Below are 144179 nucleotides of genomic sequence, written 5' to 3'. Positions count from 1 at the left end.
AGGTTTATTGTCTTTTTAAAGAGCATTTTGGTCTTGGACCTGAACTGGAAGTGTGCTGTTTGGAGAGTATTAAGGCCTACAGTATATGGGAATAAGGAGACAGGAGGAGAACGTTGAGTGAGTGTGTAGACTGTGGTGCTGGTGGGTGTGGGTGAGGGGGTCAGCCCACCCCTCTGTCAGAGCTGTCAGGGGTAGAGGGAGACTGATGAAGAGACTCTTTTACATTGACTGGTTGAGCTCTCAGTAAAGCCAACTCACAACCAACCAACCCTGCTGCTTACAAACTACAATCCTGTAGGTATTTATTTGGACAGTGAAGCTACATTTTAAAATGTGTTTCTCTACTCCAGCATTAACTTTCTCACTCATCATTATTCACGATTGATTCATGGTTATCCGTAATCATAGAAGCATCCACATTAATGTAAAAGTGTTCACAAATATACAGAGCCTTCAGAAAGTATTCACACCCTTTTACTTTTTACACATTTTGTTCTGCCTGAATTGAACATTTATTAAATATAGATTTGTTTTGGTCACTGGCCTACACACAATACCCCATAATGTCGAAGTGGAATTATGCTTTTAGACATTTTTACAAATCAGTTAAACATTTTTACGTTTAAATGTTTTTGATTCAATTAGTATTCAACCCCTTTGTTATGGCATGTCTAAATACGTGCTAGAGGAAAAATGTGCTTAACCAGAATCATATTAAGTTGCATCAACTGACTCTGTGTGCAATAATAGTGTTTAACATGACTTTTGAATGACTACCTCATCTCTTTACCCCACACATACAATTATCCGTCAGTCGAGGAGTGAATTTCAAAAACAGATTCAACCACAAAGACCAGGGAGGTTTTCCAATGCCAAGCAAAGAAGGGCGCCTACTGATCGATAGATGTTTTTTTAACGGACATTGAATATTCCTTTGAGCATAGTGAAGTTATTAATTACACTTTGGATATTGTATCAATACACGCAGTCACTACAAAGATACAGGCGTCCTTCCTAACTCAGTTGCCAGAGAGGAAGGAAACTGCTCAGGGATTTCACAATGAGTGAAAAGGTGACTTTAAAACAGTTACAGAGTTTATTGGCTGTGATAGGAGAAAACTGAGGATGGATCAACAGCATTGTACTTACTCCATAATAGCAACCTAAATAACAGAGTGAAAAGAAGGAAGCCTGTACAGAATAACAAATATTTCAAAACATGCATCCTATTTGCAATAAGGCACTAAAGTAAAACTGCAACCAATGTGCCAAAGAAATTAAGTGAATGTCCTTAATACAAAGCATTATGTTTGGGACAAATCCAACACAACACATCACTGAGTACCACTCTTCATATTTTCAAGCATGGTGGTGGCAGCATCCTGTTATGGGTATGCTTGTCATCGGCAAGGACTATGACATTTTTTAGGATAAAAAGAAACGGACTAGGCCTCCCGAGTAGCGCAGTCTAAGGCCCTGCATCACAGTGTTGCGGTGTCACTACAGCCTGGGGTTCGATCCCGTGACCGAGGGTCCCATAGGGCGGCACACAATTGGCCCAGTGTCGTCCGGGTTAGAGGAGGGTTTGGCCGCAGGGACTTTACTTGGCTCATCCCACATTTGCGACTCCTTGTGGTGGGCCAGGCGCCTGCAGGCTGACTTCAGTCATCAGTTGAACAGTGTTTCTACCAACACATTGGTGCAGCTGGCTGCCGGGTTAAGCGAGCGGGTATTAAGAAGACCGTTTTTTTTCGGGTTATGTTTTGGAGGATAAATGATTCGACCATCGCCTCTCCCGAGCCCATTGGGGAGTTGCAGTGATGAGACAAGATCGTAATAAGGAAATTGGGGAGAAAAATGGGGTACAAAAAATGACAAAATTAGAAACGGAATAGAGCTAAGCACAAGCTAAATCTTAGAAGAAATCCTGGTTCAGTCTGCTTTCTACCAGACACAGGGAGGAAAATCAATGTGCAAATATTGTACAATCCAGGTGCGCAAAGCTCTTCGTGACCTACTCAGAAAGACTCACAGCTGTAATCCCTGCCAAGTGTGATTTTAATGCCTATTGACTCAGGGTTCTGAATACTTATGTAAGTGAGTTATTTCTGTATTTAATTTTCAATAAATTTGCAAAGAATTCTAAACATTTCTGATCACTTTGTCATTATGGGGTATTGTGTGAAGATGGGTGAAGAAAAAACAACTATTTAATCAATTGGTAATTCAGGCTGTAACAACAAAATGTGAAATAAGTGGAGGGGTGTGAATACTTTCTGAAGGCACTGTATATGGAGTACATATTGTAGCCAATTCAAAGAGTAGCCCTGACTGGGATTTGAACCCAGGTCCAGTGACGGTCAAGCCAACACCTTAACCATAATGCCCAAAAGTCTGAAACTCTTGATAACATCTCTATTTGTTCAGTAAAAGTAACAACAGAATGGCTTGGGCATGTACTGGTCGTTCAAAATATTAACATCAATATATCACTGATTGGTCAGCTCGTTCTCCTAAGGATGACATCATCCTCTGTGAGGAAATAGCAAGCATTTTGAAATGGCCTGTTTGAGATACAAGTTTGAGGTGGTGTTTTTTTGAGTGTTTTTTGGTTGTTGAAAATTTACGCTTTGACTACGAATACGAGTATAGGATGAGTCAACAACGTTACTAGGGTAAGAGTTACTGGGAAGGGGAAGGCCGACTTGGAATTTCCGAGTTGGATGACAGTTGAATTTTTGTTGTTGACTGTTTGTTTTATTAATCAGACGGTCAAATTTAGTTAAAGTTAAAAGGACCTCCGTTTTGGTATAAGCCTATTTGATTGTGAAAGAGCTACATCACCTATTCCAGCAGCCATATAGGCTCCTAATGCCGCTTTCATGTCAACGATTTGGAGCTTTCAGGCGCTCGGAAGGGACGCAAGAACCATTCTCACCATTTACAGCTGAACTCACGGCCATTTTGTTTACATTTTCAGTGCCCCGTGACGTCAGAGTTCAGCATCTGGGAAAGATCTGGGTCCAAAGATCATACCCGAGTTTCTTAGTCATAAATACGAGTTGAAGGGGCATCACTTGAACGCAGCATAATCTACGCGAAATTCGTGGTGTTTCAATCTAGCCCATTCATAGACAGGTAATGTAAAACATATACCTTCCTATCATGAACCTGTCTGCCGCCTGAAGCAAATGCACCGACGCTCCAACGTTGTCCCGAAGATATGTCTAAACGTCAATACGCCTCGCTTGCAATATGGTTTTAGATACATTTGGAAATGTTTAATCGGCAAGAATTAAAACAAAATCTAATGTTAATTAGGTTACTACGCACCTTTATATGGTTCTGATTCCCACAAGGTCATGTTACAGATGTTTTTTTTACAGAAGACAGAGGCGACCAACTGCTCTACTTATCTCTTGAAGTATTTCCTAACACCTGTGCGTAACGGGAGGACACCAGAATAGTGTTGTAACCGAAAAATACTGTCGGCTACAAATGTGTTAAAACCGGTTAAAACGGTGTACAGTAGGCGGCCCAAGTGTATATTTTCTAGTTGTGAAATTATTTTGATGTGATGTGAAAGTAGAGGGCTTTATGTTTCCAAAACCATATCGCAAGGGAGGATTATTACGGTTTCTAAACGTTAAAACAGAGCGCCGGTATTGTAGTTCACAACTGGCCATACCTTCAGCTGAGAATCCAAGAGGGGGAAACTGTAAACCCCCTTGAACCCACGTTGGTTCTTGAGAGCTATAGTGTTTCCCAGAAGTGTTAGTGGTAAACAGTTTGGGTGAGTATATTTGATAAAGAATCATGTGAAATAAACAGGGAATTATGTAATCATATTGACTTATAAGACAACGATGGCGTTGCAAAAAGAGGCAGTTTGAAAGCATCCCCCTATCTTGCCTCTTGCCAGCCATTGCTTTATTCTTGTATCTGGGGCTACATTGTGTTTAGACATATGGTGTAAACATGCATACATAAGATATTGGGCCATTAAACTCTGGCTTTATATCCATACAGCTCTGTTAGGTGAGGGAAATTGTTATGGGCCAGTCTGAATTGACTCGCATAAACAAACGCTATAGCTACAACCTGTTTAGTTCCACCTGAATAAAATAACCGGTGACAATTGAAGAGACACCCCAACTCTCTCATGTCACCAGCTTTGAGCAGCGGGACCCTTCTACCTCCTCCCCCCTCCCGAGCCCGGCCTGGCATTAAAGCCCTCTCCCGTGCGCCGTAAATAATGTTGATAAAGACGCCACCGAAAACGACTTTCACGCGTCGCCCGATTGATTTAACGTGACCTCCGTTTCCAAATGATATTGGAAGTCTATTTAAACAGATGAAGGCTTAAATTGTCTCGCTTGTGTGTGCATTAATTCCCCATTCATCATCATTACTCTGTGATTGGTCCATCCACGCCTCCTCGCCAGCCCCGCGCGCTACGACAAGGGCCTGTAAATTAGAATGTAGTACAATTTAAACAGCAGCAGCAGTCTCGGATAGGATGGCTGTGTTTTTTTCTCTATTCAGTGGACAGCTGCTCCGCACCTCCCCTATCAGAACGCTTTGTGCTAGTCAGGGTTCCGACGAGCCCTGCGCCAATTCTCACTAATAACATATTCTAAGGCCGAGGTAATTGCTGTTACGTGTGCAATAGAGAAGTCTATCATATCTTGTAGCTCGGTCGTATACTGTCTTCCAGCGATTAAATTGAGTGTTAATGGTGGATTAGGCCATTGAGGATCCAACGTAGTAAGGGATAGCTGGGGATCCATATGTGTTGTTGGGTAAATGTGGTTGCAATTTGTATCACTTATGTGTCATTCTGGCGCTGTGATGCGCGCTTGAAAAGAGGATCATATGGTGGTGGTGGGGGCTGCTACTGTATGGGTTCATCCAAATCAGCCCCAACCAGTCCTGGCCACTAACCATAACTCACACTGCCACTGTCCAATGGGAAACAATTGTGAAATGGCAAATGCATTTGAATATCTATTTCGTTAAAATGTTATTTTTTTGCTATTATTTTATTATGCACAAGCCAAAACATTTTTTTTATTTTCGTCCTGCAATCTCCGTATAAGGCAGAAATATGGCGTGATGGTTTACATAAATCTGCCTTGTGGCTTCTGCCGGGCGGCTTAAACGGTGTATTATTCCAAACATATGCATTTTAATCAGCTCGGTCACACTTACAAGAACTCCAGTTAATAAGGCGATCAATCAGACGGGCGCGGGTAGGGTGGAGGGTATTTCAGAGGGGGCTCGCGGGGGCTGCCTGATTAGGGCGAACCTTTTACCTCGTGACACACCGGAATGCACGCCGGATGGGAGCATGATTTAACGAATAATTAGCCAACACATTATTTTCTCTTCAGATAGAAAAATAGATATAGGCTAATATATTTTAGAAACGTGTGTTTATAGGAGGGTGATATGTATCACGATAATAAGACCGTATTGTTTTCTAAAATGGTAGGCTAAGTTAAAACAACAGTAAGCTAATGCTGTCTCGTTTATTCGTTAGATAACGATTGAAAATGTGTTAACTAGAGCACGACCATGACTTAGTTTATCTAATTTTACCCTCAATACATAGTTAGGCCTATATAGATCTACTATATTCAAGACCATTGAACATTGGAATTTCACATTTCATGTTGGAATGCTTTTATCCACCCTCGACCTAAATGTCACACATTTGCACTACTCATTTGCTGAAATAACTTCTAATCTACCCTCTCGACGATGTAAACACATATTAAAAGCCCCTGAGCTCGTGGTGCTACAGCCTCTTCCTAGTGTCCCATTATATACAGAAATATCTCGTTTACCGAGAGCCTGCGACTCAATTACGCGTCAAACGCAACAAATTAAGCTCGCGCTGATTGGTGGGGCCAGTTAGATCATCGATCTTTTAGCATTCCAATATCTTCTCGAGACAACAGATTCTGCCGTTGTCTATTAACCGGTGGGAGAGAAAATAATGACTGGCGTTAACGGATCCCGGGGACCACTTAGCTGTCATATCCTCTCGCGCGCCCATCACAAGACGACGCCCAGCAATTCTGTGTTTTGACACCGACCACTTCGGTCAAATTACTGCTCTCGTTAGGAGCAATATGCAATGACAATGCCCTGTACCTTAGGTCTATTTTATATTATATTTTTCTGTGGCATTTGTCTATAATAGTCCTGTAAGTCAATAGATTGCTAGGAAGTTACATAGGCCTACTTATATTATTTTAGGCCTAACAATGTGCAATTACTTGGTTCTATATCAATAGAATATGAATAACCTTTTGGAATATAATTGTTTTGATTTTATTTAGATTACGATTCTACATGTAAGCCTTCCCTTGATGCCAAGGCTGCAATGAAAACTTAGTATGCCTATTCCGTGAGCCTTAGAATAAAACATTCGATTGATTTTGTTGTTTGAAATGCTGTTTATTGCAAATTTGAAGTCCAGAACAATCCAACAATATATTCAGCAAAAATTACCACAGAGTGAATTCGCTCTCTTGAGCCTTTTTGCAGCAATTTCCCTAAAACATGACAGGGTTATTTCGATGAAATACTATGCCAGTAACAGTGCAAAGCGATACATGGAAACAAAGAAATAATAGCAATTTCCTCAAACTATTTTAGAATGAGTATAATAAATATAAGGCTTATAGTATCAGAATCAGTCGTTATAAATGCATTTATCCAAGCATTCGGTCTTATGAACATTGGCTGAGGGTAAAATAGAATGGGGGGTGGGCAGGGGGAGAGAGGTGGTGGCTAGTGTTCAGTCGAGGGTATATGGGTGAGATGGGCAGCTCGAGCGAACTCGGCCTAATTTGCCTGGTGTGATTGTCCAATGGCTTGTCTCTCTCTCTTCCCCCGTCAAGCCAAAGCGAGCTAATCCGTTCCCCTGGCGCCTTGTTACGGTTTGGCAGAAACGATCCCTCCCGGTCTCCGCGCGCGGCCGGTATTATCATTAATTCAACACTCAAAATTCATCTGCCACGTACATATACATCACTTACTAATTTTACCAGCATCTGCACATTTCCGACCCAGACCTTCAAAAAAGGGACACTCGGGCAGGGAGAGGGAGCCATAATGAGACGGTGCAGTCTGTTAACAAATTCCCTTGTTAAAAAAAGAAGATGGAAAACATCATTCTAGTGTAACTAGCCTACCCATATATGTAGGTCAATTTGGACATGTGAAGAGACTACAAATAATGATAAACCGTTAACACCATCCATCACAGAGATAAACGTTTGTCTGTAATTCCCAGTCCGCCTGGGCTCTCTCTTTCTTCGCACCAAATTAATCTTAGATAAATCAAATGTGTTTTTTGTCCGATCTCGGAATATTTCATGGTCTGCATGGGGTTTTGTAACTGAAATTATTTTTTTCAGTGGATAGCATGTGTGAGATCATCGCGTTGGTGCTTGAAAACATATAGCTTAAAAACTGGGTAGGCTATTTATTTGCACTCCGAGCTCGCTCATCTCTCCTTTTTGTAATGTAGCAGGTGTATGTATGTAACAGCACGCGCTGCAGTACCTGTCGCTTATGCTGCTGCGGGTATGGAGTCTGCTCCACACGAGCGTTATATTCATGCTGTTTGAGTCTTGTTCATGTGTTTTCTTTAAGTTTGATAAAAGCTCATCATGGTAAAAGCGTATGGCCCTCTTCTGCGCTTCATTGACTCAGTCCAATGAACACATGTAGATGTGTTCTCTTCGTTTTATCTGGTCAATGGCACCTCCTCTCTCTGGTCCAAAGTCACCGGCGAGGACTTGCTCAGCACCGACGGTGTAAACGTCAGAAACGTGTCAGTCCTGCTCGTTGGGGAGCACGGGAAGTCTGACCCGGTGGGCCTCTGTGGAAAGCCGTTTGTTTGAGCGGAGTGACAGGCGAGGCAGGAACAGGGGCTCCCCCCGGGACCGAGGCTGTGGGCCGGGCTGGGGTACAGGGATGGGTGCCTGAACGCACACAGCAGCTCTGGCCTCTGGTAGGGATGAGACAACATCCGAAAACTGTCGAGGGACCTGAGTGGGTTGGAGAATGGGGTAGCGGAGGAGGCCGAGCCGGCTCCGACCCCAAGGTGGGAGTAATACGGTAATGGCAGGTGGGACGGGAAGGAGTAACCGAGATTCCCAGTGGCGGCTGCGTGGTTCATCATGTAGGCGTAGAAGGCGGGGTCGGCAGGGTGAGGCCACGTCATGGCCAGACGCTGCCGCTTGTCCTTCATTCGGCGGTTCTGGAACCACACCTATGGAACACAAACATACAGACAGGCGGGGTAAAATATGATCCTTCATACGTCTGTGATGAGACAGATAACAGATTTACAGCTGCTTTTGTACGTTTACCCACGGTTCCAAATGGCATTACAGTTAGAGAGCAGTGGGCAGACCTACACGGAGTGTACAAAACATTAGGAACACCTGCTCTTTCCACGACATCGACTGACCAGGTGAATCGAGGTGATAAAGCTAAGATCTCTAATTGATGTCACTTGTTAAATCCGCTTCAGTCAGTGTAGATGAAGGTGAGGAGACATGATAAAGAAGGATTTTTAAGCCTTGAGACAATTGAGACATGGATTGTGTATGTGTGACTTTGAGGGCGAATGGGCAAGACAAAATATGTAAGTGCCTTTGAACGGGGTATGGTAGCAGGTGACAGGCAGGTGCACGGGTTTGAGTGTGTCAAGAACTGCAACGCTGCAGGGTTTTTCACTCTCAACAGTTTTCTGTGTGTATCAAGAATGGCCGACCACCCAAAGGACATCCAGCCAACTTGACACAACTGTGCATTGGAGTCAACAGGGGCCAGCATCCCACACCTTGTTAAGTCCATGCCCCGACGAATTGAGGCTGTTCTGAGGGCAAAAGGGGGTGCGGCTCAATATTAGAAACGTGTTCCTAATGTTTTGCAAGCTCAGTATATATATATATATATATATATATACTATAGGCCTATGCAAATTCCAGCTCATTAATGGATACTTAAGCTTGCCCCTTAAATGTTTTCTGTTTAATCATTAACACAATGAATTAACGTTTAATTTAGGTCAATATTGCCCGTGAAATTGCATTTACTGTATTGTTTTGAGAACCCACATAAATATAGGCTGAGTCGCCTAGGCCTCGATTTGTCTGATATGATTTCAAGTGAACTCATATTTTATTTTTAGATTTGCAACTAAAATATGTCCTTTCTATGCCAAATATTTTATATTGGCAATAGGCTTATATGTTGTAGAGAAACATTATGATGTTGAAATAGGCTACTGTTAAAGCAGAAGAGCCTCATCTTACCTTGATTGTGGTCTCTGGTAAATTTAGTGAAGCCGCCAGTTCACATCTCCTCGGCCTGGACACGTAATTCTCCCGGTAGAATTCCTTCTCCAACCGACCGATTTGCTCCCGAGTGAATGCTGTCCGGTACCGTCGCATCGCGTCGGCCCCGTAGGACAGCGAGCCCTGTCCCGAACCCATCTTACCAAGATCCATGCCGCTGTCACTCGGGTGGCAGGGGGAATCACCGTTTCGACCTGGAATGGGTTTAAAACATGAATCAGATTATTAGTTATAGAATAGCCTAAAGGTACATTTGATGACAATAGTATCCTACAATTAAGTGTTGTACAGGTTTTCTTTTGTTATTTTTGTTTTTGTATAATTGTCACTGCAGCCTTTATTTTTCGTTTGGCTGAGGTTGACAAAAAATCGAAAGCAGAGCACCACAACTAGCTAAAATGCATCTCATCATAAATTAAGCCTATGTAGGCCTAGAGTAAACAAAATAATCCAGATAAATGAATACCATAGCTAACTGCAGAAGGGATAATTATATTAATCCATCATTGTGATAGTTATATGTTACGCAGAACCCGATGTGAAGATAATAGCATATATAATCATTCGTTCAACATGTAGGACCATTCATTTGAAAGCGGGTCCTCAAAAGACATATGGTAAGCATTAGACAATTCATTTGGAGCCTCTTTTTCATAAAGACATGACCAGTCTGATGTCAGTTCTCCTGGGGTATGGTCCCTAGATAATTCCAATCAGTCTACCAACGAATTAATAAGCTATTTTAGTGTTTTGGGGTCTGCCATTTTTATTTGTGGTTTGTTTACTTAAAATCTCTACTAGCAGTATGCAGATTGGTTAATTTGCTACAGGGTGTCTGGCCCCGGGGTAACTCGTTTTAAAAGTGACACTGTGGTTAAAACCCTAGCTAAGGGGGTGCAACCCAATAACAAGCTGAGATCTCTCATGAGTGTGGATGTAACAATCTATAGAGAAATTAATTAATTCCAAATTAACGTTGTTATAAAAACAATAACAATTATGTTCAGTAAATTGTCACTCCCTATCCATAATTCAATCGTACGGAATATCTTGAGTATGTTACGCCATAATTTACTTGTTTTATTATTCTGGACTCTGCATGCACAGAGATAGGCTACTAGCAATCGATTATAGACCATGTTTACACAGTCATATCGATTGCATTCATTAATTTACATTTTCCCACCTTCAAAATCACATCCATGCAATGTGTTGAGAAAACGAAATGAATAGTGTCATGACGTTTTTTTCATTACCTTTCCCATTGGGGTAGTCCATGCTTTCTGGCGTGCAGCTCACATCAATTTCCTCATAGAAGTCTGACTCAGTGTCCGAGCTGCTGGTTTCTTTGTTGGTGTGATCTATCCGGTGTCTCTCGGTAGACGAGGACATGCCAACCGGCCTTACATCAGCGCACACGCGTCCCTGTGCGCCTTCCACCTCTTCGTCCGCTCTGTCTCGCGAGTAGGGTGCAGAACCCGGGCTCAGGCAGTTCCTGTGGACCGTCTTTCCTTGCGGTTCTTGCGCTGGGCTTCCAACTGCTTCCGAGAAATTAGAGCCCGTCTTGCCAACCACCGTGCCAAGTTGACCTCCCTCCGCGAGCATCACCATCTCCTTTCTGTTTTCCATTACCGACGAACGAACAAACGCGCGTGGAATGAACGGGCGCCAAATCACTATGGAGAGAGCCAAGCTGTCTGTGACACTGCAGGCTACGGATGGCGAGGGGATTCAGTCGTGAGAGTGGAGAAAAAAGAGTAGAGGAATTGATTGAAATGAGAGGAGAGAAGAGAGGGGGATGTACGTTCTGATCCTGCGAGGCGAGCGCTTCAGAGTGCGGCACAAGCCCTGGGAGGGATCACCATTGCATTCTCTTTCTCTCGAGCTGTCATTCTTAATAGGGCAGTCGTCATAATGGCACCCCTGATGACGCCACGCATCGATTGGATGTGGATAAACAGAGAACGAGCAATCACAACCGCGGGATGAGAGATACTAGGGAAGACAGGCAGCTTCGGACAGTGTTGGCTACAAGCACATTATCACCGCATGAGCTAACGAGCAAATTATTTTGTGCAGGTATAAAGAGTATACATAGTCCACTGAACGTCAATGTTCTCTAAATCCTCAATTTCCACAAGGGAACAAAACCGTTCGAAACGAGGAATTCTGAAAAATCTTCAAGATTTCAATTATATATATTTTTTAACCGTTCTAAAGGTCATTCTTAAGAGGTACTCAATTATTAAAATGATGAACAATATTGATATGTCAATTATAATGAGAAATAATTATTCACTAATTTATAGGACACCAGGTTATGTGTAATGTGATGCCATGAAATAATCCATATTATTAACCCACTATTTACATGACAAGGGGCAAATTATTTACGTTGTTTGTTGTGACGTGGTCATCAAATAGCCCACACATATTTTTTGGGGGAAATATTATAGTGTGTATTTGAAGCTAAATGGTGAAACTAATTGGTTTACCATTGTGATATTTGTAATCCACAGCAGGAGCACAATATATCAGTATGGTGAGGTTTGTTGCAATGTGCAAAGGCTCCCCTTAATTTTGTCATGTAGTACTGTATGTGTGAGTGAATCTGAAGTTGTCAGCTTTCAAAACGTATGGCTTGTCTGAAACAAAACCCTGTCTAATGTGAAGAACAATGCATAACAATATAAGGCCTGTTATTCAATTGAAAATCTGATTGCAGGAAGCTGCACTGGACAGAATGAAGACCATATTAATGTATTTGCCAAGTTATTCAGCTTAAAGGAAAGCGTTGCAAGCAATACAATCAAAACCGTCGTAGCCACCAATGCATAGGACCATCTTATAACAAAATGACCACGTTGTTATAATACATTGTCCCTGAGACTTCCATTCCACAGGGAAGTTAAATCAGATCTATTCACATTGGTGCTTAATAGAAGCGTTTAAAACATGTTCAATTTGGCTCAACATGCTTCGTGCGCGCCTCGAAGCTTCTAATGAAATGAAATGGAGATGTCCACTCTTTAGTGGCCTGTCCAAGTGTCCATAGAACCCTGCGTAATTGGAACAGAACACGCAATCTTCCTCACATCTCAATGCCCCGTCCTATCCCTCTCCATCCCCCCTGTCCCTCTCTCACCCCCCCCTCTAAAGTGGTGTCAAGTAAAGTGCTCAGAGGTCAAGTCCTGGTGGTCAGAGTTAAGATTACCTACCATTTGACATATTAGTCTGAACAACCAACAACACAGCCTGGTCTCATAGACTAGACGTAACATAGAAATGTAAATCCGGGACACTAAAAGTAGTATATGTTACTTGGTATGGTTAGCTAGATGGTTGCTTAAGGCGAAAACGAAAATAGGGCGGTTGGACGGGGTGGATGGGTGGGCGTATAATGCAAACGTCTAGCAACCCAAAGGCTGTGGGTTTGAATGTTGTCCTGTCTCAGCCTCCAGTATTTATGCTGCAGTAGTTTATGTGTCGGGGGGCTAGGGTCAGTTTGTTATATCTGGAGTACTTCTCCTGTCCTATTCGGTGTCCTGTGTGAATTTAAGTGTGCTCTCTCTAATTCTCTCTTTCTCTCTTTCTTTCTCTCTCTCGGAGGACCTGAGCCCTAGGACCATGCCTCAGGACTACCTGACATGATGACTCCTTGCTGTCCCCAGTCCACCTGGCCGTGCTGCTGCTCCAGTTTCAACTGTTCTGCCTTATTATTATTGGACCATGCTGGTCATTTATGAACATTTGAACATCTTGGCCATGTTTTGTTATAATCTCCACCCGGCACAGCCAGAAGAGGACTGGCCACCCCACATAGCCTGGTTCCTCTCTAGGTTTCTTCCTAGGTTTTGGCCTTTCTAGGGAGTTTTTCCTAGCCACCATGCTTCTACACCTGCATTGCTTGCTGTTTGGGGTTTTAGGCTGGGTTTCTGTACAGCACTTTGAGATATCAGCTGATGTACGAAGGGCTATATACATACATTTGATTTGATTTTGATTTGATTTGATGGACAACTTTCGCATTTTTGCTAATAAGCAACTTTTATACTACTTACTACTTGTAGCTACTTTGCAACTAATTAGCATGTTAGCCAATTCTTCCCCTAACCCTAACCTTAACTATTTGAGCTAACCCTTCCCCTAACCTTAACCCCTAACCCTAAACCCTAGCCTGGATAACTTTATCCAGCTAGCTTACGTTAGCCGCCTAGCCACCTAGCTAGAAGATATTATACACATTTGTAACATATAGTACTTTTGCAAATTCGTAACATATTGTACGTTTTTCTAATTATTAACTTATAATACGAATTGTAATTCATAACATATCATACGAAATGGGTGATGGACATCCACAAATGAACACATACCATATGAAACGTAATATATCATACTAGATGGTGTCTCTCGGATTTAAGTACAGAATAATACGAAATACTGTGAAACCAGGTTGGGCTACAGGAACATTTTTGATTACAGCCCAAGACCTGTAATTTAGGAAGCATTGTTTTAGTGTAATTGTATAGTTTTACCAGGTATACTATAGCCTTCATAATGGCATATTTGATCATATAGGGTGAAACTTTAGAAAATACAAAATAAGCATCAGAAATATTAGAGGGCTACACATTACTGGACTAGTCAACCATTTGATTATTGTGATTATTTTTTTTGTCCAGCCATGTCTCCCGAGTAAAACAAAAAAAACAATTTCTGACATTCTATGTGCACACACGCCTGTGTTCTATTGGGGATTGCGCACGCGCAGATAAAGGCGACGCCTTGCATGTTTTCTGGATGCGAGACGTCTCCCAACCTCTCTTTGATCTATGTACTCTAGCGCAGTAAAAATTCACTAAACACACTGATAAAGGACAAGGCTTTTATTAAGGCTATGGCCTTTGGGGGAGGTTGAACTTGATATTACCACTTTAAAGATTTCACGGTGTTTTAAGTTGAGCCCTGGAATCGTAATGGGGCCCATTACAACTCTCTTGTCTGTTTGTTTTCTGCTTATGCGTCACACATTACACATTACAATTAGCATCCTAGGTATTCTTTCTCATTACTATTGAAGGATGGGCTCATATAATTAGGGATTAGGATAACTAATATTAATTTAATATGATTTATATGAATAGGCTAAATATAAGCATCCAGATCAAGCTGTTATTACCTCATTGACGGAGATGAAGTATGGAAAGCTGGGTCCCGATTCTCCAAAATTCTACCAAAGTGCACTTGCACAACAATAATCATCATGGATAAAACATGGTGCTAAATTCATGATGAGGAGTGTACAAGTGCACGCTTTGGGCGAAGGGTGGAGAATCGGGATGCTAGTGCTAATCATTCTTTCTCCACTCCTTATTGGACTATCCAGTTCTTGTGTCCTCTGATTCCACTGTTAGATTGAGCAGGTTAGGGATGGGGCAGGGAACATGTCTGTAGAATAGGTGCATTGACTCATATTACATGTCCTATAGTTCATACACAGTATCAGTGTACTGGGGACTAGGATGACGTCAGGGGTCGTAGTGACAAGGGGATGCCACCAAGCAGTCTCGCGCAGCCATTGCTGTCCTCGTGCGCCCTCGCCTGTTGAAAAATAGGAAGGCACATGAGCCCTCACGGATTCTTAGGGGGGCGACTGACCGAGTGAAATTCCTCTCTCACATTGCACACAGGCCCATCTCCCCTTCCCCCTCTGTCTTCCTTTTCTTCTCTAGCTCTCACTCCCTCTACTCTCCGCTTACAATGACAGTTCACAGTAAAGGTGTTTGAGCCGGTTCTGTAAGGATATTAGATGCCGTTTAAAGTCTGCATCTTTTATCTCGCGATTCTCTGTATCCCTCTGAAACACACTACAGTGTACTGTTAAAACTATAAACGTTTCAGATTGGATTATACTCTCATTCCTTTGTCTAATCATAGGCTACTCTCTTTCCCCATAGGTCAATTTAGAGTTGCATAGGAATTGTTGTATTCTTTATCTCCCATCTGATGATGCTCTGTCTGGCAAAAGCAGTAACTTGTTGCACAACAATTTTGAATCTTCTGTACTAAAAAGCAATTCAGGGAATTATATCTTTTATATTTATATTTCTGTCTGTCATTTAATTTAGTAAGAAATGTCACTTCAATCATTTGAAGCCCTAGTAGTCTACCATACAATTATTCCACCTGTGTGATAAAATGGAAGTTCTTGAAATTAAAATGAGAAAGTGGAGAAAATAATGTTATGTTATTGTCCCTCCATGAGAAGTTATCATTGAGGACGTTGTCAGTGATAGATAGATAGATAGATAGATAGATAGATAGATAGATAGATAGATAGATAGATAGATAGATAGATAGATAGATAGATAGATAGATAGGCAGGTAGGTGGGCAGGTAGGTAGGTAGGTCAAGACAAGCGCGAGAGACATAAACGTTTATGACGTATTCTATCCACCGAGTCACAATCGGAACCATGGTAATAAAAGGTATCATTAGAACCTAAATAATATTTCGCTTTTTACTTCAGCAGATAGAATTCCACGGTTGGGAGAGACACGAGAGGGAAATTATTTCGGTAAGTCAAGACTGTTTCCTTAAGCCTATGTCCAGAGATAGGGACCTGGCTACCTGGATCATCCAACACTACTGAAAGTGTATAAGTTCCTCGATGTTTTGAAGTTTGAGTTATCAACAAGACATAGCCTACTATGTATTAAACTATTGTGGGTGGTTTGAGAAACTTTGCGTTATAGGCTATACCCTATATATACTGTATATACATAAAAAATAGTCTATATTCCATTGAGCGTTGTTGTATGCATAATATTGCATTAATTGATACCAAAATGTCTTATTTCTTCAAACTATCTTACTTGGATTTTGTTAACACTTAAGAATACTGCCGTTAGTCCTATTGTGTAAATAATCATTACTAATACTGGTTCAGATTAAGAATGACTTCCACACCATGATTCATGTTGGGGTGAAGTTTAGGGTTAACCTGCTGCCATAAGTACAATGTAATAAATAATGAGTAACTAACTACAATACTAATTAATGCTGACCACTGTACCACGGGGGTCTAGGCCTGCTTACCCCTTGTATTCATAATAGTATTCATAATATTGGCTGCATTGATCATTTAAAACGAATTGCATTTAATACTGTGTAAACCCGAAAATCCCAACGTTTCCATTCCAAAAACATCTGTTGGTTAGGCCATTATGCTAGGTTCCACTCTCATTCAACCGACTTGTCTGAGAACACTGAACCTTATTTTATAGCCCAAGGCTAAATATTTGTAGTAGACATACCCACAATCACAGCCAAATGTAAACCCTCTGTGTATTTTGGCAGTAAAGCATACTAGGCTACTCCATAGGCCTAGCTACATAGTTGGTTATCAATTGTTTTATTCTGAATCTCTGATCTGATGATACCCTCTGTGGCATAATCAGTAACTATCTTTTAGGTTTCTATTTCTGCCTATCTTCGAGTTTTGCAAGATCATTTTGAGTTTTTAAAACCATATAAACTTGTTATACATTAAATATGTATTTGCATAATCCTTTGTGTGGGGTGAAATACAAATGCATCTTTTTGTACTGTAACGCCTATTGAAAATGGATTCCATTGGTCTGTATGTGTTTCTATATACCAAGTAGACGAACATTAAAGTGAAATCTTTTTTTGCAATATTTCTTGTAGGCCTACATCACACGTTTCCATTTCTTGTGTATTAGTTAGGCTGCTACACGTTTTGCAATTAATTAATGAATCAGGTTGCATCGGGTATATTAAACATCTAATTTAGAGAATCATTGCAAATATAAATATTTAAATTGATAGTCGTGTTTTATTTTCAATGAATCCCTATGGTGAATTCGGTATAAGTGGGACCCAATTTGCATTTCAGTCTTCTGTTACCTCTTTTGACATCTATCCAACACATTAGTCCAACACATGATACATCTCTGAAATCCTCAAGATGTCTCCTAATCACACTCACACACAAAAAAAATGGCATGACACACCCATTTGTGCTTTTGGGAAACAAGGCACTAATACTCTAGTGGCCGCTCTATCAATGAAAATAAATGTTTAAAATAATGGAAGGCAGTCGGGAGGAGGCAAGATCAGGTGGGACCATTCTAGCCAATGAGAAGACCAACGGTCTCCACTAGTTACCACAGCCACAAAGTCGGAATTGGGTACATCATAAAAATGTATGAAAACAATCATTTTCTTTTTTGTTTTAATTTAAGGTTAGGGTTAGGCATAATGTTCACAGTGTGGTTAAGGTTAGGGTTAGCTTTCAAACACATTTTAAGCAACATGTTAGAAAGGCGCTGTTTACGACTTTGTGGCTGTGGTAACTAGTGAGAACTAGCCACAACTCCGATATAAAGTGTTTTTTCTAAAAGTTGTCGGGATCTTAGGTGTCTTACTTATATCAGTGCACTTCTAACAACCTAATGATTACGAATCTTCAATTCAATCAAATAAGCAACACATAGCAAATAAGCCATTCAATGTATTGTTATCCAAATTCGACACTCTCTCATTGACCTCCATACAAAAACTCTGCGCTTGGTTAGCGAAAAAAAAACGAAAAAACGCCACTAACTGTAGAAGACAGATTTTGGGCTCAGTTGTACCTCTCGCTTCGCCTCTTCCTCTCTGGTTAGATAAATGGGACACTATTATTATAGTCCTAATTATACCCCAATGGGTTTCAGAAATGTATCATGTGTTGGGCTAATATGTTGGATAGATGTCTGAAGAGGTTACAGAAGAGGGAAATGCATAAAGTGTCACACCTTTTCTAAATTCAGTCATATAACAGTACAAACAACAGTACTACAATACATAAAAAATGAACAGGATATAGCAGCACTACAAGAATCAGAGCTCTGCCTAACCTAAGTACAGGTGTCTCTAATGGAAACTGGATATCTTTCCTCCCATTGGAAAAGCCTATATGACTGTCCCACTTTAGCTACTCCATGCTGTCCTACTTTAGCTACTCCATGCTGTCCTACTTTAGCTACTCCATGCTCTCCTACTTTAGCTACTCCATGCTGTCCTACTTTAGCTACTCCATGCTGTCCTACTTTAGCTACTCCATGCTGTCCTACTTTGGTAAAGCCAACAACAAAAATACTGATTTATAAAATTGATATATAATATTGGCAACTGTTTTATGCATTTTGATGCACCAGTACATAGTATGCACATTTACATCACAATTTGGCACTGTGCATCATTTATGACAGTTTTATAACCTTAACATAAAAACAGAATAAAAGCTATGTCACTGATCATACCATGTGCTTTGTGTGGTGAGCTTCCTGTGATGTAATATTGGTCATGTGGTTTCTCTTCAAGGGCTTTAACAATCGCTTTAATTCTCTCATGCCAGACCAAGAAATAAACACATCAGGAGTAAACTGTTATGATGCCCCAATCTTTCTGAATTCACCCTACCTCTTTTTCACATAGACATATCTCATGCTCTCTTGGGATATCCTCGTTTGCCACTCTTTGTGCTATAGGATACAAGATAGCCCCTGTGTTACCTGTGTGGAGTTATGCAACTTTGCAGTCAAGACAGATACTATCTTGTGATCTGTCAGCAGATAGGCTAACACGTATAATGCTCTTTTGCGCAATTCAAATATGACCTTGTTCGTTTACAGTAGTGGCACTTTATTGTGTGTGTTTTAGATAATGGAACTGGGAGGACAACGGGTGAGTTAATATGACTCGTTCATTGTTGGATATACTCAGATACATGCCTGTTCTCCATATAGGTGGGCAACATAAGTGCAAGAACTGGGAGGAAAACGGGACACAGTGTGTTGTGGTTTTGCTCTAGTCTTTGCTATAGTGTCTTATACACCGCGATTAAAAGGGGAAGCGGCCCCCTCAGCAGACATTGCAGATTGCGCCCCTCTCGGTTTTACAAGCGGGCCTAAGGTGAACTTGACCATGGAGTCTGCGCAGTGCGCGATGCAACCCTGTGAAACTCTGCAACCCTACTGTCTCAGTATTTTCGTTTTGAACGAGAGTGAGCTATTCCAACAATACCCACCAGGGCAAAACAAATCAAACACGTTCAATTTCAATGGATTTGGTTAGGATTGTTAGTAAAGAGGATATGCCAACGGAAGAATACGTGTTCTGCTATCCTAGCACCTCCACCATCCCGGCTTCAACTTGGCCTTGAAACTGGATGACGCAGCCACCAGAGCTTTAAATGCTTTGACCTTGAAACGCGCCCGGAAATATGTCTAGACAATGCAAGGTGGCTCGAGCTGGAGATCTCTTCTCTTGTAATTTTAAGCCCCTCTTAATAGCTCCTCGTGCCTCTATTTGTTACCTCTAACTGGTCTTCTCACACGCACTGCATTTCCGTATAACGAAGAGATTAACGAGCCACTGAAACCTACATCACCCCATTAAAACGAAAACACCATTCAGTAGCCGACGGTATGGTTTACCACAATGTCATCGGTAGCGTGGAAACCGTGACACGCAACACTCACCTGGCGCGAACCTGAAACGCTCCATAGGCCTACCTGTTTTCATCTTTATAACTATAACTCGGCTGACGGTGTATTTCCATATATTGGGCTTGAAAGAGACTCGTAATAATATATAGGCTAGTATATCTTTCACCTTCATTCTACCCTTGTTCTAGTGTAGGAAATCAGTGTAGAATCCTTATCGATCCGAGTTATCCTTTTGAGTTGGTAAAGCCTATGGAATACACAAAGCTTGCCTAACTAAAACACCTGATCGGTTGTCTTATGGTCGAGGAGATCCACATGTTGGCTTTGGGAATCGAAAATGGAGAGCGCCATGCCTTTTCTTTAACTTTCCAGGATATGAAGCCATTGAAATGATAGTATTTTAGAAATATGGCCTTCAACGAATGTCCTGACTTTATGTAGCCTATTGCATCATGGTCACACGTTTATTTGTGTTTATCCTTTACAAGTTTGACCAGGTTCACCGAAACCTAGTTTCACTGAAGACCAAATGTTGACCACATCATTTGTAGCCTATGTGCAAGTGTTATATTGATAAAGAAGGTGAGACGAGGTGGGTTTGTGAGTTGGTTATATAACAATGCAATTGGAATGTAGCCTAATTTGATATTAATTGTATTGTGTCCAATACGATGTTCATGTTGTTATCAGTGTGTTATTGTGTCTACCTGTGATGTATTGGGAGTTCTGTTGTGTCGTCGACCCATTGTAACTTATTGACGTGATGAAATGTCTATAGAACTTTTTGAATGAACAACTGAATCTGACATTGTGCAATACTTTGTGTTTCTTTAAGAATGTATATTTGGTTTATGTGAAATCGAAGCTCGTTGTAATGTGACTAACATGGCATGTCTTTGAATATATTTTATTTGGCATATTTCAGAAAGTGAAATGAATGTTCTATTTTATTCGATCTATTAATTTTTCCCTTACAAAATCGTGTATAGCGGATAACCATTTCCCCATTGATTGTTTGTCTTACGAATGCAAAACATGCAGGAATTTCCTTTACAAAAATGAATTTTCCTTTGGAATGATGAGACATACGACTAAATCACGACCGATTAGAAGTATTTCTTAACCGAGGACAAAGTAAAACATAAAATACAATTCCGTTCACAGGAATCAAAGGTCTGTGAAGTTTAGACATTTTTAATCAAAACCAAAGGATGTCAATAAAGATGTATTTAAAGTTTGGCTTTTGCACAAATTATGTTGTTTTTTTTCTCATGAAAACTAGGAACGGTAAAGCCCATCTAAAAATGTAGGCTAAGCCTATATATTTAGGCGAATGGGCATTATTGTTGAACACTTGCAGACTATAGGTTATAGGTTTTTTGGTGTAATTTGTTAACACTTTTTTGATGTTCGTTTCCGTAAACTATTGTGTAATATAGCCTGCTGTTTTTTATCAACTTTATTTTATGTTAAAGCTAGTGGGAAATTCTGCTTTTGCTGTTTATTGTTAATGACGAATCGTTTGGCCATACAGAAACGCAAATGGTTATAAATAGTGAAGCGTTTGTGTCATAGTAATAACGTCACCAGGAAAGAAATTGGTAAACGAAAATGTTAGCCTAATTCCATGGTGACTCGATCTGAGTGAACTTGTTGATAGGTAGTGAATGAGTGGCCCCGATGTTCTGCAGCATATTTACAGACGTCTTGATTAGAATTTGCGTTAAACATAATGCTTTTCCCTTTGTATGTTAACTGGAAAGAGTTCCATGGCCTCGTCCTTGGGACAATAATGTGTAGGAAGGGCTCATTCATCAGAAAGAGAAACAGTATCTTACAGGGGCTGGTGCAAATTAGCCTAATCAGTCCACTGATGGGGGACTGGTAGCGTTCGAAAATACAACAGATGTGCAACTGGCTAGCGGCTGAAGTTTCATTGAAATTAACTGTAGGCCTATATATTTACTGGGATTCCATTGTGGCAATAAATGTAACATGTAGCTTACAGTTTTAGCAGCCCGTTAACAAAATGTTTAAGACTTCTACTTTGTGACACTTTGAGTCAGAGCGAATGTATAACGGAGCTGTCAGTCAAAGGCGCGATTCAAGAGCCACCCTGTTGACTCTTATTTGCCAATTTCCTTTTTATTTTATCCTTTAGTGCCACATCACGTTAAGGGCCGGAGAACATAGAAGAGTTACGTGCCAGGCCGTCCTGTGGTTCACTGGCTCTACCGCAGAAACACATTTGTATTGATTTGGCTTTACTTTCTATACTACAATTTAGTTTCACATCACACCACAACAACTGGATAAGGCACATTTTCCTCACTTTATGGATTGGAAAGAATAGACGGGTTGGGAATAGGCCCGCATCTTTGCAACGTAATCTGCATTTCACCAATTGTTATTAGAAAACGGTAATATGATGATAACGTTAATTCATAGCTTTCCAAATGGTTTAGATTTTCCTTTAATGGTTTCACAATTATTTTGTAGGCCTATTGTTACGTCACATAGGATGAAAACATTTGCTGCGAAATGACAATGCCAGTCGAAACTAAGAATGTCTATGCTCTTGGTAATGACTTTACAGACGGGTCTCCCTAGCCAGTAGAATGTCTGGGCATTGTTGTGGCGCATGGCGGTGGTCTGTTCCTCGATAGGGATGTCTGTTCGGGTCAGACCACCAAAACAGACTGCATCTGCGCGCGCCATGGTCTCCGTGACAGCTCCCGATTTTTTGATTGCAGGCCCCGCGCCAGAAAACCCGGGTTTAAGACAGAACCTTGCTTACATTGCCATTATTTTACAAGTTCATGTAAATATTTAATGTAATGTATTACCATTTCAAACGTTTGATTTTGGAACATCTTTGTTGGATCAACCCATGTTAATGTGAGCAAAAAGAGAAAGTCCAAATGTAGCCTGATGATTTAAACCTGATTCACAAAGCCGTTCTATTTGTGTCATAGCTTCATTGTTATAGGTTAGTTAGGCCTTTACACATCATGGTTAGCTACATAGAAAATAAAAATAAATAGCTAGATATTTGATAACGCTAAATCGTGTCATTTCACGATATATATTGAGTAGCTTTCTTAAATTTGTTCATGACTAATTAGGCTATAAAGATAAAGATAAAGTTAAGCACCGGATGTGGATTATGTCTAATAGGCCTATCTGAAAAGGTGACATATCAACTTATGTATCACAGATTCTCCTTCCCGGAACATGAAATTGATAAAACATAGGCTATAGATTGAACATATAAGCCACATATAAGCCACACATATAATTGTTGGTTAAAAAAAACCCACACATTTCAATATTGCAAGAATAGATTGCCCGTTCACAAAAAAAAAGGTACAACGTCAACAATCTATGTCCGACGAATCAGGACTGGGTTAGTTTAATCAAGTTTTTCTAGGAAGATATCAGTCGTCTACTTCTTAAGGATATACATCATGAAGAATCTAGGCTATCCTAACAGCCGAACATATGTATTGATGTGTTTTAATGTCCTGTTACGGCATGTTAACATCTGAGTGCATGCGCAATCTCTGTCATAATGTTATCTTTAAAAAAATATTGAATAAACTATCGCATTCACCGGCGGCAGGTAGCCAAGTTGTTAGAGCGTTGGGCCAGTAACCGAAAGGTTGCTGGATCGAGTCCCAGAGCAGACAAGGTAGAAATCTGTCGTTCTGCCCCTGAACAAGGGGGCGAAAACCGAAGGCTGCCTTGTTTTTTATCTTACCCCTCATCCAGAATATACAACCAAAGAATTAACTGGGTTTGGACACGCGATCGTGCCTGTATAGCCGACAGGTTAAACAACATTGAGTACATTTGTATTGGAAATCATGTGGAATACTAATGTTAATCAATTAGGTTATGTTTTTCAACGTTTTTCGGATTCAGATAGACATTGTTTGAGGCTTTATGTTCTGTCTCATATCTGACGTCTGTAGTAGTATTTATTAGGATCCCCAATTAGGGGATCTACTCTTCTACTCTTCCTGCGGTCCAAGATGACTACGACAGTTTATTAAGTCCCTCATCCATCAAGAATATTCAAATAATAGGCCTACAAAGAAATAACTGGTTTGACGTGCTAATAATGCCTACGTTTGTTATTACTGTGTAATGGATCATTTGGACCCTGCACGCGATCTAGCTTTAATATCGAATTCGTAATGGTGGTATTTATACTGTGGCTGAGGCACAGTGCTTTTGACGTTTTTATTAACATTATTATGACGTAATAATAGATGAGAATGCCTATGGAAAAATGCATCCTGAATTATGCGATCGCACCACAATAATAGTATTATGGCGCGAAAATAGGCAAGAATGTCTATGAAAAATGCTTGAATTCTATATGAATGAATATTTGAGCACTTTTGTTGGGTTCCATTTATAGACTGAAACAAACGTTGCCATTTGACGGCTTGCATTATTTCATTTAGGCCTATTATTGGTTTTACAACGCTGAAGTTCACTAACTACAACCAAATTACCATATCTTTCATGGCATTATACTGTACCAGAGAAAATAGGCTATAGGTAAGTTCAGGCTGGTTTTGCCTATAATATTCTTGCTTTTTTCTCCTGAAACAATATATTTGGAAGGAGAGCCTTAAGGAGAGACATAAACACGACAAAGCAGACAAAACACAACGACATGCCTATACTACTTCACATAATTTTCACCCGTCTTCACCAAAAGTCTCCAAAACACGAGACTGGTTTGCAAATGCAACTTTCCGATTAGCCTACTTTTCCAACGTGTGCAAAACACACGTGTTTCCTTAGACACAACGAGAATAAAACGCTCGAGAAAACAAAATGATAGTAAAAGTTAATGCCCTCCAAAGCTTTCATTAGGCCAGGAATTCTCACCCCTCTTCCGCCCTTTTCAAAAACTCAGCCGGGTCCTTCAAAGACTGAATAACCCAACAGACTCTTCGGCTAGACAGCAACTTTCAACTTGACCTTGGCCTCTAACCGCGTCTACCCCGTAGGCTATGTGAAAAACAACCGAGTTGCCAACATTGAGAACTGTTTTCTGTCTTTGCATATTGTAAACATGTCGGAAGCGAGGGATCTGGTATTTGTTGGGCACACTGTCTATCCGAATTCTCACTAATTTCTTGAATGCTCGAACCTGTCGCTCTAATTTGAGTGATATGAAAACGGGGCATTTTGATTGAGAGCATCTCCCATGGATTTGAGCTTAATTATCTTTAGTTAAAAAATGAGATGGACGTGTTGTTTTAAAGCCTTGTTTATTTCCTTTCTTTATTCCACTCCCTATCCTTGTTTATTTCCTTTCTTTATTCCACTCCCTATCCTTGTTTATTTCCTTTCTTTATTCCACTCCCTATCCTTGTTTATTTCCTTTCTTTATTCCACTCCCTATCCTTGTGTATTTCCTTTCTTTATTCCACTCCCTATCCTTGTTTATTTCCTTTCTTTATTCCACTCCCTATCCTTGTTTATTTCCTTTCTTTATTCCACTCCCTATCCTTGTTTATTTCCCTTCTTTATTCCACTCCCTATCCTTGTTTATTTCCCTTCTTTATTCCACTCCCTATCCTTGTTTATTTCCCTTCTTTATTCCACTCCCTATCCTTGTTTATTTCCCTTCTTTATTCCACTCCCTATCCTTGTTTATTTCCCTTCTTTATTCCACTCCCTATCCTTGTTTATTTCCCTTCTTTATTCCACTCCCTATCCTTGTTTATTTCCCTTCTTTATTCCACTCCCTATCCGATACGTGTCTCTTGGATGAGTCATCCGTGTTCCCCACAGTGGTTCGGTCTGTTCAAACACTGTTAACATTAGCTAGTAGTCCATCTCCATTGTCGTTTATGGGATATTGGGAAACGTGTCCTTGGCGACCATTCCTTACGCTATGTACTAATTATGTGAGCTGTAATGGGGTGTGTGGCTTTGAATGGATTATACTTTGTGGAATTAATATAGGTCCACCGTGTACAAAATAATCAGCAATGACATTGTGTCATAGACATGTTTACACGGACTGCCTTTATGTGCGAAAAGCAACGTGTATGGATGTATTTAAGTTGGTGAGTCACCGCAGTCTTTTGAAACCGTCTGGACTACTAGGTCCTTTTTATTTTGCTTTCCAATGATAAAATAAAACCCCTTTTCAAACCAATTTAGGTTTGAAGTGTAACCGTATATAGGAGTGATATATATATAATATATATAAGTATATATATATATATATATATATATATATATATACGAGAGGGGTATATATATATATATATTTATTTATTTTATTTATTTTTCTATTTACACACGAAACCCTCTCGTTTTGAGCGGCAAAAAGACAAATCCCTTGATAGGTACCGTCATCTTACAAAGCCGCATTTTTTCTACATTTAATTATCCGCACTGGGAGATATTTATCGTCCTCTTTGCATAGCCTATCACGTGGCCCCTTCTTGGCCAATAGAGGCGCGATCTTGGTGCACCCGGGCGCGTCAGAGTCGCTTACTCTCTCGGAATCAGTATCTCCTTTTTTCAGCCTCTATGCTTTTTTAAAAAAGAGCCAGAAGCCTCAATGCTGGATGTCGTGCTATGACAACGTCACTGCTCTTCCGTCCTCGCTGGGTCGACCCGTCGGTGATGTTCCTCTACGACAACGGCGGCGGTTCCGATGAAGTGAGCAAGAACATGGACGCTGGCGGTGGTGGTTTTGCGGGAGGCAACTTTGCGGCAAACCAATGCAGGAACCTGATGGCGCACCCCGCGTCCCTCGCTCCGAGCACGGCATACTCGTCAAGCGACGTCCCAACCTCGGGAATGGGCGAGCCATCCAAGCAGTGCAGCCCTTGCTCGGCTGTGCAAAGCTCCTCCAGCGCGTCCCTGCCCTATGGATACTTCGGTAGCGGCTACTATCCGTGCAGAATGTCGCACCACAGTAGCATAAAATCGTGCGGAACGCAGCCCCCCTCTGCGTACGGGGAGAAGTACATGGACACATCTGCTTCGGGCGATGACTTCACCTCTAGGGCCAAGGAGTTCGCCTTCTATCCGAGCTATGCGTCGGTCCCATACCAGCCCGTACCCAGTTACCTGGACGTGCCAGTTGTACCAACTATGAGCGGGCCAGCAGAACACAGACACGAACCCCTGCTGCCCATGGAGAGCTACCAGCCGTGGGCTCTAACTAACGGCTGGAACGGGCAGGTCTACTGCACCAAGGAGCAGCCTCAGCTCGGACACATGTGGAAATCCTCCATACCAGGTACAACATAGGTAGAGAGCCCTCAGGTTTTACGCAATAAACCAGAACAACTTTTCATTGTGTTTGTTTTTGCTTAATCCACAACAAAATGTTAGAGACGATGCCTTTTCTGTAAAAAAATATAACGCGTGTTTGTAAATTCGTTTTTGAGAATACAGGCTTTGAAAAAGACCAAAAGGGTCATTCGGCTGTCCCCATAGGACAACCCTTTTTGGTTCCTGGATGAACCCCTTTGGGTTCCATGTATAACCTTCTGTGGAAAGGGTTCTACATGGAACCCAAAGGGGTTCTATCGGGAACCAAAAACGGTTATTCGAAGGCTTCTCCTATAGGGGCAGCCGAAGATCCCCTTTATGCTTAGATGCAACCTTTTTTGTGTATGGTTTGTGAACGGCTTACTATATCCATTTCGCTTTCCGTTTTGCTCCACCAGACGCGGTGTCTCCTGTGGGAGGGGACCTGAGCTCCTTCCGACGTGGAAGAAAGAAGCGCGTGCCATACACCAAGGTGCAACTGAAGGAACTTGAGCGCGAGTACGCGGCCAATAAATTCATAACAAAGGACAAACGAAGGAGGATATCGGCCCAGACGAACCTGTCCGAGCGACAGGTCACGATCTGGTTTCAGAACAGACGCGTAAAGGAGAAGAAGGTGGTCGTCAAAGTGAAGAGTATCAGCTAGTTTTGACTGACATACAACAATGGGATGGGAATTGAACACACACACACACACACAATATGCTATTCACGCCTTTTGATTGGAACAATTTAACCCTTATTTCCCACCGAACATGGTTCACAAATATACTCTGCCAAATGCGTGCCGAGACCTTTATGGAACGAAAATGTAGAAAAACTCTGGACCTTCCATTTTCCTCCATTGTGTATTGTTCTCGGTGAATGGAGACCAAAGCAAGGAGAAAGTTAGGGCCGTATAATTTTTGCAACTGGCATGCAGTAACCTCAGGAAAACAGACACTCTAACTTCACCGTGTGGAGAAAAAAAAACATTTGGAAATCCCCAGGAAGTGACGGCCTTTAGGATTAAAGCTTCCACGGTTAAATATTAATCCGTTCCATTTCCCCTTCAACACTCCACTAAACACGTGCATCTTAATTTAAAGTTTAGCTTCTTCAAACGGTTCTCCTGCTCTCACTCATAACCAATCCAAGGTGCAATCCCGCTTGTAATGCATACATCATTTTCTGGGAAATGTGTGCCCGTGTGAACCATATGTCTTTTATATTGTGTGTGTATTCATGTGGTTGTATATAAAGGTAAACTATACAGACAACACTATAATATGTCAAGGCTATCTGTGTCTGTTAAATATGTCGGTGTAAAACTATTGACACAAAAATCTGTCCAATAAAATCCGGACATTGTTGAATCATATATATCCACGACCTCTGATTTGAACATCCGTCCAGTATATTACAGAGATGGTTTCGTTTTTGGTGTGACGTTTTGAATGTCAATCGTGATATTTTGTCATAGCTGTTCAAATGTGAACGGATTTGTCATGAATTGGTTGAAGATATTCTTAGATTCAGAAGCAGTGTGAGAGGCTCAATTATCAGGCCTGTTTACTGTGTGTGAGGAACATGTCTGACCGGCGTATGATTTTATGCTTGAATGCGGAAGATCAGTGTTTGGCCAGACTGTGTAGAACTACTCTGGGCTCTATCCATTTCGACGTTAATTCCAGGTGTCGCCTCGGTGCGATGGTATTACGAAGTGTCTGAATCTACCTGTTGAGTGCATCGAAAATGTCTCACTCAAGCAAATAATGGAAGTGTTGTTGTGTATATGTGGATTATTATAAGGCCTATATCGCCATCTAGTGATGAGATTGTCTCAAGCACTACAGGTGACTGTTAGTGGAGACACACTTGCATCTGAATAGGCCTAGTCTATTACGGTACTTCAAGTAGATTTACTACCACAATCTGATAATAATAATAACAACAACAACAACAACAATAATAATAGGCCTATAGGCTACATTTACACGATAACATTGTGGAAATATTTAGGAACAATATTTACACAAACATTAGCCTATTTGAAACGATACGCCTACTTGCTCCAACAACTCTTTGTTTGGCCTATAGTGTTTCCTGTAGACATCAGTTGTGTGTACGTTCAGTTATTTTCGATTCTTTATATTCACTTACATGGTCTTGTTATTTAATACACTTCCATAAGCATTCTTATCATCAAGTCGTAATAAGATGAGTAGAATCTTCAGTCGGATGCACGTTGCCTCAGCCACAGCTAAAATTACCACCACCGAGTCCGTCACAGATTTCAACTATTTAAAAATTGCTTCCATATAAACGCTTCAGCGTCACAGAGGTATCAAATTTGTGTTTTTGAAAATGAGTAGGCCAATGTGCTGCAGATAATAACCATGCAGAGGTTATTGTTGTTTTCGATTTCCTTGAGGTCTTGCAATTAGCTTTGGTTTTGAAATGTATTTTCAATCAGTTCTTCAATCATTTCGTCATCCCAAGGACAAAGCATGCATGAACATGTTTACCATTTTGGCATTTCTTAATCCCCAAATATATGACTGATCATATTTTGTTATAACTGGTGACCGTCTCGCTATCATGTCTGCTGATAATAACAGGACTACCGTGTCAGTGAGGTAACTTGATGCGCAAGGCCATGAATGCTCTCACTTTTTAATTTTCATGGAAAACAAACTAACATAGATAGATGTTGGTTCTTAGGCTAACTGTTGCAGTGTTGGCTGATTACATGCACATCTGTAGTATGTAATGTAGCGTTGTAAGCCCTTGAATGTGACATCGAGAGAAAAAATGGGCCTCTGCATTTTGATTCGCTGATGCTGCAGTATTCCACCCACCAGCCGTAGCAGTACAACTATTAGCCTATACGATTGTGACTAATAAGGGGTTTAAATTTATAATTTCTAAAATATCAATTTCTTAAATACTATTTTGACTTGCACCATGCTCTGGTGATTGATGAAGATCATCATTTCTAGCGTGTTGCCCACCACTTATGGTTATATTATTGTATTAGTGACATCATATCCGTTTAGTCTCTGTGCACTAGGTTTAGGCCTGCATCATAAATGTATACTATTGCACAGCTCACTGGGCAAAAACTGGTTAAATCAACGTTGTTTCCACGTCATTTCAACAAAAAAAGTAAATGTGATGATGTTGAATCAACATGGAAAAATTATAGAATTTGAAAAAAGTCATCAACATAAGGGCATTTCGTATTGTTGTCACCCAACGTTTAACCTGAATCCAATGACATAGTGAAATGTTTTGGTGATTTCACGTTGAATTCACGTTAGCTGATAACTTATTCCAAATGTAAATCATAACTAGACGTCGAAATGACGTCTGTGCCCAGTGGGAGACCATTCTGCAAATATAAAAAAACAACGCAGACATGAAACTAGCAAAGCAAACAAACACATGGTGATTATAGAAGGGAAGGGGTTTACACTCACAGATGCCAATAGCTCATTGTTGTTATCGTCGTGAATGCAGGCTATGCACATTTACTACAAGCATTTCATGATCAAATAGAAAAAAATGAATCCTGCGGTCACTGAATTTAGCCAAAAAATATAAACACCTAGAAAAAAAGTGAATGAAAAATGTTTTTACAAGCTGTACTAAAATTTCACCCACGAATCACACTGTAGGCCTTCGCCAAGTGTGGCTACATATTTCAATTTCATTGAGGTAAGTTATGTTTGTTACATAATGCGTTTAACGCATGAACCAGCAAAGTCAACCATGAAGCCTATACAGGAAAACATACCAACATATTCGATATTTTCGCCCTGTAAAAGGTTGTGCTATCCATATTTTGTAAAGATATTGATTTCATTGCTGCGGGAGAGTAGGCTTTAACAGAAAATGTATATGCTTAAAGAAAATGTGAGATTTTAAGAAAAGCCTTCGTGTCATAGGGCGTAGTAGGGTATCTTTTGCTATTCTGAATCAGTGGACTCACACTTGTGGTGCATGGTATTTGCCTTGCCACCTCTCATTCGGAATCACACATACATTTGGATTAGAACCGTCTCGTCCTTATATTTTTGCTGGTTCGAAACGTTGTTTCTATGATGACAACGATTTAACATCGTTGTAAATTTTATTTGCATAGTCTATAGGCCTAGTCAAGGCAATACTAATGGGTCATCACATCAAAATGGTATAACTTATGAACATATCTAACCCAAATGAGGCTATAAGCTTAAGGCCTCAAGTGCTCAAAATAAATAGTTTATACTTGTATTTAATTCTGTATTAGGCTAATAGTAATACATTAATAAAATATGGTTTATGGTTGAAAATAAATTAGGATTTTTAGTTTATTAAAACATGTTTTAAATTGGTAACAAGCTATGTAATAATAACTGTTTAAACAATGATGAGCAAAACTTCAATTAATGTGTTGTCCAAAATTCATAAAGAATTATAATGTAAAAATATGCTAAATATATAAAGACATTTAACGTCTTAGTTTGTTAATTATTATTTATTAAACATGACACTATTCCTCTTTCTGACAAATTGAAGTCAGGATCAAGAACGCCTCAGCTGAGAGCACAGTCTGCGTGCGCTTGACACGGTTCATACGCAAACACACGTGAACGTGCACACAACCCAGGGAGAGAAATATTCAAACTGTGGCAGGCGGAAGGAGCAGAGCAGAGCTGGACTGGATTCCATATTTGACACACTCCCAGTGCTCACTGCATTGTTGGAGTTTTGCTGCCACCCAAAGGCAAAACTAGGAATGACAGCTTCTGCAAATAATCCATGGAGCAATTCAATTTGGAATTCCCTGTTGCGTAAAATGAATTAAATAGGTTGAGAGAGCTTCACATTACTCACTGTCTTGCTTGATTCACGCTTAGCGGCAAATGGGCAACGTGAAGTAAGAAATACATGTTCGTCTGTAAATCTTTTTTGCTGCGTTATCAAATCAACCTGATGTGTTTACAGGCTATGTCATTTCACTATACATTTTCCATTTCATATCTGCACTAAAAATTGTTGCCTTCTTCCATGGAGTACGACTTTTTTATCCGTTTTAACAGCTGTTGATGTTGAATCATACGAAACAAAAACACAAACATACATTTTTGTAAGCTTTCAAATATGAATAATGAAATAGAAATCCACATGAATAGCCTATATGTAGGCCTATTGTATTAACCGAATAGTTGTCTGGTGGAGGAGCAGCCTATACTCTCACACTGAGCCTCGCTCTCCAGTTTGTCAGGCGGGGAGATGAGTAAAGGCCGGGGCTAATGGTGTGCTCTTTACTTTGACCTTCACTGTCTACCTGGGTAATGGAGACTATGGCGAGGGCTGTAATCTTCAACTGGCTATAGCCGAGAAATACCGATAGCGTTTTCCATATGCCTAGCCTGCTTGCCAGAATAGCGCATTCAGTTGTGCCTTAACCCGGTAGACAACGTGGGATACTCCGTTTTAAAAGCAGTCAACTTTAGGCTGGTAAACACCGTGGGATACCGGTGTTTTAACAACAGTTAAGCAGAGGATCTTGCCCGAGACTATGTTCAACACGCCTCTGTAGGCTGCACTCATGCCCTGGCCTATTCATTTACTAATTTGTGTAAGCGGTAGTATTTTATCCTCTGCCGATATAAATCCGTAGGTTAATTCTCAATTTCCACGAGGAAGGTCTATGGACACCAATACATGATTTTGTAGTCCTCTCCAAAATTAACCTTGTGTGCGCGCAAATTAGTCTGGCTGTGTAGTCTATTCTTTAAATTAGGTCTTACTTACACACTTTGTTAATCATTTGTGTCTTAATTACATGATGCTATTGTTCTCCACTTCGTATTGACGGAATACCGGTAGCCTATACATCCGTTTTCTTGGGCATTTTGCTTTGTTCTCGATGGAATTCTTTGTTATTTTGAACGGCAACACAGCTCATATAAACTAAAGAATAATCTGAGCATACGTATCATTAAAGACACATGTGGTTCGTTTTCGTTTCATACCAATCCCTATATAATTTCTTCCCGTATTTATTTATACTCTGAACTCTAAAACATTATATTATTTTATGGTATAGCGTTAGTTTCATATTTAGTCGTCTAGTTGAACACACTGAGTTGTATGTTAGCTAGGCTATATTCTCTGTTACTGTTCTAGCCTAAAATAATATCACGCAGAACATAGGCCTAAATCATACACACGCCATTTAAAAAAATTAATGTTACTCAGATATAGGGTGAATTTATAATCGGAGAAAATTAGCGTATGTATGATTTAGGCTTGTTTGTAGGCCTATGTTCGGCGTGATATTTGTTTAAACTAGAATAATAACGGAGAATGTAGCCTAGCTAAAATACAGCTAAAATACAGCTAAATGTGTTCAACTAGGCTACTAAACATGACATTAAAAAAGGCTACAGTGGAGACATAATTTAGCTTTTGATTGAGCTAAATGTCGAATTGACCCAAGGAACAGTGCACGGGTATACATTGTTGTCACACCTCTATATGGGCAATTCATTTTACTATCACAGTTTTTTTTTTCTTCACTAGTGAATAATGTAATAGAATAATCACACGTGACGTCCATATGAGAAAATCAAGTTCAAACGCACGAGATGCGTCGACAAAAAGCAGGCCTGTTTTTGTTGCTTCTGTCGCCGTCAGAGAATAAATATTTGGATATACATAGGTTGCTGCTATTGGTGGGTCTACTTTACCTTATTTTAGACTACATGCCCAAAACTGCTGTGAATCCTATAGAAGGCTATAAAATGGAGAGAAAAATACGCTGTTTTGTTTCACAATTTATTCAGCTATAGCCATTGCAACATTATGTACATAGGCTAAGCCAAAGGTCCATGGCGACAATTTTTAAAATTTAGCTTTTGCCTTGTGAAGTTATTTGCTCGCCAATTCTGAGCTAAATCCACATGATTATAACCCATATTCCAACACAAGGCTAGTTTGGTTCTTGCGGTTGTCCACTCTCCATCGCTGATGTAATTTTACTCGTTTTGTGGTACTCTGTCCTTGGGAGTTAAATGAGAGACTGATATCAGTCGTTTCCCTTGAATTGATCCAAGAGATAGTACGGCTAAAGCCACGTCCTCCCATTGACCATGGAGTTGAATCGTGTCGGGGTTTGTCCTTGTGTGGTCCCTCCTCTGTCCCTCTGTCGTCGCCATCGCCCTCTCCCAACATTTCTGTGACCTGTGGATAAATCAACAGTTCTTTACTGATTTAAATAAAGTTCACGCCTCCTGGTATCTTCGTGTTTGTTAATTCGTATTGACGTACTTTCCAGGGCTTTTTGATCAAGTTTCATATGAATATATCTGTGCAGTAGTAATCGCCCTCCTTGACGCCCTCTTCGCTGATAGTCATAGACTTGATAACGGCCTACAACTCAACAGCCAATATGGGATATACGTTTCAATAAACACCTATATATTTTTTTAAATAATTTGGGCATGAGATAATCGTAAACTACATTTTAGTTCTACTTTTTACGAATCAAAGGAAGCACGTGTTGGAAATCCAGAGCAGTCACGTTCATGGTAAAGACGTTGTGTTTTGTGTTGAGGCTGTGCGTAATTGAGTAGCGCCTATGTACAAAATACAAAAAGGTCGAATACTGTTCATTAACTGTTAAGTTTAAAGTTTTAATGTCACGTGCACAAGTACAGTGAAATGCCTTTCTTGCAAACTCTAAACCTTTTATCAATATCAATATAGCACTAAAATAACACAACGTAGAACAAAAACACACGATCAATACAAATAAGAAATAAGAAGAACAGGATAAAGTAAGAAGCTTTCTACAGGGTCAATTCCAGAACCATATTTAGAATGTGCAGGGATACTGGAGTGACAGAGATAGATATGTATAAGGGGTAAGGTGACTAGGTATCAGGATATACCATAAACAGAGTAGCAGCAGCGTATATTATGATTTTATTTTTGCACTTTTTCTATGCACACTCACGGGACTCTACTCACTCACGCACACTGACACTCCACACACACATAATATGCTCACACATTTATACTGACTCTACACAGATATTCTGGGTTGGGTTTAGAATTAATGTTATTGTAACGTGAGAATGGGTTGATGAGTTAGATACATTATGCATATAATATAGCCCCATTGGTGTAGCGTATTCGATGTTTACTTTCAACATGTAAACAATCATTCAACTGCAATTGCTGAAGATGTATAGGACATCACCAAAGTTTTTTCTTTGAAAACAGTAGACTTCACGCCAAATGCAGGGTCAATTTAAGTAGCATGCGACATTTTGTTTCCCATTCATCGACTCTAAGCTGAACAAATAAACGGTACACAAAACATGGTACACACCACGAAACATGGTACACGCCACAAATAAATGGTACACACCACAAATAAATGCTATACACCACTTTCTGAATGGTAAAATCGCACTTTGATCAACAACAAAAGTGAATGATTGTCAACCTCTAACTTGCTATTGTTGTGTAGGCTATCAACAACCCCTGGGCTTTAGTAGTACGTTTAAATGTAATTGAACAACAGAGACAGAAACAGTGTAAAATGTAGGGACATTTTAAAGACATATCCCCGGACAGCAAAGATTGAATTGTTTCGTCATGTAAAACGATTTATGCCATGTGTGCCATATTTGTCAAAGGAAACGACAACCAATACTGCAAAAGTACCTAATATTGACTTAGATATGTCTAAAGTTAGTGTTAGGTCTATCTCTTTAATAATGCTTACTCTGGCAGTCCTTTCACCTTTATTACCATCAGTGGGACTATATAAATCCCTATTCATATCCCTTTGTTGAGAACAGATCTAGTGAAGGGAATATTTTACTGTGCGTAAAGTGCATTGTTTAATGTAGCAAATGGAGAAGACTATAATCAATGTGTTCTTGATCATTACAATTCTCTGAAGTAATATCAAGTTTGCAACTAATCTCAGTGTAAACTTACTGGTGTCTAGGGTTCTACTGAAAACTACACCAAAACATCTGCTATTCCAAAGTCTAGGACGCAGTCCACGAAAGTTACGTTCATTTTTAGACCTCACTTCACACATGCAGACGTCGATCGGTCTGGTAAACTAAAGCCACCTTCTCCTTTCCTTAACTCACAGAGTTGCTGCCAGGAGCTGAAAATGCATTTGTAATCAGGGAAACTTCATCCGGGGCATACCGTGCCCTTAAATGGCGTCTGCAGTCCTTACTTTAAGGGCCTACCCCGTGGGCGGTGACCCTCTCCCTCCCCCGAACTTGAAGTCGACCGCACAGACAAAGCTATGGCGTGGGGGGCTTTTACGCAGAAATGCCGTCTCGTTTTTTGGCCACCGAAGAAAAGCCACAATAACTAAAGAGGGATGTCTTAGGCTCGACATGAATCAAGTGTGTTATGAAGCGTCTTCCTCGAACATAAAAACTGTTTACGTGAAATGTTGAAACTTAAATGTCTATCTATTGCTTGTTTCTAACTTTAGCTAACTATTTAAAAAAAATCTGGGTCAGTATAGACAAATTGTTTACATTGACAAAAAAGTGTTTGCAGCTCATTTCAATTTTGATAAGAGTAAGTTAGAATCTTACCTGTTTAGGTTTAGAATGTCTGTTTTTTTATATGTCGCTGCACGGCTTTGGCTCCTGAGTCCGTGTAGGTGGCAACTTCCCATCACGCCTGGTCGGTTTGATGGTGTCTGGCGGAGAAGGAAAAATAGGAGCTAAGGCACTATAAAAACTCAGGTCTGTGCAGAGCAGCCACTGGTTTTCCTGGGCACCCTGTGCTCAATTACGGCTTAGCACAAGTCGTAGAATGTGTCTGGTTTGACAAAGAGGCGGAGCGTGTGGTCGCGAAGGCATTGTGTTTGTTTGTGTCCCCACAATTATTTAACGTGACGATGCATGGACGGATAACCAGGGATATTCTAATGCTTCTCTTTTTTTTTATTTTTGGAAGAGGGGTTTAGCTCATACGTACCGTTTCTTTGTACATGTTATGCTTTCGAAGTCGTATTACATTAGGCCTACATGTGTCATGTTGGCGCGTCCTGAAGCTCCGTGTGTGTGGAAAGGCAGAGTAGATTTGGGTAAAGCGCTGCGGGACAAGGAGAGAGTCCCCGCGGTCCTAATCCGCCCTCTGGTCGCTCGTTCACAGAACATTGGAGTCAGATTCCACAGTCTCACAAGGCACACAGAACACCGCTGTGGTCCTTTACACTGTTGTTGTGCTTTGGAAATAAACGCATAACACGCAAGGAGACTGATATCTTAGCTATCCTGTAGTCAAGACAAGAGAATAATGCTATACTCTTAAGATTGTAATGAAAAGGTATCATCAAACAACACACTCCAAAAGGATACATCTAGATAGATATTGTTTTTTATTTCAAGACAACAACTTAATTGTATAATATACTTTATTTGGTTGTTAATGATTCATATGCCTATGTGTTTTCATTCTATTTAATGGTTGCGAAATGGGTAGGCCTACAACACATGCAGTTTATTGTATTTTGTGTAATTATGAGATAGAGCGGTGGCCTTTTTTTAATGTTTAAGCATTAACCTTTTTTGCCTAGTGTTCCACCTTTGGTTAGATTGTCTATACATCACGTGTTAATGAGGAAATAAGTGTTTACCCAACATGGTCTTCAGAACGAATAATGGTTTCGAAAATAAATATTGCCCATAGGTCTACGGATTCCATGAAAATTGTTTAAAAGTTTCTCGGGAAATTGGGTTTAAACGAGGATAATATCTGGAGAAATCATTCAAAACAAAAAGTTGATTCAAAATCAATGTATTCCACAATAGTGACAGTTGTAGTGTGTTGACGTTCTAACCACGAATTCGAATATTGTCTGTACTATTTTCTGGACCGCTGAAGGGGGCTCAGTCGGCAAAAACAGAATTGTATTGTATTTCACAATGTCTTGTAGATCATAGAGACATGTTTATTTACTCAATGCATAGAGATATCTGTGCGTGAAACGGGAAGTTACGCATTGTGCGATCTGTGCGTATTAATATTCTTAGCCTTACTTATAGGCGGTGAGAGCAATATCCGTATAGGCCTATCATTCACAAGTTGTGGAGTTCAAGCTGAAAACAATCGAATTGTGTAGTAGAAGCCTAATTGTGTAACCTAACTAGTAACGAACTATAATGTGTATAATATGTATGATTCAACAAACGTCCATTTCCAATTAGGCCTTTTGTTGGTCTAGCTCTGGGTTTTTCCAAATATCCAGACAGACACCCACAATCGCACATTTCTCTGTATTTATTTAAATACTTCCTGTGTACCAATATGAAGTAAGCCTACTGATCCAGCGGCTCCTTGGTTACTGCTGTCGTAAACAATATTGTGCAACATTGGCAACTTTTTAAATACCGTTTACAAAACGTCCGTCTTTTTTTAGGTGGCAAAAGTGAGATGATCTACGGGTTTGGATTATTCTGAAAGCCAAGCGTCGATATGAGCTATGTCTGTTGGTGTTGTATACGTGCTGCATGGCCTAAAATGTCTGCTTGGTGGCCGTGTCGTCGACACCTGACTGGGGACATGGCCAAACATCAAGGGTTACTTCAACATGACCCTGATTGACAAATGTTGCCGTGAAGCCAAACGGTCATGATATAATATTGTAAAGTATGAGCACACACCTGTGACAAACATCAAACATAACATGAAAATAATATTTGAGTTGTTATTTTTGCAACTGGTGCGCAGGCAGCCTAGTGGTTAGAGCGTTGGGTCAATAACCGAAAGGTTGCTGGATCAAATCCCGGAGCTGACAAGGTAAACGTCTATTGTTCTACCACTGAACCTACTGTTCCCCGGTAGGCCGTCATTGTAAATAAGAATGTGTTCTTAACTGACTTGCCTAGTAAAAACAATCATATTCAGCAGTATTAGAAAAAGTGCAATTCATGAGCGATCAGTGATTATCTCAATCACTCAATCTCAATTACAATACTCACTGGGCACAGATGTCAGATCAACGCGCGATTTACATTTGGTTGAGTTGTCAACGTGAATTCAACGCGTAATGAACAAAAACAATTCACCATGTCATTGGATTTAGGTTAAAAGTTGGTTGAAAAAAAAAATCGAAATGCCCTTACCTTGATGACTTTTGGCAAATCCAATTACGTTTCCACGTCATCACATATATTTTGGGGGGTTGAAATTATGTGGAAAAAACTTTGATTCAACCAGTTTTGCTCAGTGGGTATACACAACAAAACACTATGTCAACTACAATGTTAGCTGTAGGCCAGCCCGCAGGTCCCACTGGTCGTTTTAAACATTCAGGAGCCTTACTGTCGCTGGGACAAAGGATTGTTTGGCACTATTACTTTATGCCCTGGTGCCCTGTGTCATCTCCCTGAGGGGAGTAGCTCAAACTCCTGGTAAAGAGGATGTCTGTGGTCCATCAGTACATTTCGGGCTTTTGTGAGGGCTCTTATATTATAAATGACCTCCAGACCTATTGATTGAAATGCACGTCCTTTGGTCAAGTCCAGAGGATACAGATATTACACGTGTTGGCACGCCTCAAATGCATAAGGTTTTTACCAAAGACGACATCAAACCCTCAGGAATACCATAAAGTTTACAAGAAGCATGGATTCAACGAGCACCCCCAGATTAAATGTCGAAATGCACATAGCATCTTTAAAATTGATATTGAATCAGGTTAATCCTTCGATAGCAATATGTCACTTCTCTACATTTTAACAACCAATGCAATTATATATTTTTTTCTGACTTGCAGCATATAAGGGAATTAATTTTAGACCGACATAGCGATAAACCACCAATGTCAAGCTTCAGGACAACTTGCAGTCTGTCCCACACTCACACTCAGTCACTGAATAACTCCTCGTGCTCGCACACGCGCGTTCACACTGACTCACACATACACTCACACACCCTCTCTCATTGCGCACACACACACGCTCTCATACACGCGAAAGCTGTCAATTTCTGCCGCTGGTCACGTGACCCACGCCTCCCTGGAATGGATGGAGATTGCTCTCCACGTCAGCCTACGTCTAAAAATTTCTGCCTCGCGGACCTGCTTCAAAGAGGCAAGAGCCAGGGCGCTCCAGAGCCATGTAAAGGGCGGCTCTAGAGGCATGACCCACATAGAGTAGTAGAGTGAAGGAGTGATGGATTTTGACGAGCGGGTCCCCGTCGGTTCGAACATGTATTTGCCCAGTTGCACCTACTACGTCTCGGCGGGGGCAGACTTCTCCGGTCTACCCTCGTTTTTGTCCCAGACCCCGTCTACTCGGCCCATGACATACTCGTACTCCTCTAACCTGCCTCAGGTCCAGCCGGTGAGAGAGGTGACGTTCAGGGACTATGCCGCCATTGACGCGTCCGGTAAATGGTCACACCGGGGGAACCTGCCCCAGTGTTACCCCACCACGGAGGAAATGGTACATCGGGACTGTATGTCCTCGCAGCCCACCATGGGGGAAATGTTTGCCAAGAACAACCCTACCGCCGCTGCTGCGTATCACCACCACTCCGGCGCGGGCTGTGCAGTGTCCAATTTCTACGGGAACGTTGGCAGAAATGGGGTGCTGCCCCAAGCCTTCGACCAGTTTTTCGACACAGCGTACGCCAACGCCTTAGAAACTCCGTCGTCTAACGACTACTCAGGGGACAAAACGGCCACCAAGCAGACAAGCTCCGCCGCAGAACACGAGCCATCGTGCCGGGAAACGGAGGGGAAGGAGCCGCGCGAAGATACCAGCAGCCCGGAGTCCTCTTCCGGCAACAATGAGGAGAAATCGAGCAGCAGCAGTACGTATTAAGTCAGCACCCTGGTTATGAGAGAAAGTTTGCAATCTAGCGCGCTGCAGTTAAATTTTTTATATGCTGTTTTATAAGCGTATAAGGTTTATATAGGGCCTGTAGATTTCCCCCAACACAACTTTGTTATAAACTACAGGATCACGTGCTTTGAATTGAAATTGGCTGTGAAAGACATCAGGGCTAGTGATTTTTCTAAACATTCCCTAAAGTATAAAACAAGCACGTAGTTATGGCTGTGAATTGTAAGGTAGCCCTAACACTCCTGGTCGAACATTCATCTTTTGAATCATAAATGTAGCCTAATTTCACGGGTTTCTTGGCGTTAAAATAGCACTCCCGTGTAATGAGGGTGGTGCCTCTGGTTTAGGGGTTAGCACATTGGAGCTCGTGTCCTAAAGCAATCAGTCAGACTGTTTTACACTAGTATGATGTTATTTCCTAACGTGAGAAATCATGACGCTGATCAAATATCATCTATTGATGTGTTATTACTGTATATATTATTTAAAAATTAATTTAATTTTGTCTATACATACATGCATGCTTACATGCATGCTGCAAACTGTCAATGATCATGTATTAGTGTACATTCCTATCCAGAACACTGCATATGCTATTTCATGGTTTCATATTGTAATTTAAATCACTGCATAATTAAGCTGTAGAAATGAAAGGTTATGGCAATATTTTATTTGGATTGATTTGGCCAATGCGTAATTATAGTCTACCTAAAAGCCTATATAACCTTGCCTATAAATCCTATAACATAGTCATGGATAATTTGAGATATTTAGATGTTTTTATATGACCGACATTTTCTTCTCTTCTAGATGGACAGAGGACTCGTAAAAAAAGATGTCCTTATACAAAATATCAGATCCGAGAACTGGAGAGGGAGTTCTTTTTCAGTGTGTATATCAACAAAGAGAAGAGACTGCAGCTCTCTCGTATGCTGAACCTCACCGACCGCCAAGTGAAAATCTGGTTTCAGAACCGAAGAATGAAGGAAAAGAAATTAAACAGAGACAGATTACAATATTACACCACGAACCCGCTGCTTTAGGAGTGACTTGTCATATGCGTTTACAGACTTATTGACTCGCTGTGGTCTCTTTCCCCTGATATATGTGTCAGCAACAACAACACAACAACAGCAATGGCTGTAGCTGCAACACGATGCTCAACTGTTAATTTCAAGTTCGTGGACAGGCAACATAATCTCTCCTGATTTCAAACCGTTTGGGAATGAGCATGATTTAACTGACACACTGACGGCATTTTGGCCATTAGACTTAAAAAAAATATTTAAAAAAATCTGCGGATGTTGTCCTCACCAAGACTATGTTCTCTTTCTTGTGTATCCTAATATTATTGTGACACAGAGTCGCCTTCATTTTCTTCTCAAAAGGCGGAGAGCCTTATCAGTCTAGCAATGACTGACCGGGGTGATTAAAAAAATACATCCTCTTGTAAATTAAGTTTTCGGTTTTTAAGATCGTACAAGTGATGACGTGGTAGGACTATAGGTTTCCTGTGACAGTGAATATGTGATGTTGTGCATTTAATAATGGAGGCTAGGACTTTGGTGTGACCAAATAATGAGACTTGGGAGGGTGAGATTGTAAAGTGTCTTTTTTTGTAAGGTTATTTATTTTGTAGCCACTAATTTCCTAAAGAATACCAACTGCAAAGCTCTATCAGTAAAATTATAGGGATTCGGTGTTACATTTTGTTGACCCCAAACCCTCTACCATTGTAATAGTTTCAAAACAATACATGTAATCTGGTTGTTTATATTTTGTGTACTTGATTACCACACCCAATTTGGCTTTGAATTTGATGTTAATGCACGGAAAACCCACAATGAGAAGAATGTTAACCCCATACAGACAGAACCAGATATAAGCTTGTTTAACCTCATTGCTGTAGCAGCCTATAGTCGAATTGTTGCCTTGCGACCTGCGTGTAGATAGTACAGGTAACGGACAAGGCCGCAGTCTTTTGATACCCAGATTGAGAAAATATGCATCCAGGTTTTGTTCAAATAGGACGAAATATGTTTTCCATTATTCACAGGTCTTCATGTTTTTCATTGAATTAACATGAATGTTAAATGCGTTTTGAATATACTGTCAGGGACATAATATTGTATCAACTGCTTGTTATGTCCGACACATTCTGTATTATCCTATATTTCCAAATTAAAAATGAAAATATTATTGAAGGAATGTACAAATGTGACTGGTTATTGTACTCAGACTCGAAACTGTTTTGAAAGCTGTTATTTCCGAACACTTTACCTTCGCATAGGCCTTCTACGCACAACTCAAAACATTTTACGCACAAAAATAAGACAAGAAAATATAATTTTTCAACCTGTTTTGTTAATTAATAAATTATAGATTAAACATCCAACATTTGGTAAGTATGTTTAAGAGTAATTTACTCGAATTTGAAACCTTATTCGTGTGAACTAGATTTATGTGAGAGATTTATTGATTAATACCATTATTTCTTCAAGCTACTAAGATTACTTATTTATCGTAAAAGTTGATATGCACATACATGTTAGGCTACTCATTAGTTAGACTTATATTCCTTATTTGTGTGACGTTGTATTTTGTAATGGCTTTTGCTCATTGCAATTTTATAGGGTGACATGCATGTTCCCACTATAGTCAAAAACTGGTTGAATAAACGTTGTTTCCACGTAATTTCAACCAAGAAAATCAATGTGATTACTTTGAATCAACGTGGAAAACGTTTTGGATTTGCAAAAAGACATACATTTATGGGGGGGGGGGGGGGGGTTCACCCAACTTTTAAAGTAAATCCAATGACTGGGAAATTGTTGGTTGACTTTACGTTGAATTCACGTTTGTTGGCAACTCAACCAAATTTAAATCAAAACTAGACGAACTGATGTGCCCAGTGGGTTATCGCTCAATGGAGTTCATTCATTGGCTTTGAACTTTGAATATTTTTGTCTCAGTTACCCACAACGCTGTGGTAAACAAGCCTAATACAGTCTCCATATGCATCTAATTTTCATTCACCTGCTTGTGACTTGTCTCTCACAGATAAGATTAAAACCACCCCTTCTTCCACAACATCCTCCTAAGTGAGAACCGCCATATTTGCTGTTATTATGACTCTGTTTATGAGTGCCAGCCGCAGCGCAATGGCGTTCATATATGACAGTCAAATGGGCCATTAACGCAGAGAGAGAGAGGCTGAAGTTTATGGTTGCCTCTCTCCGCCATAGTCCGGCCTAGCCTTGCCAGGCTCATCCTTTATGGCGCGCTGGAATTCCGTCCCTAATTACTAGACATCCTCCCCGTTGCCGCAGCAACGCGACCATAAAACCTGTCTGAGAGTCTGGAGCATTTGTACAATTGGAGTGCAGTGCAATAAACCGTCTGAGACCCAAGGTTATTCACTCTCTTACCAAGGAGACGAGAGCGACGATTGAGGAGAGGACGGATAAGAAAAGCCTCTGCTTCGACTTCGACTTCATTTGAGAGTGCATGTCCCCCATTGCAGGTTGTCCTTCTTGGATCAGAGTAGTGGCCATGGCCTGGTGCTCATTCGCAGACGCTTCCTCCTGCCACCGGGCGGCGCTGTTGAGATCAAAGTCATTGCCGTGGATCTTTTCATCTGCAAGAAGAACCCAGCGTAATAAACCTTCAAGATTCTCGAGGGAAACTTGAAATGCAGGTAAATTCTCGAACAACGCCCTTGCATAGCTTAATATTCTGTGAGATAACTGGCTTATCCTGTAAATCGATCCTTTGAACAGTTTTATTATGCCCTGCTGTATTTAAATATTTATTTAATTTAGCTGTTTTGATCATTAGGTTGCACATGTCAATATGGTGGTCAGTATTAGAGAATGATTGGCAGTAGAATTGCTGAGGGCCTAGCTAAGATATGAAATGTAGTAACCTAATAATGCTGTGCGATGCTGTGTGCTCTGCTAATTTTGTTGGACTTGTATATTTTATATGTAGGCTATGAGCAAGGCCCAAAATATCTTGCAAAATCTATGCCCAAAATATCCAGCACACAGGCCTAATTTAAGATATCGAGGCTATTTACAGGCTGAAAGTATTCTTTCTCAATCAGGGACAGATGTAATTAATGTCTTATCTGAAGTTTTTCATCATTAAATCTTCAGTCAGCGGGTGTTAAATATATATATATATATATATATATATATATATATATATATAATTCATGATTTTTCTGATGACCTGGAACTAATGTACGCCCTCTTAAATCACAAAAATCACCTATGAAGTCACTACTCTCACTCAAAGCTTAGCTTTTTGGACTCAATCTGCCTTTGGTGTCCTTCCAGAATGCATTACACTCTGGGCGGTGCCAAAGTATAAATTATGTGATTGGGAAAGTATTTGATTGTGAAACGCCAGGAACGTGTGTCCCTTTCCTTCCTGTTATAGAAAGCTAAACAGAGGGGGAGAGATTCGGTATCAGTCCAAGAGGCGAGGGGGGTTCTCCATGGCTGTTGCATGCGCGTGGACTCCCATCTCCTACTCCTTTGTTTCTCGTGAAAAATAAATACTTCCGCCGGATGTAATAAAAATCCGCATTATTGTTCATAACTGCACACGCGACGAACATGATCCGTTCGAAACGGTCTCCCCGGCCACCATTATATGAGGTTGATCAAAGGCATTGGCCAGAGTAAACTGTTTTGGTGGAAATGATAGCTGGACAGCTGTGAAATGAAGATTTAGTAGCCACAATTAGGCTAATAACTGTAACACGGAGATATAACTGATAGGCTACAAGTCAATACAGGAGCGTGTGCTGACGTTTCCGAGCTGCATGTGCACAACATTAATTAATGTCAACATTGAGTGTTGAATTTCCAATGGCTGATACTTCATAAGATCATAGTATATTTTTTGCTGACATAATGTTATGCAAAGTTTACTCATTGTTAATTTTATAGAACAGGCAAATAAATGATTGGCGCACGGCATTTGTCCCCGGTATATAGTCAACCCCAGTTATGCATTTTCCTTCCTTATACTTTAGAATTGAATAAACTAATACCAGTTTCACATCTATGTTTAATTGTGAGACATATTATATTAGATGTCATTTTTCCTGACAGTGGAATTTGAAATAATTTCTAACCCTCGAGTAGCCTATATCACACTAGACCTACAACTATGTACCTATATAATGATGTATAAATGGGCATCTAATGGGCATGCTGTTTTAACATGTTAATGTATAATTCTATTTCCATTTTGCCTTCAGATGGACACCACAGGGTGAAAACCGAGCCGGGAGGCCACAAGACACCTGGTCCTGGTAATGGTCAAAGCTGTCCGATATTAACTTCAACCTGGGGATGGAGAGAAGGCGCAGCACACCATGGACGCAACAAAATGGAGGGATACCAATTGTGTCCCTATAATACCCCTAAAAGGGAAAGGGAATAACCTAAGCAAGTACGTAAGCATGGTCATTGAAACCCCCAAAACATAAATGTGTCCTTAAATGTATACCTATAACCCACAGTGATGTTATGCACGTGTGGTGAGTTGTGTGAATAATGCATGTATAGATAGGACATGGCACACCTTTTTATATTTCGATAAAATCCTAGTAATTAACATCTGCAATAGTTTTTATTTTACAATGCCTTTAGGCTATAACACGCTTTTACACATGGTAATCACACACAATGTACATCAGCAGGCGTTATGTTATCATGCTTCGATGCTAAATGTACAATTATTTACAATTAATCAGACACCCCAAAATAATCTAGTGCTGCTATTTGAGTCAGATATACACAGTCTCTTTTGATATCACCATATTTATATCTTATATATATATATATATATATATATATATATATATATATATATATATGAAATAGATGTAAAGCAACAACTCCTTTGAACACCGATGCAGTTGCCGTGCGTGAAGCTTATTATGTTCCTGGCAATTAGGCCTGCTGCCTTCATCAGTCTTTTATTTCTCTAAAATCCATTAACTTGTCAAGGAATTAGACCCACGCAGTGATCTCTTTTATTAAAGCACTGTAAAGGAAAGTGTCGTTTTCTTTTCTTGTTTACGCCCTGTTTACTATACCTGTTTGAACCTGGGAACCTTAATGTTGCCTTACAGGATTGTTGAAAATGTTTGCGCATGAAAAGGCTGTTGCGTCTGTGTCTTATTTGAAACTAAAATGGTTTCCATGTTGTCTTCTTCTGTGAGATATATGCATATGGAATGTATTAACTATAGAGACATAGGGAGCAATAGGGAGCCATATAGGGCTTATAGCAAACGAATACTTTTATTATAATACTTTTATGTTATGCACAGTTCAAACGGATAGGGGTTCAGACAAACTTCTCTTAATGCTGCAAACCAAATTGATAGTCGATAGGTATGCTGCACAACCCCCCTATGCGCATGCATGGGCGTGCATACACCTCTTTTTTTATTTTCGAATGTTTGCATTCTGCACATAGGGCCTCGCCCCTCCGGCGTTATGGTGGTGCATTAAAGCGAGGTGAGAGATACCCACTGATTGCTGTGCTGTCTCCTTTATCTGCCTCAGACCCATGATGGATATGGTCCCGGTTGCTACGTGGCTCTGGAAGGGGAGGGGCTCTGCGTATCCGAGCGTTCCTATTGGCTCCAGAGTCTGCACGGTGGAGAGGGGGGTACCTCTAATCATATCCAGCATGTTTTGCACAAGAAATGTCAACCAGAAAGGGCTATCTTCTCCCCTCGCCAAAATACACCACAATAATGGCATGCTCGGACAGCCCCGCAGGAAACGCGTTTTTTGTGGATTCTCTGATCAGCGGCCGGACCGAGGGTGGAGGGGGACACTACTACCCGGGCAGCAGCGTGTGTCTGCCCCATAACGCCGCATCAGAGGTGTCTTACGGGCTACAGAACTGTGGATACTTCCCAGGTATAGGCAAGCGGAGCGACGCAGGTCCCCAAAACATGATGTCTGCCGCGTCAGGCGCGTATATGTCAGGCATGGAGATGTGGATGGACGCGCAGAGGTCGTGCCGAATGGACCAGCAACAAACTGTGGGTCCCCAGGTCGCGCCCTGCTCGTTCCCGCCGAGCATTAAGGAGGAGAGCGCGTACTGTCTCTACGAGCCGCAGAAGTGCCCCAAAGCCTCGACCGCCGAAGACCTGACGTACTCCAGGCTAACCACGACAGGCCCAGGTTCAGGCTCATGCACAGTCACCGACGGTGGCGGTGGTGGGGGTACTGTACCAGTGCCTGGCTACTTCCGCTTGTCTCAGATGCACGCACACTCTCATAAAGTTTACCACGGCGCCCAATCGAACCCCTCTCATTCTCACTTTGGCCTACACCCCCCTGCACATACTCGCTTCCACACCCCGACCCCCCCACCGTCCTCAGCCTTAGCCTGCTCAGCCACGGCGGCTTACAAGAGAAGAGACACCGAGGAGGCTCTGTCTTCCGGTACCGCGTCCCAGCCCCAGCAGACGCACGCCCCACTGGGGGACGAGGAGGCACGAGCGTCCTCCGACGCGGAACCTTCATCTCCCGAGGAAGCTGCAGAGGAGCTCGAGAAGGAGAAGCCAGCGAAAACACCTAAAGGTGAGCTGAGGTCATTAAAAGGTGTGGTCACTCACTCTGCCACGGTTGGTTTTATTGCGTGCTGTATAGTAAAGCAGGTATGGGGATGCGTAAAAAGGTTATATGGTAACACCTGGCGAAAGACATTCGGGTGTTTTTATTTAGTGATTATATATGGTCTATGTGGTCTTGCCGTAACCCAAAGGCTAAATGTTTTGTCATTAGCATTAGCAGAGGAGACACCATGCTTTAGTTCAGAGAATTTCGCTGCCTAAAAGTCAAGCGGGTGTTAAAGTTTTGAAAAAAGAATAGAAGTAAACCAGTAAAAATGCTGTGGTAAAAAAACTTGTATTATTAAAAATGAATGCAATTACTTGCTTAGGCTTAGACTACTGCAGGTTTATTTGACATTTTAGGTCTTTGTTTCTTTGGACAAAAAATGACTTGACTGGCACCCAATTTAGGGCTAACAAATCGTATATCTACCCATAAACAAATAGGCTACTAAAACCGTTTTTATTTTGGGGCGGTGATATTTGTTCTTATTATAGTAGATCTAGAATGATAGAAAATGTTATACATTTCTGATTTTCTTTTGTTATTATTAGCAAATGTTTCAAGTCCAAGCAAAGTACACAAGGCCATGGAACCGTCCTTATGAAAATACCTATATCAAACACACACACACACACACACACACACACACACACACACACACACACACACACACACACACACACACACACACACACACACACACACACACACACACGCACACACACACAACCTATCTTATATCTTACATAGTTGATAGCCTGAAAACATGTATACCATTTTCTTTAGGAGACACAGAAAGCGAATGCACGGCCAACTGGCTAACAGCAAAAAGCGGACGGAAGAAACGTTGCCCATACACCAAGCACCAAACACTGGAGCTCGAGAAGGAGTTCCTCTACAACATGTACCTGACTCGCGAGCGTCGCCTAGAGATCAGTAGGAGCGTGCACCTGACGGACAGGCAGGTCAAAATATGGTTCCAGAATCGCAGAATGAAACTGAAGAAAATGACACGGGAAAACAGGATTCGTGAGCTCACGTCAAATTTTGGTTTCTCGTGATCACTTTGAATGTTTTCAATAAGCTTTGTATTGAACTAGCTTTAGTTAAAATGCAAGATGTAAAGGGCACATCTTTAATAGGCCTACATACAAACCTTGTCTTTGCATCGTCCTATATAAGCTACTGGTAAAACGTGAATGTTATTGGGTTGTCTCTTTTTCTTTCTTTTTGTTCGTTGCTTCGGTTCTATTGCTGTCACTTGTTGGGATAGGTGTGTTGAGTAAAACAATGGAAGGAATTTGCTTTGGGTCTTATAGGATTGTAGCCTACTTAAAATACTTAAAAATAAATATATGTTTGTTGTAGATACAAATATAAATCGCAATTGATATGTACGTTTATATTGCATATATGTGGGGAGTTTCCTTTACATTTATACTGCATGAAACAACATGATTCAAATCCATCTTTTCCTGCATTTTGCAATGTGGATCACACTAAAATGTAAGGCCTGTAAGGGAATAAGATGAGTCGCCCTGTAAATGTATTCTTCCGATGTAATGTTTGGAGATATTATGATGAGCTGATTGTAAGTGTACATAGAACAATATACATTTGATCCACTTTAGGATAATATTGTTGTGCAGACTCGAACTAAGGGAAATATAGGCTACGTGAGCAGTCTACATTGTGAAATTGTTTTTATTGTGTATATCATTATGTACATATGAGGTTGTGTTTTCGTGTATTGCGTAATAAATTATCAGTTCACAAAAACTGGATTAGTATGCTTTTGATGTCCTTGTTCAGAACTCTGTATTTCTCGCTAATTCTTTGTCTGTAAAGAGAATAGGCATTTTGTACAGGCCAGTTGAGGTTGTAAGTGCACTTTGGGTTGCTTGTGCATTGCTTGGCTTTTGTCTTCAGAAATGTTTTTAGGATCCATGGAGTAGCTCTCGGAAACGATTTAGAAATGACACCAGCCATTATGTCTAGGCGGTATAGGCATAGGCACTGCAAGCCTAACCGGCTTTAGTAGAGTTTTATGACTTGCTCGTATATGACGATTTTCACTCTCCCCAAAGACTGGCTTCAGTTGAGAGAGCCATTAAGCCGGAGAGGAGGCTAGAGACAGTCGTAGAAAGTTACACTGCATTTAGACAGAATTAGACGAAGTCATCCTATTTTTTCTTGTGATTGGAATAGCGCAATAACTTCGATGAGTGGGTGAGTCAATTTGTTGTTTTGGATTTGGGTTTTCGGGACACCACATGTTTAAAACATTCCGGTTTCCAGCGAAAGATTTTATACTGAACATGTAAAAACATTGTAGGCTATTTTTAATGCAGGCCTATTATGAAAAGCATGGGTGATTGAGATCGAAAACCAAAAGAAGACGTGGCGTTATACATTGGCTGCTGTGCGTCTTGAGGCGTCGAGCGGACTGTGGAGTGGTTTAGGTAGTTTCATGTTGTTGGGATCCATTTTCTACCTCTACAACACGAAACTGTCTTAATTGGCCCAGTTTAATACATCGAAACGTCAGTCAACTTAATCTGGGACACGTGCAATTTAACTGGATTTGATAATATTGATTAGTATTGGGAGTGTTAATTGTGGTGACATAAATCAAAAATAGGACCTTTCTTATTGCCTTTACCTGTTGGGAAAGACTTGCTTTCGTGTATATCTCTTATCATATCGTCAGTAATATTTATACAAACTCTATTTGTTATTTTTCATCGTTAAATTAAGCCCTGGATGCCTGCGTCCTATATTTATCTTGGTAAAAGCTCAGCTATAGGAGAGTTGGACTTGGAATTAGCGTCAAGCTATAAGCATGTTTTCTGTCAGTCGTGACGCGGCGACGTCAGACAAGGCCTCGGTTACGACCACTGCATTGGAAAGGAAGGGGAAGTTGAGTGGGCAACAGCGACCTCAGTGGCGCGCCGCTGCGCAATATAGCCCGAACACAAAAGAGGCGAAGGGCTTTATGGCGATATTTAGATCCGCCAGACAAGCTGTTATCTGTGGGCAAAATAAGTAAATAGCCCCTGCGGTTAACTGGGTCCGTGTTGAAAAACACCCTGATTTAGTTTACAGCCTTAAAGTGCCATTGCCTTCCCTTGTGTCTTTTCTTTTGAAGATGCCTGTCTGTTCTGTGTTTTAGTGCGCATAGCCTTTCCCTATCCACTATCCTCTTTGTTTGTTTCTAATGTCTCTAACACATTTTCATCCATGCCTTATCTGATTCTGCACAGTGGTATACGTTCGAGGATGAAATATTATCTGTTCAGTTATGTGTGTGGCATAGCCTACTGTTTTTTCATTCAGTAGGAAAATATGCTGGAGTGGATTCTTTAGCAGCAGTGAACCGCCTGTGGCCATGTAGGGTGTTGGCCCAGCTTTCACTTTTATTGGATGGTAATAAATAGAACACGTATTCTGTGTGCAGCTATCTCCATTCTCTAAGGCTATGGTGGGGGGGGGGGGGGGGGGGGGGGGGGGGGCAAGGTTCGACACAATGTCTGTAAAGTGTTACGCAGGCGTTTCCTCTCTTCCTACTAGTCCATATAGTATCATATGTTGTGTCCAGACTTGGGGTGCACGTTCAGTAGCTTCTCACCTGCTCTTGAATTACCCCACATGTATTAGTTTGTGTTGTGTTGCTTATCCATTCAAAAGATACACCTGAAAATCAAAAGCATATATAGTGTAGGCTTGACTATAATTTCCAGCGTCCCTGGCTTGGTTTATATTTCGTGTTTCAAGTTTTAATGTCACATGCACAATTACAGTGAAATGCCATTCTTGCAAGCTCTAACCTCAACAATGCAGTAATCAATAACAATGTAATACCAAAAATAACATGAGGTAGACCCAAAACACACAAGAAATAAAAATAAGAAATGAGAAGTATACGCGAAAGTAAGTCCGCGTACTATATACAGGGTCAGTCAGTTCCAATGCCATATTTACAATGTGCAGGGATACTGCAGTGGTAGAGGTAGATATGTAGGCAGGCCTATAGTAGGCAGGCCGATATGTAAGGTGACTAGGCATCAGGATGTATGATGAACAGAGTAGCAGCAGCGTATATTATGATTGTATGTCAACGGGTGTGTGTACAGTCAGTATAAATGTATATTATTATGTGTGTGTGAACAAATGATGGAGTGAGTGTTTGTGTGTGTGTGTTGGATTATCAGTGTGCGTGAGTGAGTGTGTAGTGAGTGTGCATAGAGACTTTGCAAAAATAAAATACAAGGGTCAACTCAGATAATCATTGTAGTCATTTTGCTAGCTATTTAGTTAGCTATTTATTACTCTTATGGCTTGGGGATAGAAGCTGTTCGGGAGCCTGTTGGTGTCAGAATTGATGCACCCGTGCGGAAGCTAAGAGGACAGTCTATGGCTTGGGTGGCTGGAGATTGAACATGTGTTAGATTTCTGCTATCAAATTTGATTACAACGTGATCTATGTGTCTGAATGACATAAACAACCCCATTTGTAAACTATCTAGTGCCTATCTATTATCTATTAGTTGCATGTAAATGTCACGACGTAGGCCGATCTCCATTTTTTTGTATGGAAACTCTTAAACTTCTAAGTGATTTAGTAGTTTACATAATGCTATCTTTGTTATAATTTTCTACTTAATAGTGCATTGTTGTTTTCGTTAGCCACGGCGGATTTCATAATTGGCTCGATAGTGCTGATATTTGTAATAGTGCTTGTGTTTCTTATGATAGTGGTCTCTCATAATAGGTTAATAACATTCCTAGTAATAATAGGATAATGTATTTAATAGGATAATGTATTTAAAAAAGAAGCCAGGTATCGATTTACATGCTACTATGTGCACACTATTTTCTACGACGAGTTTTCATAATTGTCGTTTATTTGTTTTAGCTGAATGATTTAAATATGCCACAACTAGGCCATGCTTTTATGCTTCACCATTAGGCTATTGAGATACATGAATAAACATGTATGTTTTCTGTAGGCTCAATATAAAAGTTGTTTAATTCCTCAGTTCTGTTTAATAACCAGAATACGTTTTTATCTTGTCCATGGATATACGAATATAATATTAGCCTAGGACAATAACATTATTTTTTTTCCAAATGTATTTTTTTAAGACATCAGTAAATTAACGAACATATTAGGGTTCTATAGCTGTGAGTAAATGGGCCTACTATGCAAACACAAATACAATTCTATACTAATTTCCATTTTCATGCTCAAAATAATCTTACATTTACTGAAATAATGTTTTTTTTCTCCAGTAGCTGACATATAAACAATATCATAGGATGTTGAGGAAATAACAAATGAAACTAGTCAGATATTATTCTCAGCAGGGTTTTAGTCCGAATAGTCTTTAATCTGACACTATATTATTATTGTATAATACCAAACTAATATGTTAATAGGCTATACAAAATAGCACGATATAGCACAACATTATGTGCTTATCTTTAATAGGGGGTGTGCGTAAACCGTTTTTTCTTTGGGAATGTTTGGTCATAACTTTCTCTGGTTCGAAGACAATGAAAATATGAAAGGTTGAAACATTTTGACGGAAGATGAAAGAGGTTACATACTAGGATGGAAAGCGTCCCAGAGCATTAGTTTTAAGGAATAATATCTACATAATTTACCTTCTTTTGCGCCATAGAAAGAATGCAATTTCAGACATTTGGTTTTGTTAATAAGCCCCAATATGGAGAAGTTATTCTGGTTAATTTCAGCCACTGTGTGTTTTGTTGTGAGAATCATTGGTAATGCTTATTACCCTGTAGCGTATGTGTAGATATCCCTCGTTAAATGTGTGTTTTACCTAATTTGGGGGATTTACTGACCTATGCTAACAGACAGATACTTTCAATGGTATTTTTTATTTTTCAATTGTATTTTTCTCAATGGAGTTCAGCCTCTCCCTTGTCACGGCCCAACATTTATATCAGAAATTGCGTACTAATCATATAAAATAATAATAATTTGCTTTTAAAAATAGACGTTGTCAGGTTTTAAGACAAGAGACCCGCAAGCATTTAATAGTCAAAGGGATTGATTTATTATTTATTGTTCAGCCTTTGTGATCACGTGCGCGCATCACCCAATCGAATGGCAGCCCTGCGTCCGAACTATTAGTAGACTGTAGTTCTTTGTGGTGCCAAGTTGCTACTTGATTTCTTCAGATTTTTATTTTGTGAGAGTGGGGTTTAGTGCGTGTGTATGTGTGTGTGGTGTGTGTGTCGCGCTTGTATTTGTAAGTATCAGTGTAAGTGTGCGTACATGTGAAAGTCTCTTTTGCCATGTCGACATCTGGAACGTTGACTAGCTACTACGTCGACTCCCTCATCTTGCCTGAGAGTGAGGCGCTCTCCGCGCCCAGATACTCCTCCGGTCCGGGGGGGCTCCAGCACGCGAGGCAGCCCACATCGATCACCGATCACACTGAGCTTGGGCCCTGCACCTTCCCGACGAAAGCCCCGGTCTTCAGCCCGTCCTGGGGCCATGTACCGACCCAGTTTCCAGCCGCCGTGTCGTCGGTGTACCACCACCCTTACGGGAATCACCGAAGTCCGGCTCCAGGCGACCTGGAGGGTCGCTACATGCAGTCCTGGCTGCTGGAGCCCATGTCAGGGTCCTTGCCTTTAACTGGATTACCAACGAGTCACCACTACGGGATCAAATCCGAGAGCCTGGATGCGGGAGCGGACAGCGTGCTGCCTGGATCCCACACCGCGCTGCTCCTGTCCGATTTCGCCGACGGAACGGCGGTGACTGCATCCCCGGTGGACAAGGACACACTACCAGGCCAGACCGGGGACCTGAACGAGGAGAAACCGGCCCTTGATCCAAGTAAGTGCTGCTTCATCCTTTGACATTTGGCCATGCTATGTTCTGTAAAGCTGCAGGGATGCAGATAGAAATGTGTGAGTAGTAGAGGGGGCGCGTGTTTGAAAATATGCCATTCAAGGCGTGCCATTCATTTATAGCGACTTGATAATAGGCTAGCGTTCTCTCACTCATTTCCGTGTTCTAATAATATGGGTTTCAGATTTTAAACAGGAGCAAGAGCCAAGTATGGGAGTGCATTGCTACTTTGGAACGCATTTATATTTTTATATTCAGAATTAATATCCAGAGCTTTTGTTATCAGCCTCGTCCCTTGTGGGTCATATGTTTGTAGGACATTTTGCCCAGCAGCACCGGGCTCACACCAGTCTCGTCTCGCACTCCCTCTCTCCAGATAACCCGGTATCCAACTGGCTCCACGCTAGCGCCACGAGAAAAAAGCGCTGTCCATACACCAAGCACCAGATCCTCGAGCTGGAGAAAGAGTTCCTCTTTAACACGTACCTCACGCGGGACCGTAGGTATGAGGTCGCGAGGCAGCTCAACCTTACGGAGAGACAAGTCAAAATCTGGTTTCAGAACCGCAGAATGAAGATGAAGAAATCTAATAAAGATGGTGGACCAAAAGATGATTTATAGGTATGATTGATTGAATGAGAACGTAAAAACATATCCGAAATAAGGTGGATATCTGTGAAAAGGCTCTTTCTCTGCTGGACTGCATTTTTATAGTCGTTGTTTCATTGTTTTATCCCTAACAGAAGCTGTTATGTGTCTTGTAAAAAGCATGTCCGGCTCTACTCGTCGGTTTGATGCAACTAACTACCTTTATATTGCACAATTTAGCAGTGCGCATTATTTTTTGTTATTGTTATTAGGATGTTAATGACTGAATTAAAGCCTCGGCTGTGAGGGCATCTGTGTAAGGCATGTACCCTATTAATAGGCCTGTTCTCTGTGCTCGTTTGTGTGTGGATGTGAGTAGCTATGTGTGTGTTCTCTGGTTTGTAGATATAGGCCTATGTGTATTTCAGGTTAAACTGAATTTAGTTTCAAATGTTTTTTTGTTGTCGTTATTTCAACTATTGGTCGATTTGAGTTGGAGGGATAGGCTAAGGTAATGGTGGCATTTTGAAGCGGGTGCATGAGCATCAAAAAGCCTCTTTAAAATGCATATTGGCCTGTTGATAATGTTACTAGAAGCTACATACAATGATATTGTCTCTCAACTACCTATAATTGCAAGAAACTAATTTCATTTTTACATTACCTTTCGTTGTGAAGAGACAGAATGCTTGTATAGATCGTAAACTATGTCTGAATTTCAGGGAGTAACATTTGAGAGGACATATTTGTTAGAAAGGAGAGAGACTAAATAAACAGAAACACTGTATGCTACCTAATGAATACCTCATGGTCTGGGGACTTTCAGATTCTTGGTTCTCAAATGTAATTTCTACTATTTATTGAATAAAACAAATGATATCTGCGAATGCAGCCACGTTGAATTATTATAATTCCTTTAGCATTTGCATGTCACTGTTCACTCTAAGATTTAATTCAAATTAATGTGATGCTCTAAAAGAAAATGATCAAATTCTTAACGCTATTGACACTCAGATGTATTGTAGTTTACCAAATGTAATGTGTATAGGACTATTCTAACATTAGTTTGCACATATATTTTCTCTCAAACAAAATATTGGAATAATACTAGCAAAAACACTATTCACGGGGTGTTAGAAAATAATAACAATTACCCATTTATTTCATTTTCCGTGAGGGAATTCGATATTTTGAACGCGCACTTTGTTATTCTTCCTTCAAGCTCGCACGCAACACACACACACACACACACACACACACACACACACACACACACACACACACACACACACACACACACACACACACACTATAAACGGTGTATGTGGGGGGGGGGGGGGGGGGGTTCAAACAGTCTGTAGTCCGGGAAAACAGGCAGGCCCGGCGGATCGCTGCACGCTTGCTGGTCTCCTCTGCACTGCTCCGCGCGCCTTGGCAGAGGAGGTTGTTAGCTGTATACAGCCATAAAAGACAATTACCACTATAACCGTTTATGGGGTGCAAAGCGCTGCAGGGCGAGAGGACACAACACAAGAAAGATGTCGAAAGCTTTGACAGCTGATGCCTAAAATAATGTAGTATATGTATTCTTCAGCTATGATCTGACACCACCGCTCAGTTTAGACACGATGCTTCTGGACACATAATGGTCGCTATGTTTTGAAACCGTCAACATGAGCAGGGCGGTCGACGTTTTCAGCGTTCAAAGATTTACTATTTAAAATGTAGCTTTGGCGTCATTCAGATTACAATATATTTTATCTGAGCTTCTATTTAACATTTGTATCAAGAATGAGTTAGGTCTATTGATGTGGGCCGGCTTCCACCAAAAACCTTTGGATTATAAATCTAGAGAAGTTCCCTCAAATCTGCGCTGTAGCCTACCAAGCAATTTATATCGACAAAGAGTAGCCAATAAAAATTTAAATTATAGATAGGCCTACTTGTGAAATAGGCTACAACTGAACCTTGGAACTGTCAAGCCACATCCTCACAGAACCGCCCTTGGTTTATCAGACAACATCAGACACGCACATATATTTTAATGCACGAATATATTAGCTTTAGTAAATAAAAACAAGGAAATTGCAGTTGTATGGAGCCATATAGTGGTGTTGTGACGCGCTAGGCCTCGAGGACGCAGATGGACCCCAAACTTCAAAGGCTCAGCCAGAGACATAGCAATAAAACGCCTGGTCTGCTATACTGTCTGGCATTCCACTTTTAATGGGTTTATGGCCGTCCAGACACAATTAGACCGTTTCCAGAACTCGGCACCCATTTGTTTTTTCTCTTTTCTGTGGGACTGCAGCATGGACAAAAGGCCTAGCGGAAATGATCAGCTTTATTGGCCTCTCCCCCGAATGTTGCTCGCCGGACTCATGGTCATCTCGAGCGACCCTTTGTTTGTACCTGGCCTGGGAAAGTTCTCTCTCAGTTTCTCTGGTAGTAGCTAGTGTTCTGTTCACGCGCTGAAAAAACAAAAAGGGCAATAAAACAACAGCATTATATGAGTCAAGACCTAATCTCAGTATAGATGAGACCAACATGAACATTTTAGATATACTACTCTCGATTGTCACCATCGGACCTCCATCATCTGTATTCCATGTGGAAATAGAACTGCAGGCAATGAGAGCCACATACATTAATCGCATTCCTATTATGTGATTTATTTATGTATTTGGCCCCTAATGGGGAATGGGTGTGATTGCAGTTCTCAGGGCACTGCACCTTTTCCACCCTGCAACTACGTGTAATGACCAGAGGATGGCGCTGATGTTCCATAACAAGGCTCAAAATGGCCTCGTTTAAACACTTTTTTCTGATTATTTTCGGATGAACATATTTTGACATGTTTTGGCCTATTGGTGGATTTTCGTTTTATAACATTGTAATTCTAATTGATGCTTGCTATTATAGTCTTTATAATGATGTTAGCTCTTGTAGACGTTGACACATCCGCGGCAGTATTTAATATTTAATAATAATATACATAAAACATTTAAAATAGTACGCCTTAGTCTAGTCAAAAAACAGTTTGTACGTGTAGGCCTATATTTTACTTGACGCTACAGAAAAACCTGAAACGTAGTTGTTCCAAATGAAAGAAATCAGGCTTTTAGAAGGCCTAACTATTATAGTTCAAATGTGTTTATTTCCATCTTTAGTTTAGGCCTATAGGAATAGAAACCATAAGTAGTGCTTTCTCAACAAATGGTTTGTACATATGATTCGTAAAGTAATTGGAAAATAATTTGCCCTTTTCAAATAGGCTTATCTTTCATACTCTACATTTGCAATAGCCCTACATAAAATGTGATATGTGTTCAATTTGCTTTAGGCTAATCCATTTTTGGAATATTATGATATGGCGTACTAAAATATCATATGTTTGGTGGTATTTAGATTAGCCTAAATGGGTTAAATAATAAAATAATACAAAAGTAGTAGACGTTTAAATGTAGCTCTGCAAATAACGTTGTTAGTTTTAAATATTCAAATTGACTTATTTAATTTGCTTACCTAACTTTTATGTTTTCAGTTAATACTTTGTTTAATCTAGCATTAGGTTACCACTCAAAATAATTCTCAAATATTTCACTTAGGCCTATACTTACTTGCAACAATTCATTTTATATCATCTTATTTGAGACGCAACAATGGTAAGTGAAAATATTTACAATTGTAAATGGTATTATTTCAATCACCACAATATGAAAGAAACTATTGTAAAATGTTTCAACTTTGAATTGATCAGTCCTTTGTAGCCTATAATATAATTATAATGTTTTGATGTTTGTTGTGTCACATAGTTCAGTTTTACCCATATGGAGAAATATATTTATATGAATTGAACAAAACCTTTTGAATGAGTACACAATGCATTTGTATACTCTAAATTGTGTATAAATTACAGATGTTATGAGGTGGTGAAAACGACTGTATTAGGGTGGTATTATGGTGTTTTATGGTCTAGTATGGTGTAGTATGGTGTGTTATGAAAGGCTAAATGCCACAGTGTACGTTCATTTTATTTTGATGACATTGTATTTTGTGTCATTTCATATGTATAGGCTTCCCACAGTGTTTATGAGAGGGTGTGTGTCCAAAGAGAAGAGAAGGTGTGTGTGTGTGTGTGTGTGTGTGTGTGTGTGTGTGTGTGTGTGTGTGTGTGTGTGTGTGTGTGTGTGTGTGTGTGTGTGAGTTAATCCTGGGAAATTCCATGGTAACAGAGTGATGCTGAGACTCAGATTGTCCACTTTAAAAGGTCTAACAAAAAACAATGATTGCAAAGTTTAAAAAATCATACAACTCTATGCACAATGGGTACTTTTATACATTTCCACAGTTTTTTGTTTGACATACATTTTAAAGTGAAAATTCGGAGTCTCACCATCACTCTGTTACAATGGAATGGCCCTCCTACTCTGCAGTCTGTGCATTATAATGAAATCTCTGGCCCCGCCGGTGATTGGCTACATCGGTCACAGGGCTGGATCACGTGGGTGAGTTCTTTGGTCCTGGGGAAAATGGGGTTTGGTGTAAATCCAGGGTGTATTGCTGTCATATATCACACTACCTCGTAAAAACGACACTGAAGATTCTGGCCCAACAAATCACAGAGAAAAAAATATGAGTTCTTATTATGTGGATGGTCTTTTTAACAAATATACGGCGAGCGGTTCTTTCTTCCCAAACGCAGACCTAGGTTCGTGCACTCTTGTACCCGATGGAGAAGGACCCGCATCTTCTCACAACGCCGCAGCCCCTGCCTTCCCACCGTCCCTGTCCGGACTTTACAACGTGAACAATGCAATTTACCAGAGCCACCCGATGTTTAGCCCTGGTTATGGCCAGGGGCCGGACATTCGCAGTCTGCACTGCAGCTCCTTCGACCAGAGTCGTCTGTTCGGGGACAGCTGTGTCCAGCCGGGGCCCCTCACCTCGCCAGAGGACAAACACTACCGGATGTACCCCTGGATGAAAACATCAGGTACTGTCTAAGATGAGTCCTTCCTTCCCAACCGGCTCCTGCAGAGCTCTGCTGTAATGTCAATGAATCTACAAAACATTGGGATACTTACCGTAGTCTTAATGGCGCAATTAATTACTTGAAGCCATTGGTATTTCATGGAAATAATTGTTCAACTTTTATTGCGCAAGTAATGAGTTCTGTGGCCATAAATGTATTATCCCTTCGCTTCTGCAATGCTTTTTGACTCTGCTTTTACTCCCCTTTGTGACTATAAAATACCAGACTATGTAACGACAAAATAAAGGAAACACCAACATAAAGTGTCTTAATAGGGTGTTGGGCACCACGAGCCAGAACAGCTTTAATGCTCCTTGGCATAGATTCTACAAGTGTCTGGAACTCTGTTGGAGGAATGCAACACCATTCTAACACCAGAAATTCCACCATTTGGTGTTTTATTGATGGTTGTGGAGAATGCTGTCTCAGCCACGCTCCAGAATCTCCCATAGGTGTTTAATTGGGTTGAGATCTGATGAATGAGTGGGCCATCACATGTGGTTTACATCATTTCCATGCTCATCAAACCATTCAGTAAACACTCGTGCTCTGTGGATGGGGCATTGTCATCCTATAGTGGCCTACCCAACATTTTAATATATGACCCTAAGCATGATGGGATGTTAATTGCTTAGTTAACTCAGGAACCACACCTATGTGGAAGCACCTGCTTTCAGTATACTTTATATCCCTAATTTACTCAAGTATTTCCATTATTTTGGCAGTTACCTGTATGTTATAGTGTAAATCAGTGACAGTGCGCTCTGCAGTTCAACCTTTTCAATGGGATAAGGATAGCAGATGTGATTATCCTCATCAGTTTCAGAAACCTTTTTGTAGACATGGATATAATCTATATTAATGGTGGTTGTAAATAATATCAATGGTTGGAGCAGTGGTAGCCTATTAATAGTATAGTTTCTGGCTAGCAGGGAATTGGTAGGCAAGCCAGTGTTTAATAAAGATATACCCTACCAATGAAACTAGCAGTAGTAATTGCTTAAGGGCTATGTGGGTATGACCTAGAAGTGGTGGACAAGCACATGCTTCTAATTGGAGAGGCATGCAGTGCATTAGCTATAGGCTACAGGCTAGAATCCCAGCTGGAATATTTTTAATGGAAGGAAGTCTTTAAAAAAATAAAGTTTATTGAAGTGTATATAGGCTACATGAGGCAAAACATCATTGACTGTCATTTTGAGAAAGACATCTTAGTAACAATGTCACAGGCACAAAATGTTTTTATTTATTAATTGATTAACTTCTATAGAAATAATACATGAATGCAAAATCACAGAATTGTCACATATGTCATTATCAATATCATGATATAATCAGAGTTATTACATATGCCATGCTTGTGTAGAACATGGTTTTAGTGTTGTAGTATTTTTATTCTTGGACCTAGCAGATTGAAACCCTTTTCTCTTGTAGATCCAAACCGAAAGCGTGGACGTCAGACCTACTCCCGGTACCAGACACTGGAGATGGAGAAAGAATTCCACTTCAACCGGTACCTGACCCGTCGTAGGCGCGTGGAGATAGCACAAGTGCTCTGCCTGACCGAGCGCCAAATCAAAATCTGGTTCCAGAACCGGAGGATGAAATGGAAGAAAGATCACAAGGACGAGTCCTCGAGCTCGACCCCCGGTGCCACCAGCGAGGACGTAAACGAGGATGATGACAGTGATCCGGTAACCGACGGACAGTCCAAGGCCGAGGACGCCGAGGACGGAGATTCTCAGTCCACCCGTGTTGCGTCAGAAACCCCTGCAAGAGGAGATGGAGACAAGGAGGCGATTAGAAACACTCCATAAATGTTCATATTGGTCACTAAGGAAATGTTCTAGATGCAGACTGTCACAGAATCGATACACTCTGTTCGATCAGAGCTTAGAAGCCTGATTGGGGAAACGACTTGCAGAGCTGAAATTGAGACGCACTAATTTAATATATACAAGCTAGTGAAAACACTGGCTATAGCTATAAAAATGAATATAGCTAAAGGGAGATGAAAGGGAACGGATACTACCTATTTACTCTACGCTATTACTATGAAAACTCAATTTGATCTTTGAATGTAGAACAAGTATACTGTAAATGTTATACAATATTTAATGTTAATCGTTGGGAACTATTAGATATTTTACTACTGAAATAACATTCCTGAACAGAGAACTACCTAAGGCGACAGTTGCATTCATGCAAAGAATTTACCTCCAGTTTCAATTGACTTCGAGGAACCTTTTTCGCACTCTTTTTGTCTCTATTTCAAAGCGAAATAAATGCAAATGTTGAATCATCTGGTGAATATGGCTTTAACGTTTAACTGTAGCTTATGAACGTTGTATTGCGCTGCTGTCTGTTATCATGTCTAATGTTGTGAGAGCTTGTCTTTTGGGGTCGAGATTTGTAGAGATTTGAATAGATATTTGCATGATTTCCAAACAGCAATCAAAAAAATGAATTGTCCAATTTGTATACCCTACCTCAGATTTTACGTCAGAGACTAAACCTAAAGCCTACTACTGTCTCACTGAATTTCAACACTGCCTAAGAAGGACTTATAAACACTGTATTGTAACGTCGTGTTGCTATTGTATTTTCATCTCCATTTTTGCTTTCAATTATTCTAACTAGCTATAGCCTAGGGTCAATATCATTGTTATGGACGTGAGTGTGTCTGCTTGCACGTGTAAGTATGTAAGTTAGGGAATTTGTGTGTTTGTTTTATTTGAATCTAGGCTATAGAAGAGAAGCGGTCCAATGCTCAGAAATGAGCATTTGTTTTGCAATGTGACTGGTGTAAATAGACTGCATTCGACACTCACCGCTTTCCCTCTGTGGTATTCATATTGTGACATTATGTAAGATGCAATAGTAATCGAATAAAAACAAGACCATTCGGTTTGAAAAATAGCTTCGTAACGAATTTCCTGTAAGCCAACCATACATTGATGAAATCTTTAGCCAAAACGTTATGAAATTCAACTTACATGCCAAAATCGATGGTACTACCTACCCTACATTAGGCATGAGTGACATTTTCACGTTCATTTAGTTATTCTAACAAGAAATACTGAGCCTACAAATACGCTATTACATAAGAACACGGTGGCCTATTTTAACATAGTATATTTAGCACGAAAAGTGGAAAAAAAATAGATTAAACCAATGCAACATTTGCTTAATAAAGAGACGAAAGTATGTTAACTATGAGGACACAGACTGTACAGGCTGTGTGTGTGTGTGTAGCCTATTGTGAAGGGGAAATTACTGCATTCACCCTCCTTTCGGTAAAATGGCGCCCAAGTTCTGACCTGCCCGTCCTCTCCCTCTCTGTTTCTTCCCCTCTCTCCTCCTGTCGCTCTCTCACTGGGTCATAAATCCGTTGTTGTTTATGAAAATTTACAACATTGCAATGCAACTTTACGAGGCTCCTCGGCTCCCCATTGGTCGCCGCTGGTCATATGGCATGGAGCCGTGAACATGAACTTTTTATACATAATTTCCTTTTCCAGAATAGAACCGCACTCATTTAAAAGCCTGTGTCTGCCATCCAACCCTTTCTGTAATGTAAAAGCTTTCGCTCTTCCATTTCTTTTCGTCGTGGGTAACGCTGTTTTTCTTTTTAGTTGTTGTTTATTTAACACGCAGTGCAAGGAGCAGTTCCCTTCTCATGGAACCGGACGGTTTGGATTCATTACCGGGGTCCTCGTGACGGTTTGGCACATTGGACGGGTTGAGTGCGTCGTTGCCTGATCCCGGGAGCGTTTGGATTTGTCCAGGATCCAGCTGTCAGAACAGGGGATCTGTTCGCTTTGCGCCAGCAGCACTTGTCCGTCCTCTCCCTGTGACATCACCACACACCATGAGACCCGAACACCTCACATACGGTAAGAATACTACTTGCTTATCATGATTGGATATGATTTTGTAATCATGCAAAATCATAATAGAGTGAGCATTCAAGTAAAAACAACTTTCTATGCTTGTTTAGTTTTAAATAGCGATGGCTTTCAGAAGAGTGGTTGGAATGTTGTGTTGTAGGGTTAAACGGATTATGTCCGAAAATGTAATTTGATAATAACAATATTATAATTATTTGCATGATTAATATCAATGCTATTTTCAATTTTCTATTTTTCAATGCTATGCTTGATTGTGGTCTCTGCGCTTGACCTATCTAAATATGTTATTCAGTACTAATGTAGGCAAATGCTCTTTCATTATCAGAATTTGAATAATTTATTGGCGATGCATGCTATTTGTGTTTATTTGTTGCTATTCAAATGGGATGGTCTTTCACCAGCTCCGAATTGGAACTGTGGCCAATAGGCCTACTCATTGTCGCCCTCTTGTGGGAGAAGTGTGGTGGTGTTTTGGTCACAGCGTTCTGTCCATTTTCTCTCATTTACATTCTGTGTTAATTGTGCCAACACAGAACTTCCCTTTGTCTTTTTATTCGTGCTATTCGTTAAACCATAAAACAGGGTTGTACATTGCTGTTTGTATCATGATAGCATGGTTTCGCCAGATGTTGCAGTTGTTTTGATTTGAGGAAATTATAGATTCGTTTAATCTAGAGTATTCTTGCTCCAGTTTTCCTCTCCTCCATGATGTAACATCAGAACCACATCATCGAAAGAACCTTTTATCAATGACCCATTAATCTCGATGATGTTCACACTTATAATATTTAGAAACGATATGGCTACAAAAAATATGCTATTAATGCTATTTTGCTGGTAATATGCTATTCATTTTCATAAGAGTTTTAAATCCTCTACATTGGCACTGCATAAGGCCCAATATAGCTGGAATGTATTGTTCTGAATAGCAGTAGTGCTCAACGTTTTTTAATTAAACTATATGATAAATGAGCTAATACTACATATATTTTGTCTGTGTAAATTCAGACTAGATATAGAAAATGGCAAGGTGTAGGGTTATAAAATAACCCGCAGAATGGTCAAACATCAAGACCTGATGACGACATAACACCGAAGGAAATAAATGCAATCATTATGAGCACAGGCAGAAAGAAAATACACTCCCCCTTAAAATGGAGTTCTGGTTGTGACAACAGATGGTCAAGTGTTCTTTACATAAGATCACTGGACATCACAGAGAGCCAGAACGTCACAATAGACACCATTCATTTAACAATAGATTGTCACCTCCAAATGATGTCATAGAATAGAACCTGTGAGACCGAAACGTCACAATTGATATGGCAAGATTATTACCTCAAAATATGACACAAATTAGACACCGAGAGACCGAAATGTCACAATAGGCATCAATACCATGGAAAAAGTACCAGACAATCGCCTATTGTTGTGATGCATTTTATTACTGTATGCGTGCGTGTCAGTTTGCATAGTTTTCTTCGACGAGTTGCGTTTTAGAATTTAATCCGTTATGGTTCACCTTTTAAATGTGTTTTTGGAGTTCCGTTTACCTTAGTGGCTCCAATTCAATATCCTCCTCGATATTTACAGTGGTAATGAAACTAGTCAAGAAAACATTTCATATATTCAGATTAAGAGTGTTTAATAGTCACATGTACAGTGTTGCAGGTGTGATTGCAGGGTACAGTGAAACCCTTAGGCTCCGAGCTCCAAACATTAGAATATAGCCGTGCTGCTACTCCCCTACACTATACAAAATCTAAGGTATCTGAAATGCTGCTTGAACAGTTTTGTCTGTTACGCACGTAATACATCCTATGTAGCTAATGAAATTTATGAGCAAATAAAACTGAAGCATCGTGACATTTTACTCACTCATCAAGGTTTGAAGCTGCATTTCAAATTGTTAGCATTTTACCATCTGGAGAGCACGCCCTGCTCTGTGCGCCACAAGCACGCACACAGAGTCCCTAATCCTGATTATTTTCTCTCTCTCTTTTTTTTTTTTTTACAGACACTTGAGTAGAACGCAACTAGTCCGGTCCTTTTTTTTTACTCTCGCACTTCCTGATTTGCCCCCTTTCCCTGGGTGGGATAATTTCTTGGGAACGTTGTTTCTATTGGCCATTGATGAATCAGATGTTAGCTCTTAGACTCCCTAACAACCTCTTTAAAGCCACAATCACAAACACTACCGGACATTCTAAAGCACAGAACCTATCCTTGCTCCTTCCAACATCCGGAGCATGCTTGTATGCGCTCTCAAACTATCCCTGAAATGTAAGACCAGGGCTCGCATACAGGGCTCCTTTAGACACCGCTGTACACATCTGGTCCTGAGTGCAGCTTGTTCCTCGGCTACTGCAGTGCCTAAAGGGGCCCTATTACCGCTGTGAGTCTGCATCCTTCGTACAGCGTACTTATCCATCACGCAGTTAGTGCCGACGCTGTAAACTGACTGTGTGGGGCGTCGTATAGCCTAAATACGGGCCATCGTCTTTTGGGGACTATAGGAACCAGAGGTCCAATGGATTTTGGATAACTAGGGCCTTCGTTGCCAAAACGAGACTACTGTAAACCTGCAGTCGCGTGCCCCAGTTTCTAGTAGCCTAAATAGACGTTCCAGATTAACTGCACCATTTTCCGCTTACTAGCCACGTCTCTTTTGTAAGGCTATATTATTAAAAAAGTTATCGCTCTGCCTGTCCTGCCTGTGCACTAATATAACCCTGCTCCAGCTATAGAGTCACATTCTTATCAACTATTATTATAATCATCACCACTTCTCCGATTTTAGTTTAGGCCTATATACACTTTATCTCTACGTTACACCAACAAACCAGCAACTCAACACCGATGAACAGCAGCTATAATCAAATAGTGCTAAATGAATGTCGTCATATGTTTGTTATTGTTATTGCTTGTATTGATTGGGCCTGCATTATTATTACTTCTGCTGTTACCGATATAGGTCTTTCTTCATATCATATTTCGAACCTAATTTTAGATTGTCATTACGTAGTGCCTTATTTTTGTATTCTGAAAACTTGACAACACTTATCACTTAGCCTACTTCTTTCGCTTCCTCACTCCGAGGACATTATTGATAGAAGGAAATGGGTGTGGGGAAGATGCCGAGCAAGGCCAAGGGAAATAATTTAATTTCCCCTTTGTTATTTATCCATGTAAAATGAACGAACATTCCTACACAAAAATATCAAGTTTATTTCTCCTATCGTCAGACATTCTTTGAAAATGTATCTTCTAATCTGTGTTTAAATTACAATATGTGTTTAGATTACAACATGTGTTTAGATTACAACATGTGTTTAGATTACAACATGTGTTTAGATTACAACATGTGTTTAGATTACAACATGTGTTCAGATTACAACATGTGTTTAGATTACAACATGTGTTTAGATTACAACATGTGTTTAGATTACAACATGTGTTTAAATTATGACATGTGTTTAGATTACAACATGTGTTTAGATTACAACATGTGTTTAGATTACAACTTGTGTTTAGATTACAACATGTGTTTAGATTACAACATGTGTTTAGATTACAACATGTGTTTAGATTACAACATGTGTTTAGATTACAACTTGTGTTTAGATTACAACATGTGTTTAGATTACAACATGTGTTTAGATTACAACATGTGTTTAGATTACAACATGTGTTTAGATTACAACATGCGTTTAGATTACAACATGTGTTTAAATTATGACATGTGTTTAAATTATGACATGTGTTTAGATTACAACATGTGTTTAGATTACAACATGTGTTTAGATTACAACATGTGTTTAGATTACAACATGTGTTTAGATTACAACATGTGTTCAGATTACAACATGTGTTTAGATTACAACATGTCTTTAGATTACAACTTGTGTTTAGATTACAACATGCGTTTAGATTACAACATGTGTTTAGATTACAACATGTGTTTAAATTATGACATGTGTTTAAATTATGACATGTGTTTACATTACAACATGTGTTTAGATTACAACGTGTTTAGATTACAACATGTGTTTAAATTATGACATGTGTTTAAATTATGACATGTGTTTGCATTACAATATGTTCTGAAAATTGACTTTAGTTATCCATATTTGCAAAAAAACTGAAGCAAAATGTATATTATTGTTATGCCATTCATGTTTTCTAGAGATGAGGCTATTCATTACACACAGCTGCAAGATTTTATGCAGATTTTTTTTTGTGCCTAATTATCTAATTATCATAATTCAGTCATAATTTGTTGATCAAAACCTGGGTTATTTTCATTCAGACTTCTAAAAGTATTTATGGAATTTCACTTGAGGGGTGAAGTGTTGTCTATTGAGACTACTGTATTGTAGCCTACTTTCTGTCGTCATCTAAAAGAAATGTACGTTGTTTCAAATGCCACATTTTTTGCGTATCTAACATTTAGATGACTGCCTTTCTATTAGATTGGATCATAACGGCAGGTTGTGACGGCTCTATGCATATCAGTAAACTAAGCTTCACCTGTAAAATTATTATTAGTGATAAACACATTTGCAATTTTTTCAAATGTCCAAAGAGTTGATTCATATAGGATACTCCAACATGGTTTAACGAAATATTTAACCAAATTTAAGGTTCTAGACAAATATTTTTTTATATATATTTTTCTTGTACTTGTTTTTTCTTGTACTGTACGTGTTTTATTCCCAACGCGACGGTTAATGATGATAACATTGAATACAGATTTCTCTCTATACTCTATCAGTGGAGAGGTTGCATATTCAGTATACACTGCGTTTCTTGTTGTATTGTTTGGGGAGACCATGCTTTTGCCGCAATGGTCGTTAACCTCTGAACGACCCCGTTCGGAGCCCACGCCTCAAACACTGTCGCAGGCAGTGCCAGACTGCGACCAGAAGATGGCGCGCGACGACAATCCAAGAGACGCAACCCGGGCCCCGCGAGCGCCCTGCCTAGGCGCATACCCAGGCGCGCCTCCCTAACATCCCACCAAGATTTCCTATTTGTGCACGAGTTTACCTCTGGAGGTCATCAAGCAGGATTTACGACTGGTCAACAAAAGCACGTGATTCTCAGCCGTACCCCATATTTGGGTGCCTACGTAAGAGAGAATCAAGTACATGTTCTACTCATTTCCATAATTCATCATAAATTGTGCAAGGGTGCTATAGAACGCGCAAAACCATCAAGAGCCACAAATCAAGTACACACGTTATTACTTTCTCCACAAAAAAGCAACAAATACCTGCTAAACAACAATATTGGAATTATCAACCAATGAGCTCCTATTTTGTAAACTCATTCTGCGGTCGCTATCCCAATGGCGCGGATTTCCAGTTACATAATTATGGAGACCACAGCTCTGCAAACGAGCAATACAGGGACCCCACGACCATGCATTCCAGCAGGTACGGTTATGGCTACAACGGGATGGACCTCACTGTCAGTCGCGGTAACGGGCACTTTATGGCAAGCGTGCGGGCACAGGGCTACTCCCCGAACCAGTCGGTGGCGACAACAACGTCCTCGGTCGAGACGCCCAGGTACACCCAGCCCGCGAGTGCCACCGAGACGACGTCCCTCTCGCCTCCACCTGACCCGCTCCCGTGCTCCTCCTCTGTCGCGAGCTGCTCGTCTCCGGTCAGCGAGTCTCAACCTCAACACCGAGACATAAAGAACTCCATAACGAGCCCCTGCACGACCCCGAGTTCGAATGGAGGCACGCTGTTGAACCGGTTGTGTGTGTCCAAAGCGTCCCCCCTCCAGGAAGAGAAGCCCGCGGGAAGGGCGCAGACAACTTCCCAAAATGTCACCGACGGTGCCCAGCCCCATATTTACCCCTGGATGAGGAAACTGCACATAAATTATGGTAAAACAGCTTTGTATTTTGTTTAGGTCGACGCTTGTGTTTGTGTTTTGTACTTGATACAGCTCGTCTAGTCTCTGTTTGGGTTTGTGGTGTGTGTGGGGATGGTGTGCCCTATAGCCATTTTAAGATGTGCTTGTTGCCATTTTCGGAGCTCAAAAGTATTTTCCCAAATCATTATATGAGAGAAAAATCACATCTATTCGATATTTTATTAATGGTAGTTTTAAGGGGCGTGTGTATGGGCGAGATTTACGCCACCTGTTTAACTGCATATTGTACCTCAGGCGTTGGGGAAATAATTCAACGTGGCATGAAAACACAGGACATGTTCTTCTTACCAAAATGCAGGAGGTGAACATTTTATTTAAATATAGGATGATAGGTTTTCTTTTGCCATTATTTCGGATTATTCTATACTTGTATGGTATTTTTATAAGACACACTTTGTGAAATTGATTGGCACTTCCACTGCGTTTTAAGGTGTATGTGAAATGTGTGTGAATAGTGTATAAAGGTGTGTTTATGTGGATTAGGCTCCATGGAAGAGTGATCAGTAAAATCTATTTCCGTTAGTAAACATTATTATGTAGGTTGCTATTTTGATTGTGGGCTCATGGTTGCATCCTGTGTGTGTTACCACCAGACAGTCTGACCGGACCAGAGGGGAAGAGGGCGAGGACAGCCTACACGCGTTACCAGACACTGGAGCTCGAGAAAGAGTTTCACTTCAACCGTTATCTGACCCGCAGACGGAGGATCGAGATAGCGCACGCGCTCTGCCTATCAGAACGCCAGATCAAAATCTGGTTCCAGAACCGGAGGATGAAGTGGAAAAAGGACAACAAACTAAAAAGCATGAGCATGGCAGCGGCAGGGGGTATAGGTTACCACCATCCCTGATACTCGGTTCCCCGATGAGCACTAATAAAATAATACAAAGCTTAGGAAAACTTCCCATCATGTCAAAAGCCCAAGAGACTTTCCGAGGGCTTCTTAGGACAGTGAACATCCACGTGTCCATGCAAGCTCCAGCCTTTAAAAATAATTTCCTCTTTATTTATTTTATTTTGACCATGATAATGCTTGTGTGAGTAAAAAAAATAACTTGCGTTCTGTAAATGTTTGTGTTAAAGGAACAACCAATGGGAAATACATGTTTGTTTAACTTATTTCTTGTTCAAAATTGAAAAAAATTAAAGTTACCACAAATAAGTCTATTAACTATCCAATAAAAGATGTGTAGCCTATTGCACTCATAAAACAGTATAGAAACTCAAATAATTAATGACTTGATAAGAAATGTAGTTGCTTTTGTGTATAGCCTTTGTTTTATATGTATGTATGTAAGTAGGCCTATGTATTTATTTGTTGAATGTATTGTACCAAACTCAGATAACTTGTTCCTTATTGTAGACAGACTTAATAAGCCTTATGTGATTGTTGTGCGTTGTGAACACGTGATGGAACCGCAGTTCTGACCCAGTGTGTGTAGCTGTGCCTATGTATCCTTCTTTTGCACGAGCTGCTGTAAAGTTGTTTCACCTGGCGCATCTTCTTAGAATGTGTTTCTGTCTTTTGTGTGTACGTTTTTTCCTCCTTAGTTTGGATGGGAAAGGTTACATAGTGGATCCCATCGCGTAAGCGCCATCGTGATATAAGCTTTTTGTAAATGTTTTTAAAGAATGACTGGAAAATTAAAATAATATTGTTATGGTGATGCTGATTATAATAAACTTTCTACGGGAACAACAGACTGTAAATGATTTGTTATTTCGATGATTTCTTCATGTGCCTAGGTGGTAAAACGCATGTTTGTATCGCTCAGAATTGTCCAACATTTTAGTTGTTGAATGCAAACTTCATAGGCCTGCTGTAACTTGTTTTTGTAGGTCAAGACTATGCCTAACTGAAATGCAGTCCTGAAATGTTCGTTTTCCCCCCTCAGTGTAACCCTTTCACCCCATTGATTGCATTTGAAACTTAAAAAGCTACACTTTCCCAGCTAGTTTCAAGGTCGAGAAAATCAACAGGTTTCTATATCCGCTTTCTTTACTCACCTCTGCACGTGGGTCAAAAGCGGGTCCTAGCCAGTGACCTGCTCTAGGGGCTCTGCGTCCCGTGTGCTCGAGCTCACTACTCTCATGAAATCGGTTCGAGTTTTCTTTATTAAACTTTATTAGGCCGGTTCCGGCCTGACATTTGGGGGCCAAATGAATGGGGGTTTTGTCTATGCATTAGATCGTAAAAATCATCTAGAGCGCGGCCAGATAGGCTCACTGGCCATAAACGGTCACGTGGTGGCCATTAAAGTAAGTTTTATGGTTTTGGGGAGTTGACAGTATATTGCACATAACATATAATCGCACTGACGCGAGGCTTCGTCTGACTCTCTCCTTGCAGGCTGTAAAAAGTGTTCCTTGCCCGTTACAGCTGCTCCTCGTTCACCAGAACGCCTCGCGATGGACCCTGCGCACCAGACTCACATGAGGAGAGAGCTCCTGTCTCGAGGTAAGTTTCTGCCTCTATTGCCCTTGGGTAGCCTGTAGCCTTCCATTCCCTTGGCTCCGAACAGCCACCCTGTTCGAAACAGCATTATGATTGTATTCGGACGCTCTATTTGTCCTTATTAGCCTATTACGCTAATTTGTCAGTTGGTTATGAGCTGAATACTGGTCTTTCTCGGCAGATGTTGGCCAGGGTTGGGTCCGGCTCATGGATATTTAATTGCTTCCTTCCCAGTGGAACTTGTTTCCCTCCATCTGTGGTGAAACTCATAATCCATTACTGCGTGTGGGATAATTATGCTTCTGTCCACTTCCACCCCCACAAACTTCACTTTTTAGTACGTTGTTTTTTCACTTCCTGTATAACACAAGGGAGGTCATTTGGCCTCTTCATAGCTATTCATGTGCTGGACAAGCCAAAAAGCTATTTGAGCTGTTTTATGCTGTTTGCATTGTCATTGCTTAACTGAAATATGTTTGTATACAGAACTTGACTATCATACAACACTTTCGGTATAATGTTTTTTGGTGGGTGAGTGGGAAGTTAAAGCACAACTTAAAAACTTTGGAGCTGCAGTTGTCGCTTTGGTCAGGTTTCCTCATGTGTTCCATAAACACACTGTAGAGTAAACACAACACATGACAAAAAGCAGCAGGGCCACATTTAAAAAGGAATTCCGTTTTGTGTCAGCCACGTCATTTTGTGTTTTGGGGTTATAAAGTTCAGTTGACCTCTTGGAGAGTGTCACCCTCGCTGCATGGTGACCTCTTTGCAGAGCCTGCGTCCGTGCGGAGGTGGTCACTCAGATACCAATATCTCCAGGAAAGGATAGATTTATCAAAGTAGCCAATTTGTAAATGCGTCACAAAAGTGTGTGCAACTTTTGTATTGTGACGCATTTTCACAATCACAATAGTTTCCTTTAGATTGCGTTTTTTTCGTTTGCTGGGAAAACTGCTCTGCATCAGTTATATTCTAGTACGCAGCTATGTGTCAGGCCTATTTGATGTGTATAACAGTGTTTTACTGTTCGACAGTTATGGATTTCTGACTCCATTTCCATCGTTGTGTGTTGCTCTTATATGTTGACAGATTTAAATTAGGCCTTTATCATGTCGTGATGATTAAAGCATTTGGATAATGGGTGCAGTGCCCATGTCTAATTAAGAAGTACATGCTGGCCTACTGTATGTAGAAAACATTCTATTTGAAGTATCAGAAATGGTTATCTAGCCTTTTTTTAAAGGTTTCATAAAGTCTAAAGTCTAAATGAGTTCTTACAGTCTATTCATAACCTTTTTTTCATCGGTGAATTCGATTTCAATCAATGTAATCTCAAAGTATTTGATTGAAATTCAATGAATACATCTGAAAAAATAATTATTCAAAGGACTTTATATCAATACATCGATTGAATTCAAACTGATAGATAGCCAATGCAACGAAATGTAACTTTATTTCCATTACAGTTTGTGGTGTAGAATAAGTAAAACCATTATTCTATGCCATTATCATTGTGACGTCTGGGGAGAAAATTACACCATTGTTACACAATTAAAATGTCCAAATCGGGGTCCCTTATGCGTTGCACAGCAAGGCAGACAATGCCAGGCAGAAAAAAAGAACCGTCCCCAGCGCGCGGTTCACCGCGAGGTCAGCCATAGCAGAAAGATAAATCTGCATCCTCCCGGAGCCACCAGCAGAGCTCGCTTTAGGCCAAGTTCAGTGTCATCCGCAGCCAGCTTCTGATAGAAGGAGAACACACGCGCACGTACACACACACACACACACACACACACACACACACACACACACACACACGATAGTAGGATAGGACACACATATACTTGACCGGTTTGCTTGCCTTAATACATACACATTGCAGTGGCAAAATAACATTTGCATATTACATTCGTTTTTTTTGTTGGATAGCCTGTGGTACATTTGAGCAGTATGGCATAGTAGGTAGATGTGAGGCACACAAAAGTATGAAGGACACACATGCATCCCTGAGTGGTTTGCTTGATACAAACGAATGAATAACGTAAGTTGTTCTGGATAAGAGGGCCTGCTAAATGACAAAAATGTCATTATAAACTGGGTGGTTCGAGCACTGAATGCTGATTGGCTGACAGCCGTGGTATATTAGACCATATACCACTGGTATGACAAAACATTTATTTTTACTGCTCTAATTACTTTGGTAACCAGTTTATAATAGCAATAAGGCACCTCGGGGGTTTGTGATATATGGCCAGTATACCACGGCTAAGGGCTGTATCCAGGCCAGAACAGCCCTTAGCAGTGTCATATTGACCATATACCCCAACCCCTCGGGCCTATTACTTAAATATAATGTACATACTGTATTAGAGGTATGCAGAGCGGTGTGTTGTAACCAAAACCCACAGAGAGACAGTACAGAGATGCAACTACAGTTATTCTGTTATAGGCCTGCCTTTATTGTTACTATAGGATACCATTAATTATAATATTCATGAGAATAATTACAGTAATGATAACAGAAATGAATATATAGCAAATACATTTTTCGTCCTGAGCAGCCAGAAACCTCGCCTGGGCAGCACAGCCTCGCAGGGGTGGGACTGATGAACTCGAGATAGCGGGGAAGAGGAGGAAAAATTGGGGTCAAAAGTTTACCCGCTGAACAAGTCTCCTTCATCTGTTCAACCGGGGCCTGATGCCAGCGTTATAATAGCGATCTTGACTCTCCACACAAAAGATAGAATAGCTTTGAATTACATATGTTTGACGGTGCACTCCAGGTGAACCCTGAAAGCGGGGTGACCCCGAGTTAGGGACCGAGGGGAGTGGACCCCCGCCCGTCCCCAGACCCAAGATTGAGTGGCCAGCATTTTATTAAGGCTGTGGATTGGTGAATTTCCTTTGAATAAATTGCATTGGTTATGTTTAGGGACCAGGGCAAAATTAGCATTTTGAGGATTGATACTCTTACCCCGGTCACAGGGTGATGGGTAGGCTATGGCCACAGCCCCCCAAATGGAGCCTCCGGACTCCTTAAAAAACATTTAGCCTTTCTCTCGCTCTGCTAAGCAACACGTCTTGTTTTTTGCCTTACAAAAAGTCACCCACAAGTTGATTTTGGTTACAAAGAAGAAATATGTAAAAAAAATATATATATATATATTATAATAAATGAAAACCTTGAAGTGTTATAAACTTTTCTGAATAAGAACAAAAACACCGTTATAATTGTATTAGGTTTTGAAAATGCGTTAGGCTTTAGGCTATAAAGCTTCTAAAGGGATGGAGCTGCATAAAGAGATCGAACATAAGCGTTTTCCTTTCCCGTAAAACTAGGAGAACATGAGCCCCATCCCCATATAATTCTACATAAAAATTGCTAACCCAATGCGCGTTCATGGGGATAATTTTTCTGAAAATATGCATCTAGCCTATATTGTAATAGATACAATTGGTTTTCAAGACATGGCAAAATGTAGGCTAATGTAGGCTATTTTCCTAAAACGTCTAATGAAACTGTGCACTCGAAATTGTGAGATCTGCCATAGCCATGTCAGTAACAATTTATTCCCAAACTGTTCATTCATATTTCGTTTTGTTAAACAAACAAGTGGCCTATTATAAAATAGCCTAACTATTGGTTATTCAATCTTTATTTATTTAAAAAGAGTCAAGAGCTAAAGGAATAATATGGTAATTGGAGGTGTGTCTTTATCATAAATAAATAAGGAAATAGCTCCCGCAAGTGATCTTTTTCTTATAGGATAATAACGAATTGGGTTATGGCACAATTCTAACAACTGTTTATTGAAGAAAATTGAGTATATGTTCTGTCGTATAAATTTAGAAGATACGGACTGGGCAAAATAGTATGTTATGATAACACAGACCTAACTAAGGCCTTGTTGTTCTAAACGTTTGTGTATCACTAAAATCTCCATAAAACACTAGCTTGATGCAGTTGCTTTTGCTTTGATTTATGTCCTATTTTTAAGACGACAACTTAAACAACATGTTCAAAGTAATATACTATTTCACCCACCCCTCTTCCTCTAAAGGTGTGTTGAATGTGCAAGGAGCTCTGTTGGTGGCCTTCCTGTTTGAGCAAACATATCAATATATCGTTATACAAAACTCACAACATGTTGCATGATGAAAATCCTTATATTTGCAACAATAATTTGCACCCTTACCTTTACCACCTAGTGAATATTTTCCTCTGCAGCCTGGTCCTCCTAACAGACAAGGGGCCTTGTAGCAACCATGTGTGATCAGTCACTATCATCAGAGCACTTTTCTTACTGTCTACATTTACAGCACTGTGTCAGTTTGATATATATATTATATTCGTTATATGTGGGAAGGACAGAAGGCGTGGCAATACACTTCTTTCTCACACATTACTTTAGCAAATGAATAGCAAATTTATACCTAGACTTTTTGCTCTTTTGCTAATGAACTTAGATGCCTTGGACGAGTTTTATTTAGAATAATTGTTACAGAAACGTTGCCATAGCCTGAGCCTGATTGGTACCAGTCCCATATTTATTAATGCTTCTTTTTTTGATATTGTGAATGTCAATTTATCATATTTCACATTTTCCATCTAAAATCGTTAAACACTGAATGTGTTTGTTTATAATAGCATATTTATGTCGCTGAAAAGTTTATTAGATCATCACGTTTGAGAAGTGTCAAAATAAAACTTGTGATTTTACCTAAGTTTAACATTAGGTCATAAAAAAACATGTTAAACTTCAGAATAAACACGTTTTCCCATCTCAAGATGTTAAATAAAAAAACGACTATAGTAAGTGCAAAAAGCAGTGTATTAAACGCAATCAACTGCAAATAGCTGTTAAGCATTACCGACTTAGCCGGTCTCTCATGCAAGGGTAGGCTACTGTATGGCTAGAGAGTGGATAATAGCCAACCCTGCCCATATTTATATAACACACTGTCTGTACATTTCAAGTTTCAAGTTTTCTTTGTCACATGCACAAGTACAGTGAAATGGTTCAATTGCTAGCCCTTCCCAACAAACAATGCAATATTTAATATAAAAAATACAACTTTTTTTTTATTAAAAAGAAGAGAAATAAGAAATATGAGACAGAATTTTTGTTGTTGTTGAGAATGTCAGCTAGATACAGGGTCAGTGTTAGTAGCACATTTACAATGTGCAGGGATACTGAGGTAGATGTGTAGCTTCCATGTAGGCAGGGATCAGGAGAACGTGACTGGTAGCAGGATACATCATATGGCAGCACCATAAGTGGTGGGTGGGTGTATGTGATTTAGATATCAAGTCAAGTATTCTTACCTTGGATATTATCTTGATAGATAGGCTCTCAGGTGGTCTTGGCTACATGCGTTCTGGAGGCCAGATCTACAGAATAAAATATCCCCCCTTGTCATTCACGATGAGTTACAGGTGCAGAATACATTACATCGTAACCTGTCAACTTTGGCTATTTAGATGCGTAGAATGCCATAGGCCTATATCTGACAAAAATACAAATCCCATAGAGATGGCTTTCGTTTCCGTCTTATCCATACAAAGCTCGGAGCAGGACCTTGTTTGAACGGGAAAAACAGGAGCCTAGGTGAGCAACAATAACATAAGCCTAACAGTATGATACAAATTGAATAAATATACATATGTATATCCTTCTAAATCAAACCTTGACAAGGATACACTGAAGCGTCCCTTCAGTTGGCTAACGTCGCTACAGGAGTGCCACAATCGACGTAAGTCTTTTTAAGGTGGATTTACGTGGGTTTTGTACTGTTTAAAATATATATATATATTACAAATTATTATTATTTTTGGGGCGCTGTTGGGTGCTGACCCGTACTAAGTGCACCGTTATCTCAACAGAGTCGAGTAGACCCGAAAACCGAAGTCCAAGTCCGGGGTGAACTTCAGGTTACTGCGTCTAACAAATATGAAAATGTCGCCTCTTTGGAGAAGGGCCTTGTTGTTTAACAAAGACTGTCAATGGGCAAGATTAATCAGAAACAAAATGGAAACGGTGTCACTTTGGGGTCAGAGAGAAGTTATCGCTGTTTAGGGGAGCGAATAGAAAGCGGGAGCGAAAAAATAAAAAAAATGAAGCTGTCAATATTTCCGAAGTTTGGCCTCCCCTTGTCACCGCGCACCTGGCCTTCTTCACGTGGACAGTCGCGGACACTTTCCCTAGAGTTGTTCGTGCAGTTGAGGAGGCTTCCTCGATATTTTCACCTCGGATTCGGAATAGTGAGATGGAGGGCAAGCAGGTCGTGGAAATGGCAATTGACAAGACACTGATGGCACAGAAGAGATACGGTCAGGGATGCTGCTATTATAAACTGTATATAATTGCACTTTTGTCATAGTGAAATGAAACGAGAAGTGTGTTTGGTTAATTGTAGGATACATGTTCGTGAGGTTGAATATATTTTCAGGTGATGGTTTGAATATTGTTATTTTAGGTCTAGTTGTTTATTTCAGTTGTTTGGCATTGCACTTATTAATAGTATACTATATTTATGATGATTATGCCCTTAGTCTTATGTTGTAGGCCTAATTATTATCTGACATCCACCTCAATAGTTTAAAATGCTGCACAAATGATGGGTGTTTATGTTGGATATTTGAGTAAAGTCAACAACTAACCCAGTAAAGTCAACTAAGTTAGTTATAATCAATCGCAGGCAGTTACTTCTAGAAATGAGTCGTATAGGCCTATCTTTGTGCTTACTGACAAGCTCTTTGTCAGTAGACGGTGCGTCGGTAGATAGGCCGATGCATGTTGATCACTTAATTTTGTATTGAGTTGCATTTCATTTCAACACAAGTGTTCACTTCTCATCTACTAACATCATTGCAAATTCGCAACCGGTGATTTGGGCCTTCTTTTGGCCTTCTTTTAAGATGCCATCTTGTATATGATGTATATGATGAGCCAAATAAACTATTTGATGATACAATTCAAATGCATAGTTATCATAGGTTTAAGTGACAATGTGTACCGCAGAGCCGCGTAACTGCGCCCAGGCAATGTTTTATCTTTGCTTCGCTTTTTGTGTGTGTGTGTGTGTGTGTGTGTGTGGCACAAATCAAGTTAAATATTTGCCTTCCTCGATTGTGCGTGCACATAATCTGTCACTCTCTAGTCTCCAGTTCACGATCAATATCAGTATCTATGTAAACACATTTACATTCCATTTAATTTAGTTCATCACCATCAGTAAAATGTTACAATATAGATTTACATTTTACGAACGGAATTACCAACTGAGAATTGACTAGAAAGGAAAGCATCTTGGAAAGGAGTGGATTGGAAAGGCGCTCCAATGTCATCTTTGACAGAAAATAAGACACGTACAGTTTGCTTGTTTCCAAAGAGCCCATCCTTTTCCTGGGCAACAGTATGAGATACCCAACATCATCATCATCATCCTCCTCCTCATCATCTCCTCAAGGCCGTGGTCTACTGTGGGTTACTGCTAAATAAAGGGGTTACTTACTCTAGTTGAGTCAATGTGGTAAACAACTGCCTTGATACTTTTTTCTTTACCTATTTTGATTAAATAAGGAAATCACCAACGTAGGCTAGTCTGAGACATTTTCGTTGTGCCAATGCCAGGCTTTCCATTGGTTCCTGTTTACATGATGCCCACAGGAGACGCGGTGATTGGTGGCGGTTTACACGTGACCAGACAACTTTGTACATTTGACAGAGAGTAGGAGGGTTTTGTAGAGATCAGAATAACGACAGAGCGATAAAAATTAGTATTGTTGCACTTCACAAATTAATGATCATGAGTTCATACTTGATAAACTCGAACTATATCGAACCTTCCTTTCCTCCATGCGACGAATATCAACAGAACGGATACATCCCCGCCCCTACTGAGTACTACGAACGGCCAAAAGATTCGGGCTTTCCCCATCACGACGAGGCGTCCTATCCGAGGTCAAACTACACAGAACCGAGCTACGACTACGGTAATGTCCCTAACAACGGTCTCGACGATTTCACCGACAGGCATCACGCACAGGCTCACCCCGTTGCCCAGAACCATGCCCCTCGCCTCAACCCAGTCCCAGACAGCGGTGCCGTGGCGGACGTGAGCAAAGACTGCAGCCTCGCCACTGAGTCTTATTCCAGCGCACAGAAGGGAAAGGAAGTGCCGGTAGTCTACCCCTGGATGAAGAAGGTCCATGTTGGTGAGTTATCGCCACGTTTAAATACCGGAACCACAGAGCAAGCCACCACTGGAACGTATGCACGCCCATTGAGGCAGCACTAGTAGCACCCCTTACAACGGCAATTTACGACCATCGAGCAGCGGGGTCGGTAATTAAGAACCCTCATAAATTTTATTGCCTGTGTTTGTCTGCCGGGGCCATGTGTCTATGTTGTCTTTTAACTAGAACTATACCTCCATGGCTGGACCCCAGCCAAACTGTAATATACAACCCCGCCGATTTTGTTAATCATTTTCTAAGGCTCGATTTGTCCCTGGATGCGAGCGCTTGTACACATGGAGTCTCCAAATTAAGGTCTTTCTATGCAATATAAATTGAGGCGAAACCCCCAACAAAACATCGTAGGCTTTATACCCCCATTAGACTACCAACGAGCCTTTATGGAAAACAACAGTTGTAATGTATCCAGTGGAGTTGGTGTTTGAACTGTAGTGCTTCATGTGGCAGTAACAACTGCTTGCTTGTATGTGTGTGTGCTTGCTTTTCTTCAGTCAATGCTACTTACAATGGAGGAGTGCCCAAGAGGTCTCGCACTGCCTACACCCGCCAGCAGGCTCTCGAGCTGGAGAAAGAATTCCACTTCAACCGCTACCTGACCCGACGCAGGCGCGTGGAGATCGCGCACACGATGTGCCTGACCGAACGTCAGGTGAAGATCTGGTTCCAGAACAGAAGAATGAAGTGGAAGAAAGATCACAAGCTGCCGAACACAAAGATCCGCTCCGCAAGCTCAGCCTCGTCATTGGGAGCACAGCAGCAGCAACAACAGAAAATCAAAACAGCCACGCACCAGCAGCTTGTTCCCACGCCTTGCACCGCGAGCCTATAGTGATGGAACCCTCGCGCCAAACCAACAGACTGAGAACAGAACACAGAAACTGAATTTTGTGGCCCGATTCTCGAGTATGGCCCCCATGGTATTACCCCATTCCCTTGGCCCTTGGGCCTGTCGCGTCCTTTCAAAACCATTTCCCCTCTCAACCTCCTCTTTCTGTTTGTTCACTCTCTCCTCATTATTGAGCTCGAAATCCGCCACGTACTGCCCAAGATGGCAACTGAAATGTATGTACTTGTTTATTAAGACAGAAGGTTAACGCACATTCAAATGCACCACAGGACCTTGGATTATATGTATCATTGCATAGAATAAAAAGAAAGAGAATGAGACGAGAGATATGTGAGGACGCGTTTTTCTTTTTCTTCTATGCAATGTTTTTGTTTATTCTCGTGGAAAGTTTTAATATACTTGAAAGAATGACGATGTTTTAGGAAAGCTCGAGTGCCCGGTCTGAGACCTATCACGAGGTTTAGAACGGGACAGGGTAGTAGTTAGGGTTTAGCTCGTGATGTGTGAATGAGTTGGTTTACTGTTGAATGTGTTATTAAGTCGTGTAATGTCCAGGTGACTTTCACCCCTAATGTACATAGACAAATCATAGCGAAGGCACAATACTGAATCCATTTTGTCGGCTAAAAAAAGACAACCTCGTTTGTTTGTTCGTGTAGTAGTGTAGACTCGTTTCATCTGTGATAGTGTGTCCCTATTTTGTGGTGTGATCTAAACTGTGAATATTTGTATATGTTGTTTGATTAATGAACGGTGTAATAATGTATTGTAGTTTAGGCACATGCAAGAAACGTTTCCCGTGAAATAAATATGTACTTCAATTGTATGGCTGATGTTGGTTTGCATATAATATTGTAAGATATTTCAGAATAATATGCATTGAGTTAGATCAAATTTTTGAATGCTATGGTAACAATAGCATAACTTGTCTATAGCGTATGCTTATGCCAAAGGCCGCACAAAGGTTGTGGATGATTTAACAAGGCTCACAAACTCAATACGCATAGTGCTTGTTTCTTTAACGTTTAATGACGTTAGACTATTCCCAAACAGGGATTGAAACCTTTGAATGAGCTAGCCAGTGCTTCGAATGTGCATTCGTAATGAACGTTATAAGAAATACAATTCACCTAATTATGATAGCTGTGCTGGGTGTTCAATTTTGCTTTGTTTGTCCACTTTCGTTTTTTCTGGACAAAACAACTCAGACCAGTGATATTCCAATGGGCAGCACCTAAAACGTCAGTAAATATATACAAAAGCCCACTCCTTGCAAGTTCACAGTCCTAAGACATTCAGTCAATGTAGTTTCACAGCCAAAGACGCACAATTATCCAGAAATATCGTTGTGCATAAAGTGGGCATAAAACTCCAATAACATTTTATTTTTCACCCAGATGCATCTTTCTCAGTGGACTTTCCAGATTGCTATAAAACTGCTATTAAACTAAACAAGTTGATTTACGGGCCATGTTTCTCTGTTCAACATTGCATACACAGTTAACACAGTACAAAACTAAATCGTGTGTGCATATTTGTTAATAATCTGTAAACTACTACTATAGGAAAGTATTTCGAAAGTATGAGAGTGTTGCAAATTGAAATAGGATATTACTTACTACCATAATAATACATGTTCCACAAACCTTATGTAGCCCCATAGAGACCTGTTATATTCTAGGGAAGTATTTGGCCACACATTTGGCTGCTCCTGTTTTCGTTTTTTATTATAAGGATAATGTGCATTTTCTTCTCAAACCCTAGTATACCAGCGTGTGTTGGTCACTACCTGCTACATCTAAACAATCAGAGGGTTCAACGAGAGGACACATCAGTATCTGACCAATCATCGACTAGCAGCACTCCGCTTGACCTCTGACCTTACGACACACAATGTCCAGTCCTCCATATATATATGTATATATATATATTTGCCCACGAGACAATGCGGAAACAACATTTTTGTGAAGGTGTGCAAACGTGCTGTTCATTCACTCAAAGTCGTCTCTACTGCTATTCGTCCCACAAACGCCTCTGTCAGATCATGAGTGCAAAAGGAAGATTGAGATAGAACACGCTTAGAGCTATTAGAAAAAAACAACTTTTCCATTTACTGTAGCTATAAAAGGGACCTCGTTGACCTCTCCAAAGGATCTACATTATTCTAGTAAATGAAAGCCATTCTTATAATTATGGACTCTAACATTGAGTTTCGAGTAGATATGTTAACGAAATGAAAAAACAGTTATTCAAGGCCATTATTATTGTTCGCCATAAGCAGCATTTTGTCTATGTATCTGACTTTACAAGCATTCATAATCCATCCTTGATAGACAGAAGCGATTGCTATGTATATATATATATATATATATATATATATATATATATATATATATATATATATATATATATATATATATATATATATATTATATAAGTAGGCCTGAGTGGAATGTTATAGCATATGCATAACAATCAGCGTATTTTCTTATCAAATGGCATTGGGCACAGCAGGAAAGGAATGCGTAATATGGCTACATTTCGTAAACTCCATCTGAGCTTTAAGTGGATACAAGTGCAATTCAATGTAATGCATTATGGAAACATTTTAAATTACACAGAATTATCTTGCCAACTTAGTCTAGGCCTTTTCTGTGCCAGCAGTTGGCGTAGGCGTGGAGTTGAGAAATTGCCATTTTGTTTGATTGGCACAGGTTTTACGCAGTCTCTCACGATGTCAAGATAGTTAAATTAGACATTTGTGCTAATTTAATACCCGAATAGAGGTCACCCCCAATGTACTACATTTTAACTCACGTGACGTATTCAATAATGAATGCCCTCGGGTCAGAAATAGATATGAAAATCGGCAGTATTTTCATTTGAAATGATCCTCGGCAGAGCACGAATCAAATATTCCTCTCGCTCCTGTCCGTCCGTTCCCTGGTGGATAGAGCCCATGTTGTCTGATTGTGAGTAGATTTGGACACTTTCTGTTCTAAATAACTTGTTTTTCATTTCTTTACATAGCGATATGTTAAAGGTTGAGAGCAATGTAACTGTCCACGTCATTGGTATTTGGTTGTGACTGATTTGTAACAGTGTATATTCAGCTGCTGCTTTGTTATAAGGCTTTCTTGCTCCCCAGCATCAACCTCCTGTTAACCCGCAGCTTTGTGGGTTAGACTCTGCTAGGAGACTGGTTCCTTGTGGCAAAAATGCGTAAGCGTTACCGTCAAGTAGCAATTTAAAAACTTGGAAACTAAATTGTTACCTGGAATCTGAATATTACTCATATGAAGATGTACTTTTTCAATAATAATAGACTATATGAGGCAGTTATTATGGTAGGATATGGCATTCAACTTGTGATCAAGGCTCACACCCAGGCGTTATACACAAGGCGCATCAGCATGTGGAAAAGTACAAACTTCTGCATAGCATCTGTGCTTTTCCATAATATAACATTTCTGGCTAAATTTACCCTAAAATGACTCAAAAGGAAGAGGAGGGGATACGGAATTGCAATGTGGCAGCAACGAACTTTTATAATTCTGAACATTTAATTGATAAAATATGAACTAATACCCCGTTGTTATAGGACTGCTGCGATTGACAAAGCTGTGCAGTGAGACTTCTTGTTCGCTTCTGACCTGTGGCTTACATTCAAGGGTGTAGAGCCCAGAAATGCCACTTCGTTAATTGAGCATAAATAAAGTAGGCCTAATTGAAAATAAACACTGCAATGAACTCAAATGTATATTGGCATTGGACATAAGTGATCACAAGATTACCTTAGAGCAACCCAATGACCCTGAGCAAGGAAGAGGTTCCATGCTTTTTGCACACTCAACTTACTGTCACATTTGTCTCTGATTGTATAAATAAAGTTGCGTTGAAATTAATTGAAAGGATTGTCAGATTCTGGTAAAAACAATGCATTCACGTGGAAGTAGTACAGTAATCATTGACTTTATATTCCGTTTTCATGAGGTATAGATAACTGTTTTCAAAGTATTTTGTAAAAATACATTTTTATTAACAATTTATGTGCATGTTAACCCATGTCTGGTCTTGTGAGCCACACATGCACAGTTTTAAAAGGCAAATATCAGGCTATTGTGCATGAATGAGTTGTCCACATTATTGAATGGGCGCCTTAAACAGAGAAGGCACAAAGAACAATCAAGAACTAAGTTAAACATTAACAGATCACCATCCTGTCCACGAAAGACTGACTTTAGGCTATAAGGCTGTTATTGAACATTCATGTAACATACAATATAAACATGTGTAATAACGATAAGTCTAAAAATATATTCAAAATGACTTTGAGCGGTTAGTTTTAGTTTTAGCTTGCCAGAGGCTAGTTTAATTAAATGTGCCATTGGTAATGTGTAGGCCTACTATTATTGTTAATATTATTAATATTATGATTATTATTATTATTATTATACAGCATTATTATTGCTCTGAGGTCAAATTAGGAAGTTTAGTCTCTTGTTCTTACCCTAAAAGTTTTATAATCAGCTCTTCAAAGCACTAAATATAACGTTAACCTATCAAAAGTGGCAATTGAAATACATTTGAAAGTATTACAAAAAAAAGTCAACATTAATACAATTTTATTTCTACAATACGTACTGAAACAAACCAGCAGAACAGAAGTCAGTCCGTGTAGTCGTGTATAGCGAGATCCACCGAGGCTTCTTTGTCTTAGCTTGGACGCCAAGCCAGTTTAAGGCGTTGAATTTCGCATTAGCCTTGATGTTGGTCAATGTAAACCCCTGAGAAAGAGTTATCTTCTGCTGAGTGTATCGGTAACCCAAGGCTCGCTGTTAAGAGCTTCAAATGTCAACATTGTGGGGAGATATGTAGCCTATAGCCACCGCCGTCTGGCGAACACCCAAAGACAGAGGGTGTGGAGAGGTCGACAGCTCAAGTCCTCTTGGTGGCCGGGGAATGTTGGGAGTTTGATATATCTGAAGAAATAACTCAGAAAAAGTATAAACAAAGAAACTAACCAAATGCTGTAATAGGCTAATTATCTTGTGTGGTTTTTATTCTTGATTGCATTTTGTATTATATGTTCGGTTATTTTCTATAGTATTATCACTAGTGTATAGTATTACTATAGTATTATCACGGATTATTGGAACTAGCTCTCAAATCAAGAATTCCACTGTACGGTTTTACACCTGTTGAATTCTGTGCAGTGGCGAATAAACTTTGAAACTTGAAACTACTGAAAAGGACAAACACCCATCCTAAAAAGTATCCAAAACTTTCCCAGCTGAAAACGGAGGTTTAGCTATGTTCGTAATTGGTTTTGTAGTCTCCATCCTCTCCTTGTTTTTGACCCCAAATAACTTCACACTCGACTCTCTGGGCCTCGGCTTGGGTCAGGAAAAAGTTCAGGTGCGGTGGCGAAACCCGGCATGGGAGAGAGGGTCTGTTTTCCCTCCACGGTCAGCTCCAGTCACAGACGCTCCCCGGCATGCCATGCATGTGCACTCTGAGCTGGTGCAGTGGTATGCAAATCTGGCCGAACTAGAACAGAGAAAGACATAAATCACATTTCTGTATCACCAAAATGTATCCCAAAGTAAAGGCCTTTCTCTGAGTTTAAACGACGTCCCCTCTTCACATAAAAAAAAACAAAAAAACAATTATGCTAATCAAATCTGATTCACCCATAATTTTAACCCAACATAAATCATAAAATCAGAACCTCCTCACTCCCAATCTTCCACAAAGTAGTCTGAAAGGTAAACTGATAAGAGATGGTCCCCTCCTGCTCGGATTTTAAAAAGTTTAAACGGCTCAAGTTGTAGTTTGAGAAGACAAAGGGTGGCGTGGTGTGGGAGTGGGATGCGCTCCATGTCCGCTTGACGTGATTAATAGTTCTGGTGGAACATTTCCACGCCCGCTGCTCAGTGTTGACAGAAAACAAGCGCCAAACGGCGCCGAGAGAAGGGCTGCTCTTCCGGACAAGGTTTAGGCTGTACCCGGGAAGTCTAAAAGATATAATGTAGTGGGCCACCATACCGTTCATAACTTAAGTTGTGGGTCTATTAGACATTGCAGTAGAATATACATTTATGTCAAAGATAATTATTGTCGATGACCCTCATCTCATACGTTTTCATGTGAACAAGAAGAGTAGGCTAGTTGCCATATTACCACCTGATCCTTCCCCCTCCCCATACTGGGATTTGAGTATGTCCTCTGCGCAAACCTATAATTTCCACCATCACTCAACTGGCGGTAGGAAATGCGTAAGAGCTGCAGGTTGAATGGAGGGTCGCTGCACTGACCAGGGGGGTAAAGAACCAGCTCATTGCGCTTACTCGTGCACCATCTCCTCTCAGATCAGCACTGACTGACTAACTGACACTCACACCTCCCGGCTACTGGGACGCACACCTTTACGCAGCGTTCGGACAGGTAACTATGAGATATTTGATTTCGATTCCGCCGCCAGTATGTGGCTATTGACTGAGTGAGTGAGTGGGTGAGTGATTGGTTGTATAGCTCTAGGGTGTGGGGTGATGTATAGTGGAGTGGTGGCGATATTGAGCGCCTCTGCACACTCTGCACACAATAGCACCAGCCATATCTCTCTATAAAAAAAGAAAGGGGTGACTCGGGTGTTGAGTGAGCAATCCGCCACCCATAAGGGGCTTCCTTGAGGAAAAGCCCTCTATCTATCTCACATAGTGAGAATTGTCACACCACCACGCCAAACACATCCCTGGCTTTACCCGTGGCCCAAGGCTAGTTAGCCTAGCATCACAGTATTTTACATCGGGTTTAGCGCTCTCTGATTACGTTAATAGGCACTAAATATAGGAGCCTTCAAAACTGACAGAACACACACGCCTCGGAATCAGGTGAGTTGTGTGGAAGTAGAGAGGCACTGCGAGAGACCTGTCCCATCGTACATTGCAGTCTCATGTACCCTTCTTTTTCCTCCCTCTAAAGTGATCCGTTTTCCTCAGGGGCAATGACTGCCTCCATGAATGATTCACGGGCTCAAATAAAAGGGATTTAAGTTGACGTGGTGTCACGTGAGCAGGGCGCATAATACAGCGCGGTGTTATGGCACCGGGAGAAAACCGGAGCCCTGGTCTGGCCATACGATGCTGATTACGCGCATCCCCCCACTTTCCGTGAGTTTAGTCGGGGCTTTGTAGACTTTTGCTGAGGAGAGAAAGAAAGAGGGAACGAGAAAGAGAGAGACAGGGAGAGAGGGAGGTTCTTGCTTGTTGTGGATGCTATTATACTGCTGTCACGGACGGATATGTTTTTCCTCGCGGACAGAGTCAGAGCTTGTGCTTGGGGATGATGGATTTTATTTTGAGGTATTTCCGCCGATTGTTCATTACTGTCGTGAGTTATTGCCGCGCGAGGCAGAGGTCAGTAAGCAAAAAAGACTCCATGTTTGTGTCGGGCTGGAAAATAAAACTGAAACATTTTGAAAGAGTATATATTGTCATGTTGTTAGAGATATCGTCGATTTTCAGTGTCAGGCTACTAAAATGAATTATACTACATGAAACATAACTTCAGTTATATTTGCTTCACTATCCTGTGTGAACATTTTAGCTTGGCTTCAAAGTCCTCACAACAATTCCCCATCCCATGGTCTAGCCTTACTCCATTGGTGTTAATATTCACAATAAAATATAGATTTTTAAATGTTTGATTTTCAGTTTCATTTTGATCAGATTCCTAGCTCAGAATAGTGCAGACACTCAAGTGTTTAGCTAGAAACCCGTATGAAGTTCATGCAGCCATAGCCACAGATAGCCTACATCAGATTTGCAGTTGGCCTAGATAGCCGTTTGTAAATAAACCCAACCATTTAAACCTCTGCTGGTTAGAAAATAAGAAAAGAAAACTGAGGTGAAAGCAGTCGTGACGTCCTGCTCCGAGGAGTAATTCATTTCCCTATAAAATACATCAATTTGTGGTGTTAAACATGGGTTTTCTCGGAAAAGGATACATCAAGTTGAGGTACATAAAAAGCGAAGAAAGGCTTTGGGGTTGTGCGGCTCTGCCACGGAGACGAGGATAATGGTAGACGGAGTGCCATATAGGACCGCGCGGCCGCGCTGAGGTCACGGCGCTCGGGTGTGATTTATGGGCGCAGGGACTTGGGGCAGCCATTGCACGAGCGCTAATGACTATTCGATCCAATTCCAATGGTGGACAAAAATACACACAAAAACAAAAAAGCTACAAAAATGATTGTCCAAGCTACTTTTTTTGTTTTCTGGATAGTTTTTTTTTTGTAACATTAATGTTGAAATATAAATGTGACTGTTTTGAAATTTATTATTTTTATTACTAGCAATAATTTGATTAATAAGATAAAAATATGTATAATAATGTGGTTATTAAGTTTAATTTAAAGAATATTCACTAACTTTGTTGCACAACGAACACATAGGATTACAATATGATACAATATTTACATTTGGACACAAGATAGGTCACATTAAAATTCTTTAAACTACTCGGCTAAAGCCTATTATCGTAAATTTGTGTATTTACTTGACTGGTTTTGGCTGCTAATGTTGAATTAATTTATTGTTCAAAGTAATTCGACTATTGTTAGGCTACTTTGTGTTTTCATTAGGCCTAGCCTACTCTCTTCTGGAAATATGATATTAGCCTACTAATATATTATGCACATTGTTATTATTGATATGAACTTAGCATTTACATGTTAGGTGGAATATTGGACCTATAGGTTTATTAAGGAAAAAACAGGTTGGCTAAAGTAACGTGGATTTGAAATTTTCTTTCAGAATTCTACCTAAATAAATCCCATCCATCCTACGGTCTTCACGAGACCCTGCCCTGCCTTCGGTAAGTCCATATTATGTCCTCATTGATTTCTGTTAGAAATGCTTGATGGTCATATCCTGATTCAATTCTAATAAGTAGCACTGAGACGCCTACACCAGCACACTCACACACAGGCCTGTACACACACACCCATAGCCTGTAGACTTCCTATATAGCTTATAGTGGTGATATGAAACGCCTAAGAGCAATAATTCGTTCTCTTCCACATGTCTTTTGTAGTGTAATTTGTCACTATAAAAACGACGGGGGAATCGCAGCTCTTGCAGCGATGCCTTGTTCCTTTCAAAAGATCCCTCTCTGAAAACCATCTGCCTTGGCAAAGGCTATAGATTACACTTGTTGTAAAGTTGGCAAAATATGACTCCCAAAAAGTAGTTTTGGTGTGGTTTGTGTTCGTCCTTTTTGTAATAATATCAATCCGCCTTCTGTTCCCACTATCTCCATGACATTTAACCCCGTAGCTAGGGCCCAAATTAAGGAAAATCATGACTCAGCATTTCGAGAAAACACAAAGCAGTAAATAATTATACCAAGTCACTATTCTGCTTTGAAAAAAGAAAGGCAACGTTTGCTAAAAAATATCCTCACGCACGAATTTTGGTCCCACTCACCCTCCCACGCCGTCTGAATGTTCTACCTTTTTATTGTGTGGCTGAATCTGTCCTTCTATCCATCCACCATGCGGCCTCTGACCAGAGAAGCAGTGCTCTAGACGTGTTTACTGCCTTGAGATGCAAGAGGACATAAATCGTTTTGCTTTGTCCGCAAACGACACCATTCACATGCAGAGGGTTTCCCCATGCTCTCGGTTTCTCTCTCGCCGGTTTCTCTTGTATACCTCCTCTGTTTTCCCCTTTGGAGATGTCTAACCCGATGGGGTCTTTCCCTTGGTTCACCCCAACCGAGGCTTTGATCGGCGGCGTCCCCAATTCATAAACGCATTTATGTATTTTCAGGAAAAATACATATTCGATCCTAGGAATTTAGAAATGTGTTGATTATTGCAACACACACAAAAAAGTAATAATCCAAGCACAATTCGTATTGAAAGGCTTGACAGGCTACATAAAATGCAAAAGTGTTGGTTAATGATTAAGCTGCGGATGGGCGCCCTTTATTCCTCTCATAGTAATGGTAATGTGCGGTTGTCACCATCAGCTGTGCTGCATAAAGCTGTGTACTCTCCCATCATTTCATCCAGTCATTATTCGATTCTGTGTTTAATAAATAACAACAAATGCCATAAAACACTTGGGATGGGTGTTCGTGGTTTTTGTGATGCTATTTTTTTGGAGGGGGGGGGGGGGGGGGGCAGGATTTGAAGTGACTTTTTGTGTCCAAGGCACTAGTTCATTTGCATAATGTTCCTTGTCTATGGTGACGCTATGTTTCGGGGAGTTCACTGTTCTGGTGATGTCTGCATGGTACTTGTGCCCAAACACATAGTCCATAGCCCTGGCTAGGTTAAATATTGGTATAAGACATGGGCACTGCTCTAGCATGTGATAAATTCAACCCCGAGGGCCGATAGCGGTTATCTGGACGACCCGAGTGCTCGCGCCTGCTTTCATTATCTTGGTTTACCCTTCAAACATCGAACAGAAAAAATGGATTTTGTTTCTTCTACACACAGAGCCTCTCGCCCCTTCCCTTTTTTGTTGTGGCGGATGAGTCCTGTATGAGCTTGGCGCATGCTGGTGCTGCTGCTTATACCCCAGCTCGCTCTGCCTAAACTTTTTCTCCGGACTACTGTTTTGATCGATTTCGTCGCTGAATGAGAACATATTGTCTTGTGCTTTGCATTCATCGTCAGAGGATAAGGTAAGCAGGCCAGAAATTGTCTCTCTCTCGGTTGTAAAAGGCAGAGTTCGTGTCGGGCGGTGATTTATCACCGTATGACTTACATCTCGGTTCAGGAAGAGTTCACACACAACACAGGCAGCCAGATTTCTCTCGCGTGCGGAGCGGGGGGCTGAGTATTCGAAGGCTCGAACCTGTCTTCTTCTCTTTTCTGCCCTGTCTTTCTTTTTTCGACCAGACTACTATTTATTTTGGAAATGCATCAAAAAGCTTTCTGATATGTATTCCAAAGCAATGCTTTCATTGCAGATCTGGTGATGGGATGTGATATTAATTTTAATTCTGCGGTGTGTTGAGGGCAAGAGGGTCTGGTTTTCAAACAGTTTTTGCTTGTCGTGGTGTGTATTGTGCTGTAACGAGCCGTAGTTAACGAATTATCTATCCATTTTCTTTTATAAAAACATATATCAGGTGATCTAATATGAAGATCATGGTCATGTTTAATATTGACATGATTGATTTATAAGAGTATCGCTAGGCCTAATATTACTTTTGCCCAAGTTAGTTCTATATTGTACTAAAAGAGTAGTAATATATTTATTTATAATAAAAATACAATGAATATCAATCATTATCACAAACCTTCTCCACTTGTTGGCTATCATAATTTTATCGTGGTGGTATGTCTCTTGCACTGCCTTAACTAGGCTACACAATAGGATGTTCATGTTTTCATTTTGGATTCCACTATAGCCTACAATAACCTGCCTATATTTCTTTAGCTATGAAACTAGTTTCACATTTGAGATAGTTTGTGAATTGATACTGCTGCATCGAGTAACTCGTTTATTTTTAATGATTCACATAATTTCCATTAGCAGGTGTGACAATAGCTTTTGCCTATAGTTGCTATTTTATCCAGACTACAATGCTTCACAAATTAAGCCTAAAATCCTTCTAATGAAAACTATACTATTTTATTTTAAAAACGTGTATGTTGTACCCATTTGCCCATATCGATTATCAAAATATATATATATAATTTAAATTGGATAGTTTTTCAGTTACTTCTCAATTGATATGACCAGCAGTAGTTGGGCATTCCCACTCATTAGATTCACAATAGCTATTTCCTAGCCTAGAAGTACGCCTATAGTTCTAGGCTACATTCCTAAATACCGAGCCATAGCCTAGCTGTTCACCGGGCCGCTGTCTGCAGTGCGCCATCCCGCCCTTTCATACACCACCGGGATGCGCGACTTCGCCGACAGCACCGACAGGAGCCTTTATTATAGGCCTGCGAGGGAAAGTTCACGTCGTGGTCATGGAGATGCAGTTTTACAGGTTTCTTCCTGGCCCTCATCCACCTTGGTTCCACACACACATGCAGCAAAAACTGGGGAATGTGGTTGTTTATGCTTTTAGCAAGGTGGCTGGGCTGGGGCAGAGACTACAGCACACTGCGGTGAAGGCTGGCCGGGTCTGTGGAGAGAAAGCATAGAGAAGTCATAGGCCCAGTTCACGACAGGCCTTTCGTTTGGTGATTTACAATTAATTTTAACATTGCACAAATGGTATGCTTTTATAAACGTATTTACTTTGATTCAGTTAAGTGCAGATGAGGTTTGTGCATGCCTTTGTTCCCTTTGTTGGTAACCAGAAGGTAAACGAGAATAGCCAGAGAACTGTTGCCCCTATCTTGCCTCCATAGTATCTGGTGTCAGCCCTTTATTGAAAAGTAAGATGGATCGCCACCATTTCTTCTCCTCACCGTGCTTCTTGTAACCCTAGGTTCACCCGAGGAGGCCATTGGCGAAGAGGTGTCACGTGACCAAGGGGTGCCAATGTTATTCAACAAGGGTGTCAAGACCCTGTCAGTTTCTGAAATAAATATTGGGAAACGGCGAGATGCAGAAGGCAACCTACTACGACAGCTCCGCAATTTACAGTGGCTACCCGTATCAAAGCGCAAATGGCTTCAGTTATGATGCCAATCAGGTCCAATATCCCCGGGCCTCTCATGTGGAAAGTGAGTACCATCGACCAGCCTGCTCCTTGCAGTCCCCAGACGGCTTGGTCGCCCTGCAGAAGCCGGGGGAGATGGCGGAGAACTGCGATAGGGGTACGGCCATCCAGGCAGCGCAGCCACCCGTCCTCACTGAAACCAATCAACCGCAGATGTCGGTGTCTGTCCCACCACCCCCTCCCCAGTCACAGTCCCCCGGTTCTCTCAACCAGAACACGAGCAACGGCTCCTGTCAACCCAACTCAAAGAGCTCGGTGCACAGCTCGCCGACCACCACCCGGAAGCACATCTTCCCCTGGATGAAAGAGTCCCGTCAGAACCAGAAGCCTAAAACCAGTAGCTCCAGCTCAGGTATATTACCTAGACGCCACTTCTGAGGAGACACGTGATAAAATGCACCCCATTATTCATGCGTGGTTCTGTGATCCATTACTGATACATGAAACAGTTAGCTTACATCCATACCCCCCCAAGTCACCAATTATGTATATATTTTCATCAGATGAACCAACATGTTTGATTATTTCCATATTATTCATACATTCGAATTCTCAAACTTTTCCCTCACAGTTGAACAAACTATAGTTTACCATTATGATGTATGGCTTATTATCTATTATGCAAGCACACTCAGAGCCATGTATTTAGAGAGTTGGGCCATTCGGCATCTTGATGCATTTACGGCAGGTAGCCTAGTGGTTTGACCGTTGGTCCAGTAGCCGAAAGGTTGCTGGATCGAATCCCCGAGCTGCCAAGGTCAAAATCTGTCCTTCTGTCCCTGAACAAGGCAGTTAACCCACTGTTCCCCGGTTGAATAAGGATAACACTTCAACGTGTTCATGTTAGCTCCCCATTAACGTTACATGGAGAATATTTAAACAGTGCTATGTAACTGTATGTCAAGAATTAGAACGATGTTCAAAAATGTGGTTAACTCTGAATGTATGGCTCGGGCCTACTCCATCTTTATATTCTTTATGATCTAGTTCTAAAGATCCGGGCAAGGAGACCCACAGCTCCGCTTAAACCGTTGACAACAATCAAAGGATTTTTAAAAATTTGAAGAGCAGAGTCAGACCTAAACAGGCCAATTATTTAACTAGGCAAGTCAGTTAATAACAAATTCTTATTTACGATGTCAGCCTAGGAACTGTGGGTTAACGGCCTTGTTCAGGGGCAGAATAACAGATTTTTACCTTGTCAGCTCGGGGATTCGAGCTAGCAACATTTCGGTTACTGGCCCAATGTCTAACCACTTGGCTACCTGCCGCTTCATGCAAAACAATGATCGGAGTTATACTGCATGTAACTGCATCAGTACACATCAAGCCTCACGACATATCTCAGTACTGGCCACCATTAATTGGATATTTGAGTGATATCAAATAAAAGTGAACTATACCAGACAAGTATGAATGGCTTAGGTTAATTTCCCATATTTTGTGGGCTCTGTCAAGCAGCAGAAGAGCGCATATGCCGTGCTACTGTCAGCTGATAATGTTTACTTTGCATGCTATAGGTAGAAGCTGTACAGTTAGCTAAACATATAGTGAGTGAGTGGTAAGTAGACCTAATGTAGGCTACTTTTTTCTCCAAACAATGTTGGCTTACCTATCGAAGTTAACTAACATGATCCCCTTTTCAACATTGTTTTTAAGAGTATTTAATTACAATTGCTGCTGACAGACATGATATAGGTTACATTGATTGATAGACCATGTCAAATTGGCTAGCTAGTTAACAAGCAAACTTTCGCGGGATAAATTAGATGACTATATACAAATATTGCTTGATTTGCTTGCCATCTATAGTGGAGGTGACCGTAGAGCCGACTGACAACTTTACCACGACTAGGACTTGCCGATGTCAAGCTCTTTCCAAAAGCATAATCTCTGATGAATCAAGCTAAATGATAGGTACCTTCACATTAGGTTATCATTGATGTTTACTGATCATGTTTTGCATGGAATGGTCGTAAATTTGTAGTTATGACTATGCTCAATAGGTGAGGATATTAAAACCAAATATTTATAACATTTATTTAACAATACCTTGGAAACCGGACCTAGTTGCCAATGGTTTTAGCGGAGCTGTAGTCTACTTGCCCCCCAGAAGCCAAATCGAACGTATTGTGACGTTTTATTGAAAACGACCTATTTCGTATAATAACCCTTTTACGCACACCCTCTTGTGATGTCAATAGGGTCCCCCATTAGTATGCATTCCTTATGATCTATTATGATGTATGCATGTTCATTAGAAATACTCAATTGTGATCCATTCCTCATAGTTTTAGGCCTAGCTCCACCATTTGTTGTCCGTATGCTCTATCGTTGACTTTCTGCTAGAATAAACATAATATATTGTCCGTGATCACACAACATTCCATGCAGGACAACAAACAAACATACAAAAACAGTTGTTCCAATTTGTTCTCTTGTTTTGATTAGAGGAAAAGCTAGGAGACCTGGGGGAGGAAGTTGTTTACCCAAAGTTGAAAGATGCTTAAATTCCCATGGCCTTACCAAATCGTGTTGTCTCCATAGGCTAGTATGCCTATTTATGTCCACCTTTTGGGAATATATTTGGTCAGAAGTGAATAAGTAGGGCATCCAGGCATCTAAAAGGTCTGCTGAATCCCATTTATCATGAGTCTGTCAAGATGTCTGCCAAATTGATGCCAAAGGGACTATTTCAAACCTTAGCCTAAGGCTTACCCCACTGGGTAAAAACTGGTTGAATTAACGTTGTTTCCACGTCATTTCAACAAAAATATTATATTTGATGACGTTGAATCAACGTGGAAAACTGATTGGATTGGCAGAAAGTCATCAATGTAAATGATTTCGTATTTTTTTCACCCAACTTTTAACCTAAATCCAATGACATGGTGAAATTATTTTGGATTTCACGTTTAATTCACTGTTGATTTTCCAGCAAATGTAAATTAAAACTAGACTTTGAAATAAGTCTGTGTCCAGTGGGTCTGCTTTTTGCAATAATTCTAATCACAGGTCCCTCAACAGTAGCTCCTTAATGAAACAAGATAATTTTGAATATTAAATTTTTATTTGGATAATTATTAGGATTTGGATTATAGCCCGATTATAGCATTTTTCGAATAACAGCAGTATTAGTAGCCTAGTTTCTGAAACAGAGATGGTGAAAATATTATATCCCCATTTATAAAGAAGAGCTAACTCATAACATGATGCCATGCTGCATTCCTCACGCCCAGCTTCTGGCTGTACAGTAGCTAGTAGCAACATTTATTAGGTGTTGGCAGCCTGCCATAAACGGTAACTAGACCAACACCTTGCTGTGCAGCGGCAGAGCCCAAGCCATTCAGCATGGTGAGACTCATAGGAGATGGCAAGGCGAGATTTAGCTCATGCGCAGTGAGGAATACAGATATTTGCATTGCACATGTGTGTACTATGAGGGTTAAAAAGCTACAGTGGGAAATATTAGGTAGTTTAACACACACACACACACAATTATAATCACTCTGATTTGGCTTTTGAGTAAAGTATAGCTAACAGTTGAGAGCTGTCCCTCAGCATGTATACAGTCATAGTTAATGTTATGTCTGATATAATTCCACTAGTAACATCCACAGTCTAGTTGAGGACATCTCTGATTTGTCTTTATTTGTAGAACTCTTATTGATATGTGTATTTGAGTCGGTTCATGTGGAGAAACGTGTGTTATCAGCTATATGTATCTTGTCACTCTGTGTCTTGTTCTTGTGCTTGCTGCTGGGGTTGGTTACTGATTGACTGCCTTCCTTTTCCTCTTCCGCCAGTTGAGAGTTGCCCTGGAGACAAGAGCCCCCCGGGCGGGTCAGCCGCGTCGAAGAGAGCCCGGACGGCTTATACCAGCGCACAACTGGTGGAACTGGAAAAGGAGTTCCACTTCAACCGCTACCTCTGCAGACCCCGCAGGGTCGAGATGGCCAACCTGCTCAACCTCACGGAGAGGCAGATTAAGATCTGGTTCCAGAACCGCAGGATGAAGTACAAAAAGGATCAGAAAGGGTGTGGCATGATGCCCTCTCCCGGGGGACAGTCCCCTCGGAGCCCCCTCGGCCCATCACCCGGAGGCGGGGGTGGAGGATACCTCAACTCTATGCATTCTCTGGTTAACAGTGTACCCTATGAGTCCCAGTCGCCAACGTCTTACAATAAGCCCGCTCATAATGCATACGGTATGCCTACGTCATATCCCCCTCCCTTGAACAGCTCCCTAAACAACTGCCCGCCCTCTCAGAAGAGGTATCCCGGGACTGGCGGCTCGGCCACGCCCGAGTATGACGCGCATCCTCTCCAAGGAAATGGCGGCTATGGGACGCACTTGCAGCAGGTCAGCCCTGTGTATGTAGGCGGAGGTTACATCGATTCGATGCCCAACAACAGGGCCTCCGTTTTCGGCCTGACCCATCTCTCGCACCCGCCGTCCACAAACATGGACTACAATGGAGCAATCACTATGGGCAATAGTCACCATCAAAGAGTGTGCGATCCAAACCCGACATACACAGACCTTAATACGCCGCACTACTCTCAGGGAAGAATTCAGGAAGCGCCCAAACTGACACATCTGTAGCCGGGTTGCAACCTGGATCACTCCGCCCCATTGTCTTACCTGACGAACCACCATCGCTTTGTTTCTTCTCTTCTTTAGTAGCTTTTTCCACCTTCTCTTTGTTCTAGGTTATGTTTGTTCTTTTTTTAATATAGTTTAATGTGTGAAGTAGCATAGGAAAGTAATCACGCTTGCTTCAAATGTTCACTCTATTTGCTATAGTGTTATTGTTCCGCACAGACCTATTATCTGAGACAACACGCGCGGGGGCACATACGCATAGACCTATTTAATCTTTAACTTGTTTCTAAAAACAAATCAAACAGGGTATATGAACAAATCTTATGGTATTATTTTAATGTGAATGTGTTAGTTTTTTGGTATTTATCCGCAGTTGAAGATTTGTTTTGTGTTATTATTTTGCATTTTGTTGCACTTGTGGAAGGATCCTTAAAAAAGGGAGGCCTGGAAGCTCCAGCCTACGATCTAACCAACTTGTTGGACTTTCAAAATGTTATTTATTTATATGACGTTATATGGAGTTCTTTAGTATTATTTGATCCCCCTGTGCTCTTTGTATGTGGAGAGAAGGCTATTGGAACCAGGCCTAGGCTCTAGTTCTACCCCTTACTTGACAGCAGACAGACGACAGAGAGACAGACAGACACAACACTGATATGTTGGTGTTATTTGTTTCTTCTTCGAGGAGGTATTTTATTTCTCTACGAATGCAAATCAACCAGTCACGCTTGGAAGGACGGACAGATATTAGACGTTTCTTTATTGAACAAATATTCTAGATATCACCAAGTTTCTTTTTCAGTGTCATTACATTCCATGCTGCTCCAGTTCGAATAAATAAAGAAATGAATTTAAATATGCATTGTATCTTTCAACCTGGATTTCGAGGGTATTTAAACATATAACACATGGCACAAACTACAATCAGGAAGCAATAATAATAGGCATAATAATAATAACAAACATCTTATTATCCCATAAATTATTTATGAGGAGGAAAAACACTGGTAGGACTTTAGAGGGCATGCTATTTCATCACAAAAATGTAATTCACATTATCTCAGAATCAATATTACCTATAATAATCTATAGCATAATAGTTTATTTGATAGTGACAATAAATACCGAAAACATTGTATAAAAGCCTCTCGTTTTGTCTCCCTTAGTGCGTGGGCACATCAGAAGCTTTTGCTGTAGCCTTGTTCCCGCGCCTCCTCCGCACGAGCACATCCATAATAATAAAAGTGTCACGAGGATCTTCTGCAGTATCTGTTAGCATAAAATAGGTTAAATGAGAAACCGTTAAGGAAAAAAAGTTTGTTGATAGGCCTATATTCAATCAATCACATTTTGGCCCCATGTTTCACGTTTATTATGGCGCTATAGGACTGTTAAGCTCAGAATTATATTTCTTTACACATGTAAATTAGACTAAATGAAAGGATATGTAATACAGGACATATTAAATATTTGAGTCATAGGCTATCTGATGCAGCTAAATAGGCCTATGTGGGCCTGGATTCGCTGCACACAATAACAATTACAAGCGTTTACAAGCAACAAAAATTAATCGACATATTTTCAGCTGTTATTATTGTGCAATGGTGTAAAATAAGTATGAAAATAATAAGCTTGTGTATGTCTCTCTTAAGACTAACGTTTGGGATTGTGTACTGCAGTTTCCTTTGTTGTGGCAGGCCCAAATTCAATTCACACAAAGAACTGTCTTACATGGCATAAAACATATTTTCAACTTAATTACTTTGACTACATTCAAGTTTTTATTTTCAAATATAATTCAGTGAGTATATTGATGAAATGTAGGTCAATATAAGCCAATAATGGAGAACACAATTCCACATACAATGCCATGCATTGTGCATTCAGAATTTTCCAACTGATAATCGAAGAAACAATTATCAGTGTAGTAAAATTATAGTTATCCCCTTCAAATGCATTTCAAGATTATTAAAAAGTTTTACAAAATCTGTACTCGAATTTATTTCCTTTATAATTTCGACTAATGACGTATTACAGGGATGGCACTCTACTGATCCTGACATATGGTTAGCAGGGGAACCTAGAACAATTGAACCATGGTCTGTCAGCATAGACAGAGCAACTCTGGATTCAAAACACTCACGCACACACTCGCGCGCGCGCACACACACACACGCACACACACACACTCCATTGATTTGACCCATATGTAGGAGATGTTAACGCAACATAAATAAGGTATTGGGTTGAAAAAAGGAATTGTCATTTTCCATCCGTGGGAAAGGTGTTCTAAATCATTCCCCCAGAATCCCCCTGTAAAAAAAATGTGTAGGTCTGAGTAGGTTTCACAGAAAGCCGCCACCCACTCCTTGCCTCACACACAAAGCCTATGCGTAATTCCAAAAATCCATCCGTCTCCTCCTCAGGCCCGTCCTTTGCTCACCACCAACAAACCCAAATGTATGCTCCAACGAAAATAATTACGTTTTGTAAATACGCCCCCAAAAAATCCAGAAAGAAAATGCAGTGGCGATGTTGGTTTAGCTTACTCACCATTTACGCGCATTATCGCCCTTCTGCAAAATGTTCCATGTATTTTTAATGTCTTAAAACATCCCTTAAGCGACAGAAAAGATGTGACAGCGAACAGAAACGTGTTATAATCTAAATGGCCAGCGTTGCTCGCCGCTTCCTGGCTGCATTTGATCCGGGGGAGAGTTAGAAGCCTTAAATGTGTTCTGAGGGCACGGAGCTGTCAGACCTTTTGGCGAGTAAGATTGATCGCGCGCAGGCTTCCAGGATTCTTTGTTTGCTATATAAGCAATAAACTGAGCAAGGCCTACCACTTATTTTCCTCCTCTCCCACTCACTCTTCCAATTTTATTTCCTTTGAAGCATACAACATAGCTGCTTACTGGCTGTTTGACGAAAAACATCCATAGTGTGGCTTTTACAGATTGTACTGGAAGGGTACATAGCCAAACTGTGGGAGCTGCTCAGTCGATACACAATTCCTTCTACAGAATCTCTCCGCAATGTATTCGTTAAAATGACCTATTCCAATGGCAGGGGTTTATTAACTGTGCAATAGCACAAGTTGAAATGTGTCAGAAATAAGGTTAAATGTAAAGAGGATCATTATGCCCTTGTCCACCACCCACCGGCTGGAATTTGTTTCCCTAAACTTAGTATGTTGTTAGCATGTAGGTCAACCTTGCTTTAGTGTAACTGGGAGTGCTCTGCAGAGTGATATAATTGCAGAGACTGAGAAAGAGTATAATTACTCCACAAAAATTCCAGACTCGAATTAAACAGAACATGATTGGTATGCATGCACACAAAATGTGATATTTTTTTGGCATTAGGTGCATATCATTTTAGCAACATCGGTTGTGTGTGTGTGTGTATTTGTCTGAGGTTTGTCTGTGTGTGCTTACATGCTCCATGTGTATTTGGGTATCTGGGCGTTAAACACAATATGTAACTACTTCATGTGTAATAAATGTACTGATACAAGTGAATGACACTAAAATGGTATAGTAGGCATGATTAACCCATGCCTCCAGAATAGGTATGACGTTTTGTTCCCAGTTGTATGCCTCAATTAGGAGCTTAACCTATAGCTCATCTATGCTTGAATTGAAAAGAAAGTCTATGAACACAGTCATACATTGTCACACATTGCAAACTCTACCGTTTTGGAACACATTGGGTTGTTGCTGTCAGGATCTCTAAATATCAGTTTATGGGGTGTTTTTTCCCAGAGAGAACTCTACATGAATGGCTAACTTTGCTAATGACTGCATGCATAGTGTGTAGCTACTGGTGTAATTTGTGTGGCACGGGGGCGTTCTCTCCAGACATACTCAAACAATACGAGAAAATAGGACTGCATGAACCCGGGCAATATAGTTACTTCACTTTCACAGCGCTCAGACAGCCATTCTAAAAACACATTTATAGTTTAGTTGACTAGGAGGCTAGGGGACAATAAACTGGGGTGGGCGTAAAAAAGGTGTAAATAAAAACAGCAGTCCCCATAGAGACAAGGCGTTCTTCACCAGAGTTTTTGGATCAATCACGCAGACAGTGGCTTCTTTTGATTAAACCCCAAATTGTCATTGGGCAGAAGTTATCATGTGACTTGGCTCCAATTTCAACCTTGTCTCCATGAATTCAATAGTTTAATAGCTGTTCGGTCACCATACGGCCGTAATCAGTGAATTTGAAAAAAATGCCACCACCTCTTTCTCATTGAGCCGCTACATTTATAAAAATACGCGTAGCAAACTTTCCCCGGCTCTCAGCGAGCGGAGATGAATTACGAATTCGAGCGAGAGAGCGGTTTTATCAATAGTCAGCCTTCGCTTGCTGAGTGCCTGACATCTTTCCCCCCTGTCGGTGATTCATTTCAAAGTTCATCAATCAAGAGCTCGACGCTTTCACACTCGACACTGATTCCTCCTCCTTTTGAGCAGACCATTCCCAGCCTCAACCCAGGCATCCACCCGAGGCATAGCCGGCCCAGACACAGCCCCGATGGATGCATCCCGCTGCCCACTGCCTCCCTACCCCCGGAATACCCCTGGATGCGAGAGAAGAAAGCCTCCAAGAAGAATCACCTGCCGACTTCCACCGCGACTGCCATAACGAGTGGACCTGTATGCTTCTCCCCGGAAGGTGGGTGGTTTTAATGGGGTAATTTAGAGGGCAGACATTTTTATTCAGAATTGACTTTCCAAGCTCTTGAAGGAGTGGCAATAGGCTAGCCATTACCAAGTTGCAGAGCCTATTCGAAATTAATCTGCTGGGCACAATGGTGCATTGGGTTATCCATATTGTTACTCTACTCGGAAAAGTTTGGGCAAAGTTAAGTAATGTAAAATTATTTATTTAATTTCCACGGTGCCCTTCCTCGCGGAGCAGTGCCAGAGTTTTGATGTGTGACAGTAATGAAGAGTGATAGAGTAGTGTTGCCGTGCCGGGCAGCTGGCGCATTCATCAGTATAGTAGCCCAGTCGGTACCACACTACTGCTCTCTCTCTGTCTTTCTCTGCTGTATTTTGGGGGAAATTATGTACATATGGTGCGCTATAGGACTTCGTCCAATAGTGTGCATTAATCAGTCAAAGGCATATTACAAGTAGGCTATTTTGTGGGGGAGAATGCATAGGGTGCTACTATGAGCAGCCATTTTGCTGCAGTATAGCCACTGTGTTAAATAGGTTGATCTCTGGTGGTTTGTGTTTATACAGGAGTAATATTGCATTATCAAGTCATAGTGGTGTAATGCTTCTTTATCTCGTGATTTATGTGCTGCTGTCTCAGGTTCGCCGGAGATTCTAGAGAGTGGAGAGGGTTCCCGGCGGTTGAGGACTGCGTACACCAACACACAGCTCCTGGAGCTGGAGAAGGAGTTCCACTTCAACAAGTATCTGTGCCGACCGAGGAGGGTGGAGATAGCCGCCCTGCTGGACCTCACCGAGCGGCAGGTCAAAGTATGGTTCCAGAACCGGCGCATGAAGCACAAGAGGCAGACCCAGTGCAAGGAGAACCACAATGGCGAAGGGAAAGAGCCGAGTGCTGAGGACAGGACCCAGAGCGACGAGGAGGAGGATGAGGGCTCGGTGTTTGAGCAGAGCCTCAATATAGTGACCGGGGCCCTTATGGAGAGAGGGGCCTGCTCCTTTCAGCAGAATTCACTCAGTACTTCCCAGCAGCTCCAGAATGTTGGCCCGCACAATGGCGTGGCCCATAGTTACACAGTTTTACCACTGAGCAGCAATGACAAAAATCTGAAGCATTTCCCCAACCCGTCACCCACTGTTCCAGGCTGCGTGTCAACAATAGGGCCCGGCTCTGCACCTGGCCAGGACAATGGCGGTAGTCCCGCGGCCCTGGACGTCTCAATACAAGACTTCCAAGTATTCTCCTCGGATTCTTGCCTTCACTTCTCTGATGCCACCTCGCCTAGTGTGTCAGAATGCCTGGACAGCCCCGTGGACAATCTGGACATATCTACCGACAACTTCTACTTTTTCTCGGAGTCATTAACTACAATTGACTTACAGCATCTGAGCTATTGAAATCAATGAAAAATAGAGCGAGACTTTCAACCTGGAACATTTAAAGAAAGAAAAAAACTCCGGTATTAACTATGAAGTAAATTTTGGTGGTTGTTTGATATGATCGGCACATTTCCTTTTTATTGATTAATTGATTAGGCCTAGTCGATTAATTCAAGGTAAGAGTCTGGAAAAATATACCATTGTGGCCTGCAATTACAATAACACAATGATTTCTTAAGATGCAATAATATGGGTATGTGAAAAGTTGCACAATAGTATGAATTCTGGTCATTTTATTTTTGTATAGCTTACAGTGCCATGGGTATTTTTGTTAGAATAAATCTGCCTTGCTATAAGGAACTTGCAAGATTGTGTTTTGTTATTATTATCCAAACCTTTTTATCAAGTGTAAAGTGTATTTTTGATCAAATGTATTTTTATCAACCCCCCAATTTACTCTAATTAATTTGCAAGTCAAAATAGTGTGATGAAAGCAGGCCAATATAGCCGTATGTCGGAGTATAAATCCTATAATTATTCTAATAAATGCATGGTTTATATTCTATTATAGGCTAAGCATAAATGTTTAGTCGATAAAAACGAACCTTCATCGTGGAGGCCTTGAGCCCTTGATATTGTATTCTGTTTATGTTAATTAAAAATTAGCACCTTTTTCATGATTTTTCAGTGATATAAATAGCTGTGCAATTTGAGAATGCAGTTCAATAGAAATATCAGCTTACAATTTTTAATCAGAAACTCTTTAGAAAACCTCCCTTGTCCAATTTCAAGCAGATTCGAGTATACAGAACATTTCACAGGCTACTACAATACATCGAATACATTTCCTCTTTTACTTCCCCTGGTTGTAAAGTTAGTAAAATTGTGAACATACTAGGCTAGAAATAGCATGTCTCCCTATTGCTAGCCTCCTTTGCATGTGAAGGCAAATGCTCGAGCCATGTTTGCCTTCACGCGCTCACAAATCAAACCCCGTCATGAATGAGAACGTTATCAAAGAGACCAATTGTGATATATAATGCACAAATAACAACCCTTTTTACTTTTTCAGATGGGATTCGCGAATCGAGGCCAAAAACTCTGAAGCTTTGTAAGCCTTTGGTAATAATGAATGTTTATAGCTGTTCAAACACGCGGGCTCTCCAAGCGTGCAGCAGCGTGCAGCAGTCTCTTCCCCCTCGTGCTATAAGTAGCCTAATTCAAAACAGGCTGTTGCAGGCCTATACATTAGTATTCATTTGACACGTTTTACATTTTCTAAAAATAGCTCTAAAGCTTTTAGTGATTGGGGAGCAGTGTATGCCAATAAATATATTTGATTAAATTGAGATGTTCATAACATTAACCTATTAGGGCAAAATGGCTTTCGGCTATAAACGTTTTATGTCCTTGTGCAGAAATATATTTTTCCACAGCCTTGGAGAAATGCATGTTTTACTAATTTCACCTTGGAGTTGTATGAGATTTGGTCAGAAATATTACAATTCTGTAATAATTTTGGAATGGGCTACTAGTTGTCAATATTTCACTCAACATGCTAATGCTTGTGGTCATACTAACCACGGGTTGCTACATAGCATGGATCGATCGTAAAATGTATCATTGCAAAACAAAGTGCATAACCATATTACATTCAACTGTAGCGTATTGGTGGAGTGACGTTTAGCCAATATGTAATTTATTAAAAACTGGCAGTGGACGACTGCACGCGTAGGCTATAGGTTATGCACATATTCCATGCACATATATATGTCAAGAGGAAAGCTACTTTACAACTCTGGTCCAACTTGGGTTTTCCTTTCCAAAGGCTGGTAACCAAATAATTCCGAAACAAAGCGCCTTTTCTCTCACCCCATTCCACGTTCGCAGAAAAAGCATTCTGGAACGTTCACGGCCTGGCGAAGAGTGCTGCACCCACGCGCTATGTGCACGGTTGAAGAGAGCGAGAGAAAGAGAGAGCGAAGCGTAGTTAGTGTAGGATACTTTAGTACTGTCTCATGGTTCGAAACTAAGGAGTCTTGCTGTGTCCAAGAGGGGTTTTGCTAGGGGACATAGTGAACAATTTGCAGTTTTATAGAATATCATGCTATTTTGCACAATTTGCCATGAGGCTGAGAGAAAATGTTGCTGTTTTAGAGATAATAGATTCTTAAAAGAAGGTACAATCTTAACTTTTTTTCCCCGCAAATATTTGTTTTAATAGTAACAACATTTTAAATATATATTTTGATAGACCAAAGTATCAGCTATCACACCATGTAAAGAAACAACCACATTTTTATTTCATTTTTATCAAATGCAACTAACTTTCATTTTTCAATTAGTGTCCAACAAGAGATACAAATCTGAGGCAGTTGATGCTTTACAGAGTTGACAAAAATTGAATTTTTTTATTCATTCAAGTGGCGTACACAGTAGCAATTTTGTTTTTCCTCAGTTGCTTTATGACTCTAAAACCTAATTAAATGTAACGTATTTGAATCAAATTCATAATCTATCTAATCTATCAGGAATAAATATCAGGAAGAGTTGACCGTTTATGGTTGTGACCATGGTTATTGCAATATTCTTTGTTTTAATCTACCAAAAGTACAGAACTTTACAGACAATGAGTGCCACGAGACCATGAGTGCGCTACATGTAATGAAGACATGAATAAGGGGTCTTTATGGTATAGTTGACCCTGCTCATTCCTGATTCATTTTAGAGTTTAGACACATCTTTTAATCACAGTTTTGAGATAAATATTCTTTAAAGTCACAAAGGGCTATTGCAAGTAACATGCAACCTTTGGAATCAGAGGCAGATGCTTACAATGGTTTCTAAAATTGTAATAGTTGTAATAGTTCACCTAATTTCAGTATGTTACAAAACAAGCAGGTAGAGTGTAGAGAATCATTGTAACATCTAAACCGCTGTGAAATATATTTTCCATAACCAATAATGTTGTGTTTTCAGCTGTTTGAAGCTAGTGTACAAAGCCAAAAGTAATTCATGCAAAAAAGCACGGGAAGCATACATAATGCAGCTTTAAGGTAAGGGTTAAGGTCTGGGATAGGCTTAAAACAAAATTATGAAAAACAATTTTATATTCCTATGGAACCAGAGGCAGATGCTACGCCAAAACCCACTTTAAGGTAACAGCGCTCACTTTTGCCCCTAGTGGCCGCTTTGCACGTTATCTCTCGATATCCTTGGATATGGATGGACGTCAAATACTGACTTGTATCAAGGTGACCTGCCTGACATTTTTGTTTCCCTGTCAGACAAGGACTGTCCCGACTTTCAAGAATCCTTGATCTAATTTCCTGCTGTTCTACAGATTTTCCATGAGGTTGTTTTGCAGTTTTAAAGCTAATTTCCTGTCATTCAAAAATTAATAAAATAATGGCTTCTGATATGTTCATATGCTATCTGGGGGGCCCGACCTCCCGCGGAACCCCCACCCCCCCCCTTCTGAAAAAAAGCCTGTGAGAGGTCCAACAGAGGCTGTTAGAAGAATAACCACCACTAGGCCATACAATCCTCTTATCATCCAGTAGGGGCGCAAACCACTATTCCCCTCTTATCCCTCGCCCCCCCCCCCCCCCCCCCCCCCCTCTCTCTCTCTCTCTCTCTGTTACAGGTTTTTCAATCGCTTTGGTACTTAAAAAAAAACTCTTAGTACAAAACTTCAAACTGGTAACACTTGTAATCCGCCAAGTCTTATCTTCAAAACATTCTATTGTGCTTTCATTTTGTTTGGAGACATCTTTCACCACACACCCATTGATCCAAAATATAAGTTTACTGTGAAATACCATGAGAACATTGATTTAATCCCCGAAACACAACATAATGATATCTACTCAATTTAGTTGTTTTAACAACAAGTTAATCCAATAGAAAAAATGCCCTTTGAATGTAATATGCTACATTACTGGTTTTAACATTAGGAAATAGACCCATCAAAAATTGACCCATCAAAAATGTCAAATCTAATTTCCATAATTTCTATCCCATGTGTGATAAAACTTGTCATCATTAAATACATATTTTACAATCACTGATGCAAATATATATTGTTCAGATATAATTACAACATTATCAAACAAATCAAAACAAATTAAATTAATGAAATAAATAAACATAACGTTTAGCAGGCACTAGTTTGCATCAAGCCTGTCTTGAGCATTTGGCCATAGGTTCTCATTAACATCGCAGTAAATGTCCTCATTGTTTATGCACATGGGGAAAAACCTTTTGGCATGGCAGATCCAAGCCTCACATAGGTCTGGAATGATGTGATTGAATGCCTCGCCCATGGCCTGGAGGAGGGTGGCACACTCATGGGGATGGCAATCATATACTTTCCACCTGTATTGTAATCATGTATTGTATATTTTACAGTATTGCATTGTTGTTATGCATTGTAGTGGTCATGTGTTGCTCAGTTAGCAAGAGCATGGCACTAGCAACACCTCGATTCTGGGGTCACACAAAAATGTGTGGATTGTTGTATCTTCGGATAAAAGTGTCTGCAATGTAAATAGCCTATATTACGGTACTACAGTCCTGTAATGCCCTATATTACGGTGTTAGAGTAGGGTATTGGCCAATGACATGTTAGTACAGCAGTGTGACCCCCCCCCCCCCCCCCCCCCCCCCCCCACACACACACACAATAAACACACCCCAGATACTTCACCTTGGATACATGTTGACTCTATAGGAGATGCATTTCTTTCTTGTTTGGACCTTCTGAATTATTTGCATATTGGTTTTGTATTGTATTTCTATTGTATTAATGCATTGTTGGATCTATAGAAACACAATCATTTCGCTGCACCTGCTGTAACATCTGCTAATCTGTGTACTTAACCAATAAACATGGATTTGATTTGTTACGTTTCTGAGCTTGTCAATATCAGATTTAATTTTTAAAATCTGTGAAGTAAAATCATAATAGTCATCATCATAGTAGTACATTTGAGTACATATCATACATGTTCATTATGTAGTTCTCAAAATCTGTTGACAAACCAGTTTACATGTAAAATCTATAGCTAGGTTTACCAAACGTTTAAATGATAATCAATTAAGAGCAGTCGGATTAAATCATAGTAAAATGTACTTTAACAACAGAGAAGAGAATCATATCAAAAGTAATGTGAGCATTGCATTGTGAAAGGCAATTACTTTGTATGAACATATATTGCAATGTGAAACATGTATTTCTAGATTAAACTGATTACGATTGGTAATAAAGTGACTGTGTGATTTTATTTGTTGTACTTAGTCAATAAAAATTGTGCTTAGAGTTTTGAAAAAAGTGCCTTTTAGTCTGTTTTGAGTTTTCTACTAAGAGTTGTGAAAATGTAGCCTACCACATACTTGTGAAAATTGCACCAAACCGATTGAAGAAAAACTGTAACGTGTGTGTGTGATATGTGGCGATGTGTGCCTTTCTGTATAGAAAAATAAATAAAGAGAGCATAACAGAGAGAGAGAGGGAGAGAGAGAGAGAGAGAGAGAGAGAAAGGGAGAGCGAGCATTTGGCACCAGGAATGGGAGCACCAGTCCCCCTTTCTCTGCAACATAAAATTTAATCACCATTAATTTCTCAAACGGCCTCATAACAGGATGATCAAGCAGCAATTTCTCCTGAGGCTGCAAGAGCCTTACAACACCGACATCCCGTTATTAAATCAACTGATCATTCTACATAATGAAAAGGAGTGTGCGTAAAATGACACACTGCATGCTGGCTTTTGGCGCAATGCTATTAATATTGTGTCACGGATTCTTTTTGATGGGCCAATTCTTGTGGTCTTCGAATCTCTACATGTGGCTCAGCGAGCCTGCCTCAATAAAATAAAAACCCTACAATGCCTCTGTCCCTCTATCAATGCAGATAACACTTAAAACGACTTAGATGTGCAGCCCGCAATCGAGTGAAACAACATAATGCACGTTGAATCATTCGGTTGTGGTAAGGTGCAGTTGAGAGTGACTGGTGCACCAGACTCACGTCTCCATGCCGACCAGCTGACGCTATTGACTGACAACTTCACACACATGCACGCGCAAACACACACGCAATAGTGTTATAATTAATGGATAGTTATCCCGATCGAGTGTATGTAAGGACTCTTGAAAGGTTGTGCAAAAGCTGTGCTCGAATTTATTTCCCTTTTAATGTCGACAAAATGACTGATATTACAGGGAAAGCACTCTATTGATCCTGACATATGGTTAGCAGGGGAACCTAGAACAATTTAACCATGGTCTCTAAGCATAGACTGAGCAACTCTGGATCCTAAACACACACACACTCACTCTCTCTCTCTCTCTCTCTCTCTCTCTCTCTCTCTCTCTCTCTCTCTCCCTCGGTCTCTCTCTTTCTTCTCTTCTCAATACATTCAGTTCAATTTTCACATGCCCCTTTGTTCATCTTGAAATGCCACATTACCTACTGCACACTGAAATCATATTAGTATTTTTTTTTTGTGGAGGGGCGTCGTATATAACTCTTCTCCTGACAGTCACTCAAGCAGGGCAGCATAGCAGAAGCCTTGTTTGCTGTTCCCCACTCTACATGGGACCTGAGTGCCATCCACTGTCGCCTGCCTCCCGGCTCATTGTTTGCTCCGCCAATAAATTAGTGGTTAAGCACATCACCTTGATCGACTAATTGGAATTTAAAGACCCACTCAAAATCTGTCACGCTAAGGGGACACGGTAGCGGTAAAGGTGATATGGTTACCCAGGGTGAGACAGATATAAAGTCATCAGAAGACCGGGCCTGTTGTGGACTGTCTCGCAGTCCTGTTGAGACGATACTACAATGAGTATCTCCTTAGATTACGGAATTACAACTTTCCAGTCATGCTCGGTCATTAGAACAACTGTGGGCAGATGCGCGCTTCATGCCCAGTAGAGATGGTATCCCTCACAGACATGGTGATACCAGACTCCTACCAGCTCTCTGGGTTTAGCCTATGGTGCCCATCCTGCCTGCATCTCGGGTTATGGACGCCAGGGCTTCTGTACCACCCACAACCATTACGCACTGAACCAGGATGTGGAGTCGGTCACAGGGTTCCCCCAGTGCGCCTGGTTAATGTACTCCAGGAACATTTCCTCATCCATGGTACCGCAGCATTGCCAAGGTTACGGGGTGCGGCCCTTGGTCAGCTCCATTGCGCTCATTCTACCTATGGTGGTGAGCACAAGCAGGTCAACCTGTGTCCATTCAATGGGTGCTTGAACCCGCTGCCACCCCTGCACCGGCCCACCTTGACGCGTGCTGCTCGCCCCTGTCAGAGAGAGCCTCCAACTCACAGACCTTCGACAGGATGAAAGTGAAGAGGAACCCGCCGAAGACAGGTGAGTGTCATGCAGAATGGGACAGGTGCAGATTGATGCAACACCTCTCTGTATTGGATATGGATAGGAATGTAGCCATAAAGTCATAACTCCAAGTAATATACTGAAAGAAAGTATAAATGCTACATACAACAATTTCAATGATTATACTGAGTTACAGTTCAAATAAGGAAATCATTCAATTGAAATACGTAAAAAAAGTGTCAAACACAATGTAGAAGCCAAGTAGGCTACTATCTATGGTGATAAAATGGACAGCACTCTCCAAGGTGAGTCAATGTAGAAGCCAAGTAGGCTACTATCTATGGTGATGAAATGGACAGCACTCTCCAAGGTGAATCAATGTAGAAGCCAAGTAGGCTACTATCTATGGTGATGAAATGGACAGCACTCTCCAAGGTGAATCAATGTAGAAGCCAAGTAGGCTACTATCTATGGTGATGAAATGGACAGCACTCTCCAAGGTGAATCAATGTAGAAGCCAAGTAGGCTACTATCTATGGTGATGAAATGGACAGCACTCTCCAAGGTGAGTCAATGTAGCGGTGGAACAAATATAACAATATCGGAATATAACTTCTCCATCTCCTGCTGAATCTGACTCACTAGTGGGCCTACTAGCTAGTGGAGATGCCGGTGGTGATGCTGAACTGGCGGGATTAGCATCACCATCAGGAACAGTTTGCCCCTCACTCCTCTCCTCCGGCACTGACTCATTCTGACTCATTCTGGATTTGATTCACCATCTTTCTCTGTATTGTTGGACATGGAAAATGTCTAACTCGATTGTCTTTTCTTCTACATTTTTATTTGTCTTTCCCACAATTCAAATTCAGTAGGGAGACGACTAGACTAGCCTATGTGACATGATTACGTAGGGACCTCTTCATTAGCTGACCACCACTACCAAGACCTGAGTCAAGATCAGTTACTTACCCCACCGGCCCTCTCCATAACCCCTACGTACAAATAAGAAAGCAGGTTTGGAATCAGTTTGGCAGGATAGGATGATTACACAGAAGGATCACCGCGCTTGAGAAGGAGTTCATCTTCAACAAGTACCTGACCCGGGCATGGTGCGTGGAGATCACCACAGCGTTTCAGCTAAACAAGACTCAGGTCAAAATCTGCTTCCAGAATCGCCGGATGAAACAGAAGAAGCGTGAGAAGGAAGGCCTGCTGCCCAACAAAGCCCCTGCGTCAGACCTGGTGATAGCTGCCTGGTGAAAGCAGACGATGCCGAGTCTGAGAAGTCCCTCTATGCCCCTTTCACCTCTTCTCCCGCCTCTTCAACAGTGTCCTCTGGGAGTTAAAGAACCCTTACCTCATGGCAACAATGGTCTACATATACCAAAGACGATATACATGTCCTAACTCGGATATGTTCAATTAATTCTAAAAGAGCAAATATAAAAAAACGTATGCACTACTTGGGGGATACTGAGACAGCGAGAGTGGACAAAGAGATTGGACTATTGTCCAGGCTAGGTGGTTAATCTATGGCAGAGGTAGACAACCCTGTTACAGGAGTGCCACAAGTACTTCAGGATTATGTCCCTACTAGGCACCACAGTGAACTACTTAGCTAATTGAAATGTTGAGTGATTGCCTAAATTAAACACACTTGGTCTTCCAGGTCAGTTAAATCAAAAACTTGAAGGACCAGGGTTGCCCACCGCTGATCTATGGTGTTGAATTTTCAGCCCGTTCTCTTATGGAACACACCAAGAGGTGCCGATTCTGCAGGTTCCAGATTACGTTTGGACCGGGGGAAATGTGGAACCTACACTGTTCACTACTTGAGCGACTACTAGTAGGTTTGCGGCTTGAAAAACAACTTATATATGTCCTTTATCTTTAGCAACTGTAACTTCAGTTCTATGGTAAATGAGTTGAAATTTAATAGACTGAGAACAGAACTACCGCAACGTTACTACTGTACCTATCGGTGTGGCGGGAGTAACACAGCCTTGGGACTGGAGTAACAGGTGGCGAGAAGTGCACAATATCTGTCTGATCTCCATGTTTCTGGTTTGTAATGCTCCTTACTTTACAAATGTACTATAAGACATAATTTAACGTTTGTGTCGATTTGAATAATTAATGCTATAGGTTTTGAAATGTATGAAAATGAACCATGTCTCAACATCCAGTGTTGCGCAACCACAATATTTTGAATGACAATATTAATCAGACTAAAATGGGTCACATAGTAGAAATTTGAACCGTACTTTTCTCATCTCACTATAATGGTAATGTAGAAGGATGTCTCTCACCATTTTCAATGACTGTTCACACTTAGCCCTAACAATCAGGTGCACTCCAGATGTCCTTGTCACTTGATAAAATAAACATTTTTATTCTCTTCACAAATGGGAAACTCATGAGGCTCATCCCATTTCTATGGCTTGACGAAGTACTTTACCCCCATATTCATAAAGAGATATATTTTTAACCACTAAACCCGTCGATGAAAGCTTATGTGAGAAAATGATCCATCAAGACAATTGATTAAGAAATAATGATTTTGTTTATTTATTTAACCTTTATTTACCTAGGCAAGTTAGTCAAGAATAAATTCTTATTTACAATGACGGCCTACCAAAAGGCAAAAGGCCTCCTGCGGGGACGGGGGCTGGGATTAAAATATATATATATAAATATAGGACAAAAAACACATCACGACAAGAGAGACAACACAACACTACATAAAGAGAGACCTAAGACAACAACATAGCATGGCAGCAACACAACTTAAACACCATGGTAGCAACACAACATGACAACAACATGGTAGCAACACAAAACGTGGTACAAACATTATTTGGCACAGACAACAGCACAAAGGGAAAGAAGGTAGAGACAACAATACATCACACAAAGCAGCAACAACTGTCAGTAAGAGTGTCCATGATTGGGTCTTTGAATGAAGAGATTGAGATAAAACTGACCAGTTTGAGTGTTTGCTGCAGCTCGTTCCAGTCGTTAGATGCAGCGAACTGAAAAGACGAGCGACCCAGTGATGTGTGTGCTTTCGGGGCCTTTAACAGAATGTGACTGGCAGAATGGATGTGGTATGTGGAGGATGAGGGCTGGAGTAGATATCTCAGATAGGGGTGAGTGAGGCCTAAGAGGGTTTTATAAATAAGCATCAACCAGTGGGTCTTGCGACGGGTATACAGCGATGACCAGTTTACAGAGGAGTATAGAGTCCTATAAAGAGCATTGGTGGAAAATCTGATGGTCGAATGGTAAAGAACATCTAGCCACTCAAGAGCACCCTTACCTGTCGATCTATAAATTATGTCTCCGTAATCTAGATGGTCATCTGAATCAGGGTTAGTTTGGCAGCTGGGGTGAAAGAGGAGCGATTACGATAGAGGAAACCAAGTCTAGATTTAACTTCAGCCTGTAGCTTTGAAATGTGCTGAGAGAAGGACAGTGTACCAACTAGCCATACTACAATGTACTTGTATGAGGTGACTACCTCAGGCTCTAACCCATCAGAGGTAGTAATCACACCTGTGGGGAGAGGAGCATTCTTCTTACCAAACCACATGACCTTTGTTTTGGAGGTGATCAGAACAAGGTTAAGGGTAGAGAAAGCTTGTTGGACACTGAGAAATATTTGTTGTAGAGCATTTAACACAAAATCCGGAGAGGGGCCAGCTGAGTATAAGACTATAATCTGCATATAAATGGATGATAGAGCTTCCTACTGCCTGAGCTATGTTGTTGATGTAAATTGAGAAGAGCGTGGGCCCTAGGATCCAGCCTTGGGGTACTCCCTTGGTGACCGGCAGTGGCTGAGACAGCAGATGTTCTGATTTTATACACTGCACTCTTTGAGAGAGGTAGTTAGCAAACCAGGTCATAGACCCCTCAGAGACACCAAAACTCCTTAGCCCACAAGAATGAGAGAATACTATAGACATCAAGAAAGCCAGTTAGTTGATTATTGACAAGTTTTTCCAACACTTGATAAACAGGGCAAAATAGAAATAGGCCTACAACAGTTAGGATCAGCTTGATCTCCCCCTTTAAATAAAGGACGAACCGTGGCTGACTTCCAAGCAAGGGGAACCTCCCAGAAAGGAGAGACATGTTAAACAGGTTGGAGATAGGCTTGGTGATGATAGGGGCAGCAACCTTAAAGAGGAAAGGGTCTAAACCGTCTGACCCAGATGTTTTTTTGGGGTCAAGTTTCAGGAGCTCCTTTAGGACCTCAGACTCAGTGACTGCCTGCAGGGAGAAACTTTGTTGCGGGGCAGGGGAAAAACAGGGAGAAGTATCGGGAATAGTCACATTGGAAGGGGTGGGAGATGAGGAAATGTTGGACGGGCAAGGAGGCATGGCTGAGTCAAATGGGAATCCTGACTTAATGAAGTGGTGATTAAAGAGCTCAGCCATGTGTTTCTTGTCATTAACAATCACATCATCAATTTTAAGGGACATGAGGAGGGTTTATTCTCCAGGTCTTTAACCGTTTCCAGAACTTCTAGTGGTTAGACCCACAGAGAGTGAACTGCTCCTTAAAGTAACTAAGTTTGGCATTCCAGATAGCCTGATTGCACTTATTTCTCATTTGCCTGAACGAGAGCTAGTCAGCCTGAGTATGCGTGTGCCGAGCCTTTTGCCAAATGCAATTCTTGAGGTGGAGTAACTCTCCAAGATCACGGTTGAACCAGGGGCTGAACCTGTTTTTAATTCAAATTTGAATTCAAATTTAACAATACCACTGAAAATATCAAAAAAGAAGGTCCAAGCATCTTCGACAGAGGGGATCAAGCTGATTCTATACCATTTTACAGAGGCCAGTTCATGGAAGGATTGCTCATTAAAGTTTTTCAGCAAGCATCTATGACAAATCAGGACAGGTCGTTTCACTGAGAAGCCATTACGAACACAGGCTGTAAAACAGTGATCACTAAGGTCATTACAGAAAACACCAGACTGATACCTATCAGGATTATTTGTGAGGATAACATCGAGGAGAGTAGCCTTTTCTGGGTGTTTGGAGTCAAACCTTGTGGGATTGGTAATAATCTGAGAAAGATTTAGGGAGTCCCATTGCTTTAGGACTTGGTCAGGTGGGTTAAGCATGTCCCAGTTTAGGTCACCTCGCAGGACAAATTCAGACTTAGTTTAAGGGGCCAGGAGAGAGCTTAGGGCAGGTAGGGTACAGGCCGGTGCTGATGGAGGACGATAGCACCCAGCAAGAGTCAACAAAGAGCTATTTGAAAGTGTAATACTTAAAACTAGCAAATCAAATTGTTTGGGGACAGACTTGGTGGAGACAACCGAGCACTGAAGGCGATCATTGGTAAAGATTGCCACTCCCCACCTTTGGAAGATCTGTCTTGCCGAAAAAGGTTATAACCAGAAAAGTTAACATCAGTATTCAAAACACTCTTCCTTAACCACGTCTCAGTAATGACCAACACATCTGGATTGGAGCTGTTAACCCACACCTTCAATTGATCCATTTTAGGTAATAAGCTTCTAGTGTTAACGTGCAGAAAACCCAGGCTTTTACGACAGCAGAAATCAGTGATGCAGATATCAGAGCACAAGTCAGGATTGGGGCTAGCAACTGTAGATGATGGGCCAGGGTGTACATGCACATTTCCAGATATCATCACCAGTAATACAATCAAAGCACGGTATAGTACAGGGAGAGCTCTGCTGTGCTGATTTATGACATCTGAATGTGCATCAGGTGGCAACAAGATCATATTGTACAGCAATTTCATCAGGTAACTTGAATACAAAGCCAGCAAGAGGTGGTTAGAATGAGATGGGAGGCCAAAAGACCGTGTAACCAATAGAGAGTCAGAGTCCTGAGTGTGGGAACAAGCATAGTCTGTCCCACAGTCGGGTAAAGAAAGTTTGTAGTCAACAAAGCAGGCAAATAGTGAAATAGAAAAATGCACAAGATTAAAAAATATATATATAACGACTTGGGGCTAGCCATTGAATGTTCAGAGTCACTCGCCCCAACAGTGCCTGTGTGCTGGAGGCGAGCAAAAGCTCAGGAGAGAGGAAGGGGGGGGGATGGTGTGAAGGTAGGGGGAGACATCCAGGGCAGATGTTGAACAGATCACCAGGTGGAATCCAAGCAGCAGTGCAGGAGGCAAAGGGAGTAGGTGTCACATCCACTTGGGAGAAGCTTTTATTTCTGGAGAGAGATTTCTTGTAGAAAATGCCATTCTAGTGATGTCATGTATAATTTTTAAACATTCAGTCACTTGTTGATATTTTGCTAACAGTATACAAGCAATATGAACTGTTGGAGACATTGGCCTGTCGCTTAAACGTATATTTTATTTTATTCCAGGTCATCTGTTATCATTGTGCTATTTTCGTCCCATCTGTCTCTTCTCCCAGACAAACACCCACGACTAGCCAGCATGATACTTGAAACCTACGCTGTCATTTAGTCACTAGATGGGGTAAGAAAATGACCTGCTTGGAACATTAAACAACTAAACAAAGCTCAACAACAGAAAAACACTTCCGGGTCCGTTTTTAAAAAACTTACTGTACATCGCTCAAAACCATAACTGGGAGAAACATGGTGGGACTGGGCTGTGTTTTTGCAGGGTACTCATCTTCCGCATTAGGAACATGCTGACTTCACTACCTCATTGTAGCTTCTGTCTTATCTGAGAAAATGGGCGTGCTACTTTCACCTCTTGTTACTTTAGTCCTGGCTCTACCCTAATTCTATGACTGCAGTTATGCCATGGGTTGGCGTTGTATTTAGAGATTAGGTTGTGTAATTTGTGGTTTGAACAGTGTAAAATATCTAACCAGCCTATGGAGTTGTGAGTTCAAATTTGTCCGATTTGTATTCCACTCGTCCGAAGCTGCCGAGTGTACGTACCATTGTTACGTAACGAGCTGGACTAAACAAATACCTGTGTATCAAATTGATTTATCGAAAAATGCATCACTGACACAGACAGTTGGTTGCACTTGAAGTTGTGTTTTACGTCACAATCAGCGAGGAGAACTCATATGGAATCACTGCTGGTACATTCTTAGAATACCTACTGAATCATGTTCAAACATGTGTTTCTGGCCTGTGTTTGTAGCCTGCTATCCTAGTGTTGTGTGTCAGTCTGAATGTATTGTGTGAGGTTTGCATGATATGCCACACTTTCATGTAGACTATACTTGATTGGACACTGAGTTTTATCAGTTAAGAGGTTGATTATGTATTATATGCTTGTGTCTGTTACTATCTGTTCGAGCAGAGCACATGAAAAGTGTTTTTCAGCATGTTGTTTATGGGTCAGAATACGTGTATTAAAGTGCTTTTGCCTCTATGACTTTTGTAGATATGTTTATTGTGACGCAAACGGTGCAGGCCCTTTGTCTTGCCATGTACGACCAAATTTGGATCTCTCATCAATATAATAAAAATAATAATAATAATTATTACTATTTTTTATAGCGCTTTTCATTACAAAGAGAATCTCAAAGACGCTGTAAAAATGTATAAAAGATCTGTCAGGTCTTGGGCGATGGTCTTCCACAGATTCAGATGATAATGTGTTGTTCAGACAGGCAGTTCAGAAAGGCTGGGCAGTAGTTTAAGAGGAGGGAGCAGCACCAGTTACTTAGACAGGTCCAGACTCGTAGCTCTTCATCAGGCAGTTCAGAAAGGGTGGGCAGTAGTTTAAGAGGAGGGAGCAGCACCAGTTACTTAGACAGGTCCAGACTCGTAGCGCTTCATCAGGCAGTTCAGAAAGGCTGGGCAGTAGTTTAAGAGGAGGGAGCAGCACCAGTATCTTAGACAGGTCCAGACTCGTAGCTCTTCATCAGGCAGTTCAGAAAGGCTGGGCAGTAGTTTAAGAGGAGGGAGCAGCACCAGTTACTTAGACAGGTCCAGACTCTGAGCTCTTCATCAGGCAGTTCAGAAAGGCTGGGAAGTAGTTTAAGAGGGGGGAGCAGCACCAGTTACTTAGACAGGTCCAGACTCGTAGCTCTTCATCAGGCACCTCGTTTGTTGTCTCCTCCTCCTCTGTAGTTAGGCTGGATAGTCCCCTTCTCAAGTGTAGCACCCATCTGAGTGATGCTTCGGCAGCTATAAGCGCCAGAAAGACCGCCACACCTCGGCAGTAGTCAGGAAACAGTCCACTATGAGGCAGGCCTCTCTCAACCCCTCACATCACAGTCCACATCATTCATGAAACCAGGATCAGCCTGGTCTCATAGACTAGACATAACATAGTAAACCTAAATCTGGGACACTCAAAATTAGTACGATATATTTTGTTTGGAATGCCAAAATTAGAATTAAGGCAGAAACAAAAGTAGGGTAGTTGGTCGGGATCGATGGGTGGGTTTATAACATGAACGTCTAGCAACCCAAAAGTTGCGAATTTGAATGTCATCATGGACAACGTTAGCATTTTAGATAATTAGCAACTTTTAAACTACTTACTACTTTTGAACTACTTAGCATGTTAGCTAAGCCTCCCCTAACCCTAATATTTACACTTTTAGCTAATCCTTCCCCTAAACCTAACCTTAACCATAATCCTTTCAGCTAACCCTTCCCCTAACCCTGAACCTAACTTTAACCGTTAAACCTAACTCCTAAACTTAACCCTAACCCCTAACCCTAACCCCAGACTAGCTAACGCCAGCCACTTAGCTAGAATTCATAACATATCATATATTTAGTAAATTCATAACATAATGTACACTACTACCGTTCAAAAGTTTGGGGTCACTTAGAGATTTCCTTGTTTTTGAAAGAAAATCAACATTTTTGTCCATTAAAATAACATCAAATTGATCAGAAATACAGTGTAGACATTGTTAATGATGTAAATGACTATTGTAGCTGGAAACGGCAGCTTTTTTTTATGGAATATCTACATAGGCCTACAGAGGCCCATTATCAGCAACCAATTACAAAAGGGTTTTCTAATGATCAATTAGCCTTTTAAAATGATAAACTTGGATTAGCAAACACAACGTGCCATTGGAACACAGGAGTGATGGTTGCTGATAATGGGCCTCTGTACTCTGATGTAGATATTCCATAAAAAATCTGCTGTTTCCAGCTACAATAGTCATTTGCAACATTACAATGTCTACATTGTATTTCTGATCAATTTGATGTTATTTTAATGTGCTTATCTTTCAAAAACAAGTACATTTACAAGTGTACATTTTGCAATTTCATAACATATAATACAATTGTAATTTGTAACATATCACACAAAATCTGTGATGGACATCCACAAATTAATACATACCATACAAAATGTAACTCATCATAGTAAATGGAGTCTAGGATTTATGTACAGAATAATACGAAATGCTTTGAGACCAGGTTATCAGAGTAGGTGAAAAAATGCCAGTGCTATATTGATGCATCAAATGATTGAATAGCCAGCTAGCTACTTAACTACCTAGCCAAGCCAAACTAACTGATTTGTTACTAATCCAGCAACTCCATGGGTCAAGATCACCAGATATTGTTGCTCAGAAACACTCAAGAAGTCAAGAAAAAAAAGTTTGTTGAAGAAATATGACTAAGATAAGTTTTTTAATGACAAAGGAGACCAGTGGAAAGTAAGACACAAGGGCTCATAGAGGCTTGTACAATAGTGTTATTTTTTATATAAGAGCATTGCAAGTTTATAAACCTATGAGAATGACCTGACCATGAGAATAGGCTACACTAAAATACACTCTTAGATAAAAGGTTTTGGATAAAACCAAAAAGGGTTATATATACTTGCTTCATATATTGCACCCCTAAAGGTTCTATATAGAACCCTTTTTTTAGGGGGGTTCTTTAATCAGAACCCCAGGGGTGCTTCTTCACTGAACCAACATTGGTTCCGTATATAACCCTTGGATATGGAACCAATTTTGGATCAATAAAGAGGTGCCATATATGAAGCAAGCATAGAACCCTTTTTAGTTCAATCTTATAACCTTTTGTTCAACGAGTGTAGCTTAACCAACTGGGCACAGACGTCAATTCAACTTCTATTCCACATTCGGTCAACGCAACTGAATTGAAATGACTTGCAAACAACGTTGATTCATCCAGTGTGTGCCCAGTGGGAAGGTTTTTCAGTCCAACGGTAGTATGTCTCCAGCATAGGGCTTTAAGCGTTCCACTAGAACGCTCTCAATGCATGCAGCAGTGATCGCATGGCCCCTGTCTCATGGGGTAAGTATTATTGGCATAATAAAGGCAGGTTTATCCATGGAGGGGATGAGAGCGCTAACATCATTGTCATTCGCGATGACAACCTTATCGAGCCGCTGGCTTATTGAATGGACAAAAAGAAAGGCCATTGGTTAAAACATTGAGAGGATGATATTGACACAAATGCGCCCTTGGCCCTGTCATTGGCATTGTGTCTGTCAGGCTCCTCAAGGTACCAGAGAGGTGTGTCATCTCGATCTGATGACAGAGTGCTGGTAGAAGACAAGTCAGAAAGGATGCTCCAGATCCAAGGTTGAACATGAGCAGTGACTTGGTTGTGGCAATACACATACAAGTAAGTATTGCAATGTCCATTGCGGTTCTGGTTAGTGTTAATTGGCTTATTTCACTGTAGAGCCTCTAGCCCTGCTCATTATACCTTATCCAACCTTTCAGTTCCACCACCCACACATGCGATGACATCACCAGGTTTCAATGATGTTTCTAGAGACAATATCTCTCTCATCATCACTCAATACCTAGGTTTACCTCCACTGTATTCACATTCTACCATACCTTTGTCTGTACATTATACTTTGAAGCTATTTTATCGCCCCTAGAAACCTCCTTTTACTCTCTGTTCCGGACGTTCTAGACGGCCAATTCTCATAGCTTTTAGCCGTACCCTTATCCTACTCTTCCTCTGTTCCTCTGGAGATATAGAGGTGAATCCAGGCCCTGCAGTACCTAGCTCCACTCCTATTCCCGAGGCGCTCTCTTTTGATGACTTCTGTAACCGTAATAGCCTTGGTTTCATGCATGTTAACATTAGAAGCCTCCTCCCTAAGCTTGTTTTATTCACTGCTTTAGCACACTCTGCCAACCTGGATGTTCTAGCCGTGTCTGAATCTTGGCTTAGGAAGACCACCACAAAATTCTGAAATCTCCATTCCGAACTACAACATTTTCAGACAAGATGAAACGGCCAAAGGGGGTGGTGTTGCAATCTACTGCAGAGATAGCCTGCAGAGTTCTGTCCTACTATCCAGGTCTGGACCCAAACAATTTGAAATACTACTTTTAAAAATCCACCTCTCTAAAAACAAGTCTCTTAATGTTGCCACCTGCTATAGACCACCCTTCGCCCCCAGCTGTGCTCTGGACACCATATGTGAACTGATTGCTATCTTCAGAGCTCGTGCTGCTAGGCGACCTAAACTGGAACATGCTTAACACCCCAGCCATCCTACAATCTAAGCTTGATGCCCTCAATCTCACACAAATTAACAATGAACCTGCCAGGTACCACCCCAAATCCGTAAACACGGGCACCCTCATAGATATCATCCTAACCAACTTGCCCTCCAAATACACCTCTGCTGTTTTCAACCAAGATCTCACGATCACTGCCTCATTGCCTACATCCGTAACGGGTCAGCAGTCAAACGACCTCCACTCATCACTGTCAAACGCTCCTTTAAACATTTCAGCGAGCAGGCCTTTCTAATCGACCTGGCCTGGGGTATCTTGGAAGGACATTGACCTCATCCCGTCAGTAGAGGATGCCTGTTTTTTTTTTAAATGCCTTCCTCACCATCTTAAATAAGCATGCCCCTTTCAAGAAATTTAGAACCAGGAACAGATATAGCCCCTGGTTCTCTCCAGACCTGACTGCCCTTAACCAACACAAAAACATCCTATGGCGTTCTGCATTAGCATCGAACAGCCCCCCGTGATATGCAACTTTTTAGGGAAGCTAGAAACCAATACACACAGGCAGTTAGAAAAGCCAAGGCTAGCTTTTTCAAGCAGAAATTTGCTTCCTGCAACACAAACTCAAAAAAGCTCTGGGACACTGTAAAGTCCATGGAGAATAAGAACGCCTCCTTCCAGCTGCCCACTGCACTGAGGATAGGAAACACTGTCACCACCGATAAATCCACTATAATTGAGAATTTCAATAAGCATTTTTCTACGGCTGGCCATGCTTTCCACCTGGCTACCCCTACCCTGGTCAACAGCCCTGCACCCCCCACAGCAACTCGCCCAAGCCTTCCCCATTTCTCCTTCTCCCAAATCCAGTCAGCTGATGTTCTGAAAGAGCTGCAAAATCTGGACCCCAACAAATCAGCCGGGCTAGACAATCTGGACCCTTTCATTCTAAAATAATCTGCCGAAATTGTTGCAACCCCTATTTACTAGCCTGTTCAACCTCTCTTTCGTGTCGTCTGAGATTCCCAAAGATTGGAAAGCAGCTGCAGTCATCCCCCTCTTCAAAGGGTGGGACACTCTTGACCCAAACTGCTACAGACCTATATCTATCCTACCCTGCCTTTCTAAGGCCAGTAGTAATTTTTTACCTGCTATGTTGTATTTACCTTTTTTTGCCTTTACCTCCCTTATCTCACCTCATTTGCTCACATTGTAAATAGACTTATTTTTCTACTGTATTATTGACTGTATGTTTGTTTTACTCCATGTGTAACTCTGTGTTGTTGTACCTGTCGAACTGCTTTGCTTTATCTTGGCCAAGTGTAAATGAGAACTTGTTCTCAACTTGCCTACCTTGTTAAATAAAGGTGAAATAAATAAATAAAAAAATGTAAATATTGCAATATAAACACTCCAATGTGCCAAGTGCCAACGGTGTGCAATCGGAGTCATGTTCTTCCAGATCTCCTGTCCGCATTGAGCAGAAAAAATACAGGACAGATGTAGGCCTGCGTCCAATATATGACCTGCAGAGAAATGTAAATATGTTGAGGTAATTCCTAATGTGCCGTTATAACACAAGAAGAGTCTGTCATAATTACTGGGGTGATTAAAGTCAGCAATAAAGTCAAGTGCTGAAACACACACACACACACACACACACACACACACACACACACACACACACAAATGCAGTGTGTTTCAACAAGCAACAGACCTAGGCCTACTTGTGCTTAGCCTCCCAAATATTGATTGGGATCAAATCTCTGACAATTTTTAGGGCCTTCCTCTGACACCGCCTGGTATAGATGTCCTGGGTGGCAGGAGCTTGGCCCCAGTGAGGTACTGGGCCTTACGCATTACCCTCTGTAGTGCCTTGCGGTCGGAGCAGCTGCCATACCAGGCAGTGATACAACCAGTCAGGATGCTCTCGATGGTGCAGCTGTCAAACCTTTTGAGGATCTGAGGACCCATGCCAAATATTTTCAGTCTCCCGAGGGAGAAAAGGTTTTGTTGTGCCCTCTTCACGACTGTCTTGGTGTGCTTGGACCATGTTAGTTTGTTGGTGATGTTGACACCAAGGAACTTGAAGCTGTCAACCTGCTCATCAACAGCCCCGTCGGTGAGAATGGGGGTGTGATCGGTCCTCCTTTTCCTGTAGTCTACAGTCATCTCCTTTGTATAGATCACGCTGATGGAGATGTTGTTGTCCTGGCAATAGAGATCTGTGGATCTGTTAGGGCGGAGTGCAAATTGGAGTGTGTCTAGGGTTTCTGGAATAATGGTGTGTGTTATCATGGTGTGTAATTTTGATACATGTGGGCTGGTACTAACACCTCTATTGTTCCTCATTTCAATAGCTTCTAGAAAATAAATAGAAGAAACATGGGCAGTGAGTTGGTTGTGGCAATACACATACCAGTAAATATTGCAATGTAAATATTGCAAGGTAAATACAGCAATGTGCCAAGTGCCAACAGTGTACGATGGCAGTCATGTCCTTCTGGATACCCGGTCCACATTGAGGAGGGAAATTACAGGACATATGCAGGCCTATGTCCTTTGATTTATTTGAGACTTATTGTGCATTCGAAAAGTATTCACACCCCTTGAAATGTTTCCACATTCTGTTTTTCCACATTCTGTTATGTTACAGCCTTATTCTAAAATGGATCAAATATTTTTTCCCTCATCAATCTACACACAGTACCCCATAATGACAAAGCGGAAACAGGTTTGTAGAAATTTTTATATAGATATATATTTTTTATATATATAAAGAAAAAAATAATAGAAATACCTTATTTATATAAGTATTAAGACCCTTTGCTATGATACTCGAAATTGAGCTCAGGTGCATCCTGTTTCCATTGATCATTCTTGAGATGTTTCTACAACATCTGTGGTAAATTCAACTGATTGGACATGATTTGGAAAGGCACACCTGTCTATATAAGGTCTGACAGTTGGCAGTGCATATCATAGCAAAAACCAAGCCATGAGGTCTGTAGAGCTCCGATACAAGATTGTGTCGAGGCACAGATCTGCGAAAGGGTACCAAAACATTTCTTCAGCATTGAAGGTCCCCAAGAAGACAGTGGCCTCCGTCATTCTCAAATGGAAGAAGTTTGGAACCACCAAGACTCTTCCTAGAGCTGGCCGTCCGGCCAAACTGAGCAATCAGAGGAGAAGGGCCTTGGTCAGGGAGTGCACTGTGTGTCCAATAAAACACACACAGACACACACACACACACACACACACACACACACACACACACACACACACACACACACACACACACACACACACACACACACACACACACACACACACACACACACACACACACACACACACACACACACACACACACACAAATACAGTGTTTCAACAAGCAAGAGACTGCCTTAGGCCAATTTGTGCTTAGCCTCCCAAATGTTCAGTGTGTGTTATTTTGATACATGTGGGCTGGTACTAACACCTCTATTGTTCCTCATTTCAATAGCTTCTAGAAAATAAATAGAAGAAACATGGGCAGTGAGTTGGTTGTGGCAATACACATACAAGTAAATATTGCAATGTAAATATTGCAAGGTAAATACAGCAATGTGCCAAGTGCCAACAGTGTGTGATGGGAGTCATGTCCTTCCGGATGCCCGGTACACATTGAGGAGGGAAATTACAGGACATATGCAGGCCTATGTCATTTGATCTATTTGAGACTTATTGTGCATTCGGAAAGCATTCACACCCCTTGACTTTTTCCCAATTTTGTTACGTTACAGCCTTATTCTAAAATTGATTAAATCATTTCCCCTCGTCAATCTACACACAATACCCCATAATGACAAAGCGGACACAGGTTTTTTAGAAATGTTAGCAAATGTATTAAAAATATAAACAGAAATTCCTTATTTACATAAGTATTCAGACCCATTGCTATGAGACTATAAATTGAGCTCAGGTGCATCCTGTTTCCATTGATCATCCTTGAGATGTTTCTACAACATCTGTGGTAAATTCAATGGACTGGATATGATTTGGAAAGACACACACCTGTCTATGTAAGGTCCCACAGTTGACAGTGCATGTCAGAACAAAAACCAAGCCATGAGGTCGAATGAATTGTCTGTAGAGCTCCGAGACAGGATTGTGTTGAGGCAAAGATATAGGGAAGGGTACCAAACATTTCTGCAGCATTGAAAGTCCCCAAGAAGACAGTGGCCTCCATCATTCTTAAATGGAAGAAGTTTGGAACCACCAAGACTCTTCTTGGAGCTGTCCGCCTGGCCAAACTGAGCAATCGGGTAAGAAGGGCCTTGGTCAGGGAGGTGACCAAGAACCTGATGATCACTCTGACAGAGCACCAGAGTTCCTCTGTGGAGATGGGAGAACCTTCCAGAAGGACAATCATCTCTGCAGCCAGACGGAGGCCACTCCTCAGTAAAAGGCACATGACATCCCCCTTGGAATATGCCAAAAGGAACCTAAAGGACTCTCAGACCATGAGAAACAAGATTCTCTGGTCTGAAAACCAAGATTGAACTCTTTGGCCTGATGGCCAAGCGTCGCGACTGTTGGAAACCTGGCACCATCCCTACAGTGAAGCATGGTGGTGGCAGCCCTATGCTGTGGGGATGTTTTTCAGTGACAGGGACTGGGAGACTAGTCAGGATTGAGGGAAAGATGAACAGAGAAAAGTACAGAGAGATCCTAGATGAAAACCATCTCCAGAGCGCTCAGGACCTCAGACTGGGGCGAAGGTTCACCTTACAACAGGACAACGACCCAAAGCATACAGCCAAGACAACGCAGGAGTAGCTTCGGAACAAGTCTCTGAATGTCCTTGAGTGGCCCAGCCAAAGCCCGGATTTGAACCTGATTGAACATCTCTGGAGAGACCTGCAAATTGCTGTGCAGCAACACTCCCCAGCCAACCTGACAGAGCTTGAGAAAATCTGCAGAAAAGAATGAGAGAAACTCCCCCAAACACAGGTGTGCCAAGCTTGTAGCGTCATACCCAAGAAGACTTGCAGCTGGAATCGATGCCAAAGGTGCTTCAACAAAATACTGAGTAAAGGGTCTGACTACTTATGTAAAATTGCTATTTCATTTTTTTTTGTTAATGCATTTGCAAAAATGTCTAAAAACCTGTTCTTGCTTCAGCATTATGGGTATTGTGTGGAGATTGATGAGAAAAAAAACAATTTAATACATTTTAGAATAAGGCTGCAACTTAATAACAAAATGTGGAAAAGGTCAAGGGGTCTGAAAACTTTCCGAATGCACTGTGTGTCCAATAAATTGCGTACAGAGAAATATAAATATGTTGAGGTAATTCACAAGGTGTCATTATTATGCAAGAAGCATCTGTCATAATGATGGAGTGTATAAAGTCAGTAATAAAGTCAGGAGCTGAAACACAAACACACACAGACACGCACGCACGCACACACACAACACATGCACGCACACAACACATGCACACACACAACACATGCACACACACATGCACACACACAACACATGCACGCACACATGCTCACATATGCTCACACACGCTCACACACACACACACACACACACACACACACACACACACACACCAATATTTTCCATTAGGTTCTCAAAACAAGTTTAAAAATGCAGCGTTTCAAAAAGCAACGGACTATGTGCTTAGCCTCCCAAATGTTGACTGGGTTCCGTGTGTGATTTTAATACATGTGGGCTGGAGCTAACACCTCTATTGTTACTCATTTTAATAGCTTCTAGAAAATAAATATATGAAAATGATATGAAAATGAACCAGAACAGTATGCTTTGTAATTGATCAACATCACAACTCTCAAATCAATCTGACTTTTTGCATGTGTCTTTTGAATTTGGATTGCAACCATGTGTATGGTGTTTGGTTATGTGCTGTTGTAAAGTGGCTTAGCAAAAGATTGGCATGAATTTGATGAGTTTCAAGCTGTCTCAAAACAGCAAGTGATCCATTAATCATGATTCGATTTCAACCTCGAGCTCTTCCTTTTATGGCAGGATCGACTCTCACCTTGCACACCAGAAATAAAAACATCAAAATAAATAGAATACACCTACCTATATGCCAGCTAGCAGACATGTTTTCATTGATAATTGGAAAATTAAGTGTTCAAATGTAGGCAATAGATAATAAATAAATAAATTAAAATCTCTATTTTTAGGTCAATGTGTGCATGGCATATGGACATAAGCACCTGCCCCTCATTTCTAAGGTTACAACTTCAAATCCAACAATAGCAACAACAATTTATTTTGAGCCTATCCCAAACCTTAACCCTTACCTTAACCATTCAGAGTTAATTACTAACCCTTTGAAATTTGATGTTTGGGAAACATGGATGAACCTCTAATTCTGATCTGAGACTGTGAGAGCTGGTAGCAGCCCCCAGATTGCATGGGGCCGCTCGCTTGCACTCCCAGCAGATAGCAGAGACCAATGAGACTAGATGCAGAAGTAATGCTATTGTATTTATTCAGTGGAGTTTGGGTCATTTTTTTGTTATTTCTAATGATAAACTATCTGTTTTTATTTCACATTGTCCGTACTGGTTTGAAATTACGGGAGCATTTGGTCAGTTTTGGACCAAAAAATCTGGATTGTTTGATTTGACATGGGCATTTTGTGGTCCCATTTAACCTTCTTTTGAGGGTAAAATCCATAAAGACACCCTCATTCCTGAATAGTAGGGTTGTTTCTGTGTAAATAATCATAAAAGCCATTAGTGTGGACCCATTGATCCTTTTTGTAAGGTTAAATTCCAAAAAGGACACCCTTATTCCTGAATAGTGTTTCTGTGTAAATAGTCATAAATGTAAAAAGCAGTGTTGATCAGGGGTTTGGTATTTGTGTTGGGTGATAGAGCATACCAGTCATGTTGGTCGGTTGTCCAGCCCCATTCAAACAGGACAACCAGCTATTTTAGGCCCTAGGCAGTCAAAGTATATACACTGTATGCTATTTAGACCTATACATATAGGCCTATGCTATTTTCCTATAGCACACTTTTCCTACAATGGTTCATATTTGTGACCAAAAGTTCCCAATAGTCAATTAACATCATTGTCGTTTTTGCTGCTCATACTTTTGCCTACTTATAGGCCACTCGTTTTCACTCGTGAATGCTACATTTTTCATTTATTTTTTATTTTTATTTAACCTTTATTTAAGTAGACAAGTCAGTTATGAACAAATTCGTATTTACAATGACGGCCTACACAAAGAACATCCTTTCGATAACATGTTACACCAATGTTTAGCCTGTGACATATAGAAAATAACATAATAGTCTTACATGATTTAAAATACAATTATATTCCTTGCTTCACATTTTTTTTTTGAAATAATAGTGATATAATGTATTCAAATATTTACAATATTAGGGACTTTTCTATAATATTAAATTCGACAAACAGCTTACGTCCAATATCGTTTCAAATAGTAGCCATACCGTTCCAATAAACATTGGTCCTTGTTTTGGTCTCGAACCTTTCGAAATGTAATCAATACCAACACAATTACCTTTGGTAGGCTATTATATTTGTTTTCTTTCTGCCATGAGGATAGAGACCTCTAGTTTCTATCCTTTGGGTCACGGTTCAGGCCTTTGCGTACGAAATCATTAACGCGATTACTTGTTTGGACTTGTTTAAAATGCCAAAAATGCACGAAGAATAGGGAATTAATGACATATAATAACATAGGCCTATTGGAAAATAAATGTATGCCGATGTTGATTGTAAAACGTGTCAACGTAATTGTGCACGCCAGAGTGTCCTATAGCTAAAGACATAGTCGCCTGCAGGGTATTAGACCACAAACAACGTTTAATTCATTTATTTGTAGTTTGACAATTTTAATCTCAAAATACATGTTATTTATATATTATAATGTTCTAGTTTCATCAAAAAGAAGTTTCCAAAATAGAAAATTTAATTTCCAATAATATTTGGAATAAAACATTGCTCTTGCAACATTAATTCGATGGTCTTAATTCTTCACTATTGATCCATGGTTAAATTGAAAATGTATTTTTTTTAATGCAATAATGTTTCACAACTAGGACAAACTGTCAGATATTACTATGGTCAGTGTTTCACTAGGCCTACTACTATAGCCTATACTAGTCAACATATGTTTGGCAACTACTCTACAACTATTATGCATGCTATTATATACATATCAATGTCTGTAGGCTAGACTTATATGCAATTGATTTCAAAATACTTTTTGAGTGTTCTTTCTTTTTAGTGTTCTTTCCATCGGTCTATAGAGCCCTATCCTCTCCTTTCATTATCTTCATTAATTATGTAACCTGCATGAGCAGGTTACATAATTAGTTTGGAACCGCTGAACTTTATCGTGCACTAGCTACAACCCCGTCAGAACCCTCGGTACCAGGGGTGATGCGGATTGGATTAGAAACACACAGTTGACCCCCAAAAGGAAACTCGGGGTCGTTCGACGGTCACCGTTCCTCTCCGAGTTTGTTGTTACAGCAGCCCCGAACCAACACACCAGTTTACAGACCACACTGGGCAAACAACAAAGTCACAGTCTAGCTACAAAGCAATACTCAGTCTCTGTTTTAGCAGGACGCATCTGTTGTGTATATAATTTTTAAACGTTTTTAAAAGCCTGCCCACTGGGCAAAAACTGGTTGAATCAACATCGTTTCCACATCATTTCAACCCCAAAAATCTATGTGATGACAATGAATTAACGTTTTTCTCACTGCTCTGACTATTTTCCTCTGCTCATACAGGTGTACTAAAGGCCCAGTGCACTAATTTAGTGGGCATTTACATTTTTTACATTACTTTTTTTATTTAATTCTGTGAACTGTGCTTTAGCACCCTCAGCACCCCTACTTCCCACTGCTATGCTCAGCTGGTGTTGCATGTCGACATGATTCCATTATTAGATGGAGAGGATGAAAACCAGAACTGTTTCTGCCCTCCAGGACCAACATTAAACCGCCTTGGTATTAGAACCATTTCACTGGCTCTGGCTAGTAGATTCTGCTTACCGGTGTCTTCTTGTGCAGTTTGGTACCCATTAGGCATTTAGATAAATCATTATGGCCTCATGATGAGGGAATCGATGTTTAAAGACTGAAGGAGGTGAATTAAGTAGATTATGAAAATTGAAGAAATATTTCATTGTGAATCCCATCTGTATTTGGACCAGGATAGGAAGGGCAACTTGTGCCAAACCATTTGAGTGTTGGAGGACGCAATGCAACAGTTTATTCTCCAAATGTTAAACAACTTTTTGACAATGAGTGCTCACATGAAAGTGAAATCAAAATATGGCTGGCCTATTTCTATTTGTCTTGAGGTATGCTAGGGTAGGCCTACTGTCAGCCATATTCTTATTTACAAACCAACCATGACATTTTTTACCGGGGGTAAAAGTATTTGAGCAGGTTATATTATTATATATTATTATATACATGTATTATATATTTATTATATACAAAAAATATAAATGCAACATGTAAAGTGTTGGTCCCTGTTAGTGACCATTTCTCCTTTGAAAAGATAATCTGACAGGTGTGGCATATCAATAAGCTGATTAAACAGCATGATCATTACACAGGTGCACTTTGTGCAGGGACAATAAAAGGCCACTCTGAAATGTGCAGATTTGTCAAACAACACAATGCCACAGATGACTCAAGCTTTGAGGGAGCGTGTAATTGCCATGCTGACTGCAGGAATGTCCACAAGAGCTGTTGCCAGAGAATTGAATGTTAATTTCTCTACCATAAGCCATCTCCAACGTCGTTTTAGAGAATTTGGCAGTACATCTAACCGGCCTCACATCCGCAAATCATGTGTATGGTGTCATGTGTGCGAGAGGTTTGCTGATGTCAACGTTCTGAACAGAGTGCCCCATGGTGGCGGTGGGGTTATTGTATGGGCAGGTATAAGCTACAGACAACGCACACAATTGCATTTTATCGATGGAAATTTGAATGCACAGGGATACAGTGATGAGATCCTGAGGCCATTCATCCGCCCCCATGACCTCATGTTTCAGCATGATAATGCACGGCCCCATGTCTCAAGGATCTGTACACAATTCCTGGAAGCTGAAAATGTCCCAGTTTTTCCATGGCCTGCACACTCACCAGACATGTCACCCACTGAGCATGTTTGGGATGCTCTCGATTGACGTGTATGAAAGCATGTTCCAGTTCCCGTCAATATCCAGCAACTTCACACAGCCATTGAAGAGGAGTGGGACAACATTCCACTGACTGATCAACTCAATGCGAAGAAGATGTGTCGCGATGCATGAGGCAAATCTTGGTCACACCAGATACTGACTTTTATTATCCACACCCTTACCTTTTCTTATGGTATCTGTGACCAACATATATATATCTGTATTCCCAGTCGTGAAATCTAGTGATTTAAAGGACTAATGAATTTATTTCAATTGACTGATTTCCTTGTATGAACTGTAAATCAGTCAAATCTTTGAAATTGTTGCACGTTGCTTAATAATGTTCTCTCTCTCAGTGTAATGGAGCAGTTTCAGACAGATTTCTTTTCTCTTTTGACTCGGTCATTTAGCTCGTAGTAAAATGTCTCCAGGAGATTTTTATGTTCATTTTTTTCTGTTACCATTAGACCAATATAAAAACTCATCTTGTAATGTGCAATTCAGGTAAATCATTTCAAAGTTGTTTTCAATTTGACTCAAAGTACAGTATGAGTTGACCCATAACAGTACCCACCTGGCACAGACATCAGTTTAAAATTTCGTTTTGATTTACACTTGTTGTCACTCAACTCACTCTGACATTTTGATTTGAGCCTGGTTGAGGCAACTCCCAAACGCATTGTTAACAACAAAAATAAATAAGTATTTGTTCAACAGTTTACTTTAATTTCTACCTATGTTTGAATCTGTTGCACAAGGCAATGGTTTCGGGATCTATGTGGTGTTTGTCCATGTGGTCTGAGCAACAATGATTGAGTGAGGCTGTCATGAGGAGGTCATTTGGGTTGGCTTGCCCACTTGTGCCTCCAATAAATGCTGCAACAATTTGTAAAACTTAATACGTTCTATTTATAATCCATAACCCTCTCTGAAGTTTGAAACGTTGTTTTTCATGAATCTGTCCATTTCGTTTTCTATTCATCAGACTCAGACTGGTTTTACTGAACTTGTTTTCTCTGTCAAGATATTTTCTTCCTGACATTTCTCTTTTTTTCTCAACGTAATTCAAAGTTGTGAAAGTGATAGCGTCTCCAAGGGCTATGCCGTAAACGGTTTGCAGTTTGGCATTGGTGCTCAATGGCAAGAATAGCAGGAGGTCATGTTTGAACATGCCAAATGTAGCTTACAATTCTGAGACACCCACCATTGAAGTCAGTGAGCTCTCTCTCGCTAGCAATGTCTGTCTGCCTGTCTGTCTGCCTGTCTGCCTGTCTGTCTGTCTGTCTGTCTGTCTGTCTGTCTGTCTGTCTGTCTGTCTGTCTGTCTGTCTGTCTGTCTGTCTGTCTGTCAGTCTGTCTGTCTGTCTGTCTGTCTGTCTGTCTGTCTGTCTGTCTCAACCTATACATCTTTGTGGAACTATTTCACCTTCTATACGTAACCTAGAGACCTAAACATATTATGAAGAAATGCATGATCAAGCAACACTTTCTCTACGTGTGATTAGGTATGACAGATTAGGTATGATTAGGTATCAGTCGTTGGGTAGAGAGCTGCAGAAGACTCATCTGATGGTGAATAGAAGCTGATAAAGAGATGACAGGAGGTCATCGGCAGCCATCAGAGTATCGAAGGGACAGGACACCTGAAGGTACACAGGTATTCACAAACGCACGCACGCACGCACGCACTCACACACACACACACACACACACACACACACACACACACACACACACACACACACACACACACACACACACACACACACACACACACACAGAACAGATGTTGCCGCCGCAGTGTGTTATGGATACCCCTCGTCTCGAAATCCGACATATAGATTTTTGGCTCAGAGGGATGAGTGGAGTCTGGGCATACCAGAAAGTGAGAGAGAAAAAGAGGGAGAGGGAGAGGGCGAGAGAAAGACAGAGAGAATTCAAGAGAGTGAAATATAGGGATCACATTTACATACATCTACAGTGATTATTTACAATATGAATTGGCTTACTGACTCTACATTGAAGATTAATTCATAATGACTATTTGCCACATGACATGAAATGTAAATCACATTCTCTCCACTCTCTCTTGTGATTTTGAAAGCTGTGCCAGGTGTCAGGAAGTAAAGGTATGGGTGGGACATGAGATCCCTCTCACTGCTGCTCCTGAGGGCTCCTGGCTAAGAGCCAGGTAGGGCTATGACCACACCAGCATATGTTTTGATCCACAGTACACGTAAACACCCACAGCACAAAGCCCTTAGGGCTGATTGCAGCTATCTCACACACGCACATGCATTTGCACACTATTTTACAAATGCACACACACAATGTAACATATGCTGTAAAAAATGTTGATAAATGTTGTGTTATTTTAATGGAAAAAAATGTAATTTTCTTTCAAAAACAAGGAAAGTGAATGGTAGTGTATACTCTACATGACCAAAACTATGTGGACACTATGTAGGCAGGTCAGTTAAGAACACAACAGTGGTTTAACTCCCTGTTCAGGGGCAGAACAACATATTTTTTACCTTGTCACCTCTGGGACTTGATCTAGCAACCTTTACGGTTACTGACCAAACACTCTAACCACTAGGCTACCTGTCGCCCCAGCTACAACAGCCTCCATTCCTATGGGAAGGCTTTCCACTCCACTACATATTGGAACATTGCTGTGGGTGCTGGCTTTTATTCAGCCACAAGAGCATTAGTGAGTTCGGGCACTGATGTTGAGCGATTAGGCCTTGCTCGCAGTCAGCGTTCCAATTCATCCCAAAGGTGTTCGATGGGGTTGAGGTCAGTGCTCTGTGCAGGCCAGTCAAGTTCTTCCACACCGATCTCGACAAAGGTTTTCTGTATGGACCTCACTTTGTCACGCTGAAACAGGAATGGGCCTTCCCAAAACTGTTGCCACAAAGTTGGAAGCACAGAATTGTCTAGAATGTCATTGTCCAGAATTACCCTTCACTGGAACTAAGGGGCCAAGCCCAAACCATGAAAAACAGTCCCAGACCCTAATTCCTCCTCCACCAAAGTTTACAGTTGGCACTAAGCATTCGGGCAGGGAGCACTCTCCTGGCACCTGCCAAACCCAGATCAGTCCGATGGACTGCCAGATGGTGAAGAGTGATTAATCATATCAAAAATTAAATGAAATTAAATCAAACTTTATTTTTCACATGCGCCAAATACAACAAGTGTAGACCTTACCGTGAAATGCTTACTTAAAAGCCCATAACCAATAGTGCAGTTCAAGAAGAGTTAAGAAAATATTTACCAAATTAAAAAAATTAAATACATTTAAAATTGTAAAAATGATAAAAAGTAACACAATAACAATAAGGAAGCTATGTACAGGGGGTACCGGTACTGAGTCAGTGTGCGGGGGTACAGCTTACTGAGGTCATTTGTACACGTAGGTAGGGGTGAAGTGACTATGCATAGATAATAAACAGTGAGTAGCAGCAGTGTACAAAACAAACGGCGAGGGGGGTCAATGTAATAGTCTGGTGGCCATTTGATTAATTGTTCAGCAGTCTTATGGCTTGGGGGTAGAATTTGTTAAGGAGCCTTTGGTCCTAGACTTGGCGCTCCGGTACTGCAAATGGTGCGGTAGCAGAGAAAACTGTCTATGACTTGGGTGACTGGAGTCTCTGACAATTTTATGGGCTTTCCTCTGACACCGCATATTATATACAGTTGAAATTGGAAATTTTCAGACACCTAATTTTTCAACCACTCCACAAATTTCTAGTTAACAAACTATACTTTTGGTAAGTCGGTTAGGACATCTACTTTGTGCATGACACAAGTAATTTTTCCAACAATTGTTTGCAGATAGATTATTTCACTTATAATTCAGAAGTTTACATACACTAAGTTGACTGTGCCTTTAAACAGCTTGGAAAATTCCAGAAAATGAAGTCAATGCATTAGAAGCTTCTGATAGGCTAATTTATATAATTTGAGTTGGATGTGTACCTGTGGATGTATTTCATAGCCTACCTTCAAACTCAGTGCCTCTTTGCTTGACATCATGGGAAAATCAAAAGAAATCGTCCAAGACCTCAGTAGACATCCACAAGTCTGGTTCATCCTTGGGAGGAAATTCCAAACGCCTGAAGGTACCACGTTCATCTGCACAAACAATAGTACGCAAGTACAAACACCATGGGACCATACAGCCGTCATACCGCTCAGGAAGGAGACGCCTTCTGTCTCCTAGAAATAAACGTACTTTGGCGCATTGTGGCAGCATTATGTTGTGGGGGTGCTTTGCTTCAGGAGAGACTGGTACACTTCACAAAATAGATGGCATCATGAGGAGGAAAATTACGTGGATATATTGGAGCAACATCTCAAGACATCAGTTAGGAAGTTAAAGCTGGGTTTCAAATGGGTCTTCCAAATGGACAATGGACAAATGGACAATGGAAAAATGGACAATGGACAAATGGACAATGGACAAATGGACAATGACCCCAAGCATTCCAAGGTTGTGGCAAAATGGCTTAAGGACAACAAAGTCAAGGTATTGGAGTGGCCATCACTAAGCCCTGACCTCAATCCCAAAGAAAATTTGTAGGCAGAACTGAAAAAGCATGTGCGTGCAAGGAGGCCTACAAACCTGACTCAGTTACACCAGCTCTGTCAGGAGGAATGGGCCAAAATTCACCCAACTTATTGTGGGAAGCTTGTGGAAGGCGACCCGAAACATTTGACCCAAGTTAAACAATTTAAAGGCAATGCTACCAAATACTAATTGAGTGTTTGTAAACTTCTGACCCACTGGGAATGTGATGAATGAAATAAAAGCTGAAATAAATCATTCCCTCCACTATTATTCTGACATTTCACAGTCTTAAAATAAAGTGGTGATCCTAACTGACCTAAGACAGGGACTTTTAACTAAGATTACAGTTTTTTCCAACTGCTTATACACAAAATCTTTTCATGTCACACGATTTTTGAAACCTCTCACTTAAAGTGCATAACTACACACCAAGTATCCAAAACCATAAGCTATTTCTCAGCCTTTGACTCAGTTGTCAATTGCATAAAACACTTTTTTCAAAATACTACACACAATTCTCTACCTTAAACACAAAAATCTAACAGGAAGGGACTTGCTTTCCTTTTCCAAACACAACCAATCAAAATGCTACACTTATTCACCACACACACTCCTCACATGTGCAAACATGTGCAAACACTAATATCTTAACTGATCACTAACCAATCACTGCTTTACTGTAGTATAGGCCTATAAATAGGTCATAGGTCAGATGACCTGTTTTGAACAATGGATGCCAACAATGGACAGAGAGCAAGAGGAGTAGGAGGGAGAGGAAGATGAAGACGAGGACGAGGGCAAATAAGAGAAGGAAGGAGAGCCATCTCTGATGAGATTAGGGCAACATTTGTTGATCATGTGATCAACCACGGTTTGACCATGAGAGTCGACTTGAGTCGATTTACAGTACATTGTCCATAATTCGAACCTTCAGAAATGGGAACAGGTATGCAACTATATAATGACTATTTTAGCATTACAGTAATGTACTGTAAAATATGTATGACTGCATAGTATTGCATACACATTTGTAACACTAAGCCATCCATTTCCTGCACTGTATTGAATGAATGAGGTTGGTTATCATGCTGTACTACATTTTTTTGTACATTGTTTACAGTTCCTATGCTGAACACATACTGTATTTGAATTCTGTACAGAGTGGAAAGGCAAAGACATCATGGAGGACGAGGACACTTGTTTACAGATTTACAAGAGTCTTGTCACGTTCTGACCTTTATTTCCTTTGTTTTGTATTTATTTAGTATGGTCAGGGCGTGAGTTGGGTTGGGCAGTCTATGTTTGTTTTTCTATGATTTGGGTATTTCTATGTTTCGGCCTAGTATGGTTCTCAATCAGAGGCAGGTGTCATTAGTTGTCTCTGATTGAGAATCATACTTAAGTAGCCTGGGTTTCACTGTGTGTTTGTGGGTGATTGTTCCTGTCTCTGTGTTTGCACCAGATAGGGCTGTTTAGATTTTTGCACGTGTATTGTTTTGTTAGTCTATTCATGTGTAGTTGCTTTATTAAAGAACCATGAATAATAACCATGCTGCATTTTGGTCCGCCTCTCCTTCACCTCAAGAAAACCGTTAAAAGACAGCAATTATAAATATGGTTTTGGACAACAATGCAATTAGGATTCGAGAGATAAGAGAGCATATCTTGAAGAATGACACCATATTTAACAACATCAATGCTGTAAGCCTGTCGACCATACAATGCATCCTCCAACGGCACCGAGTGACGATGAAACAACTTTACAAGGTGCCATTTGAGAGAAACTCTGACAGTCAAGAATATGCGACATGACTTTGTAGAGGTATGTTTGCAACACTACTTCCAGTACTTCAGACCATATTTACTCCTCTGTATATCCTTTTGTCTGTTACAGAGAGTATTGGAGCTGGATGCCCATGTAATTCACCATGAATTTATTTATGTGGATGAGGTTGGCTTCAACCTCACCAAAACCAGGCGCCACGGAAGAAATGTAATAGGACAGAGGGCATTTATGTCCCCGGACAGCGCGGGGGTAATATAACTATGTGTGCTGCCATCACTCAAAACGGGGTCCTCCATCACAATGCCACACTGGGTCCGTACAACACTGGCCATATGCTCACTTTTCTGGATGCAATTTACACAATGCTTGTCCCTGATACAGATCAGGAGCCTGCTAGATTTGTGGTTTTATGGGACAATGTTAGTTTTCACCGGGCTGTTCTGGTCCAAAACTGGTTTGCCACCCATCCACAATTTGTAGTTTTGTACCTACCCCCATATTCACCTTTTCTAAATCCCATAGAGGAATTCTTCTCAGCCCGGCGCTGGAAAGTGAATGATCGCCAACCCTATGCCCGCATGGCGCTTCTCCAGGCAATGGAGGACACATTTGGGGACAGAAATTGCCTCTGTCCAAGGTTGGATACGCCATGCTAGGAGATACTTCCCTCGATGTTCGGCAAGAGAAAGCGTAGCTTGTGATGTGGACGAAGTATTGTGGCCAGACTCAGGCCGGAGAAGAGATGAAGCGTAGCTTAGCACTGGTGACTGCCCCCCCTACCAATTCCTGTACTGCCCCCTTGGGACGCCACACACACAATTGTGTTCTTTACTGTATTCTAAAGAATATACTTTTGGTTTACATATGTTTATGGTTTTGTTGTATGCTACTGTATAAAACAGTAATGTTTGGCCTAATAAATATTTTCTGTTTCTACATTGCATTGGTGTTTACAGTGTACTTGTTACCCCTCTCAGCAGATTACTTTCACTGTAGAACATTGTATTGGTGTTTACAGTGTACTTGTTACCCCTCTCAGCAGATTACTTTCACTGTAGAACATTGTATTGAAATGTAGATATAAGCCTATGAAAGACCAAAGAGCTTTAGATTTAGAACAACAGTGTTTACATGGTATATCCAAAAATGTACTATTATGAAAGCAGTGTTTGCCATTTGATCCAAATGCTTTATTCTGACATGTGTTCATGGCATTTTGAATGCAGTGTTACATTTTGAAGGAGATGTGAGGCATTTTGCATTTTGTGTGTGCAGTTTTGGGAACTGTGTGTAGAGTTTTGAAAAAAAGGAGACAGTTTTGAAAACGTGTGTAAGCAGTTGGAAAAAACTGTAAATGCCAGAAATTGTGAGAAACTGAGTTTAAATGTATCTGGCTAAGGTGTACGTAAACTTCTGACTTCAACTGTATATCCTGGATGGCAGGAAGCTTGAAGCTGAAACTCTCGACCCGCTCCACTACAGCCCCGTTGATGTTAATGTGGGCCTGTTTGGCCCTCCCTTTTCCTGTAGTCCACGATCAGCTCCTTTGTCTTGTTTACATTGAGGGAGAGGTTGTTGTCCTGGTGCCACACTGCCAGGTCTCTGACCTCCCTATAGGCTGTCTCATCGTTGTCGGTGATCAGGGCTACCGCTGTTGTGTCGTCAGCAAACTTAATGATGGTGTTGGAGTCGTGTTTGGCCACGCAGTCATGGGTGAACAGGGAGTACAGGAGGGGTCTAAGAACACACCCCTGAGGGGCCCCAGTGTTGAGGATCAACGTGGCAGACGTGTTGTCTACCCTTACCACCTGGGAGGTGGCCCGTCAGGAAGTCCAGGATCCAGTTGCAAAGGGAGGTGTTTTGTCCCAAGGTCCTTAGCTTAGTGATGAGCTTCGTGGGCACTATGGTGTTGAACGCTGAGCTGTAGTCAATGAACAGCATTCTCACATAGGTGTTCCTTTTGTCCAGGTGGGAAAGGGCAGTGTGGAGTGCGATTGAGATTGCGTCATCTGTGGATCTGTTGGGGTGGTATGCGAATTGGAGTGGGTCTAAGGTATCCGGGAGGATGCTGTTGATGGGAGCCATGACCAGCCTTTCAAAGCTCTTCATGGCTACTGACATGAGTGCTCCTGGGCATTAGTCATTTAGGCAGGTTACCTTCGCTTCCTTGGGCGTAGTGACAATGGTGTTCTGCTTGAAACATGTTACAGACTCAGTCAGGGAGAGGTTGAAAACGTCTGTGAAGACACTTGCAATTTGTTCTGCACATGCTTTGAGTACAGGTCCTGGTAATCCATCTGGCCCACGGCTTTGTGAATGTTGACCTGTTTATAGGTCTTGTTCACATCGGCTACTGAGAGCGTTATCACCAGTCATCCAGAACAGCTTGTGCTCTCGTTCATGCTTCAGTGTTACTTGCCTCGAAGCGAGCATAAAAGCATTTAGCTCATCTGGTAGGCTTGTGTCACTGGGCAGCTCACATCTGGGTTTCCCTTTGCAGTCCATAATAGTTTTCAAGCCCTGCCACATCCGACGAGCGTCAGAGCCGGTGTAGTAGGATTCAATCTTAATCCTGTATTGACGCTTTGTTGATTGATGGTTCGTCTAAGGGCATAGCGAGATTTCTTATAAACGTCCATAATAGTGTCCTGCTCCTTGAAAGCGGCAGCTCTAGCCTTTAGCGTGATGTGGATGTTGCCTGTAATCCATGGCTTCTGGTTTGGATATGTACGTACAGTCTCTGTGGGGA

General features: G+C 40.9%; 9 protein-coding genes and 2 pseudogenes across 14 annotated transcripts; 10 read left to right on the top strand and 1 right to left on the bottom strand.

Moving 5' to 3' along the window:
• Nucleotides 1-7762: 7762 nt before the first annotated feature.
• On the bottom strand, nt 7763-11012 carry LOC139372729 (homeobox protein XHOX-3-like). Its single transcript, XM_071112524.1, has 3 exons — nt 10640-11012; nt 9342-9577; nt 7763-8290 (listed from the first exon to the last, which is right to left on the bottom strand). Exons 1-3 carry the CDS (start codon nt 11010-11012, stop codon nt 7763-7765), a joined length of 1137 nt encoding a protein of 378 aa, XP_070968625.1.
• A 15506-nt stretch (nt 11013-26518) lies between these two features.
• On the top strand, nt 26519-27869 carry LOC139372728 (homeobox protein Hox-A13a). The gene is made up of 2 exons (XM_071112523.1): nt 26519-27188; nt 27622-27869. Exons 1-2 carry the CDS (start codon nt 26519-26521, stop codon nt 27867-27869), a joined length of 918 nt encoding a protein of 305 aa, XP_070968624.1.
• Nucleotides 27870-40238: 12369 nt separating this feature from the next.
• Nucleotides 40239-43220, top strand: LOC139373725 (homeobox protein Hox-A11a-like). Its single transcript, XM_071114628.1, has 2 exons — nt 40239-41065; nt 41908-43220. The coding sequence occupies exons 1-2, from the start codon at nt 40423-40425 to the stop codon at nt 42138-42140; spliced, it is 876 nt and encodes a 291-aa protein (XP_070970729.1). The 5' UTR covers nt 40239-40422; the 3' UTR covers nt 42141-43220.
• Nucleotides 43221-44732: 1512 nt separating this feature from the next.
• LOC139373724 (homeobox protein Hox-A10-like) lies at nt 44733-50548 on the top strand. Its single transcript, XM_071114627.1, has 4 exons — nt 44733-44794; nt 46370-46563; nt 47688-48719; nt 49542-50548. The coding sequence occupies exons 3-4, from the start codon at nt 47831-47833 to the stop codon at nt 49814-49816; spliced, it is 1164 nt and encodes a 387-aa protein (XP_070970728.1). The 5' UTR covers nt 44733-44794; nt 46370-46563; nt 47688-47830; the 3' UTR covers nt 49817-50548.
• A 1935-nt stretch (nt 50549-52483) lies between these two features.
• LOC139373723 (homeobox protein Hox-A9-like) lies at nt 52484-57119 on the top strand. Its single transcript, XM_071114625.1, has 2 exons — nt 52484-55629; nt 56021-57119. The coding sequence occupies exons 1-2, from the start codon at nt 55080-55082 to the stop codon at nt 56263-56265; spliced, it is 795 nt and encodes a 264-aa protein (XP_070970726.1). The 5' UTR covers nt 52484-55079; the 3' UTR covers nt 56266-57119.
• Nucleotides 57120-60808: 3689 nt separating this feature from the next.
• On the top strand, nt 60809-64641 carry LOC139373722 (homeobox protein Hox-A7-like). The gene is made up of 2 exons (XM_071114624.1): nt 60809-61228; nt 62702-64641. The coding sequence occupies exons 1-2, from the start codon at nt 60868-60870 to the stop codon at nt 63082-63084; spliced, it is 744 nt and encodes a 247-aa protein (XP_070970725.1). The 5' UTR covers nt 60809-60867; the 3' UTR covers nt 63085-64641.
• Nucleotides 64642-64948: 307 nt separating this feature from the next.
• LOC139373719 (homeobox protein Hox-A3a-like) lies at nt 64949-100856 on the top strand. Of its 6 annotated transcripts, XM_071114616.1 has the most exons (5): nt 64949-65163; nt 73478-73585; nt 91509-91569; nt 95161-95746; nt 99201-100856. In XM_071114616.1, the coding sequence occupies exons 4-5, from the start codon at nt 95278-95280 to the stop codon at nt 99998-100000; spliced, it is 1269 nt and encodes a 422-aa protein (XP_070970717.1). In that variant the 5' UTR covers nt 64949-65163; nt 73478-73585; nt 91509-91569; nt 95161-95277; the 3' UTR covers nt 100001-100856. The 6 variants fall into 6 exon arrangements, with proteins under 6 accessions (XP_070970717.1, XP_070970722.1, XP_070970718.1 ...); XM_071114621.1 differs by lacking the exons at nt 64949-65163; nt 73478-73585 and adding an exon at nt 79836-79916; XM_071114617.1 differs by lacking the exons at nt 64949-65163; nt 73478-73585 and adding an exon at nt 89034-89139.
• Nucleotides 70390-72815, top strand: LOC139373720 (homeobox protein Hox-A5-like; annotated as a pseudogene).
• Nucleotides 81340-84150, top strand: LOC139373721 (homeobox protein Hox-A4-like). The gene is made up of 2 exons (XM_071114623.1): nt 81340-81803; nt 82337-84150. The coding sequence occupies exons 1-2, from the start codon at nt 81389-81391 to the stop codon at nt 82672-82674; spliced, it is 753 nt and encodes a 250-aa protein (XP_070970724.1). The 5' UTR covers nt 81340-81388; the 3' UTR covers nt 82675-84150.
• Nucleotides 100857-104186: 3330 nt separating the features above from the next.
• LOC139372726 (homeobox protein Hox-A2a-like) lies at nt 104187-106426 on the top strand. Its single transcript, XM_071112522.1, has 2 exons — nt 104187-104680; nt 105329-106426. The coding sequence occupies exons 1-2, from the start codon at nt 104317-104319 to the stop codon at nt 106084-106086; spliced, it is 1122 nt and encodes a 373-aa protein (XP_070968623.1). The 5' UTR covers nt 104187-104316; the 3' UTR covers nt 106087-106426.
• A 6400-nt stretch (nt 106427-112826) lies between these two features.
• LOC139372376 (homeobox protein Hox-A1a-like) lies at nt 112827-114684 on the top strand (annotated as a pseudogene).
• Nucleotides 114685-144179: the final 29495 nt, after the last annotated feature.

Source organism: Oncorhynchus clarkii, chromosome 18 (genome assembly GCF_045791955.1).
Source record: "Oncorhynchus clarkii lewisi isolate Uvic-CL-2024 chromosome 18, UVic_Ocla_1.0, whole genome shotgun sequence".
NCBI classification, from domain to species: domain Eukaryota; kingdom Metazoa; phylum Chordata; class Actinopteri; order Salmoniformes; family Salmonidae; genus Oncorhynchus; species Oncorhynchus clarkii.
Note: the sequence above shows the minus strand (reverse complement) of the source record. Positions and strands in the feature narration are given on the sequence as shown.

What these genes read in the sequence shown, in the direction of transcription:
- LOC139373719 (XM_071114616.1), top strand. Translation starts at nt 95,278, where the DNA reads ATGCAGAAGGCAACCTACTACGACAGCTCCGCAATTTACAGTGGCTAC. An exon ending in AACCAGTAGCTCCAGCTCAG is followed by an intron (nt 95,747 to 99,200) that starts GTATATTACCTA and finishes CTCTTCCGCCAG; the next exon opens with TTGAGAGTTGCCCTGGAGAC.
- LOC139373723 (XM_071114625.1), top strand. Translation starts at nt 55,080, where the DNA reads ATGTCGACATCTGGAACGTTGACTAGCTACTACGTCGACTCCCTCATC. An exon ending in GAAACCGGCCCTTGATCCAA is followed by an intron (nt 55,630 to 56,020) that starts GTAAGTGCTGCT and finishes CCCTCTCTCCAG; the next exon opens with ATAACCCGGTATCCAACTGG.
- LOC139373725 (XM_071114628.1), top strand. Translation starts at nt 40,423, where the DNA reads ATGGATTTTGACGAGCGGGTCCCCGTCGGTTCGAACATGTATTTGCCC. An exon ending in GGAGAAATCGAGCAGCAGCA is followed by an intron (nt 41,066 to 41,907) that starts GTACGTATTAAG and finishes CTTCTCTTCTAG; the next exon opens with ATGGACAGAGGACTCGTAAA.
- LOC139372728 (XM_071112523.1), top strand. Translation starts at nt 26,519, where the DNA reads ATGACAACGTCACTGCTCTTCCGTCCTCGCTGGGTCGACCCGTCGGTG. An exon ending in GTGGAAATCCTCCATACCAG is followed by an intron (nt 27,189 to 27,621) that starts GTACAACATAGG and finishes TTGCTCCACCAG; the next exon opens with ACGCGGTGTCTCCTGTGGGA.
- LOC139373721 (XM_071114623.1), top strand. Translation starts at nt 81,389, where the DNA reads ATGATCATGAGTTCATACTTGATAAACTCGAACTATATCGAACCTTCC. An exon ending in GATGAAGAAGGTCCATGTTG is followed by an intron (nt 81,804 to 82,336) that starts GTGAGTTATCGC and finishes GCTTTTCTTCAG; the next exon opens with TCAATGCTACTTACAATGGA.
- LOC139373724 (XM_071114627.1), top strand. Translation starts at nt 47,831, where the DNA reads ATGTCAACCAGAAAGGGCTATCTTCTCCCCTCGCCAAAATACACCACA. An exon ending in GCCAGCGAAAACACCTAAAG is followed by an intron (nt 48,720 to 49,541) that starts GTGAGCTGAGGT and finishes CATTTTCTTTAG; the next exon opens with GAGACACAGAAAGCGAATGC.
- LOC139373722 (XM_071114624.1), top strand. Translation starts at nt 60,868, where the DNA reads ATGAGTTCTTATTATGTGGATGGTCTTTTTAACAAATATACGGCGAGC. An exon ending in CCCCTGGATGAAAACATCAG is followed by an intron (nt 61,229 to 62,701) that starts GTACTGTCTAAG and finishes TTTCTCTTGTAG; the next exon opens with ATCCAAACCGAAAGCGTGGA.
- LOC139372726 (XM_071112522.1), top strand. Translation starts at nt 104,317, where the DNA reads ATGAATTACGAATTCGAGCGAGAGAGCGGTTTTATCAATAGTCAGCCT. An exon ending in TGTATGCTTCTCCCCGGAAG is followed by an intron (nt 104,681 to 105,328) that starts GTGGGTGGTTTT and finishes CTGCTGTCTCAG; the next exon opens with GTTCGCCGGAGATTCTAGAG.
- LOC139372729 (XM_071112524.1), bottom strand. Translation starts at nt 11,012, where the DNA reads ATGGAAAACAGAAAGGAGATGGTGATGCTCGCGGAGGGAGGTCAACTT. An exon ending in GGACTACCCCAATGGGAAAG is followed by an intron (nt 9,578 to 10,639) that starts GTAATGAAAAAA and finishes AACCCATTCCAG; the next exon opens with GTCGAAACGGTGATTCCCCC. An exon ending in TACCAGAGACCACAATCAAG is followed by an intron (nt 8,291 to 9,341) that starts GTAAGATGAGGC and finishes TGTGTTCCATAG; the next exon opens with GTGTGGTTCCAGAACCGCCG.